We start from the raw sequence: 118,050 nt of genomic DNA, 5'->3' as shown, positions 1-118,050 counted from the left end.
GTTCACACTCACCTTGCACGTATACAAAAGTGCAACTTTTTTTCGGTACCATTTGTCATAAATTGCATAATTTTGTACACATCACTGTTTTGGGCCAAAGATCAGTCCTAATTTGACCAAGATGTGCCCAGTAGTTTTTGAGTTAGACAAAAAAGTAGCAAGGGGGGGGGGACTTTATTTCTTGGTTGAGTGTAGTCAAAATGTGTTCTCAGGCTAAGCCATAATGTGCCCTCATATTTTGCGCTCATTCATTCCAAATTCCACTAATCCCCCTTCCCTTGTCCAAACCCCTTGATCAGTCCCTTAGAACAGGGGACCCAGCCTTATTGAGTTTGTTTCTGCATTCATTAGGGATGTTGAACAATAGAGGACAATAGACCATTATCATGTTGCAGCCATTTGATTTTTTTCCCAATTCAGATCAATGTAACCAAAAGCGAGGCTGGAAGGAAAAATAGTCTGGTTCTTTTTTTGCACAAAAACATTATCATTCAGTACTGAAATTGGATAAAGGGAACATGACTAAAATGGTGAAAGCATGATAATCTACAGGGTCCTCAATTTCCGAAGGTCCCCAATTTGGCAATGTGTACAAAACATATGTCTTTCTAAAAAATTAAAGAGTACACACAAAAGAGGGAAAATAGGGGGTCCCGATTGCAGGCAAATCACACTTGTATGAGTTTGTCAAGATGTTATTTTACACTAAGGAACAAAGAAATTCCAAAGAGATGCTTTGTTGGGGACACATCAGTTACATTTTCTCAGGAACAATTCATGAAAATAAACATGGTGCTATAAATGATGTGAAAGAAGCAATATAATCTCATGTGGACAAGCCAAATTGCAATAAGTTAAAGTTGAACTTAGTACAGGAAACGTCCAATAACATCTTTAAAAAATTGTATAAATTTTCTGTCCACAAAATCCATTTATAATATTTTAGGTTTACGTAATATTTAACAAAGCTCTATTTTAATGTGAAGAGATATTTAGAATAGAAGGGATATTTTAACATTGGTTTATAAGGTAGAAGATTATCCACTGATTTTAAAAATGAATAAAATTGTTGCTTACTGACTAATTACTCTACTAATTTTGATTTAGATATATTTTTGTAATTAAAAATTTGAAATCAATATTCTTCACGAATACAGAATCATTTCAAATGTTGCAACATTTCAAATGATTTAGTTCAGTACTTTTTAGGGCATTCATCAAAACAGGCCCAGTTTTTATATGTTCAGTTATCTCAGTGCACTGAAAACCTTTAAAGTCAGTGTCAGAAAAACACTGAAAGTAAATGAATTTTATCTTTTTAAGAAAATAAAAACGGTGATTGGAAAATAAGACAAGCGTTTTATTTTATTTATCATGTTTTCATGCTGACTTTTACCACATCTTGATGTAAGAAACGTTCATGGCCATGCATGAACTTTGTCACCGCATTACCTTAGTTGGACTTCGTTCCTATCTAATCAGTCTGAACCTTTATCCAAACGCGACGCAAATCAGTCCCGCCTTTTTTTGTTTGGCCGGCCGTGAGCGCGATCAAAGGCCGCTTGTTTAGTTGCGCGACATTACTGTACTATTGTATCACAATGTACTCTCAGGACTAAAGTTGATCCCTCCGTTCTATATTTGGAGTACCAAAATAGACTTCTTTTTTTTAAGAACTAGTGCATTTAGGTCAGATCTGAGCAGAAACTTGATTACATGTGTAATCTTTTATGAATTCTAACATGATGTTTGTGACGGATTTCAACTTGGCCCAAATTTCCGCTCACTTTATCAGACCTTTGTTTCATGAAACAGAATGAACTTTGATTCGAGAACTATCGATGCTGCTGATATCGCCAATACATCAATGTGTAGCCGAGTCACGTGTCGTTAAAAAATACCATGATGTCATGATACTGGTACCCGCACACCTTTGCAATGAAATCGAATAGAATGTTGGCAAAGTATGCTGGGAACCAGGATAGATTTACTTCCTAGAGACAAGTCCTATTTATATTTTCAGCACGTCATTTTGAGCACGTGAGACCAAATAACCAATAGAATGACCGTACGCTTACTATAAAGGCAGCCAGACGCGTTGAGCATGTAATAATTATTAGTTAGCGTTGGAAGCATTTGCTACATCGTCGAAAAAGAGACTGTTTTTTCAACTTATCTTCAAAACGTAAGTATATAATTAATTCAAATTCGATTAAAACTGAAAAGATAATTTGGATAATGAAGTCAGTTTAATCTAGAAAAGAATTGTATGAATGGTATTCGTATTGTCAAATGGGGCGGAAAGTAAGTAAGAGTTTTATTGCAAAAATAGAGCTTTCCTGAGTCCAACTCATTACCAAACTTGACTGCAGTCATTTAGCATTCCTTTAGCATGCATTTTACATGTGAATGCTATGAGAACTGCCATTTGATAGCATTCACAAAAGCCATGTATATAATTCCTAAAGCATTTTTCATAGCATTCCTCGAGGATAGCATTCCGATAGCAGTTTTATAGCTAGCCCCATAAATGTGTCCTATTTACTGGACTGCCTCCGTAAACATAGGCCACACATCCACATGTACAAAAAACGTGTCGACTTTGCCAAATTTTGATTTTCACATTTAGGCTTACTTTGTAGATTTTTTTTGCTTTAGAAGCATTCTCACCCTCTATATAGGCTAATCAGAAAGTGCTGCCTTTTTCAGATGTTTAATTTTTGTGAAATTTCATGTTGAAATTTTGATACGCAAACGTGTGTAAATGTATCTGGAAATTTCACGAAAAATGGACATCTGAAAAAGGCAGCACTTTCTGATTAGCCTATATAGAGGGTGAGAATGCTTCTAAAGCAAAAAAAACGTAAAAAGTAAGCCTAAATGTGAAAATCAAAATTTGGCAAAGTCGACACGTTTTTTGTACATGTGGATGTGTGGCCTATGTTTACGGAGGCAGCGAGAGGCAGTCCAGTAAATAGGCCACATTTATGGGGCTATTTTATAGCATGTTAGAAGCCCAAATTATGTAAATTGAGCTGTAGCATTCGCATGCTAGCGAGAATGCTATTTAGGCATGCGTACATGAATGCTATAACAGCATTCACATGCTTTGAGAATAGCATTTGCATGCTATGATAATAGCATTCGCATACTATGATCAATGCTATATAGTAATAGCTTGTGCATGCTATGAATGCTATCATGACTGCTATTGTGACATGGACATACATTTTCAATGTCACAATTTATACCATTACTTGTGTTATAACTTATAACACAAGTAATGGTATAAATTATAACTTATAATTAGAGCATTTTGGAATTTAATAGACCCATGGACTGTGATCAAAATATATAAAATTAAAAAATTGTTCTTTAGTTTAAGACTTCATCGGCCTCATTCTTTGGTGTACAAACATTGGGACACTCTTTGTCCAACATTGACGTGCTTATAAAAACACTTATGGCCAGAACTGTGACGCAACAATTTTCTGCTTAATTTGAATTATCTTTGAAGCAACCAGTTGTCACTTTTATGCCAATTGGCATCACAGTTTGAAAACAATTATTCCAAATCCAGCTTATTCAAAAATTCAATCATGGAGGAAGGAATGTGTTTAACACTTCACATCTTAACACCATGAACACTAACATGCTCAAAGCCAAAATAAAATTGTCTTCAAGCCAAAAATTGAATACCCACCATGTAGGAATATAGACGCATATGGTAGTGCACAACTGTAGACTTACAAATACAAACAGTTTGTGAGTGTGCTGCATACACGTGTATGGAGGCCTCCATATTGGTTCAACTGTTGCTTTTAAGTTGTCAATTCCCGGCAATGACTTTAGTCCATTCAGCCAATCATCCAGTGTATTTTGTCCTGTACAAGTTGAGTGCATGCATGTGAACATGAAATTATGTCCAGTACAAGCATTCATTCCACAGGTTAATGTCCATGTTTTCTACCATTTATTGCAAGACTATATGTGCAGCCTACTGCACTCTGAATTGATTGCATGTTTGTTGCGTGTTAACTCAAAAAATTGTTTCCTTTCTTTCTATTTATGCAGTAAACCTAGATGCAGATCTTCGTCAAGACCCTGACAGGCAAGACCATCACTCTTGAGGTCGAGCCAAGTGACACCATCGAGAATGTCAAAGCCAAGATCCAAGACAAAGAGGGCATCCCACCAGACCAGCAGCGTCTGATCTTTGCCGGAAAGCAGCTGGAAGATGGCCGCACCCTGTCTGACTACAACATCCAGAAAGAGTCTACACTCCACTTGGTTCTCCGTCTGCGTGGTGGTATGCAGATCTTCGTCAAGACCTTGACGGGTAAGACCATTACCCTTGAGGTCGAGCCAAGTGACACCATCGAGAATGTCAAAGCCAAGATCCAAGACAAAGAGGGCATCCCACCAGACCAGCAGCGTTTGATCTTCGCCGGCAAGCAGCTGGAAGATGGCCGCACCCTGTCTGACTACAACATCCAGAAAGAGTCTACACTCCACTTGGTTCTCCGTCTGCGTGGTGGTATGCAGATCTTCGTCAAGACCTTGACGGGTAAGACCATTACCCTTGAGGTCGAGCCAAGTGACACCATCGAGAATGTCAAAGCCAAGATCCAAGACAAAGAGGGCATCCCACCAGACCAGCAGCGTTTGATCTTCGCCGGAAAGCAGCTGGAAGATGGCCGCACCCTGTCTGACTACAACATCCAGAAAGAGTCCACCCTCCACTTGGTTCTCCGTCTGCGTGGTGGTATGCTGATCTTCGTCAAGACCTTGAATGGTAAGATCATTACCCTTGAGGTCGAGCCAAGTGACACCATTGAGAATGTCAAAGTCAAGATCCAAGACAAAGAGGACTTCCCATCAGACATGCAGCGTCTGATCTTTGCCGGAAAGCAGCTGGAAGATGGCCGCACCCTGTCTGACTACAACATCCAGAAAGAGTCTACACTCCACTTGGTTCTCGCTCTGCGTGGTGGTATGCAGATCTTCGTCAAGACCTTGACGGGTAAGACAATTACCCTTGAGGTCGAGCCAAGTGACACCATCAAGAATTTCAAAGCCATGATCCAAGACAAAGAGGGCAGACCAGCAGCGTCTGATCTTTGCCGTAATGCAGCTGGAAGATGGCTGCACTCCGTCTGACTACAACATCAAGAGAGAGTTCACCCTCCACTTGGTTCTCCATCTGCGTGCCTTTGACCCCCAACGCCAAACCCGCACCCTGCCGTATTTGGGTCGGGTTGGAGTCCCGATGCCCTTACAGAATTCTCCCAAGTACCTCCCATCGGCAAAATTATAGGCGAATAAGCAATTCAATTGTATTCCGGTGTTACGTTGTCCACCTCGGTGAACATCCATTGTACTTAAAGTTCTCTACATCAGGAACTCACACTGGACAACTTCTTGCTATACACTGGAGCTAATCTATTTATTGCTACATTCTCATATTCTGGAGCTATACAAAATGTTGTGCACTCTCTGGTGCCTCAATCAAGATTAACCATTTCAATTTCCTTCCTTACTTTTTATATGTCCCTAAACCATTGTTAGATGTCAGCCCCACCCTCAGTGGAGGTGTGACCACATCTTCTCCTTGAAGAAGTTTACCAACTCTTCTTGAGGGTAAAACCACATCCTTAACTTGGATATTTATTGACCACAATATATGTTCTCTACCACCCACCTTATTCTTCCTAGAATCCCAACACTGGCCAAAGTGGCCTTGCTATGGGTTATCGACCTACAGGTTAATATGTACTTACATCACATGCCCCCTCCCCTAGAGAAGACTGTGTCAGTCTTGCAATCAAGCAAAATTACTCTGTTGAAAAATACAGAACTAAACATACATCAATTAAAAACTTGTTATCAATAGTAAAATTATGAGTGGTCAAAAGCCATTTTAAGAATACTGATTATAATTCAAAAGTGTCCATTCAGCAACATCCAATGCAACGTCAGTAGGGTAGTCCTATATCCTGCAGTACACTGAGCTGGATTGGGTGCAGCAAGTTATTGTTGCAAGGAATACATGAGAACACATCCAAATGCTTATTATTCAAGCACAAATAAAACAACGTCCAACAAGGATTTGTGAGATACACGTTCACGTATAAATTGATAATAAATAGAATTTCCACTTACATTGAAAATTCCAGGTAAACAGTTAAACTAAATTAAAGTTCCACTCATGCACTTATTAAATCTAAAGTTAAACATTAAATATACTGAGTTGTAGAACATATCATTTTCTATGGTGATTTCTAAAAACAAACTTATGAACTATGATACTCAAGGTTACTTATTCTCTACAAATTAATCTGAATTTATGCACGACTGAGACCATCTGCATTGGCATTAGCAATGCCTTTTCTGTACTGCATAGTGAATGTGTATTCCTGTAACAGCATCGACCATCGAAGTAACCTGTTGTTACTGGTTCTGAAACTGTCTAGCCATTTCAGGGCTCTGTGATCAGTGAGCACTGTAAACTGCTGGCCATACAGGTAGTACTTCAACTTGGCAATGGCCCAAACAATAGCCAAACACTCCTTCTCTGGCACAGAATAATTCTGTTCTCTTGCAAGCATTTTTCTACTGAGATATGCAATGGGATACTCAATATCCGTGTCATCGCACTGAGTGAGTATCCCGCACCCAAACCATAATTAGAAGCATCTGTTTGGAGTACAAATTGCTTGGAAAGGTCTGGTGCACGCAGGAGTGGTGGGCTAGTCAGTTTTTCCTCAAGGCACAAAATGCTCTTTCACACATCTCATTCCATACAACTGTGTTGGCAGCACTCTTCTTTGTGAGTTCCACCAATGGGGCTGCTATTGTGGCATAATGGGGTACACATTTTCTGTAATACCCAGACAGGCCCAGAAATGCCCTGACTTGTTTTTTTGTCAAGGGCCTCGGAAAGTCTGCCACTGCCTCCAGCTTATCTGTCATTGGTTGTATCACACCTTCACCAATAGTATGACCCAAGAATGAGACCTGAGAATGGGCTACTTTACACTTAATTGGCTTGGCTGTTAAACCTGCCCGTGCTGGTCTGCTCAATACATCTTTCACATGAACCATGTGCTCTGCCCACGTTTCACTGTAGATACATATGTCGTCAATGTATGCTTGAGCATAACCATGACAACCATCTAGGACTTCATCCATTAAGCTCTGAAATGTACTACTGCTGTTTTGCATGCCAAAGGGCAGTACATTGTAGCAGTATTGACCAAAGGGCGTAATGAACGCTGACTTTTCTTTGGTCTGTGGATCTAGAGGGACCTGATAGAATCCTATAGTCAGATCAAGGGTAGAAATGTACTTAGCTTTTGCTACCTCATCTAATATGTCATCAATCCTAGGCATGACATACGGATCAAATTCCGTAATTTTGTTCAGAGTTCTGAAATCAGTAACTACTCTGATTTGGTTATGAGACTTGCGCAGAGCAATAATTGGCGATGCATATGAACTTGTAATAGGTTCAATGATACCCATGTCTAGCATACTCTGTAGTTCATCTTGAACTTTCTGTCTTAAAGCATGAGGAGTACGGTAAGCCCTATGCCGTATGGGTTGTTTTCCCTCCGTCTTAATTTCATGCTTCACTAAGTGGGTTCTCCCAGGCACATCGGAAAACACCGCACTGAATTAATACAGCAAGATACTCATCTCTTGACTTTGGGCATTTGTCAATGAATCGGACACTGCTACATCTTCCCAAGTCTGAGTTTGATGATAATTCAACCCTATATCTATGTTTGCATCCATGTTTTCGACAGGAGTGACCATGTCATCATTGTTATCATTAACGGAAAATGAGTCTACATCTGCAATAACATAATGGCATTCTGCCATGCGTTGCTCATGATCCTTATCATACCACAGCTTCATCATGTTTACATGGATTATCCGTTTGGACTTTCTCTTGTTTGGCAAGGTTACTTCGTAATTAACAGAGTTTATCCTACGTGTAATAACGTAGGGGCCCTGCCATTTACTATCAAGTTTTGAGTTACCCAAAGGTAGGAAGAGCAGTACTTTGTCACCTGGATCAAATGTACGGGGAGCAGATTTTCGATCATAGTACTCCGGCTTCATTTTGCTTTGGGATTTGGCCATATTTTCAGCGGCCTCACTCATCAAAGTGTCCATCTTATGTCTGATATCTATCATGTACTGAACCACATCTGGGGCCACCTAATCGTCAGTAATCCACTGCTCACTGATCAATGTTAACGGGCCTCTTACTTTTCTCCCATACAATAACTCACAGGGGGAATAGCCAGTAGCTTGTGTAACCAGGTCGGGTTGCAGTACTTACTTTTCCCCGACTGGTTCCTTACTCCAGCATTATTTCATAACTTTTGTAATTGCGTGTTTGTGTCGATTCACATGTGAGCAGCCATTGCGATCATGAATGTGGCACTCTCCTTATGTCCGAGGGGTTCCACTAAAAAATGATATAGCTCCATGGGTAGAGCGAATGTTTTCTGTTGTCTCACAAATATGAAATATTTACAGTACAAATAGAGACAATATATATACAAATGATCAGGTACAGTATTTACAAAAAGAATTATAGGGATTATATGAACTTTGGGTATATCAACCGACTCTTTGTTAAGTATATAAAAACAGAACTTTGTTGGGTCTATAAAAACGAACTTTGTTGGGTCTATAAAAACGACAGTCAAATAGGGAAATAGGCTAATGAAGTAGCTCCAAGGATATTATCACTTGGGAGGATCTACGTTCATGCCTACTCCGTGTCCGATGGTAAAATCGAAGTAGAAACAGCAAAAAATAGATGAAACTAGTCTACTGCTATAGGGAGCCTCTCTCAAAATTGCAATAAAAGTGGAGAGTGTAAGATGTCGTAAAAGATGGTCTGCTCGCAACAAGATGTTGGATCGAAATCAAAGTTATTTTGGACCTAGCCCTACAAGAAAAATATACCGAAACGCCCGGAATGTCGGCTATTTCTCTTAAACAAAGCGCGGTGGAATGCAAAACTCGCATGCTCGCTACGCCCATCGCATAGTTAAGCAAAATTCTAGGCGGCGCGCGCTGTTAAAAAAAAGTTTAGTTGGCCGCGAGAGGGCGCTAGGCACAAAGCATGATCGCAATGGCTGCTCACATGTGAATCGACACAAGCTCTCTGGTGCCTCAATCAAGATTAACCATTTCAATTTCCTTCCTTACTTTTTATATGTCCCTAAACCATTGTTAGATGTCAGCCCCACCCTCAGTGGAGGTGTGACCACATCTTCTCCTTGAAGAAGTTTACCAACTCTTCTTGAGGGTAAAACCACATCCTTAACTTCAATATTTATTGACCACAACATATGTTCTCTACCACCCACCTTATTCTTCCTAGAATCCCAACACTGGCCAAAGTGGCCTTGTTATGGGTCATCGACCTACAGGTTAATATGTACTTACATCACAGCCGGCCAAAATTAGCCAATTTAAGGTGCAACTTTTTTTCCGGTACCATTTGTCATAAATTGCATAATTTTGTACACATTATCACTGTTTTGGGCCAAACAAAGAGTATAGCTGGATTGCTAAGTAGTTTCTGTACTGATCAGTCGTAATTTGACCAAGATGTGTCCAGTAGTTTTTGAGTTAGACAAAAAAAATATCAAGGGGGAACACAACAGTTACATTTTCTCGGGAACAATTCGTGAAAATAAACATGGTGCTATAAAATGCGCCCAAGCCAATTTGCAATATTTCAAATGATTCAGTTACTTTTTATGGCATTCATAATTGTAACGAAAATGCAAGTCATGATTAATTTCCAGTAAGCACACTTTATTCTTCACTCTGCTAAGATACAGGTTCCTTTCATAAACTTAATTGATAGGACTTACGGATGATAACCTTGTATTTTAATGAGAAGAATTGATGCCAATACAGTTGACTGTGTATTGATAAAAGGGCATATAAAGTAATGATAGAATTACTGTTAAATGAAAGTTTAATTCATCGAAGCTTTGACGTAGCCCAGGTGGACTCCCTTTCCTCCCTATGCAATGAAGACTTCGTCCAACCTGGGCTAGGTCAAGACGCCATGATTATTATGAATAAGAATAATATTTGGCGCAGTAGAATGACCAATCAGAGCATTGCAAGAGACATTTTGTTATGATGCGCTAGCTATAGCTCCTTGCGCCATGTACGCGCCCAAACGCTATAAAAGACGAGCCAATTAAGTTAGGGCTCGGTGTTCAGATCGTGACCGGTTCTGGCCCGGTGAGGAAATTCACCCAGAAGAATGAGCGGGTCGTACTCAACGTTCGATCATTTGCAATGCACATTGGCGCTCCGCCTCATCGTTATCCACATAATAGACATTAGATTATATGCATCGGGCACGGTGTGTGTGCCAATAAAACCGTTATTATTTTTTGAAGAACAGCACGATCTCCCCAGTCAGAATTCTTGTCTAGTCTCTTGTCATTTAGTACTTGAACTAGTAATTTCACGCCCGTTACAATATTTTAAAACAGGCCCATGCAGTTTTTATACTATCAGTACACTGAAAACCTTTGAAGTCACAGTGTCAGAAAAAGCCAAAGTAAATGACTTTTATTTTATTAAGAAAATGAAAATGGTGATTGGAAAATAAGACAAGCGTTTTATTTTATTTATCATTTTATGTTCATGCTGACTTTTACCACGTCATGATGTAAGAAACGTCCATGGCGATGCATAAACTTTGTCACCGCATTACCTTAGTTGGACTTTTCGTTCCTATCTTATCAGTCTGAACCTTTATCCAAACGTGACGCAAATCAATCCCGCCTTTTTTTTTATTGTTTGGCCGGCCGTGATCGCGATCGAAGGCCGCCTGTTGCGTGGCATTGCCAAAAAGGCCACTCTCAGGACTTAAGTTGATCCCTCCGTTCTATATTCGGAGTACCAAAATAGACTTCTTTTTTTTTAATAAAAAAATTCTAGCAATACCAAATTGAAAGTTATATTGCACTAGTCATTGAAAAAAAATCCGCCAAATTAGTAATGGAATTATGGAAAATAAAAAATCCAGCAATTTAAATTTTAATGTGAAAAAAATTGAAACCCAATATTCTTTTGTAAGGTTGCAGACAATTAGGTCTACATGTATATTGTATGAGACCTTTCCAATGAAAATGTGTTATTCCTCCTGAAATAAAATATATAAATTTAAAATTCGTAACTTGAAAAAAAGAAACGAAACTGAAGACTGGGAACTGTTCCTTCCTCCATGGTTTTTCCAGGCTTTGTTTAACATTTATATTTTTGATGAGGGGAAATGAAAGAACTAGTGCATTAAGTCAGATCTGAGCAGAAACTTGATTACAAGTGTAATCTTTTATTAATTCTAACAGGATGTTTGTGACAGATTTCAACTTGGCCCAAATTTCCCTCCCCCAGCCCGGCCCAACTCCCCGCCCACTTTATGGGACCTTGGAATGAACTTTGATTCGAGAACTATCGACACTGATATTGCGACTACATGTACACATACGTACTTGCGTGCAGCTGAGTCACGTGAAGTTAAAAATTACCATGATGTCATGATACTGGTACCCGCACACCTTTGCGATGAAATCGAATGGAACGTTGGGAAGTATGCTGGGAACCAGGGGGTAGATTTACTTCCGCCTGGAGACAGGTCCTATTTATATTTTCCAATCAGAGACTGTAATTTTGAGCACGTGAGACCAAATAACCAATAGAATGACTGTACGACTTACTATAAAGGCAGCCAGACGCGTTGAGCACGTAATAATTATTAGTTCGCCTTTGGAAGCGTTTGCTACATCGTCAAAAAAAAAGACTGTTTTTGCAATTTATCTTCAAAACGTAAGTATAATTACTTCGAATTCGGTTAAAGCTAAAAAGATAATTTGGATAGTGAAGTCAGTTTGGTCTAGAAAAGAATTGTATGAATGGTATTCGTATACGAAGGGTGTCGCACTTCTTTGTCATCGTAGTTTTCGTTTTTTTTCTAAAGCTTCGTGGTTCAGGTTGAAATTAGAGTACTGAGTAGGCCCATGGATGGCCTAGGCTATACCGTCATTTTATGACTTGGAAAGAAGATCCCTCATGTCCCTTGACACTTTCTAGTCTTCGTGTACTAATTAGTAAAGAAAGTAGGCCCCCTACATGCCCTATCATGCCTAGTGCCCCCAAAACATGTCCACAGGCACCATGTCGGCCCGCCGATGTCGGAAAAAAATATGACTTGCAGTTTTTGTTTCCTGTTGTCTTGTCCACTCCCTTCGATTCGAAGTTCCGTAGAATTTATGAGTCACCATTATTCATAATATTATGCCATCTTTTGCAATGCCCTTTGCTAAGCAGGCTTTTGACGAGAAATGTCCATAAAGTAGAAATGGGCCCCTCCATTAATTTTCGTGTATTATTGTTTTTTTTCCCATTGTTTTTTTGTAAGAAAAGTTTAATCAGAGAGATAATTTATTGTCCAAGACCTGACCAACATAAATCTTGAGAATAGAAGAGTTCTACGTGTTTAGTGTTTCTTTGTTGAAACGTTGCTGGCAGTACTTTCCTAACCCCATTGGAATTTGGATTGGAAAGTTCTATTTACAATTTTTATCAATAATACTGATGGATTCAAGCATTCTTTAGGTTTTTTTTTTTTTTTTTTTGGCTGCTCTATGAATCAGGCATGCAACTTTTCATCGGATTGGCTGATATCCTCGTTTTTTACTTCTCATAAATGCCAGTACAAATTGAATAATACTTTACAAAGTCTTGTGTGGTTTGGGGTTTCCTCGTTGTTTCTAAATTCCCAGTTGCATGCCTGATGAATATGAGAATGATTAAATTTTTTGAGAAGGGTTCATTCGAATGAACAATAACATCACTGAGAAGTTTGTGAAACCAGTGGAACAATGTGAATATTAAGCACTTTAACGGTAATATGCGCCATCTTGCTGAAGCAAATTACGAGGCAAATTTACATGTACATGTGTTGCTATGTACACATCATCAATCGTTAACTTTTACGCTTCCAAGTCGTCATGCGATCATTCCAAAATGCGCACATGTCTAGCAGCACATTTTCTTTTTGCCCCGTGAACAAGATAGCGCTCATTACAGTAAAAGTGCTTATTAGGCAAAATAAAAAAAAACAAAGCGTCCTGCCTTTTTGAAGAAAAGGAAGCAGGAGGCTTTTTTTTTTAAAAACATTTTTCCTCTCCAAAATGGCCGTCTGATCCGACTGGGCTATTTTTCAAGAAGGCCGCCAGTTTTGTTGTTTTTTAAATGGCCCACATTGTACTCAGGAAAAGAACAGCTTTATATGGGCTACATGCAAAAGATAAAAGCGGCCAAAATGATGTCACTGTTAAAAATTAAAATTTTAAAAAGAGGCAGCCTCCAAAAAGGATGCGGGCGGGGAAGCAAAATATGGGTTTTTTTGTTCGTTTTTTCGCCTTATACTTCAAATGTCGGCACAAAAATGGAATGACTGAAAATAAAGCCACTAACAAAAAGTAATATAAATGTAAGGCCTAGTAAAAAAATTCTCATCGGGACTTTTTTTTTTTTTTTTTTACTACAAGGTGTCCCTTTTTAAAAAAAAAATGCAAGATGGCAGATTTTTCAAGATGTATTCTTCCATTTTCTGTACTCTTTTGCTAATATTTTTGTGTTCAAAAGAAACATCACCGAAATTTCAACCCTCAAATTTCTGCTCTAAGTCACCATAACAAAATAGTCCACCAGTATGTCAACTGGGAAAATATGTCTTTGGCTGATAAAGGCAAAAATCTACTTGAAGAAAAATCTGTATTGCACATGTCCAGGTTTTTGAGTTCGTGGGTTTTGTTTTTCTTTTATTTTTCCCCCTTCATTTTAAAAAAAAATATCACTCATTATTTTGTTAAAATCAGTGTTGTCAAAAGAAAGAATGAAGCCATCAAGTAGGCTGATTCAATTGACTTTTAATAGCATTTTATATAAATGCTTGAATAATTAATCGAAAAATAGATGGCCTAACATTTCAACCAAAAAGGACTATTTCAGAGGCAAAATATATTAATTTCTGAATTTTTTTTAATTTGATATCTCTTTAAAAACACTTCAAGAAAGATGAGGGATGCTATATCAGCTGAAGTCCAACTTTTTGATTGCGTGTTTGTTGCATGTTAACTCAAAAAGTTGTTTGCTTCTTTTTCTATTTATGCAGTAAACCAAGATGCAGATCTTCGTCAAGACCCTGACAGGCAAGACCATCACTCTCGAGGTCGAGCCCAGTGACACCATCGAAAATGTCAAGGCCAAGATCCAAGACAAAGAGGGCATCCCACCAGACCAGCAGCGTTTGATCTTCGCCGGAAAGCAGCTGGAAGATGGCCGCACCCTGTCTGACTACAACATCCAGAAAGAGTCCACACTCCACTTGGTTCTCCGTCTGCGTGGTGGTATGCAAATCTTCGTCAAGACCCTGACAGGCAAGACCATCACTCTCGAGGTCGAGCCCAGTGACACCATCGAGAATGTCAAAGCCAAGATCCAAGACAAAGAGGGCATCCCACCAGACCAGCAGCGTCTGATCTTCGCCGGAAAGCAGCTGGAAGATGGCCGCACTCTGTCCGACTATAACATCCAGAAAGAGTCCACACTCCACTTGGTTCTCCGTCTGCGTGGTGGTATGCAGATCTTCGTCAAGACCTTGACGGGTAAGACCATTACCCTTGAGGTTGAGCCAAGTGACACCATCGAGAATGTCAAAGCCAAGATCCAAGACAAAGAGGGCATCCCACCAGACCAGCAGCGTCTGATCTTTGCCGGAAAGCAGCTGGAAGATGGCCGCACCCTGTCTGACTACAACATCCAGAAAGAGTCCACACTCCACCTGGTTCTCCGTCTGCGTGGTGGTATGCAGATCTTCGTCAAGACCCTGACAGGCAAAACCATCACTCTTGAGGTTGAGCCCAGTGACACCATCGAGAATGTCAAGGCCAAGATTCAAGACAAAGAGGGCATCCCACCAGACCAGCAGCGTCTGATCTTCGCCGGAAAGCAGCTGGAAGATGGCCGCACCCTGTCTGACTACAACATCCAGAAAGAGTCCACACTCCACTTGGTTCTCCGTCTGCGTGGTGGTATGCAGATCTTCGTCAAGACCTTGACGGGTAAGACCATTACCCTTGAGGTTGAGCCAAGTGACACCATCGAGAATGTCAAAGCCAAGATCCAAGACAAAGAGGGCATCCCACCAGACCAGCAGCGTCTGATCTTTGCCGGAAAGCAGCTGGAAGATGGCCGCACCCTGTCTGACTACAACATCCAGAAAGAGTCCACACTCCACCTGGTTCTCCGTCTGCGTGGTGGTATGCAGATCTTCGTCAAGACCCTGACAGGCAAAACCATCACTCTTGAGGTTGAGCCCAGTGACACCATCGAGAATGTCAAGGCCAAGATTCAAGACAAAGAGGGCATCCCACCAGACCAGCAGCGTCTGATCTTCGCTGGAAAGCAGCTGGAAGATGGCCGCACCCTGTCTGACTACAACATCCAGAAAGAGTCCACACTCCACTTGGTTCTCCGTCTGCGTGGTGGTATGCAAATCTTCGTCAAGACCCTGACAGGCAAGACCATCACTCTCGAGGTCGAGCCCAGTGACACCATCGAGAATGTCAAAGCCAAGATCCAAGACAAAGAGGGCATCCCACCAGACCAGCAGCGTCTGATCTTCGCCGGAAAGCAGCTGGAAGATGGCCGCACCCTGTCTGACTACAACATCCAGAAAGAGTCCACACTTCACTTGGTTCTCCGTCTGCGTGGTGGTATGCAGATCTTCGTCAAGACCTTGACGGGTAAGACCATTACCCTTGAGGTTGAGCCAAGTGACACCATCGAGAATGTCAAAGCCAAGATCCAAGACAAAGAGGGCATCCCACCAGACCAGCAGCGTCTGATCTTTGCCGGAAAGCAGCTGGAAGATGGCCGCACCCTGTCTGACTACAACATCCAGAAAGAGTCCACACTTCACTTGGTTCTCCGTCTGCGTGGTGGTATGCAAATCTTCGTCAAGACCTTGACGGGTAAGACCATTACCCTTGAGGTTGAGCCCAGTGACACCATTGAGAATGTCAAGGCCAAGATCCAAGACAAAGAGGGCATCCCACCAGACCAGCAGCGTTTGATCTTCGCCGGAAAGCAGCTGGAAGATGGCCGCACCCTGTCTGACTACAACATCCAGAAAGAGTCCACACTCCACTTGGTTCTCCGTCTGCGTGGTGGTATGCAGATCTTCGTCAAGACCCTGACTGGCAAAACCATCACCCTTGAGGTCGAGCCCAGTGACACCATCGAGAATGTCAAGGCCAAGATCCAAGACAAAGAGGGCATCCCACCAGACCAGCAGCGTCTGATCTTCGCCGGAAAGCAGCTAGAAGATGGCCGCACCCTGTCTGACTACAATATCCAGAAAGAGTCCACCCTCCACCTGGTTCTCCGTCTGCGTGGAGGGCAGTAAATCATGCCATGCGTTACACATCAGTAGCTTTATTATTGAATTATGCTTTGGAGACTTGATTTAAAATTTGATCTTTTGAGCCACACAACACATCTTAAAAAAAAAAATTTGTGCAGTCGTTAAAAAAAAACAAATAAACAAGATACAGAAGGGCAAATTCTTAAATTCGGACATGCATGTCCGACAGTTTAATGAGCTTCTGTTGGTAGAGTGAATGTGACACTTCACTTATATGTGACATCTAATGAAAAGAAAATGTTTAAAGGCCAGGCAAATGTAGTACATGTACCACCTTAACAATCTTACAAATCATGTTGTTGGACATACAAAAAGAAATGGAATTAACAGAATTGCGAAGTGGGTGTTTGAAAATGGGTACATCCTTTTAAACAAGTCAACAGTTTTAACCCTAACTCCCTAGGGGGTGTGCCTAATCATATTGAAATTGGAGGATTCAGGACTGTTCAGGATCTATAGATGAGTAAAAACTATGTAAAACAAATTTGGTATTCCAGTCGCTTTTAAGTGGATCTAGGTTGCTTCACAAAACGTATTGTGTCCACAAGCAAACTATTATTCATAATGTTTCGCATAGATCACAAAATAGTGCAAAACTGACGTTTGCTTTTGATGTGTTAACTTGACTACTGCGCTGGATGCTAAGGCAAAAGACAAATTACATGTACTTGACAAACCAACCTATAGCCAAGCAGTTTCATCTCAATTAATCAACTCTAATTGAAGCTTGTTGGGCAACTAATATACATGTACATGAAAAACATAACATTTGACGACACTTAAAAATGAGTAACAAATTGGGGAAGTGCATTAAAACGTAAAATTGAAAATTTTGGGATTTGTTGTTTTTATTTGGAAATCTTGTCCAAAGTGGCGAGAGAGTAAAGTCTTCATGCTCCTGAGTTCGCGTGCCTACAGATTATGGAACATACACTTTTGAAGTTTAGCGCTGCAGTTGACCGTATTGGAAAATGTGTACATGTACATTTTCATGCATTTGGTTCATGAGGCTTTACTTTTTTGGCCTAACAAATATTGGATCCCCCACCTACGAGGTGAAGGAGATTAGTCGTGAAATCGCAAGGAAATGAACTTCGTTTGTTGTACTTGTGTGGGCGGAAAGATTTCCATATACGAAGTTCACTAATTTTCCTCTGTATTGACTAACAAGCCCCCAGATAGCAATTTCATGTCATCAAAGTCAATTTGAGCAGTGAGAAACTACAAGCATTTTCTTAGAAAACACTTGGAATTTTTCAGTTCAATCTCATAGGGTTTGGTACACAGGGTGTTGAGTGAACTTTGTATATGGAAATCTTTCTGTGTGGGCTTGTAAAACAAATTATATTTTAAACCTTATCATCTATCTCAAAATGATAGTGAACCAACAAGAGCAAAAACATGCGTACATGTAATGGAATGAGGACAACTATAGCATTTTGAGGATAGCACCCATCCCCAACTTCAGTTGATTTCCAGCTTGGCAAAGTGGATGCTATTTTGCCAGCGGGGACATATACGCAACGTGGATGCTATTTTGCCAGCGGGGACATATACTTTTCGACATTTTGCATGATTTCTAAATTTGAACATGTTGAGACCATGGCACCTCTGAAGCACGCGTACTCCCCCCCCCCCCCCCCCCCCCCCCCTCTCTCTCTCTCTCTCTCTCTCGGCATGGGGAAGGATAGGCTTTTTAAAAGGGGGGGGGAGAGAGAGGACCATGTACTACATGTACATTTTGTGTTAGGTTTGGGTGAACACTGTATACATTGTACATATGTACCTAATACCTAAACCAAATAGTGCCCTCCTTTTGTGTCGACCAGATCTCCAAAATTTAATCGAAGAGAACCCTTGCAGAATAAATTGAATATGATTTAAGGAAATAAGGAAATTTCAATTCTAATTCGAGTCGTACTTAGTGGAGACAATAACTCGGAACACGACACAGTGCACTGAGTTGAAATTTCGTTCAATAATTGTTCAAGATATATGATACAAATGGTTTGAAAATTGACGTGAACCATTGAAGAATAAATTTAATATGATTTCAGGAAATACAGTGTACTAATCACGAAAAATTCAATTCGAATTAATGGAACAAAAATAAAGCACTCTTTGTGGAGAAGATAACTCCAGAGAAAAACACATTGCACTGATTTGAAATTACGTCCATAATTGACCGTGATACGACTCAATACATTAGAAATTTGACAAAAACCGTTGAAGGAAAAAAATTAATACAACAATAATGAAAACGACTCCCGTTCATTTTACCAACATCAATTTCTCCCTATAAAAGAGGGCGCGCTACACAAATACTGGTCACCACCGTAAAGACTTCGGTGAACGTGGATCATACATGTACGAAGTCGGCATTATTAGTGAACAAAAATATAACGCGCTTTGTTGAGACGATTGATTAAGAACGACACAGTGCACTGAATTGAAATTTCGTTCAATAATTGTTCGGGATTTAGGACACAAATGGTTTGAAAATCGACGGAAACCAATAAGGAATAAATTTAGTATGATTATAGGAAATAAAGTGTACTAATCGCGAACAATTAAATTTGAATTCGAGTCACTTTTAATGGATCAAAAATAAAGCACTCTTTGTGGAGACGATAACTACAGAAAAACACATTGCACCGATTTGAAATTGCGTCCCGTACTTGACTGTGATATGGCAGTTTATTTACTGGTCTGCAACCCCAGACTTGTTCATAATTTAGGGGACGGAGACTAGTATGGCTGGGTTCTGAGTTCACGATATGAAAAGTTAAAGTCGTGTGGACGTCTAGAGCTGTCTGCGAACTTCAAGTTAGCTGGTTAAGTGCAGACCACTATTAATTGTGTAGCACGCCCTCTTTTGAAAGAAAATACAAGATTAAAGTCAACATGAATGGAACCGCAAAACCTATGCACTCGTTTTCCAGACGACAACTCAAGCAATACCAGTTGTGTTGGATTGAAATTTCCTCTATATTTGGTCGTAATATATAACACAAATCTGTTGAATATCGAGACAAATCATTAAACAATACAAATAATAGGCTGCATGAAATATAACCCGAAAACAATGTAGTGTGTTAATAGCGCGAAAATGCAAAACGTCAACATTCATGTAACAAAAACAACACACTCGCTTTCCGGACGACAAACTCACGAAATACCTGTTTTATTGAATTGAAATTTCTTCTATTGATTGATCGTAATATATAATACAAATTCCTTAAATATCGAGAGAAATTAGAAAATAATACAAATAAAGTAGCCAAAACAATGTAGTAGGCCTATGTTAAAAGCGCGAAAATGCAATTCTATGATGTCAACTTTGATGGAACAAAAACAACCGTCTTTCCGAACGACAACTCAAGAAATGCCTGTTTTATTGAATTTGATATTATATAAAACACATCTCTTGAATATCGCGAGAAATTAGGAAACAATTCAAATAATATAACCCAAACAATGTAGCGTGTTAATAGCGCAAAAATGCAAATTATCAACTTTCATGGAACAAAAACACTCTCGTTTTCGACAACTCAAGAAATACGAGCCCCCCGAGGTACGGCCGTTTATTTGGTTATCTGTACCTCTATAGGGGCGATAACGGTCGCCCCCAGTGGTAGGAGCGTTTCTGTGGTCATCTGTACCTCTGGGGGCGATCAATAACGGTCGCCCCTAGAGGCTGTACCGCTAGGGGGAGATCAATAACGGTCGCCCCTGGCGGTTGTACCTCTAGGGGCGATAACGGTCGCCCCCAGAAGTAGGAGCATTTCTGTGGTCATCTGTACCTCTAGGGGCGATCAATAACGGTCGCCCCTAGAGGTTATCTGTACCGCTAGGGGCGATCAATAACGGTCTCCCCTAGCGGCTGTACCTCTAGGGGCGATAACGGTCGGCCACAGAGGTAGGAGCATTTCTGTGGTCATCTGTACCTCTAGGGGCGATCAATAACAGTCGCCCCTAGAGGTTATCTGTACCGCTAGGGGCGATCAATAACGGTCGCCCCTAGAGGCTGTACCTCTAGGGGAGACAAGGGCGGATCCAGGGGGGGCCAAAGGGGGCCATGCCCCCCCCCCCCCCCCAAAAAAAAAAACGAGACCAATTTTTTTTTTTATGTAACATCGCAATAAAGGCAGGCAATGAGTACACGTACCACCATCTTTTCCTCAAAAAAACATTGGTTAAAGTGGTCAGAAATTGCCTCAGATCGCACCACAGAGCATCTAGAATCCAAAAAAATTTCGGGGCCCTTAAGCGGGCCCCGAACCCTACGCCGTAATTTTTTTGACCCACTTTTTGGGGGGTCCAAAAAAATGTTTGGCCCCCCCAAAAATTGTGTTCTGGATCCGCCCTTGGATCAATAACGGTCGCCCCTAGAGGTACGAGTGTTTATTTGGTTATCTGTACCTCTATGGGCGATAACAGTCGCCCCCAGAGGTATGAGCGTTTATGTGGTCATCTGTACCTCTAGGGGCGATCAATAACGGTCGCCCCAGAGGTACGAGTGTTTATTTGGTTTTCTGTACCTCTAGGGTCGATAACGGTCGCCCCCAGAGGTAGGAGCGTTTCGGTGGTCATCTGTACGTGTACCTCTAGGGGCGATCAATAACGGCCCCGATTAGGAAGATGGGTTCCTCCCCCCCCCCTTTCCCTTTTGAGGCCAAGTGTCCAGAGAAAAAAAAGTCTTCATTTCGGCGGGGATGTGCGAGTGCAGTTGCCCCCCCCCCCCCCCACCCGACATCAAAAGCTGGATACGCCAATGGTGGTGGGTGGATAAAGGCACACTTGATGCATCCCCGCCCCCTCCCTAATTCACCCCCGGTAATTTGTAAAACGTAAAAACAACACAACTTCAACAAATACTCCAGAAAATGAACAGACAGTGTTTGATGTGATACGAAGGTTGCTTTAATACACCTCATTCTTTACAAAAGTTATTTTTTGATTTCTCAGATTTAACCAGGATAAACAATTAGAAAAAAATTAGTACTACATAATTGTACACACACATTATTGTTAGCTGACAAGCTAAACTCAGTTATTTGGATCCATCACTTGAATATGCATATAACCAAACACCTGACGAACCAAAGGTGCTCTATTGTTTTGTCATTGTTCAAAAAATTGGTTAATACATGAAAAACTTCTATTGTCTAGTTTACTTCAGATTGAGAAAAGTGAATCTACTTTTTGAAATAAATGGATGAATGGATTTGGTTTACTGGCAAATCCAGTTGTGTTACATTTAGCAAAATAATTACATGTCAGCAATGCATATTGCTTGCAGCTGATGTTTCTAAATGTGGAAGTATTTCCAAGGAGCGTTTTCTGATGGATTCCTTTAACACCTTGGACCTCAATATGCATTAACAAATAGAATCGCCGTGTGAGCATCATGGCGTCATGCGTTGGAATGTCCCTCCCACTGGTCTCCCCAGCTCTCCCTTTGTAACCGTTGAGGGGGTACTTATGCACGTAGTCTATATAAACGATGTTTTGCGAAAGGCATGTACATCATGTATGTAAATGCATATGTTGATCCTTTCTGGGTCAAACCATTATATGAAAAAGGCACATCAAAATCCAAATACAATACAAAGAATGCTATTCTTGTATAGGAATCGGTTATTCCTGATATTTCAACAACAAAGAGATCATGACACAAAAAAAGTGCAGCATTTGTGTTGAAACTTGAAAGAATTCTAGCTAGAAAACACCCAAATTCATGGCTCTGCTTAACGTTTGTGAAAAAACAGTGCTTAATGTAGCAGAAAATTCCGTGCTTAAGGTAAGCGTATTTCCCGGGTTAGCAAGGAACTGTTGGATTCCGTGCTTACAGGGTTAGCACAGAATTTTTCTGCTCAGTAGCGCACTAAGCACAAAATAGTGATCGTAAGCACGAAATTCTGTGGTTAGCAGAGCCATGAAATTGGGCCTGGTGAATCTTGAATCACACGATACCCTGGTTTACTTAACTTCACAGGTTAACGTTTTATTCATTGTTTTTTTCTATGTATCCCTGGCTATTCAATTGCTTTTTACTGTTTGTTTTTTTAAATTCTCCTTCTCATGTTATTCTTTAAAAAAAGTACAATACAAATAGACAGCTAAATAATCCTTTTACCACATGCTTAACTCACTCCAAATTCTAAAAAAACATGGATTTGTGTTCAGAGGAATGTCTTTTTAATAACAGTACTTTTAAATGAATACCCTCACTAAAAAGATTTTGGATTTCCTCAACATTTTGAAGCCTCTCTACATTTACATTCAGAATTGGCAGTGTCTACACTGGAGAATTGAAGTACAATTTCTTTTGTACTAAAATAACATATAATATTAAGTTTTCCAAATCAGTAGGCATTAACAATAATAAAAAAAAGAAATAGACTAGACATGCTTGATGCAAGAAAACTAACAAGATATGGGATACCCTGTTTTTTTATAACAAAGTTAAAAAGAAGCAATACAAAAGTCTAAATAATGAATGTTTTAAAGCTTATTTACAATTTTTGGGGGGGGAAAATACGGTACCGTCGTCCATTTCTGAAAAAAAAATTCAGCGTTTCTGGTTAAATATAAATATTTCTAAACTACTGTAAGACATTAATGCATACATTTATTCTACAATGGGATACAAACAAATCATGGACTACAAGTTTAAGCTAATGTAAAGGCATGGTGGAAAATTACAGGAAAATATTGACAGAGGGTGATTCTCGTGGACATGTTTCTGACTCTAGAAATCAAATCGAAATTGTAGACGTTAAGACAGTACTAAGGGAAACAATAGCTTAACACTATACAGCACCTATGTTAAATAGCACCATAACATCACACGTTGCTGCATGTTTTTTTGTCAAGACTTCATTCTGAATCTGTGACGATGTGCACTTCAATTTCAAACATGACAGGCTTTTCTAGCTCCTCGGGTAGCGCTTCGGCCATCTCCTCCGTCTTGGGCTTCAAGATGCCTTCCACCTCCAGCTTAAAGATGGCGTGCTCTTTGATTGCCTTGTGGAGGCGGATCAGGGCCACACCTTCCTTCTTGTCCTGGATGACGAAGTAGCCGTCCTCATTGCCGCTGACCAGCGTGTAGTGCATGCTGCCGATGTCCTTGGAGTAGCCTGTGACGAATTTGGCCACGCGGAACCGCCGGCGAGCCATCTTGATGGGGACGTTCAGATAGACCACCTTGCCCGGCGCAGCGTGGACTCCCTGGAAGTTCTCGGCGGTCTCTGTGCTATTGGTTGGACCTTCGGCTGTGCTGTTGTTACTGCGCAGATCTTCCTCCAACAGTGCAGTGGCAACGATGTCATCGTCACCGGGGATTTCGTTCAAGGCGGTGTCCACGTCGCGTCGCTTGCGGCCGTTGTTCCGCTGGCAGTGGTAGCACGGCTTCTGTACCCCACCCGTTTGTTGGCTGGGTGGTTGTTGCTGTTGTTGGCCATACTGTTGTTGGCCGTACTGTTGTTGGCCATATTGTTGTTGGCCGTACTGCTGCTGGTAACCAGTCTGGCCGTAACCAGTCTGTTGTCCACCCTGGCCGTAGCGGGTCTGTCCATACGGTGTCTGCTGTTGAGTCTGCCCATACTGACCGTAACTACCCTGTCCGTAGGTAGATACACAGGCTCTGAAGGAAAGGTACAAGGACAATTGTTATTATTAACATCATCTCATACACTAATTATTAGTTCAAGCTTGGTGTATTGAACGAGTCTGAACAAAGAGTTGATTCCAACTTCTACTAAAAAAAATCATAACAAAATACTAAGGAATAACAACTCATTGAAATAATCCAAAATATGACTTCATTGACTGATCTACCGGGAGGATTTAGGGGGTTCAAACTCCCCTCTTAGGCCTTCCAAAAAAAAGAACAATTGCCAGACTACAATACTAGGCGGTTGTTAATGTCCCCTCCCTCTTTGACAGCTTACCCTCCCCCTCCCTTCTCTTAAGCCAAACTGGATCAACCCCTAGACCCATGTTAAAGAAATTTTAGCACACTTTCCCAATTTGCTCAAGTTTATTTTTCATGTTAATCCCTTATGGGTTTTTTTTTTGACTTAAGAATCCACTGAAATGCTCAAGGGCATGTAGGCCTCCAACACAATACAGGGTGAGTAAAAAAATATGAAACCCAAATATCGGGACCATTGTTTTAGTGAAGTTCTGCATGTAGCACTTTCAAAATCTAGGACATAAAAGCCTAATTCATAAGCTTTCTTTTAGTACAAGAATAATTCCAAATCACTCATGTACTTTTCAAGTTCAGTGTTTTTTTTCAGCAAAACGAAAACAAATCACATAAGGATGTGTGTGAATTGTTTTCGTTTTGCTGAAAGAACGCACACCTTTTTTGTAATCCGTGGACAGAACTTTAAAACAGTGGTTGTGTTTAAAACTCTGTAACTTGAAAAGTACATGAGTGATTTGAATAATTCTGGTACTAAAAGAAAGCTTATGAATTGGGCTTTCATATCCTAGATTTTGATAGTGCTACATGCAGAATTTCACTAAAACAATGTTCCCAACATTTGGGTTTCAGTTTTTTTTACTCACCCTGTAGTGGAAATTGATGCAGTGTTCAAATCAGTATATATAATAAGCTAGATACGCGAGCTCATATTATATTTACATGTGAAGACTATCAGCAACTTTGAATTTTTTGGCTGTTCACAAGTATGAATACATTGCAGAACACACTGCAGTTTGCTGCACATGTGGATATTAAAACAAGTCGACACTGTAGAGGTCACAATTTACAAGAATGCAGCAGTGCCCCCCCCCCCCCAACCTGTTTTCAGACTCCTTATGTGAATAAATGAATCTGAACACAAGAGATATTCAGTTAAAGGGAAAATACAACATTTGCAAACATCAAAAAATAAAACTACCAAATCATTTTGAAATACCTTGCTGGACTGTTAGTGAATGACAGTGTAAAGCATCCTGTAAAATCATGGCACCTGGTATACTGTCATTTTCAAGAAAAGTGGTATTTTTGTATCAATTTCCAACGCTGGTCGGCCGATCAGCGTTGGAAACAACTGGCTTTTTTTCAACTACTGGCCCCAATTGACCATCGCACTTGTTTGCAATCGATTACACACCTACGAACGGGTACAAGCCAGCTAGACTGTTTCCCTGACCTTACAATTCCCCAATGTATGTAAACTGCTCTGTTTCTTCTTATATGGAGTCAGGGATCCAGACTACAGGAAAATGATTGTTTTTCTTAGTTTTTATAGCATTTTCGAACCCAAAACCTCAAAAGAGTCAGTGTAACTATATTTGCTATATATTTCCAACCCCCCAATTCCATCCATTTCTGAAAATTACAGCAAAAGCAAATGATGTATATTCCCTTTAATGCTTACCCCTGCGCCACAGTCACATAGCCTGGGGGACAGCCACACGTGAAGCTCCCGGGTATGTTCTGACATCCATAAGAGCAGGGCTGGTAGCCACCGCCGAACCCAGTGGAACACTCATTGACATCTGATGTAATGACAAACAGGATAAAAGAATTAGAAGTACCGTATTACAACTTGGCTTGAGGGCCATCACAGAGACCATAGATTAGCCGAGGTACAGTAGTAGGCAATAGAGAACACCTCCAAGTTTGGCTGCTATACAAATAATGAATGTTTATGAGTGCAATGGTAAGAATAATTAACCATAGATTAGCAGAGGTTCAGTAATAGGCAATAGAGAACACCTCCAAGTTTGGCTGCTATACAAATAATGAATGTTTATGAGTGCAATGGTAAGAATAATTTCATGAGGTGATAGATGGAATGTTCCATTCTACTCGGCGACATTCCATCTGTCACCGAAAGAAATTATTCTTTCCATTGCACAAAATGTGAAACATTCATTATTTGTTTTATACATTGTCTGAATTAATCCTCGTAATTATTCTGATTGGTAACTTGTAAACTGGTTCTATGAAAGTACAGCATCAGAGCTGTGTTATAGCGCAACCGATGTGTGACCGTGCGATGGCATTGGAAGTTCTAAATACCTTAGAATGGAACTTCTGTCTTTGCGGTGCAGCAGCGCCGTGCATTTGGACGCATAATTTAATGACACGTGATCAAAGGCCTACTAATCAGACGACTGGGATATCTTTAATAGTCGTCTGATTGGTAGGCCTTTGATCAGGTGTTATATGATAAGTGATAGTTGTCAGTGCTAGGCCTGTCTGTGTGGTAAGAAGCACCACCAAGTTGGTGCCCTTTTGTCTTCGCATCATGGCCCGGGTTCGAATCCCACCCACGCCAGCATGTGGATTGCATTTTCAGGCCCTACCTGATTTCATGGGCTTCCACCAATTAGTTTTCCATGATTTTCTTCCAACTTCTAAACCTCAACCTTTCTTAAAAGTAATCTCCTCCACAGGTATCTATTTTACAAATATTGACCCTTTGAGTGGTGTAGTAAAAGTACAAATTCTGTCGCAAATGTTTAGTGATGATGGCAAATTCATTTGCATTTGAGTATAGACAAATCCAGACATGGGATTACCATGAGGCCTCCTTCAATGGATAAACCATTGTGTAAGCTTTGTCAGGGGTGTGAGTGACCACTGATAAATATAGCTGAAAACAGCTGAAAAAAGGTGTAAAAAAAGCTGAACTTTGGAAATTTCCTATACTTTTGTACACAGCAAGTGAGGAAAAAAAGCTGAAATCCAAAACGAAAATAGCTGAAATCAGCTTTAAAGCCGATATTTCATACCCCTGCTTTGTACAAAGCAACTACCCTGTGACTATCTTAACAATAGCTAGTATAATGCTTTCGCCATTGAAGGGGGCCCTTCATGATAGAATTGACAGCGTGCCCAGATTTGAGACGAGATCCAATGACTCTTTGCTGAATACAAGACAACTATTTACTGCGCAACGGTTACTGTGTTGTACTATAAATACAGGTACGAAACGTACGTCGCACTTACGACAAGTTTTGTGAAATGATTCGCAGGACGCGTCGCAGCTATGACGCGTCGTACGGATATGATGCGTCGCAGAGCTGCGACGCATCGTAAGTTTCATGAAATCAGGTACAGATATAATAACAAACCTGAGCAGGCCATGTTCTGTTGGTCAAAGTTGTAGCCGCCAGCACATCCACAGCGGTAGGAGCCCTCAGTGTTATAGCAATTGGCCTGGCCGCACATACCGGGCTGGTTACACTCATTGTCATCTAGAGAACAGAGGAAACAAATTGTTGTTTACCTACACTCATATAGATGCAATTGATCATGGCAAAAAGTTTCTCCAGCAATACAAGACTTAACAATTGTTGACTGGTGTGATGTGGGATACTGGGATATGACGTTTTGAGCACCTGAGAGGCGCATAGCACCCGAGGCGAAACCGAGGGTGCTATGCCCCCCGAGGGTGTTCAAAACGTCATATCCCACATCACACCAGTCAAAAATTGTTTTGTTATACCTATGTCTTAATTTCTTTGGATTAAGTTGATGTAAAAATCACGAAAAAAACAGTAGGTAACACAACAATCATGACATGAGGTAAACTCAATGCATGTCCCGTGCTATGCTCAAAACAGCTGATCGTCTGCAAGTTGGCTGCGTTTTACATACACAATGTACGTGTGAAACGCGTACGTATGCGTACGTATCGTACGCACAAAGTCATAGCACACTCAGTGTGCCATGACTTTTTATAAACTGAACACGTGATCCTTCTAGGCCAATGAAAATACAGTATTCAAGACAGAGGTATAACAATATTTTTTGTCTAAATATATTACATCCTTATTGCCTTTTTAAGAATTAAGAATGGCTATTCACTGGAAGCATTTTCATGCATGTGGTTTACATACAGATAGTACTGCAAACTGTACTACTCATTTAGTGCATATGGGGAAATGCGATTAATGTGGTGCACAGCCTCAAATAATGTCATGCAGCGCGGTGCCCCTAAGGTCAATTTTCACAAATTTGGTATCATACGTGCGCCAGATTTGAAGTTAAATAGTCATGAAAGCTCACAGAGACAAATGCGCATTTGGCGAAATGTTGCAAAAAAAATGCAAGGAGGGCGGATTCCACCCTCTTCCTCCCCCCTCCCCCCGACCCTTTTAGGGTCAAGTGCTATTTGGTTACAAAAACATTAAGGACCACGTTACAGCAGACAACTATATGGTTCTAACCACTGATCATGGTAAGCCTTTTCTTACCAACGCAGCGATTCCAGTAGTAGTGCTGGGAGAAACCATCAGGGCAGTTGCAGCGGTATCCGCCGACGGTGTTACGACAGCCGTACTGGCATCGGTTAGGTTGGGTCTGGCACTCGTCAATATCTGTCAGCAAACAACAACCAGTAAGTTAAGACACAGACAGAATCTAAACTTGGTTCCCAAAACAATCACACCAACCCCTCCCAACCACTCCCCTGAAAAACCCTTTTTCGAAAAACCCTTCTTCAAGAACGCCTAGTATAAAAAAAATTATTTGCCTTTTTATCTGTTAAAAATATTTCTTGAGATTTTAGTACAATAAGATTATCCAAATGAGATCAGTAATTCAATTTTTCAAATATATTTAAAAATTTGATATTAAGAAACATTTCGTAACATTTTCTCTCAGTCAGTTCCTCAAAAAAAGTATTGAGTTCAACACTTTGGTAATATCCCCCAACAAATTTTCAGTGCAGAATGGCACACCCAGACCCGCGCAAAATTTCTCAGAGACAGTGATCATTGTTAGTCAAAATTAGAGCAATTCCATCCATAACAGAGCTTTCAAGAACTCACTGAGTAAACCTGAAAATGTATTATTCAAATCTTATACATCGGTCATCTAGTAATACTCAAGGAGATTACAGACTAGGAGTTTTGGATCATTTTTCTGAATCATTAATTAGATATGGTTAATTGGCTCTGTCACGGACATTACACTTCCTTTCATAACGCTGTAATTGCCCCCCTCCCCCCCCCAAAAAAAGACTTTCTTCCACTTCATTTCAAAGAACGGGAAACAAAATTTAAAACTAGCCTCTTACATAAGAGAATACAACTTACCCACGCATCTCTTGCCCGTGGGGTCCAGGGTGAAGAAACGCTGACAATCGCAGGTGTAGCCATCTGCCGTGGTGCGGCAGGTACCGTAGGGTCCGCAGACTTCAGGGGAGACGGCGCACACGTCGACGTCTGCAGTGAATACAAGCAAAGAGATGGTAACATCCTAATTCTTGTTTTACCTTAGCATCTAGCATTCATGTATATAACACTCGAAGTAGTGATAGGGGAAATTTGTTCGTCCAATTTAACAGAACGTCAATGTCAAAAAATAGTGTTATTCATCGAGGCACCTTGTACTGGAATAGTTTAGATGATTCTCTTAAACTGTTACCCTCACTATCTGTCTTTGTCAAAAATTTAAAAACTCACTTTCTCAAATCATATTCATAAATTGAAATGTCATTATTCTGTGCATTAATACTTAGGCCTCGTCTCACACACTTGTCCTGTCTGTCTCACGTAGTGTTTTGTTTGTCCCCTATTACAGGACTTTGGTTGTATGTTTGTCCATAGGTGAGGGCACAAAAGCGTTCTGCTTAACCTTATACCCAACTGTTGTCATTTAATTGCACACTTTATTATTAATCACTGTGTACATAACTATCAAATATTATACTACTGACTTTTTCTAATTCATACATGACTGTACATAATTGTAATGAATGACATCATTGAATAAATGTTGCTACTACTACATCTGTCACAAGTGAATAATTATGGCTCATCAAGCCCATGTTAGTCTCAGGTTTACTTGGCATAAAATAAAGGGAATCTTGAAATATTTCTGATACCCCTTATGAATGGGTTGGCAGTCCACTGACGGTTATTCCCCTGGTAAAGGGCAGTTCATAACGGCCGGTTTATAAAGGTCGCTTCACAAAGACCTATACCTGAAGCTATCTTATCCCAAACTGCCACAACACGAAGCAGTGACTTTAAATCAATAAAATGGCAGGAGCTGAGGCAAATAATCGAACACTTACGGACACAGGAGCCCTCCTTGGGTGCCATACCGTCAGGGCATCGGCACTCGTATCCACCCACGGTATTGAAGCAATCAAACTGGCAATCGTGAGTTCCCACCACACACTCATTGATATCTGATCATAATAAGAAAACACAAGTCAATAATAATAATATTCATTAATAATGTGTGGTGCTTATACAGCACTTTCCATCAAAGACAGGTCTCAAAGCGCGTCAACAGGCCATCAGCTTAATTTCCTGCGGACAAGATCAGGGCCCAATTACACGGCGCTGCTAAGCACAAAAATTTGCTTAGCACAAAAAAGTCAGGCTTATAAAAGCAGGTTATCAGCCAAAACTCCATGTGATTTTCATGCCAAGCAAACAACAGCTGAATACTAATCACGAGCAATAAAAATCACGAGGAGTTTTGGCTGGTAACCTGCTTTTATAAGCCAGACTTTTTTGTGTTAAGCAAAATGTTGTGCTTACCAGCGCCGCGAAATTGGCCCCTGGTCTCTACCCTCACAGGTATAGATTATAGGGGGTCAGGTTGGCGTAGCGGTACTTTCCTTGCCTTCCACCGCTGTGACCCAGGTTCGAATCCCGCCTGGGCCAATATGTCGATTGGGTTTTCAGTCCCTACCGGATTCCGTGGATTTTCCACAGAATATTCTGCTGGGTTTTTCCTCCAACATCTGAAACTGTAATTTCTTCTCATTAACTTCTCTCTACATGTTTCTTCAGGCTTATGAACTACAGTGCCTTGGGCACTTTTGAGGAATCTTTGGTTTCATTAGCAGAAACAAATAATAATTTATACTCCTGGGTGGGAGAGGCAATTATAGTAAAATGTCTTGCCCAAGGACACAAGCACCATGTTCTCTTCAACCAAGTCTCTTCAACCAGCGTTAAGAAGGGACTTGTGTTTTTGGCTCACCTACGCAGGTAACCCCATCAAAGCCTCGAGTGAATCCATCTTGGCAGCCGCAAGTGTAGCTTCCTACTGTGTTCTTGCAGCTGAAGGGGCAGGGATTGATGTCGCGGCTACACTCATCGTCATCTTAAAACACAAAAGCAAACAAATGGGGAAATGTAATTATCTTCATGTCAGGCTGCATCCCTGTAGGGCAACGGCTTACGTCATGCCATTGATGTGCCACAGTTGATTGCCATATATTAAAATGCTTGTTGTGGGCACTGTCTTATTGCTAAAACATTATGGATGTTGTGGAAAAAAATGGGTGAAATTGAGGGCTTTTAAACTCCAGTGATCAAGGAATATTAGCATCTATACTACATTGTATCACAGTTTACATATTAACTTGTGTATCAATTAAACAAAGAGCATTCAGAATGGTTTGAGGCGGTACATAGGGAGTGGCACGCAGGGTGGTTTTGGGTGGGTACAGGGAGTAGCAGGCAGGACATTTTGGGCGGTAGAGAGAGAAACAGGCAGGGTGGTTTGGAGTGGTACAGGGAGAAGCAAACAGGATGGTTTTGGGTGGTACAGGGAGTACCAGGCAGGGCGGTTTGGGGCAGTACAGGGAGTAACAGGCAGGGTGGTTTGGGGCAGTACAGGGAGTAACAGGCAGGGTGGTTTGGGGTGGTACAGGGAGTAACAGGCAGGGTGGTTTGGGGTGGTACAGGGAGTAACAGTCAGGATGGTTTTAGGCGGTACAGGGAGTAACAGGCAGGACGGTTTTGGGCAGTACAGGGAGTAGCAGGCAGCAATGTTTAGGGCAATACAGAGATGAATGGGCCACCAGCCTTTTCTCCACTTTGAGCAAAGTTTTTCTCATTAAATCGATTGGTCTGTGTCCAGGCCTAGTTACCGATGTTGCTAGACACCTTTACTCACCGACGCAGCGCGATCCATCAGGTGTCAGCACATAGCCGGTATGACACTGACAGATGAAGCCACCCTGGGCTGAGATACACTGGCCGTTGGCACACAGGCCAATGATGGTGGTGCAGGGGTCCATGATCGGGGTGCCTGAATCTCGGCACAGCTCGTTGAATGCAGCTATATGAAAAACAAAGGGGAAAGAATGAATAACAAGTCAGGGCGACAGCAGTGAGCAATGAAGCCTTTCTTCCTGTCAATCAAACAATGCCCGTTATTAAACCAATCAGATGCCGACGTTGGGTCAGGTGACCATGCTACCTTGGTTAAACTTGGTCGCAAGCACTGTGAGAAATGTACACAAAGGCAAAAATCCAAAATGGTCCATTCCTAAAAACAGTGGCGTAGCCAGGAATTTTTCAGTGGAGGGGCGCTGGAACATTTCATGGGGGGGGGGGGGGGGGCGTCATGTATATCAATGATAATTTTTTTTGAAACTCAAAATCTCAGTGGGGGACGCCCCCCCCCCTCCCCCGTGGCTACGCCACTGCCTAAAAATGACCCCCATTATTGAACTGAGTACCCCCAAATACAGGTCCTTGTCACTTGATTGGTGGAACTCACATCACGTGACATTCATTATTGCTCCCATTCACTCAAAAAGTCCCATGGTGAATGGGATTTTACTATTTAACAGTTAGGATCATCCTTGTTCCATGGCGCGGTATTTGTGTGCAAATACATGCTGATGTGCGCGTTGAGCATTGCGCGTATTGTCCCAAGACCCAGTAGGTACAGAGTTGGGTTCAAACATTTCCTGAAGGGGTGATTTGGAAGAGAGAAATGCATTTTTCACCAATTTTGTATTGAAATAGAAGTTCATTTTAACTGTAGATCAAATGACAAGGATCTATAATATCAGTTCTACAAAACAAATATTGAGTGGCTTTAAATTGTGAAATGGGAGGAATGTTATCGCTCGGTAAAATCTAGACTTTTCCATTTTACTTGGCTTCGCCTCGTGAAATAGAAAAGTCCCGATTTTACCTTACGATGATATTCCTCCCATTCGACTCTGAGCCACTCCATATTTGAATACCATTAGAAAGTTCTTGTTCTCAATTCTTCAAAAAAGTCTGACTTTTGTGCTTATTTTGTGGTGACTGGTCACATCTTTTCAAAGTTTGCAAATACTGCTAGATTCAATGACTCAAGGAATAAACTGAATACATACGAGTGGCAAAGTAGGGGCACTCCTCACACCGGGGGCCCCAGGCCAGCCCACCGCTGCAGCAGCACGAGTCCCGGGCGACCGGTACCGTGTTAGCTGGTGCAGTGCAGGTTCCCTCTGTGGTGGCATAGCATACGCCGGTACGCTGATCTGTTTGAAATAGGGCAATGGACCAATTAGATTTCTAAATCAAAATGGAGGATGTGATTATAGAGGAGTCACTAAAAAAAAAAAAAAAAGAAGTGTTGACCCAAGTTGCAGCCTGTTCTGTTAGAAACTGTGCACACGGCAAATGAGAGAAATTGGAAAAAAAAGTAAAGTAGAAAAAACAGGAGAACTGGAGTATACAAGAAGATATCAGAGTTTACAGTATATCAATTTTTTTGTTGCACTTTTTAAAAGAGAACAAATAACCAAATTTTGGATTTTTTCAATCTATGATTCAATAATCAATGGAATTATCATCAATTCCTATTTCTGAACAAGTTGAGCTGTTGTTTTATCAATTCTTTGACAACGCTTAAATTTTATCTTGCCCACAAACTTTTGGTAAAAGACAACAATTAAAAAAACACAGTGACAGACATAAATGCAATTTACAATTTACTGGAGAAAAAAAACAACCCCCACCAAATAAAACTCAAGTAAAGAAAAGCAAAGAAAAGTACCGTACATTTACTTCACAGATTAAACTGTATTAAATTTTATATATTAATTACCAGTGTTGTAGGTCTCGAGACCTTCTGGGCCCAATTTCATAGAGCTGCTTAAGCAGAAAATTTGCTTAAGCACGAAAAAAAATTGCTTAGTAAAATTAGGTTACCGGCCAAAACTCCATGTGATGTACATTGCTTGTGACTGGTATTTAGCTGTTGTTTACTTAGCATAACAATCGCATGGAATTTTGGCCGGTAACCTGATTTTATTAAGCAAGACGTTTTTGTGCTTAAGCAAATTTTGTGCTTAAGCAGCTCTATGAAATTGGCCCCAGGTCTCGGTCTCGACGATTACAGCAGTGTAATGTGCGGTGCAGAATTTCTGCCAGAGTTAGTAAAAACAATTTTTTGCATTTGGACGTATTTTTTTGTACAAACCTCTGCATTGCTTGCCATCAATGCTTGGGATGTATCCTGTGTTACAGTCACACCTGTAGGTTCCTTCCATGTTGATACACCGACCATTTCTGCACGGGTTGTCCAAGCATTCGTCGACATCTGTCAAACAAAGTAAGAAAACCACTCAGTCATTCTCCTTACATGGTTCAACCTTAGCGGTACAGACATCTGCACGAGGAAGCAAGAGGTTGTGGGTTCGAGTACCACCAGAGCAAGCCTGTGGATTATTTCTTGCAAGCTTTATGAACAGCACCAAGTGTACAGTGAGTATGAACTTACATCAATGAAAGGCAAAAATACAATTTTTCTCAGTGCACCAATATAATACAAAGTGCACTGATATATTATAGGTTTTCCTGGCCAATTTCCTAAAATGTTCATTCACTTCTGAAAATTGGTCATTCGTTTTCATCTGAATTTGAGAATCGCTCTGAACACATGTTTCAGTTTTCGCTACCAGAGCATTCGATTCCATTTCAGTTCAATCAATTAAGTGATGGAGCAGCACCTTTCATTTATCTTCATTGAGATTCATTTACAAGACTTCTTTTTCGCTTTTAGTGGGCGATTTCAAACATTGATCATTCTACGTATATTTCACTTTTAGTTTAACGTTATGTGATGTAATCTGCTATTTTTAATGAGATAAACGTACTTTTGATTGCACATTCACAAAATTGTATTCCAGAACTCTGTGCGAAAAGGTACGCTTGCGTAAATGAATGCACAGGTAACGGAATTGGCCGTCTGTTTCTCAAAACCGACTGCACGGACAATGAAAACGAAATTGAAATGGGCTTAAAGACATGTATTCATATTCAGACGAAAATGAATGACCAATTTTCAGAAGTGAATGAACATTTTAGGCAAGTGGCCGGGAAAACCTATACTTTGCAATCTCTGTAAAACCTGCCTAGACAGAGAAATACAGACATTTTCAATTCACAGAATCAAATTCTTGAATCAAATTCACAGAAATTGTAAGTTAGTTTTATTTGTGTGGTCCAGATCCAACACACCTTTGCACATGTTTCCATTGCCGCCCATGACTGTGTAGCCCTCCGGGCACGTGCACATAAACTTGCCAATCAGGTTCTTGCACATGTAGCGGCAGTTGTTGGCCGAGGTCTGACACTCGTCCAAATCTAGTCAAAGAAAAATAATGAAAAAATGGAAAATCTGAGAAAAATCACAAAGAGAGAATTGACAAACTACGAAATTGGAATGTTGACTAATCGGGGAATTGACAAAGAAGAAAAAGGGATGTCAACATTTCTGGATATTGACAAACCTTTAGATACTGTCAAATTAAAATGATAGATGGGGAAAAATAGGAATTTTTTTGCAAAAAGGGGAACTGAGAAATTTAGAAATTTCAAAGTTGAGCAAAGAAATTGACTGGAGCGGGGTTTGAACCTGTCACCTCCGGATTGCCATTCCGGTGCTCTACCAACTATGCTATCCAGGGTGAGAGTCAATACTTAATCTAGCAAGAGAATATAAAGGTTAACCCATTAGTGGCTGTACTACATTGTATAACATTGTGTTTATTCACTGAAGAATCAATGAAAACATAGAGTGCTCAGGCAGTTTGGGGCACTACAGGAAGTAATAGGTAGGGTAGTTTCGAGCGCTAGTGACTATAAAGGGTTAAGTGTTTTATTGAACACGTACAGCAACGCACACTGGAAACTTCAAATTCCTGATTGTGTACACGAAATAAAATTTAAACAGAGATTTTATAGAATCCGCATTCGTGAATCTTTTTAAAAACAATGAGAAATGTTCTCAAGTCTATTGATTACGACAGCAGATTATGTGACCTCTGATTAAACTCTTTCATCAATCTTTAACATTGAAGGTTTTTACCATCCTTCCTTCATGTTACAAGGAATGCCAAAATCACTTGGTTGGTGTTGCGTACTGCAAGCCAGCAGTTGTACGTGTGTTGCCAATACATAGTTTTGTGGCTTCACATGTGCATCCAAGACTCAACACGGTTTTTAGACATTCTTGCAAAAAAGTCATAACATAACCTCTTGAATATCTCCCCCTAACGTTTTGGATCTACCTACCTCTGCAGTGTCTACCATCATCGGTGATGACGAATCCGTGGGGGCAGATGCAGCGGAAGGACCCAGGGAGGTTCTGGCAGCGGAAGGCGCAGTAGTCACGGTCCCGACGGCACTCATCGATATCTGTGAGTAGAGGAAAGAAGTCTCATTAAACTGGGAAAACAAAAAGACAGTGCATTAACCCTTTGTGTGAGGCATGCCGATATATGAGCTCAAAATGGTGCCCCCTAGAGTCAGCTAGGTGATATATCGGCTTGAATGTCATAGCGCATTGTTTAATTCCATATAATTAAGGCAATTGATTCTGTACTCAAAGGTCTAAGATTAATGGGGACATTTGTTCCCCCTGATTTTCAAAATCATTGATTTTTCCCAACTCTAAGTTGAGAATCCCCGTTGAAAAAAATGGGCTACAGAAATGTACATACATACATAAATGTAGTGCATGTGATATGCAGTACAACCAAATGTTCACTGCTGACTAACTTTTTCAAACATTTCTTTAAATGTCTTGAGACCCCTACTATTGAGAAATAGAATTTGATCTGGGAAGAACACATGTAGATACATGTACAACATGCACCATGCAGAGACGTACTTCCAGAACTGTAAGGTTTTTTTACAAACCTTACAGACAGACCAATTGAACGTGCTGTAGCAGAAAATTCTCAATTTTTTCAAACCTCAAAACTCTACTGTCACGAAATGTTTGGCCTCAATATTTCACAAGTATTATCTTGGTGTGGATAGGTTCCTCTAGGGTGGGTTGAAATCCCTCAAATGTCAAACAAAAATGTGAAATTTAATACCAGAATTTCGTTCGCCAGGATCACAGGAGTCTCGCATTCGGCTGTCTCTCATCATTTGCTGTCGACTTAGGGCGCTTTCATTGTGACTTGACCAACTACAGTGTGGCTAATTTTGTTTCATCACGCGAGGCACGGAAACACTCTCGGAATGAAAGCTGCACTGTAGTTGATCAAGAGAATTAAAGCGCCCTCAGTCGATGACAAACGATGACAGACGGCCGAGTGTAAGACTCCTGTGATCCTGGTAGAACAAAATTCTGGTAAATTTCACTCTGTTTCACATTTGAGGGATTTCAATTTACCCTAGAGGAACCTATCCACATCAAGATAATACTTGTGAAATATTGATGCCGAACATTTCCTGACAGGAGAGTTTGGAGGTTTGAAAAAATTGAGAATTTTCTGCTCCTGCAAGTTCAATTGGTCTTTCTGTAAGGTTTGTAAAAAAAACCTTACAGTTCTGGAAGTAGCAGAGATGTATCATGGATAGTTGCTGCACCACTATGTGATGATGTCACTTCGTAATGCGGCAGAACTAGACACATTCTGTCGCCACTGTTAATGTACCGTAACATGAAATAGTTTTTTTCGCAAAACGACCCTCCATGATTCCCATTCCGTTCTTACCGTGGCATTTTCCGTTGCGTCCCTGCTGGAATCCTTCACCGCATATGCACTCGTAGGAACCGGCCGTGTTGACGCAGGTGGAATTGTAACCGCAGGCACTCAGTGTGTTGTCGCATTCGTCCACGTCTAAACACAAATAACGGGAAAAACATTGAAATATTCAAAGTGGTGGAACAAAACAACGACACAGATCTCATAAAATGATCATTTTACAACAACGCTCTTCAATCAAGTTTTAGGTTTGTTTAAATGAAATCAGCACATTGAAATATTATCACTAAGTTTTAATCATACAATTTAATTTATCTATAATTTTATTATCTATAATGAGGTTAAAAAACTGCTTGGGACCAGTCTACTGAGATAGGTCGGGTTGCTGGTTATAGTTGCCCGTATCTTTAATTAAAGAGCAGGGAGCCAGAGGGGCAGATTTGGGGACGACATTTGACTTTCATTTGACAAGTAATGTTTGTACACTAATTACAGTGAGAAGGCCCAAGATAGGCCTTGAATCATGCAATAGCTTCTGCATAGTCATGCAGGAGCAGGAGGGGACTCTCGTACGTCGACCAACTGAAGAGGGACGCAGCGCAACAAGATACCGCTGAGCTGAGGACGCTGATGCTGGACCGGGATGCATGGAAGGTGACCATCAGAGGTTCCCGAGAAGGCATCGGCTCAAGACGACCTCTCACATCATTATTATTATGGTCATTGATTAAAACTTCTCCATGTCGACGATTCTTACCAATGCAGGCGTGGCCGGTCGCATCCAAGACGAAACCCAGGTCACACTCGCAGCGGAAGGAGCCATCCATGTTGACGCAGTAGCCGTTGCTGCAGATGTCGGGGAACTGCTTGCACTCGTTGATATCCTCAAAGATGTCCGGGAAGATGACCGGGGCGTAGCCAGGGCCCTTCTTGCACAAGTCCGCGTAGGCCCCTGGCAAATGGGAAAAGATACAAGTTTATTTGTGTGAGTGTGTACGTAGGAGGAGCAAGGAAGAATGCAGTTTGTCTGCACCCTGTGTTCTGAACGGCTGAAGGTCGGGTGTTACAAGGGATGCAAGCTCAATAGTTTTTATGATTTAAGTAATAAATTTAGTAATTATGATATTTACCATGGGCTTATACATGTAGGACTAATCCTACAAGGAATTTTAACATATTTTTAATGACTTATGATTTTTAATGACTGCTCAACAAATATAGTGTCTATGGGGCATTTCACCGATTACCGATCTCTCCTAACGCGATTGAAAAATCCCTGAAATAAAGCATTCAAAAAAAGTCACGGCAAACCGGTATCTTAATGAATTCTAAGTGATAAAGATGTTCATAGTAAAATGGGGCTGTCACCCCTTCCCCCCCCCCCCCCACCCCCTTGTCTGGAGAAACCGTAGTGATACGTTCAAATTCCCCCGTGGTCTTACCAGACTGAGGTAGAGGGCAGATCTCGCAGGGATTACCCCAGCCGAAGCCCATACTGCAGCAGCAAGCCGTCAGGGTGTGATTGCCCATCAGCGGGTCGATGCACTGGCCTCGCTCAAAGCCGGTGAAGCAGGACAATTCACGCATGTCTACAATGGAGGAGGGCAAAAGAAGGGCAAATCAAAATTAAAAACACTGATACATATATTGTTGGTTCAGTACTAAAAGGTCCTTACAGCAGTCTAGTCATTTCTGGCGGACAATCTAAGGTCCGTTTTTGAGCTTGAAAAAGTAAATTTAATACTCAGAATTATACAACTTCTAGAGCACTTTATTTTGAAAAATATTTTTTCCCAACAATATGCTCAGATTTGGCAATTTTTCCCTCTTTAGATTGTTATTTAAAGCTGATTTGACTGAAAGTGGATGAAATGTTTACACAAACATGCGGCATTTGTCTGCATTTTGCAGCGGGATGAGCCGCAGATACCTATCTTCCATAAGAGGCTGCCATTTTGGATTATTGCTTTTATTGGTAACGGTTCTGATAACTCAGTGTATGCATATGCGTATACTTTCAGTCAACACACCGGAATAGTCGACAATGATTCCGGATAGCTGAACGTATGCGTTCACACATACTGAAATTTGTATCTTTATCGAGACATTTCTTTGTTCTCGTGTAGTAAAGTTTTCAAGTTTGAAAGTGAAGTTTCAAAGTGCTCGTATTTTAACCAGAATTAATTTCCTTGGCTGAAATTTGGACTTATTATCCCTTTTCTAAAACTCTTCCATTTGCGACGGATCAACCCACCTTGGAAATTCCTAGTTTTTGAGTAAAATCCATATATCTATTTCGTGAAAACCCTGTGGAGACATATTCATCTATAGAAATTGTTCCCTATTGTGTGCACGTCTCCAGAGGGAACGGTGTATCAGATCGCACATCCATATGGATGCGAAACCTCTCCTTTATTTCAAGGGTTGGATGGTACTACATACTCACCCAGACATGTCAAACCGTCGCTGGTGGGCATGTAGCCAGGCTGGCACTCACAGATGAAACTTCCCTGGGTGTTCCTGCAGATGCCGTCCAGGCAAGGGTTGGTCAAGGTGGCGCACTCATCAATATCTGCAGCACACACCACGACAAGGACAACAATATGCTGGTCAGTCGCAAAAATGATTTTGTCAAATGTACATACTGACTACAATCGTACTAAATTCAGCCAAGCCAGCCATTTATTACGATATCTAGCCAAAACTGGTAGGTACTGGGTTCGGTGTTTCTTAGGAGAGGGGTTAATTCCTACGTACTCTTTTCACATAGGAAAGCTCAACTTTTTTATTGATAACTTGAAAATAAAAATAAACAAAAAACAAAAAACGTGAGTTTCCAAAATGTTCATAAATCAAAATATTCATAGTTACTAGTCAATAATATGCACTTTATGAAATGAAGTGAGCTACATATTTTTAAAAAATACGCTTTTTTAATCCGTCATTTTCTTTTTTACTCAACCTGTACATCAATCTAGGCTGTAATTGGTCAAGGCATCATGGGAATGGAGCTAAGAGAATCGGTCCACAGGGTAACCCAAATGCATGCGTGCCTTGATTGATAAACGTGTGCGACATGCCTGCGAGCGGGGTTCCACCCGAGTACTGGCTTCTCAATTTTGCTCCCCAGATTTAAAGAGCTTACCCAGGCATTCTTGTCCGTTGGGTGCCAAGAGATAACCGTCGTTACAGACACACTGGAAGGAGCCAATCAGATTCTGGCATCGGCCGCCGGGGCACAGGAACGGCTGCTTCACGCACTCGTTAATGTCTAATAGAGGGAAAAAACATAGTGTAATGAGAAAAATCCAATAAAGTTGAGGATGGTTACAACCAGCATGCTCTCATCTTACGCCAGATGGTGAAAAGTTGGTAGGACATCTTCAAGCTGTTTACCACATATTTCCAAAGAATATAGATTTGCTCGGTTTAATTTTGTACTGTAACAAAGGAATTTTGCACTCTTGAGGTGACAAATGAAAATTGACTGTGTACTATTTAACAATTGTTGACCGCTGTGATGTGGGATATGGCGTTTTGAACACCCGAGGGGCGCATAGCAGCCGAGGCGAATGTCTTGGATTCTTTGGGTTTTGATGTAAAAATCACGAAAACAAACAGCAGTAAACACAACAATCATGACAATCAAACGCCAACTCACATGCATGTCGCCTGCTCGAAACAGCTGATTGTCTGCTAGTTTGCTACTCCCACTCATGTGTGAAAACATGGTGAAAATAGCGTGGGTACCAACGATATAAGTTTTTCACACCGTAAGTACCGTACGTACATACAGAGTCAGAGCACACTCCCTGTGGGATATCACGTACATGATATCCCACAGGGAGTGTGCCATGACTTTTTATACACTCAACACATAATCGTTGTAGGCCAATGAAAATACAGTATTCAAGACAGAGGTATAACCATTTTACTTGACCACAGTTCATGCAAATTGTCTTTTACAAAAATCTTCCCCCCCCCCAAAAAAAAAAATGAAAATAAAAAACTGCTGATCATAATGTATCTTTGAAATGGGAATATAAGCCTCCACTTAATAAATGAGAGAACAAAAGGGGGGGGGAGATATTGTAAAAAAGGACGGGGGTAATAACATTAGGTTTGCAAACCTTCGCAGGTCTCGCCGGTGAAAGACGGCTCAAATCCAGTGTAGCAATCGCAGTAGAAACCCCCAGGGATGTTGACACACCGGCCGTTGAAACACGCCCCAACACCGGTGATACACTCATTGATATCTAGGGGTGGAAACAAATATGTTTTACAACAAGAAAATGTCCTAATTTATGCAGTGGGCATTTATCACATGACGCTTCTCCTGCGCTCCCAAAAAATAAATAGTTTCAATTTTTTTTATTTTAAATATGACTAATTGATAGCCGTCTTGAATTAATTTTGTACAAAGGTACATCATGTTTTAAGTGCATTATTGGTGCATATGAATGTGCACAAATCCACATTGTCTTCGCCTAACTATCCCTTCCCTACTTTTGATGTGGTACTTGTGCACGGAGCCCATACAGATTACTTTGGAATTTGATAAGAAATTATGGTAATCATATCATTTCTAAAATTCTTGCACCGATGAGGAAATCCTCATGAATATTTCCAGGAATACGCATTTATCAAATCAAAGAATAAGAAAGGATCACTCAAATTTATGCTGAAGAGAATGCTCAAACTTATTGAGTTTGAGAAAAGAAAAAAAAATTAATTGAAAGATTTTCTCTCACCGACGCAGTCCTTATTCTGTCCCAGCTCGTAGCCACCGAAGCACTCGCACTCATAGGAGCCGAACGTGTTACGACAGGTGCCGTTGCCGCACACTCCAATGTTGCCAATACGCTGTTGACACTCGTCAATATCTAGAACAAACAACCGATACCAGAAATATCATTTTCAATTTACACGATTATGAGCTAAAAGAAAACTGTTGCCTAAAGCCATGTAGGATCATTTACAATTACCTTGAAAAATACCAATTTGATGAGAGATACCTACTGAAGATAGGAATGGTATCAAATACCCTGTGAACTTTTCTGCTTGAAATGGTGTTGTTTGGAACAAACTACCATTGGAGGTGGTTTCAAGATAGCGTGCCCAAATACAAGACCCCCCAAAAGTGTGCACATTCTTTTTTCTGTTTTCTCAAAATGTAGAGTTTTTCCACTGAGCTGGAATCATAGGCCCGATGAGCAGGGGTATTAATGCTGCAGTGCATTCTCTGCACCACGTTAATAAACACTTGCATATTATACCAAAAAAAGTGTGCTTTATTAGGTGATTGAAAAACAACATAAATTCTCTTCCACTCACCGTCGCATGACTTGCCGTCAAACGAAGCAGCGAAGCCGATGTTACAATCGCAGCGATAGGATCCCATGGTGTCCACGCAGCGGCCGTTCCGTCCGCAGATGTTTGGAGAGTCCTGGCACTCATTGATGTCTGTTGAAAATAACAATCAACAAGTGAACGAGATTATGATCAAAAGTAAGTCAGGTTAATGGAATTTGTTCTTGTTATTAATGATTAATAAATACCTTGGAGAGTAGATAGCTTCTGATTGGTCGAGACTCGATCACGTGGGGGTGTATTAATTTGTGATATAAAGACCAGCTTCAAGAACAAGGGAATAAATGGCCCCTGATCCAGCATCATTTAAGCCAAATGATTGGCCAAATTTACAACAGTCCTACGGTAGCTTATAACAATACAGCAGTACACATGTGCTCACCCACAGCGTGCGAAGAATAACGCACGCGTACGCAACATAGGTGCTATGTGTGGCTACGTGCTCATAAGGAAGTTGCCAAACGACATGCTTGTACTGTAGTACTGTGGATGTTTACAACGAAAGCATGGATCAATCTGCGATTTATTTTCTGCAAACGCTTTGCCCGCAGACATATTTACTTTTTCTAAACCGAGCATCTCTGTAATTCTGGACACAAGGAATATGTAAACGAAATTTCAGCTCCAATTTATAAATGGGAATAACAGTGTGAGGAGCGAGTCTTCACTGCCATAATGACCAGGTTGGGGGATAAGGTAGACAAAACGAAGTGGAATGAAATCCAACGAATATGTTCCACAGTTGTTGTATTAATTTGGAAAAACAAAATAACAGCGTTCGGTACTCACTGATGCATGCCACGTTGTTGGAGGCTAAAGTGTAGCCTGCCCTGCACTCACACACGTGGCTGCCGATGGTGTTCCTGCAGATGGCATTGCTTCGACAGAAGGACATGCCCTCATTGCATTCGTCAATATCTTAAAGGGAAAAAAAGTCAATTGAGTAATATGTATGGCAACAGATTGGAGGGGAAACAAAACAAGAGAAATTTAAACGCATAACAATGCTACGAGCACATTTTTCCCCAACAATTACAGATCTAATCAAGTACTTTCAGATGACCACAGATGAAAATAAGGATGGTTTTACTCTGCGCAAAAGCAAACGCGAATGCAAAATTGTAACTTCACGACAAGTAAGTTGCGCTTCAAATTTGCAAAAGTTGAACACATTCCAACTCCTGCAAATTCCACTGGAATACGTCTTTGACATCAAGTTTACTTCGCATTCACACATACTGAAATTTGTATCCTTGTGGAGACATTTCTTTGTTCTCGTGTACTTAAGTTTTTGAGTTTGAAAGTCCAGTTTCAAAATGCTCTTATTTTAACCAGAATTAATTTCCTTGGCTGAAATTCGGACTTAATATCCCTTTTCCAGAACTCTAGCATTTGCGACAGGTCAACATACCTTGAAAATTCCTAGTTTGTGAGTAAAATCCATATATCTATTTCGTGAAAACCTTGTGGAGATGTATTCATCTATAGAAATTGCCCTGTGGAGACGTATACAATCTTTTATTCCCTACTGTGTGCATGTCTCCAGAGGGCACGGTGTATCAGATCACACACGTGTGAAGCATAAACTGACCTAAACTCTGAAATCATTTAAAAGCCGTGTTGTACTTCAAGATTCCACAAGGAAATCTTTTCTAGATGACATACGCAATATCATGCCCGGAATCTGAAATGCTAAAAGGCTAAAAAAGTACTTCCTATTTTTTTTTTCCAATGAGAAATGTTCACATCAATTTTTGTGTGCATTATATTGCAATAGAAACCATGATATATTTTTGGACAAGAGTTGGCAACATATGTCCACATGCAGTTACTTTGTATTCAAACCAACACAATATTTGCTAAACCTTCAAGTGTAATCCTTTGAAAATATCGCACTTCTAAAAAACTTTATTAACCGAAGCCCAAAGTAAAAAAAATTAATTCCATTTTGATCTGTACTTACCAACACATTGGTACTTGATGGGATCGTACCGATAGCCAAGTCGACAATCGCATCTGAACGTCCCCTCCAGGTTAATACAAGCTCCGTTCAGACACAGGTCGGACACCTCACACTCATTGATATCTAAAAACATTAAAAGGAATGAAGAAAAAGAAAATATAGAATCACGATGACTGGGCCATAAACCTAAGCGCCTTATTACAAGGTAAAGCACTCGACGTGTATTCACGGTTGCCCCCCGAACATGCTGATGATTATGATACTCTTTAAGGCCCGCTTCTCAAACGTTTCCATCTTACTGCTGTAAGTTTCAAACAGAAATTTCGAGAAACGAAACCCGAAACCAACGAAAGTCCACCACAGTTTGTCGCTCGTTTAATGTAATCAGGGTGACAATTTTTATGAAATTGAACTGACTTTTTTGGGAGTTAACATTAACAACAAAGGTTGACTGAAGCACAAGTGACGCAAAATATCTGTGACTAGGGGCACAAGAAGCAGCGGGAAAAAGGAATCAACAAAAGTTTTTAAGTATTGGTATTACATAAGTACCTCTGAATCCGGGCATGTGATCACTGTACACTCACAGGGCCCCCTTCAATGGAGAAACCATTGTAACTGCTATTGTACAAAGCTGCCTTGTGACGGATTATCTAAACAATAGCTAGCACAGTGCTTTAGCCATTGAATTGGCCTTCCTGATGGAAGAGATAGCGTGCCCAGATAGGCCTACATCATCCGATGAAGACTTTACGCCCTAAAAGTTTCACTGTAATATCATCTCACCTTTTGGAAGTCCAGTGAATGGATCGATGAAGAATCCAGGTGCAATGCCACACATGATACGGAACTCCTCTGTTCAAAATAAACACAAGAATGTCACGTCTTTCCATCATATATGTGCATCATAAATACTGTGTTCAGTGGCGCACCCACTGTATTTTATTATTTTAGTCCCACGATTTGACCTTGGTGTTATGTATGTGGCCTATTTTTGAGTAGTATAATAGGGGTGTAAGTGGCGCCACATACATCATAATCGTCTCCCCCCCCCCCCAAAAAAAAACCCAATATTGTTCTGCGGCCAAAAATTCACAAACATTTGAAAAAAAAAAATTGTGAGCCCCCTCCCCAAAGCCAAATCCTGGGTGCGCCACTGACTGTGTTTTGGGTTGATTAAAAGACTTCTGCATGAAGGACAGACATCCAGGAACTTCTTACATTGCCTCAAATGAGTTCCCAGTTTTATATGTTCTCCAATCTCAACATTTCATGAGTCTGGAGAACTCAATAATAATATGAAATGACCAGTAGAAAGTGACGTTAAACTAAAAAAGAGCTTTCACTTGCTGGCATAACGCTCCCTCACCTATGTGATTGCGCCAACACACTGGCTTGAAATACAATCTTCATATTAGCTACACATCCAAGGGGATAAACAGTCTCTAAATTCTCTTAAAATATGCCCAAGAATGCTGAAAAAAGCCTCTGAATCTCACAATTTTCTGAAGGAGCGGGCCCAAAGATACAGTGAATCCGGTGAATCACAAGCTAATTACAAGTTGAACCACAAGTCAAAAGTACCAGGGGATGAATACCAGGGTTCCTACACCTTTAGGACAATAAACTTCCATGTCTTTTCTATGACTTTTCCATAACCAAATTATGAAAATCCATGTTTCATTAAAATGCAGATCAGAACTGTAAAACCTGTTCGGTGAAAAGTGCTTAACAGAAACAGAAAAACAACAAAACAAAGCAATAATGTCTTTTTGAAATCAAAATGCTTGAATCAGCGAAATTTGTCACACTGAGCCAGGTATAAAAATCAGATTTCCGATGCTAAATTATAAATATGCAATGTTTAAAATTCAAAGTGAATTGGTCCTCACAAAATTCCTCTGTCAAAATATATTTGTTTAGCTTCTGACTTGACTTGAGACTGGATGACTAGTGATTGGCAAGTGGTCACTTCACAAGGATCTACCCATCGGGTAGGACTTACCTGTGAACATATCTGGGCATTTGGAGCAAGGCGAGACCCCCCAGGCTGCTCCCTGCAGCCCGCTGCAGCAGCACATCTTCTGGGTCAGGTTCATGCCGTAGGAGGAACTGCACTGAGGCTGGGCAGTGTCATTGTAATCATGGTAGCAGGGCAACTGACGCATGTCTGCAAAAAAGCCATTCAGAAAGTAATCATAGAACTGTATTTAATCACTAGAGCGCTATTTCATCCAGGGTAGGTCCATGGTGTCAGAGGTACATTATGGACAATTCATAAATACCTCAGACAGTCAAGAGCCCGTCACGTGGCCGGTCTTAAACGGATGATAAAGACATGGCTAGCTGGTCTTAAACACTTTTCCAGTGTCACAATAAAATGTGGACTCCTAAAAATCCAGTGCCTCTTACCGTTTCATTGGTTGAACGTTCACAATCCTCACGTAGGCATGCGCAACACTACCAGTGAGTCAGAATTTTATAGTTCAAAATTCCAAATGCAACGCCCCAGGTGCGTTCTGCGCGACATCGCGCAGATCATGCCACGCGCGCGTCAATCGCCATAAAAGGGTTGTTTACATCTTACTCGCCAGCTGAACACTCCATTAATTTGCCAGAGGGATGTTTCAAAGCATGAAGTGAACTTGTTGAACAAAATTGGGATTTTTTGAACGAATTATTTGATATTTTTTAACCGAAAAGGTATTTATGAATGGGAATAAATATGTGCTCGGTCGGTATTTATCACTCTGTTTAAGACCGCTTAGAGTCTGGGTGCTGATAATTACCCGAACCGACTCGGGTAATTATCAGCACCCAGACTCTAAGTGGTCTTAAACAGAGTGATAAAAACCTCTCGAGCACACATTTATTCCCTTATTCAACAGTGTGCATAACAAAAGTTATAATCAAATCCCCCTCCCACAAATTGGATGTTGATCTTGATAAAACGTATTACATAGTTTGCACAGTGATTTAAGAAATAAATTATTCAACATCATCCAATTGTTAAGCTGTAGTAGAATTCGGCTAAAAACGCGTGTTGTCAGAGGCACTCACACAGACAAATAGATTATTTGTGTGTACTTACTCATTTTTTAGTTAAAAGTAACTGCTGAACAGTTGAACATTGTTAGAAATAAACAATATTTCAATAATATACTGATACTAATAATAATCATGTGCCGCTTATATAGCGCTTTATATTTTAGAGGTTTCAAAGCGCTTTACAATTATTATCCCTGTTCATCAGGAATGAGACAATTTTTCTGCAGCAGCTCGAGATCACAGGTCTCTACCCTCACAGGTACCCATTTATACTCCTGGGAGGAGACAGGCAATTGTAGTAAAGTGTCTTGCCCAAGAACACAAGCACCATGTTTCCCTGTCAGGGTTCGAACTCACGTACCATGGCACGTGAGACACCGTACCCATCGGACCACAGCGCTCCAAAAGAAGCTTCAAAATGAGATTTGGGGGGCCGAACGTGTGGTACTCACCCATGCAATTGCGTCCATTGAACATATCCATCAGCATGAATCCGGGCGGGCACATACAGGTATAGTTCCCAATGGTATTCATGCAGGTACCTGCGCCGCAGATGTAGGGGCTCAGTTCACACTCATTGATGTCTGAAAGGGAAGACATCAAATAACATAACAACAGACATAAAATAAAATCACAGTAAAAAATATTTTTAGTTATCCCACAAATGTGAGTTGGACACGGAATAACGTAGTTTGTCTGTGTCCCATTTGCCACGAGGCTGAACACCAAGTGGCATATGGAACACGGACACACTACATTTCCCGTGTTGCACGAGTGCGATCGGGATAACAAATTTATCTTCAAGCAAAACTTGACGCAAACTGCACACAAACTTTGCAAGATGTGCGTGCAGAAATGGCATACACATCTTAGAAAAGCGTGATACGTGGAATGCAATATGGGCTGTAATATACGGGATAATACCACGCTGTTGTTGCCATGGATGGACTAATCAGGATCAAGGATTCAACTTTGCTTGCAGATAAATAAGCACGTACTGAAACTAAACCTTCAAAGTCACTTCATTTATGACAGTGATTCACGCAGTTTGTCTCATTTAATTGACTTCGTAAAAACAAGATAAATTAAGAATTTGTTTTTACAAAATTGTGCAAGATCACGACACCATGAGCAAATGATACGCATACAATTTGAAATGAACTGAACTGAATCTAATTATGATCATAATTAACCCTAACCGAACTCAACCCATCAAAGTTCAACAGCAGGTTTTGTTTAAATCTGTTGGGATAGGTACAGTACCCCTAAACAGCTGGTCTTTTACATTGGGTTTGGCATACCGCCAGAAACTAAGTCCAGCAGTGTGTGTGTACGATTTCCCATGTGGGTGGTGGAATTTGCCTGAATGGGTACGATTCCTAGTAAATTATGCTGGGGAGTTAGGGTTAATACAGAAAATCTCTACACTGTACAATGAATGCCTAAAGCAGGCTTTCAAGCAGACCCAGGTGAAAAAGTAGAACAGAAGGATCAAAATTTTCAAAAATATAAGACAAAAGTAGGACTTTGAAGGACAAAATCAGGATAAAAGTAGAACTTGTTTTAAATTGGTACTGTTAAATGCAAATGTTTCAACAGGAGGCGACATTTCTCATCACCAAAGAAGTGGCAACTATGCACCGTATGAGCTTAGCCTGTTCATTTCCACTCACCCCTGCAGGATCTGGTGTCCTCGTCCAGAGTGTAGCCCAGGGGACAGACACACACGTAGCTTCCTAGGGTGTTGACGCACCGTCCTCCACCGCACAGGAACGAGAAGATCATACACTCGTCGATATCTGAAAACCAAACAGGAGAAAATGCTGGGAGACTTAAAATAGTAAGATTAACCCTCCGAGTGGTAAGTCAGTATTCTGAGTAATATGCGAAACCCTTTAGAACCCTGAAATTTAGTTTCAGATGAAGGGATATGAAGTAATTGTGTCACACAGAGAGACACTGCACAAGAAAACAGCACTGTGGAGAGCAATGAAGTGTGACCGTATCTGCCTGCTTGCCCTGAGCTAATACCACACAAAACAATTCGGGCGATTCACAGAGTAGTGCGCCACCAAGAGTTTGCCGCAGATCCATTTTTTTTAAGTTTACGGTTGACAAAACATGGCCCATTTAAATGAGTGTCAGTAGACAACTTGAGCTACTTTGTCATAGATTGGGGCATAGCATTCTGCCACCTTACAAAAAACACCATATTGATAAAATGAAAAGAAAGGGGGCAAACAGATTATAAATCATACGCTTAAGAAATAATTGACCGGAAAAACAACCAATTTCAAATGTCCCGCGATGCAAATTTGTCGACCATCTCCCACAATGCATGGGGAAAAATGAACTCTCTGTGGCAAACTCTTGGTGGCGCACTGCATTGTGAATCTCCCGAATTGTGCAGGGATTTGAGACCGGCCTCAAGGTCAGTTTTCGGTGGTCTCGAGACCAGTTTTTGGTGGTCTCGGTCTCGAGACCCAATGGTCTCTGTCTCAGTCTCAGTCTTGGATATGTGTGGTCTCGATATTTTTCCTGGTCTCGGTCAAGACCTCGAAAATATCAATACAAAACGAAAAAACTTTGATACCACATACTGGTCGTAATGATTATTATGCATCGCTTCATGCGTGCAGTCGTTGGTGTTCGCGACGATCCGGGATGGGATCGGAATCGACGGCTGCGTGACTAACATGTAGAAAAAGAGCGAGGACTCAGTCTCGGACCATCAGGTTTCTGTTTTGGTCTCGAACCTTATTGGTCTCGGTCTCGGACCTCCTGGACTCAGTCTCGGACTTCCAGGTCTCGAACACTGCAAATGACAACTCACTTTCCCCATCCTAGTCAGCCTATGGGCCTCCCATACCTTTGGCAACCTTTTCCCCTTGAAATATCAACTCCAATGACAAAATTTAATCATGCAACCTAATTTCACGAGTCAACCTCAAGCCAAATCCTAAGACAGGTCACAAGCTATTAAAAATGTGATGAAAAGTTGCAAGGAACTGTGTCATCCCCACGATTCATCTGAACAGCTTAAGACTTGAGATGGCTTGATTAAAACTCTCATGATTAAATGAATTAAAAAAAAAACAGTCTAAAGCTGCTTACCATCGGATAAATCAGGGGGAATTATAGGACCATCGGGACCTCCTGGGCTGACAGTAGCCCCTGGGCCATCTGGACCGTCAGGACCTCCAGGGCCATCGGGACCGTCCGGTCCGTCAGGCTTGGGAACGGGTTTGAAGCCGGGACCGGTGGGGCACAGCAGTTGTCCTTCAGCTGCAGATTTGAAAAAGGGAAAATAGCTAGATTTAGACTCTTTGTGAACTGAATGAATTGTGGTAATTAAACTTTGATATATTAGTTGAGTCGTCTCTAGCCTGTTTCAAAGTTTGAGACGATATATTGACTCAGCATAAGCAAAGAGTTAACGAAGGAAAGATGGCTGACTGACGAACAAATCAAAAAAATGAAATGGAAAGTCTCTTGAATAAACGTTAATGCATAACTATACACTACTGCTGATTGATAAAGACTACTAGTCATCTTTTTGTCAATTTTCAAAATGTATTCCAAATAACTTTAAAAAAACTTTGATTCTCTTTCAATACAGCACAGAGTCATCGGTGGTGTTAAGTGATAAATGTACAAATTGATAACTCTATGATGGTTACTTGGAATTACACCTGGCACAAACTAGTGGTCAGGGTTTGTGACTCATGATCAGAGTGTCAGGGGTTCGAAGCCAGCTGCTGGCCATATGTTGTGTCCTTGGGTAAGCACTTCACCCCCACTTGCCTCTCTCCACCCAGGAGTATAAATGGGTATCGGCATTAGCTGGGAGTAACATGCAATGGACTAGCATCCCGTCCAGGGAGAACAGACATATTCTCAGTTGTTTCAAGCTACTGAAACCGGAGATAAAATAAAATGCTGGCCAGATGGGCCACATTGGCTCTTGACAAACTTTACAAACTTTAGCCAGAAAAAGTGTTGCAACCTGACGCCACTTTTTTTCATCATATATCATCTCAATGAAGTTATTCATTGTAAAAATGATGATAATTAAGACATGACTCTGGGACTAAGAAACGTTTCCAATTTTGTTACGAAATACTTTCTTGAAAATTTTTCTTGACTCTCCATAGACTTTGTACACAATCGCGGAAGTGGTGTCAGGTTGCAACATTTGTTTTCCTTTAGCCAATACTGTGCATTTGTTTATGGTGTAAATTGCAGATGCACACGTGCAACACCATCGGTGAATCGAGGACAGAAACCGAATCGAGGACGACCTCGATTCGAATACGGGTACAAAACCAATGAGAGCTGTTGCGAAAATGTGTAAGTACAAACAAAGGAAAAGGGAAGAGGAAATAAAGAAAATCCTCAATCTACACCATAAACAAACGTGGGAGATTCACCGTGGGTTTACAGAACAAATGTGCCGAGACTGATCTGGAAGATTTGAACCTTCTTTTGACTTTAATATTAATATAACTTTACTGCTAACATAATGCATCCTTGCTATGTGCAACGTACTCACCATCTTGACAGGAAGATAACTTTAGCCATTTAAAAAAAAAAGCTCACAAAAATAGGAAACAAATCATTAATCAAATAACAAAATAGATGATCAATTACACTCACTGGATATTATTTAGAGGTAAACTTTTGATCAAAACACTAGAATATTTCGTACCTGTAATTTTCGACAGAAACTCCGGTCTTCATCAGCAGGATGACTAAGATGTTGTATCCTTGACCTTATGGACAAGTGATCCCAACACCGCGTCATAAACTCCCGCGAGTTTGTACCGCCCCCTGTCCCAGTTTAGAGAAGGTTTGTAGAAGGTTTGTAGGCTCTGATCCAGTGCGGGACGGGGACGGTACAAACTCCCAGGAGTCTATGATGTGGTGTTGGGATCATGTGTCCGTAAGGTCAAGGATACAACATCCAGGTCATCCTGCTGATGAAGACCGGAGTGTTGGTCGAAAATTACAGATACAAAATATTCTAAAGTTGTGATCAAATCTTTACCTCTAAATAATATCTAACTACCAACACAGATGAACTTTCACGCTTATACACTCACTGGAGTTTGTAGCTGGACACGGTTCGCAGGGATCGCCCCATCCAGTTCCCAGGGTGCAACAGCACTCGTAGTGGGTGATGTCACGGCCTAGGATGGTGGTGCAAGTCGACCCGGCCAGGTCACCGCGGTCAGGGCTGTTGGCATAGCACAGGCCGCGCCTCTCATCTGGTAAAGGAACAACACCAAATGTATCAACTCACCTGGACCCAATTCATGGCCCTGCTAAATACCACTAAATTCTTTGCAAATGATCAATCAATTCTTTTAATGCAATCCTAGGAAATGCACCTTTGTGTCCCATTAAACCTTATTTTCAATTGTTATTTTGCCATTTTCAAGGGTATTTTGGTGATTTTTTTGTTTTTATGCTGATGGAAATGTCCACATTCATGAGCAAAGTGTGATGTCATTTCAGGCAGAAACCTCAATGTTACAGCTATTTCAGCACCAAAAGTTGCCAAGATTTTAGATTTTGTGCAGTCGTACATTTTCTTTTCTTGGGTGATTCATTTTTGCTTCAGACAATCAGTACATGACAGTGGGCCAATGCGCAAAGTTTTTGTACAAAGATTTTCAATGAGCAAAATTTGGTTTCACAATGTGAACAGAAAAGGCACCTAAACTGAACTATGCCTCCCTGAAATGATATCACAGCAAAGCGCCCTCCATTGTCAGGAAAACATGGAAAAAAATTAATGTTTAAAGAAGTGCACTTTTCGCTAAGATTAACCCAAAAAATAATGCCAAATAATTTTCACACATTTAAGAGGAGTAGAAAGTTGGACAAATTTTGTTTCCCAGTCAAATTCATGTCATGAGCCCTTTAATACCACAAAAATCTGCACTGAAATTACAAGCGCACTTCCCGTGACTAAAAACAAAAATACCACACTGGATTCATTATTATGGACTCGGTGCTGGAACGGTAGAAAGCATTATGTGGCACACTCAAAGAGAGCTCCAGTGTGCAGGACATCATGCGTGCACACCATAATAAATACCTATGGAAATGAATTTTTGATGGCATTTTGTTTCGACTTTCAAGAGCTCCTTTGGAAGGACACATCGCACCAAGTGTGTTAACCAATATTCGGATGCGGTGTGTCACTCAAACAGAACTCTAACAAGTGGTAATGATGCACCATCTATTGCTAAAGCATGGAGTCTATGGGCCTTATTCACGAGTTGGCCATTTTTGTCGAGTTCCCTGAATGTATTTCATTAATTGTTAATGTTGAATGGGATGGCGCCAGACTATTTACGCAGGCACATAGCAGCCTTATTTACTGTCATTTTAAAAAAAATCTATCCTTAAACATGAGAAAATGTTTAATTACAAATGTTAAACTATTCATTGAAGCAAACTGGATATAATTAGAAATTAACTTGGTTTCATTTCTCGACACGTAAGTTCCAAAAATCAAGACTTAACCTCACTCTCAATCCAATATGGCCGACTCGTGAATATGGCCCATAGTGTTACATGATTGCAATGATAAAGGTTTTTTCCCCAAGACTCACCCAAGCAGACAGAGCCATCAGGGGTGAGGGTGTAGTCCCTTGGGCAATCACAGGTGTAGCTGCCGATGCTGTTGGTGCATTGGCCACTGACGCAGTACGTATCTGGCTGCTGACACTCATCCAAATCTATTAAAGGAACAAACCGAAGAAAAAAAATCAGTTGGAACAGAATGGAATATACAAATAATATTAGCTCTCCAAAGTATGGCTCTCCAAGGTATTGGAAGTTGACAGACTAGTTCCAGAGGCGAACTAGTCCGTCAACTTCCAATACCGAGGGGGGCTAATATCGATTAAATAACCGACATACAGATCCTTGTCATTTGATTGGTGGAACTCACATCACGTGACATTCATTATTGCTCCCATTCACGCCGCGGCTAAAAAAGTACTATCCGCCCATGGGGAATGGGAAATACTATTGAACAGCTAGGATCATTCTTGCTCCATGACGCGGTATTTGTGTGCAAATGTATGCTGGTGTGCGCGTTCAGCATTGTGCGTAGCGCCTATTGTTCCAAAGAGCCAACGCTACAGCATTGGGTTCAAATATTTTCTTGAAGGGGTGGTTTGGAAGAGAGAAATACATTTTCTTCCAGTTTTTATTGAAATAAAAGTTCAAATATATCAAATGACAAGGATCTATATGTCAGTTATATAAAACAAATATTGAGTGGCTTTAAATTGTGAAATGGGAGGAATATTATCGCTCGGTAAAATCTGGACTTTTCCAGTTCACTCGGCTTGGCCTCGTGAAACGGAAAAGTCCAGATTTTACCTTGCGTTAATATTCCTCCCATTCCACGCTGAGCCACTCAATATTTGTAAACTATCCAACCGAACTAAACCATGTTCTATTTGTTTTACTATACCTTACAAATATTCACAAACAATTCATGAAGTTATGCATAAGTTTTCCGGTATTAAACAAGTACGTTTAAAACTGGCTGGGGGCCTGGTAGAGGATAATGGCCCGAGCAAAATTATCCACGTCCAGGGGCCAATTTCATAGAGCTGCTTAAGCACAAAATTTGCTTAAGCACAAAAACGTCTTGCTTAATAAAATCAGGTTACTGGCCAAAACTTCATGCGATTGTTATGCTAAGTAAACAACAGCTAAATACCAGTCACAAGCAATGTACATCACATGGAGTTTTGGCCGGTAACCTAATTTTACTTAGCAATGTTTTTTCTTGCTTAAGCAAATTTTCTGCTCAAGCAGCTCTATGAAATTGGGCCCTGGCCCCTAGCAGGTTTTAAACGTACTTGCTTAAAACCGGCCAAGCACATATTTATTCCCTTAACACAATGCAGATTTTAAGACATGCAAAAAGGATACATGGTTCCATTTTGTGCAAGTTTGTTTTTAATACAACGTAAACATTTCGCATAACACGCACTGCGATACCATTATTCGGGGCCGTTAGTTGGTACACTGGTTGCAGAGTCCTTACCTGTGCAGTTGGCGCCTCCAGCATCCAGCTGGTATCCTTCCATGCATTCACAGCGGAATGTGCCCGGCACGTTGATGCAGTTGCCAAAGACACAAATGAAGGAGATGGTGCACTCGTCAATATCTGCAAAGAAAATTAACGGACTTTTAACCATGATCATTTTAAACTAGGACACGATAAAAGACGATGACTCTCAAAATCGTCTGTTCAAGTTGTTTCCATTTTAAACTGGAATTGTTTGAAAATGAAAAAGTACCTGCGAATTTGTACTATGGTCCATTTGCACTTACAAAAATATAAATGCAAGTTAGTCACAATAGTATCAAATAATATCATGACACTATTAATAAATCACAGCCTTTCGCGTCAAATGTTATCATGGTCTTAATAAACTGCTGCACAGAATTTCCATGAGGGTTGCCACTTGCATTGTATACCGAGTCATCCCATAAAATTAATTTTCAAAGGTTAACTGTTACTGTCAATTTTGTGAAATCAGCTTCAGCCTGATGTGCAGGGTACCAACACTTCGCATTTACATGGGAAAGTTTTTAATGTGCGATTCAAATAAAAAAAAGTCCAAAACTTTAGCTTTAAGAATAGGAACTTGATGTTTCTGAAACTAGAACAGAGATCTACATTGAGCCAGTGTCCCACTGATGAAGCCGGAGCTTTGGCCTGAATCAAGAGCCGAACACAAACCAAGATTTCGACAAAAGTGGATGAGGTTGGTTTGGTTCCCTTACTCACCCTCGCAATCATCCCTGTTATCTGTTGGTAGGAATCCCATGTCACAGTCACACTCGTAGGATCCCGGGGTGTTCAGACACTGACCGTTGGGGCACAGGTCTGGGTTTTTTGTGCACTCATCCACATCTGCAATGTAAGAAAGGGACATTCAAACCAAATACATTCAATCAATTATTTCAAACAGACTCTACTGACGGTGGTGAGAATCAAACCTGCTATCTTCAGTATACCAAACCAGAGCTTTACAAAGCAGTTTATATCAAAGGGTCTCATGCACTTTCCAACATCTTTGAAGTATAAATGCAATTTAAACCAAAACAATTCTTTCAAAACAGACTGAGGTAAGAATCGAACCTGCAACCTCCAGAATATCCAACCAAGGTTTAACAAAAATAAGCACTTGTGTCAAAAGTTCTCACGCACTCATCCACATCTGCAATCTTTGAGTGTGATTCACACCAAATACATTCAATCCATTATTTTAAACAGAAATTACTGACTGAAGGAGGATTTGAACCTGCAACGTCCAGAATACCCAACCAGGGCTTTACCAACTATAAGCATTTTCAATAATCAAAGGTTCTCATGCACTCGTCCACCATGTAGGAGGTGGTGTCGGGTTCAAGTCCCACCTGAGCAAGCCTGTGAATGCACATAATGTTTCTGTAATGGTAGTACATTTTTTTAATGTGATTCACATATGACCAATTTTGTAACATTTAAATATTTGATCTGAGGATCTTCATAGTATCTACTTACCACTGCATGCCAGTCCATCGCCTGCAAAGCCTTCATTACAGATGCACTCATAGGATCCCTCCGTGTTCATACAGACAGCATTCTCGCGGTCGCATTCATGGATCTGCGTGGCACACTCATCAATATCTGTAACCGAAACAACACCTCAATATTGACTCTTGTTAACTTCAAAATATCAGTACTAACACTTTTTAAATTGAACTGCCTTTTGTCAAAACAAGAAAAGCCAAGCCTGTCCCAGAGTGAACAAATGTTTTATTCAATTGATTCAGAATGGCTTTTCACTGGAAATTTTTCATGCATCTGGTGTACACAATTCGGGCAATTCACAATGCAATACGCCACCAAGAGTTTGCCACGAAGAGTTCATTTTTCCCAGTGCATTGTGGGAGATGGTTGACAAATTCGCAGCGCGGGACATTTGAAATTGTTCATTTTTCCAGTCAGTAGATTCGTAAGCGTATGATTTGAGGATCTGTTTGCCCTTTTCTTTTCTTGTTATCAATATGGTGTTTTTTGGTAAGGTGCCAGAACGTAAATGCCCCAATCTATAACGAATAAGCTCAAGTTTCCTACTGACACTCATTCAAATGGGCCATGTTTTGTCGACCGTAAACTTTAAAAATGGACTCTACATGGCAAACTCTTGGTGGCGCACTGCATTGTGAATTGCCCGAATTGACTGGATTTAGCCCATCACAGGGTAATCCTATACAACAGCACTGCCCGGCCCTCTTCACCAACCAACAACCAGGCTAAAGTCACAAGTGATAGTGTGTCAGTCAGTGAGATAGGTACAAAGAGGACACTAGGCCCTCTGGGACCAGCAAATACAAGTCTTCAAAGTGACAGCCAGTTCATATTTCACACAAATACAAATGCGAAGCCACTTTAATATCACAAGACATAGCTCGGTGAAATTCACAAGCAACGAAATCAGTTCAGCCACATTCCCAGCGGGACTACTTTGTCACAAATGTCACATATTTGAATTCATGTTTGCTTTCATGCCAAGTATGAATTGGCGTTCAAGCTTAAGTAATACCATCCGTGAAAATTTCTTAGAAAACAAAATCCAAAGGTAAGAGAGCAGGTTTTTTTTTTACCAATGCAAGCATCAAAGTTCGGGAAGAATCCGGCATTGCATTGGCAACGGAAGGAGCCGCGGGAGTTGACACACTGAGAGTGCATGGCGCAGTTGTGGACACCCATGGTGCACTCGTCAATATCTGCAAAGAAAAATGTGGATGGTAAAAAATGAAGATTTTACGTGAGAAGGGTAGATGCCAATCTGTCCAGTCTTCAATCATCAAAGTCGGAATCCAGGGCTACAGTCTTTTAACCAGAGATTAATTTTGCATGTTCCAAAGTTGAGGTAGAACCGAGGAAATGTGTAAGAAAGATTCTTGCCTTGAAAACTTTTCAATTAAGTAATCTAAAAGTTTGGTATGAAAATTGCTCACAGTATTTCCACATAAAAACTCCTGACTAAATTCAGCCCCTCCCCAACCTACTCCTTCAAGACTTTCCTTTGTGTAGAACAGCATCTATTGCCAGTTATCAACTTGGCAGTTTTCAAAAACCTTTTTCATTTAGCAATTCTTTTTTGTCTCGAACGTACACCGCTTCTAGATTTATGTAGAAGTATCAGACCAATTTGAATGGATGGGGTGTAGTCACAATATTGCTGACAGATAACAGTGCATAACAGGTTTGAAAAGTGGGCACTGTTCAATGCAAACAGGAATAGACACCATCTCATACCAGGGGGCGCTATTCGTCGAAGCCTCCTTTGCCAACAGTTACACCACTTTAAACAACACGAAGTAAGATTTTACTGACAAAAACGACAAATGAGTTGGGGGGGGGGGTTAACCACAAACATATAAACGCATAGACCGCCAGTCGTGCGCGTATAACAGTGATTTGAAAAAGTATGGGCAAAACGCTTGTTGACAGTGCACGTAACCGCGCGATGCGCGTTCAATGCAGATACGCGCTTAGTACAGCACATTCATTTACATACAGAACACAAATTTTTGAGTTTAAAAAGGCTTTTTTTACTCACAATCATATCAAGTACACAAGGGATTTTTTTTACAATCGAAAAATAACTTCATATTTTTTTTAATGGAACAGTTTGGGCGTGTGTAAAATCCTATACCGAGAGGTGAATTTGTCCATAGTTTGGATTTTAGTCGGGCGCCGCGAAATCACGGAAGGCGCATGCAGTTTCGAAGTGGGTTTAACCCTCCCACCATCCAACTCTAGCAAATTATTGTGTGCACTGCCATCTTACCCAGACAGCTGAGGAATGAGCCTTGGATAGCATAGCCTTCATCACAGCGGCAGTTGTATGATCCCTGGGTGTTGATGCAAGTACCCGCTCCGCATATGTCGTCCGCCATCGTGCACTCATCAATATCTGTGCACAAATGAATATAAACCACAATGAAAAGTTTTGTCAAAAAGTTTCTCAGATACTTATTTCCACTGAAGAGGCTAACAAGTTTCCAAATGATTTTTCCATGTTTACAAAATCTCTCTTAAGCTCAGCATCCCCCAACAGTCCGGGAGTCTCCTGAAGAGGGACTGAGCATACTGTGCGAAGCGTCGTCTTACACCTGTTATTTTCTGAACCAAACGTAGTCACAAAAGATATTTGAATACATGGTGCTACCACAGACCTTCCATCTTCTGACTTGCCAACATGCAAACCTTCATCAAGTCTAAGGCTGAGTCCAAATTATTGACTACAGCTGGAAATTACGCATGTGTCTATGGAAGCAGCTTTCCAAAGACTTGTGTGTAACTTCAAGCCGTAGCCAAGTAATTCGGACATGGCCTTACTTAGAATCTTCCAAGAGAGTTTCACACTGGTTGAAACATCAGTTAGAAATTGTGCTCCTAAATTCTTTTCAAGATCATTCCAGGATAGCAGTTCACATCAGCTTGTATTTTTTAAAAGTTCACAATTACATAGTTTAAGTAAAATTACTGAACTGCTTTGATAAATTTCTCTACTGTTGAAAAAAGAAAATGGCGTCGAAAGTGTGCCCTCAATCGACCACGAATATGACCTATTGAAAGGTATCGGAATATACGATGAGTTAATCTTCTTAGTTGTTTTGTCTTACCCAGACAACTGGAGTAGTCAGGGGAGATTCGGAAGCCTTCCAGGCAGGTACAGCTGTAAGAGCCTAGGCTGTTCTCACAGATGCCTCCACCACAGATGTCAACGCTCTCTGAACACTCATCGATATCTGAGAAGAAAATACGTACAAAAAACACTTTACTAGTTCAGAAAACAGTGAATTGACATTTACAAGCCACTAGTTGTCTGTTGAAAAACTAAAAAAATTAAATATTTCAGCCTTTAAGCAAGACCTTCTTCAAAGGCAAATGTTTGAAAAATTGTTAAATACCTGAAGAACAAATGCATAGAACACTACTTCTTTTGTTTAAAATCTAGTGCTCTGCGTTTTTCAAACAATTTAGTATTCCACTATTCTATTTTTTTCCGTTTTTTTAAACTCTATCTTACCCCTGCAGTGCCTCTGTCCGTGCATCAGACCGTAGCCTATGTCACAGACACACTGATAGCTGCCAGGCGTGTTGACGCAGGTCTGCTCGCAGCCACCGTTATCCATACTACACTCATCCATGTCTAGTCATTATCAATGAACAAGGAAAGAACAGAAGTATTTCAATGCACTTTTTACTGTCACTTGACATAAAACAAATCAGGTTCATTAGAAATTCACCGTAACGAAAAGCACTGGGTCCACAAAAGACTGCTCAATTAGTAGTGGTTCGTTATTAACGATTTTTAGCCGTCGATGGTCTTTAATAATAATAATAATAAAGGACATTTAATTTGCGCAAAACCTATATGGATATACTCTTCTGCGCATTACAAAAAATATAGTTGTTCATAGAATTTGGGAGCTGATGACAGATATGTTCCTAACCAAATGCTTGGTAAAGCAGTGTTTGTTATACTGGAGGCCTTTTACTCCATACCATTTTCATTCATACATCCACAAGATCTAGGTCAAAGTTTAAAAATTATATCAAAAACGAAATAGCCGATAAACAAAACTGCTATATATTTAAACATATTTTATAAATATTTCTCAGTAAATGTCTAATCTAAAGAGCGATTTCATCACTCAAAGCTATTCTTACCTAACACTCTGACTTAGAAAGTTAAAGGCATTATTGAACTTGGGAGTCAGGTTGGCGCAGCGGTTCTTTCCTCGCCTTCCACCGCTGTGGCCCGGGTTCGATTCCTGCCCTGGCCACATGTGGATTGGGTTTTCAGTCCCTGCCTGATTCCGTGGGTTTTTTCTACCACCTCTAAAACTGTAATTTCTTCTCAGTGTCTTCTCTCTACAGGTTTCTTCAGGTTTGTGAGCTACAGTGCCTAGGGTGCTTTTGAGGAATCTTTCATTTCATTACCAGAAACAATTAAGAATAAATAATAAGAACCGGATAAATTCAGTTCGCAATTGACAATGAGTTGATGTATCAGGTTGGCTTACACAAAGTTAGGGTAACTTTTTTGAAACTGCACCACGTTTTTTTGTTTTTTGGGATTATTTTTTTTATGGGGGGGGGGATATTCAATTGAACACCATCAGACCAAACTACCTACCTTCACAGGACTTGAAGTTCATGCTGGGTCTGAAGCCTTGATTACACATGCATCGGAAGCCACCCACCATGTTCATGCAGTGACCGTTGGAGCAAACATCGTTACCTCGAGAGCACTCGTCGATATCTTAACAGTGGACCCCAACAAATAAAACAAACAAAAGGTTATAGTGATGTAGGTATTTCCATAAAATTCTGCAAAAATTGTAGCTTACTTTTAAATAATTTCTGAGATTTAAATATAACAATCCTTTAAAATCATTCCTTTTGCCAAACAGCGAAAACAGCCAAACAGCATACGCAGCTTTTGGATGCAGTTTTCCAATGAAAACAAAAGAGAGCATTGCTAGCTTGTTTATAACTTTGATATAGTTAAATACCACGATAGGACATACAATTCGTATTTAACACTACATGGAACTATCCTTTGTTGCTTTTGAATTCATCACACAGTAATGACATTTTTTTAATCCAGTACTCAGAGTACTCAGAGTACTTGACTTATGGTTTTATATCAGACCCTGCATTCAGGATTTGATGAAGAACACATGGTATTATTTAGAGGTGTTCATCGTGTAAACCGGATACCTGGGTACCCGACCGCTTTAAGTCACGCACCAGTTCCAGATTATGGAATCGGAAATCCCTACCCAACTTTACAAATTACTTATGTCACTTCTCAGACAATGAAAAAGAAAGGTTTTGAATGTCATTTAAGGGAATTTTTAAAATGAAAACCAGGCTAAATTGAAAATCAAAACAGATTTTACGTTTATGTGCATTTTAACGTGCAACAGATGACGCTCGCGAAAATAGCAGTTTAAACCGCAAAGCTATAAAGCCCTTTAGACAACTTCCAGAATTTTAATTTTGGGGTGGGTTTTATTTTATGGATACCCAGGTACCAGTGTTTTACTTCAATAGGGTACCCGGTTCACGTACTACCCATAAATGCACACCACTATAAGCACCTGGTACTTGGGGCATTAAAGTACATGGTGCATATTTGGACTAATGGGTTGTTTTAATTTTTATTAACTTCACTCAAATTTCTGAAACTTCTAGTGGTCTGATTAAAATCTGGATTTTTATAAATTTGGTTTGAATTCCACTGTTCGGTTTGGAAGTTGGAAACCGGATATTTGAAAACAACCTTTAAAAAAAATGAAGCTTTCCATTTTTTGTGACAACTGGAACATCCCCCAATTAGCCCCATGGTCTCTGATTGTAACTGCATTCACTCGCTAGTGGGCTTCTTGGTTCATGAAGAACCTGCCCATTCGACTGATCAGAGATTTCCCACCCATTTTTTTTCAGCTTTGGTGTGTATTTGTAAAGGCCCAGTGGTAATTGAATCCTGCAAATTTTACCCAGTCATCATAGAGGGCATTGCCTACAGCACCTCTTTGAGCTTAATGGGAGCCTCCGCTGAGATTCCGGGTAACCGTTCTTTGGTTTAAAAACAATCTGGTTAAACGAATTTCGAAATTGCCGATTTCCACCACCACTAGAAACTCTCTGAAGAGTCTCTCTCTCCAAGTTTGCTGCATACCTTTGCAAATGCGTCCATCCTCTGAGAGCTCCTGGCCTGGAGGACACAGGCACTGGAATGAGCCCACCATGTTGATGCACTGACCACCACGACAGATGCCGGCCACGACAGAACACTCATCAATATCTGAAGGGAAAAAAACAAGTGAATATTAGGCTGAACAAACAAAATGGTAAGAAACTGTGACCTCCTGAATATCATAATGCGTACTCTACCAACTGAGATAGGGAGCCATATGTTTGCAGTCTCTAAATTAGTCAATGCCTACAGTCAAATGTTTTAGCACTGTATTTTGCGATGTGGCAAGGGGTCTGTCTAGGAAAAATGACGGGCTGTATTTGACTATGGGATGTGTCTCTTGCGTGATATGCTTTGTTACCTTTTTACCTTACTGGCTTTTATAATGGATAAATTATTGTGCAATGAAATTTTCAATATTTTTTGTCAATAGTTCTTTGATTTTCTGGTGGTATTAGGAAAGAAGGACCTTGGGACACAACTTTGAACATAACTAGCAACAATTTTGTGACTTGTGCATCAATTATACTTTGTTTGTTTTGTATCCTACATGTATTTTTCTGTTTCTAATGTTTATAATGCATATCAGTATGAAGTAATGACAACAAATAATCATGGTTCTCTATATTTCATGAATGATGTTTTTTTTTTGGCATCACGGTGTTCCCTTTTAAGTTCTCATTTCTGTGCGCCTCTATTTTGTCACTTCCAACCCAAGTTTAAAAAAGAAGTTTTCGTTATGCTGCTGAACCTATTTAGATCCTTTTGTCAAAAACAATTAATTGAAAAATACAGGATGTGAAACTAACACAAAAGATATCAATCAATCTGGTGTAAATACAAATTAATAAAAAAAAAATTAAGGATAACGCTTAAAATTTACAAAAAAGGTATGAAAATAATTTAGTGTGTGAGCATTCAGCTGAGAAGGTTTAAAGTAAACTGACGCTGCACTCACCTATACACATCTGCATCATCATGGATGTCTCAAAACCAGAGTTGCAGTTGCACATGAAGCCACCAGGACGGTTCTCGCAGGTTCCGTTGCCACAGGCACCAAATGCAATACGGCACTCATCGATGTCTGGGGAAAAAGGTAGACACCAAAAGGGGCGGTGAATAGTTTGATCAATGTTACGTGGCTTTTTGTCAGTCATCATGTTGTACTATAAATACACCTACAGTGCGTCCAACAACGTGTTTTGTAAAAATGAATTGCAAGACGATGAAAATCAAGGTGCTGAAAATTAATTCATGGAGAGGCAGTTCAAGTTGGACTCTGAAGTGACTACTCACCCACACAGTGGTAGTTGTACTGGTCCAGGGCGTATCCCATGTCGCACTCACAGCCAAAGCTGCCAATCATGTTACGGCAGATACCATTGCGGCAGACGTCAGGGAAGGTATTACACTCGTTGATATCTGGCATGGGAAAATGGCAAAATACGACAAACTGTAAGCTATGGGCTCCGATCATAAACAGCAGGTGGCATTTTGCGAACAGTTTTGAGAGCCCAGTGGAACACACCACATGGGCGTACTGGCAAGGGCGGATCCAGGGGGGGGGGCCAAAGGGGGCCATGGCCCCCCCCCCCCCAAAACGAAACCAATTTTTTTTTTTATGTGACATCGCAATAAAGGCAGGCAATGAGTACACCACCACCTTTTCCTCAAAAAAACATTGGTTAAAGTGGTCAGAAATTGCCTCAGATCGCACCACAGAGCATCTAGAATCCAAAAAATTTTCGGGGCCCTTAAGCGGGCCCCAATCCCCACGCCGTGATTTTTTTGACCAACTTTTTTGGGGGACCAAATTTTTTTTGGCCCCCCCAAAATTGTGTTCTGGATCCGCCCTTGCGTACTGGTTCGTGCACGTGTGATGCAGAATAATTAGCACGACATATTTTATTCTCAATGTGCAAAAAAACCATAACGTCAAGCCATGAGCATCGGACGTCATTAGCAATGTGTTTGAATGTCCCTCCCAGTGGTCTCCCCCAACTCTCCCTTTGTAACTGTTGAGGGGGCACTTGTACACGGAGTCCATATCATGGCACATCTCAACCTAGACTTAGCCAAGTCTGGGTTGCGCTTGGTCTGTATCTAATAGCTCATCCGTACCTATGTATACACTGTACACGCCATACCATAATGCTCTGCTATACATGCACACACAATGTCAATAATACGCATGTTGTAAAATGTACATACAGTGTGCGGGCATTATTATACGGCATCGAAGTGGATCGCTTGCTGAAGTTTACATTGTTGTGCTTTTGAAAAGATGTAAAACTAAGTGATTTATTTGATTTTTTTTTTTTAATTTTTTTTTTTAAGATACTGACTTAAGGCAATTCCATCTTGGGTCAAGTCTAATCTCAACCCTGTACAAGTTACTAGACACTAGAGTGTGCCACTCCTAAACCCAAAGATAATGTATCAAGCCCCCATTTCTAACAGTTTTTAGACTTACTTTTCAGTAATAAAAGAGTTGTTTGGAAACAGGTAACATTTTCTGTTGAAGTGTGTCAATGAATTGAGCAAATTGTTTTCTGCTTGTTTGCATTGTAATTTTGGAAGTAAATAACTAAGAATGTTATCTTCTATCATAAGCACCCGTTTTTGCCGAATGTTTCTTTCTGGTAATATCATATACTACCATTCTACTGATTAGTTTTGCCCAATTATGTGACAATTTGTTAAGAGCACTGTGCTGCACAAATGGAATGTAACCTGTTTCAAACATTGCTACAAAGCTTGCTATATGCTTTCATCTTTACCGATAGTCACGGTGGATCCATCCACTAGTTCTGGGGATGGCCTGGTGTCAGCATAGCCGGGACCTCTTGGGCACAGTAAATTGTACTCAGCTAAAACAAAAACAAATATTACAAAAGATCAAGAATTACTTACAATTTGAATCCAAATTTAGACAGATGTACTATTAAAGTTTCCTTTCTACTTAGAACCTTTACGTGTGCATAAAGTGTGACAGTCTAGTACATTTTCAAGAGTAAAGAGTAGAAAATTGTAAGTACTCATAATACTAAGAAAACCATGAGCAGCTAGAAACCGTTTAAGATGCATTTGAAGCACTTTTTTATTATGAATTTTACTTTAATTATAATACGTAGTAGTTTTCATGTAGTGCTTTAGAAAGTATGTAAGTGTTAAGGATATTAAGAAAAGATTAATTATTATTTAAACAAAAATCTTCCCATCTGAAAAAACACATCTCCAAAGTGTTGTGCTAGTACATCAAATGCAAACCTCCAAAGTTAAAAAAGAGGTCAATAAGAGGTAAAAAGAGTAAAATACAAACATTTTTCAAATTTTTCTTTGTCATAGTGGCAAGGCGTTCAGCAGAACTTTGACCTGTTAGTTTCTAATTTCAAAATCATGAAATATTAATTGTAATAATGAAGTGAAAGACCCCTAGAAATGGACAGTTCCTGACCTGTGCCTGGTAGCGGGCAGCCGTAGCACTGGCCTTGGCTACCCCAAGATTTGCCCATGGAGCAGCAGCAGACGGCGTTGCGGTACAGTCCCTGGATGGGATCGTGGCACTGGCCCTCCGAGTAGTCCAGGAAACACTGGTAACTCCTCAGGTCTGGAGTTAAAAATATGACAAAAGCAAAATCATATCATCACTTGAGCTACTGATTTTTGCCTTGAGCAGCATCAGACTCTCCAAGACGGTAAGGGGGGAGGGCAAGAGGGCAGAATTTTTGTTGTTGAAGTATCTTAATTCCAAATTTTGAGCGTGAGTTGAACAATTACGGGTGTATATAAAGCATCCTCAGTCATCACACAAAGGACTTAAAGGGAACATGCCAAGAATTTTACTTTGGAACATATTTTGTGCAAATTTCAATTCCTCTTAAATGTATACAAACTATTTGACATCCTTTTTAAATTAATTTTTAGAAAAGTGCATGTCTTTAAACATTTTAAATGTTCAATGCTTTTCCCGACAACGGAGGGCGCCCTTGCTGTGATGTCATTTTAGGAACACACTCTTCAGTTTAGGGATTTCTCTTGAAATTGTGAACCCAAACATTTGCTCATTGAAAAAAAGTTGTGAGAAAAGTTTGCTCTCTAACACACTGTCTGCTGTCATGCATTGAAAGAACAAGGAATCACCAAAAAAACCAGAAAATTTACGACAGCAAAACATCAAAAATTCTGGCAACTTTTGGTGTTGTAATAGCTGTAACACTGAGGTTTCTGCTCCAGGGAGGGGGAGGGCAAAGGAAAAACGAGGAGGGCCTTGATTTATTTAACAGATATTATTTCAACTGTGATTTGTAAAGTTGGTTCTTAGCTATTCAATTCTATTCGTTGTTCTGATTCTTTCTGATGCAAGTATTTCTGGTTTTGTCCAATAAGAGCAAGTATTTTGAAATTTGCTAAGGAGATTTATTTTGATTTGGATAATTTTATTTGTACCCACCTAACTGCTTCCAGGGGTGTCCTATAAAAGGCCTTTTTCACGGACATGCTATCTTATTTGTTTATACACTACTTCTCTTGGCAATTTCAAAAAGATCATTTTTTTCTGTTCTGTGATTGAATGATTTGATTCTTACCGACGCAATTTCTTCCGATGGGGTCCAATGAGAGGCCTTGTTCACAGAAACACCAGCTCTTATTGGTTGATTTATTGCTTCTTTTGGCAATTTCAAAAAGTGCATTTTTTTCCTTATCCTCTGATTGGATGATTTGATTCTTACCAATGCAATTTCTTCTGATGGGGCCCAGTGAAAGGCCTTGTTCACAGAAACACCAGCTCTTATTGGTTGATTTATTGCTTCTTTTGGCAATTTCAAAAAGTACATTTTTTTCCTATTCTCTGATTGGATGATTTCATTCTTACCGATGCAATTTCTTCCGGTGGTGTCCAATGAGAGGCCTTGTTCACAGAAACGCCAGCTCTTATTGGTTGTTTATTGCTTCTTTTGGCAATTTCAAAAAGTGCAATTTTTTCTGTTCTCTGATTGGCTAATTTGATTCTTACCGATGCAATTTCTTCCGGTGGTGTCCAATGAGAGGCCTTGTTCACAGAAACGCCAGCTCTTATTGGTTGTTTATTGCTCTTTTGGCAATTTCAAAAAGTGCATCTTTTTCCTATTCTGTGATTGGATGATTTGATTCTTACCGATGCAATTTCTTCAGATGGTGTCCAATGAGAGGCCTTGTTCACAGAAACATCAGCTCTCATTGGTTGATTTATTGCTTCTTTTGGCAATTTCAAAAAGTGCAATTTTTTCTGTTCTCTGATTGGCTTATTTGATTCTTACCGATGCAAATCCTTCTGGTGGTGTCCAATAAGAGGCCTTGTTCACAGACACCCAAGCTCTTATTGGTTGATTTATTGCTTCTTTTGGCAATTTCAAAAAGTGCATTTTTTTCCCTATTCTCTGATTGGATGATTTGATTCTTACCAATGCAATTTCTTCCGGTGGTGTCCAATGAGAGGCCTTGTTCACAGACACACCTGAAGGAGCCTACGGTGTTCTGGCATTCACTGTTCTGGCACACCATCTGGTTCAGCTCACATTCATTTATGTCTGACAAAAAAAATTAAATGTTAACAATACATTTTCTGTTTTGTACCAAGATCTGTGTATCTAAATGTACGATGTAAACAGGCTTTCAAGCAGACCCAGGTGGAAAAGCAGGACAAAAGCAGGACTTTGGAGGACAAAATCAGGATAAAAATAGGATTTCAGCGGGCTTTCAGGAGTAGTTTTTGTTGATACTCCCCCATGCCCACAGCATCATAAGCCTCGTTTGACATGTCCGTATTCACAACACTTGTGCTCCATCCTTAACTAAGCCTTTGGAAGTACAGTTGCAGTACTCCTGCACCCAAGCCCTTCATTGTTTGATTTACATATGACAATGTGTAAAACTGTTTTGAAACTATTCCATGAGATTTCATTTTCGGAGTTGTGGGACCAAAAAGTAGGAAAAAGTAGGAAACAGCAAGAATTTCAAGAAAAAAAGTAGGAAAAGCAGTAGCAAGGTAAAAAAAAATAGGAAAAAGTAGGAAAAGTAGGAACTCTGAAAGCCTGTGTTAACAAATGATCATCCTTATAATACATTTTGAAGAAACTATCTAGCAGGCCTATAAAACATCTTAAACAGTTGCTGATCAGGTTAAATGTCAATGAACTGAATAAATTTTTTAAAAATGTTTCACCTTCGCATTTGCCGTTCTTCAAGGTGTATCCCCTCTGGCAATCACCCAGGGACATTGGGCAGGCATCGCAGGGGCTTCCCCAGGCCTGGCCAAAGGTGGCGCAGCACTCAGACTTCCTCATCAGGCCCATGATGTCCGACTCGCAGCGGCCTGACCGGATCTCAGTCCAGCAGGTGCCCAGGCGGTTGTCTGTCATTAGGAGAGATATATGCAATTACACTAAGACTCGCGTTCAAAATCTTGAAATATTTAAATTCATTGGAATATTTAGCTTCGGATAGCAACTCAACAAGTTGTCGTGTCTCTCTGTTAGTTAATTAGTAACAAACGTTCTGTGCAGCCGCAGCTCAATGAAAGGTGATAATCCGTGGGAATAATAGCAGCATGCCCGCTCTGCCGTACACATTCAACGCAAAGTGCAACACAAACTCGTTGGGAGGCCGCAGCTTCCAAGATCATATCCAGCTTGTTTTACCCTGCGCATTCCTCAAGTCCATCACAAGTCCATTACAAGTCCAGTCACAAATAAATCACAAATCCGTTCACAAGTAACAGTGTATTAACAAGAACAAAGGAATGCCTTTTGCAAAACCTCGATTGCATAGCTTGTGAGTTCAAATGGGACTGGAGGATTTGTGATGGACTTGCAGGGACTTGTGATGGACTAGACTACATCCCTGCCTGTGACAGCATGACTGGAGGTGTTTCAGCCCGAGAAAACGTCCTGATGCAAAACTGGAGATGATGATCAGTCACAAGTTTTCTTTTGCATCCTCTGCATATCAGTCCAAACTTGATTTGCATAAAATCCAACAACTAGAATTAATCTTACAGCAGCAAAATGTTAAGACTGATGGAAGATTGGACAGATCCAAAGGCCAACATGTAGATTTTCTTACCGATGCAGGATCTGCCGGACTCATCCAGGGAGGTGCCAGATATGACGCACTCACAGCGGTAGCTGCCCGGAGTGTTCTGACATCGGCCGTTGAGGCACTGGCTGTCACGCAAGCACTCGTTGATGTCTAGAGGTTGGAGGAGGATAACAACATAAAATTTCAGACATTGGGACACTTACTTCAGTTTTTTTTTTTTTGAAGATGTAGTACATTACTTCACATGCAGTTTGATCCAATTTCAATTTAATTCAACATTTCAGTCCATGCAAACATAAGCCAAAGAATGATGTACTTGATGATTTGAGTGAAATTTCTGAAATTCAAGGTAATGCCCAGGTGGACATTTCAGTTGAAAGTGGTTCAACTTGTTTCCACTGGTACCAGTTCAACTTAAAACAGGTGGCTGATTTAGAACTGGTACCAACTGGTACAAACTGGTAAAACTGGTTTTGAACCAGTTAAGCCAGTTCAAAACCAGTCAGTTAATAGCCATAATAAGCCTAGGCTTGCCAATGACAGACAGCTACTGTCTACCGATACAACCCATTGCTTTTAACATGCAACTCTAATCAGAAGCAGGCGACTCCAGAATAACGTCACACATCAGTTAAACCAATACAAAATCATTCATACCCGAAAATTCCCCATTATTGTTTACTTTATCGTCCAACTACATTCTTCTATGATTCTCACAATCTTAGTTAAATAAAATTAAAAAAAGACAAGGCCAGCCTAGTAGAGCTGGTCCCAGGGTGCACAGAATTCTATTCAATGGATTAAGAATGGCTATTCACTGGAAGTCTTTTCATGCATCTGGTCTACACAATGAGATGAGTTAGCCCATTCACTGTGATTACAGGTAATCCTATACAATGGCACTGCCCAGCTCACAAGTGACAGTGAGTCATGTTCAGCAGCGACTGGTCAGTCAGCCAGTCAGTCAGTCAGTCTCTCAGTCGGGGAGTTAGTCCGGTGTTTTTTAGGATTTATGAAATACGGACTCATTGGTGGTATTGCACATGCTCATGCATAGATAATTAGGAGAGGGACTGGTCACGTGAGTGGGTTTAACCAATAAACGGGAAAAAGAGTCCGATTTTCATACGAGTCCGATTTTCATATGACACCGGTACAAAAAGGACTACAGTCTGTCCCTCTAGGACAGCAGAAGGATGGCAATAATATGTCATAAATCACATCAGAGCAGAGATCAAATGGCATAATGTTTCCCACGCTCACAATTACAAAACCTAAGGTGTTTTTGCATTATGAGTAAGTACCTCTGCACTGGATGCTGGCGATGTCAAACTCGTAGCCCTCGGGGCACTCGCAGGTGTAACTTCCTGGGGAGTTACGGCAGGCGCCGCCGCTGCACAGCAGTCGGTTGATGGAACACTCATTGATATCTACCAGGCAGATGACAATCATATAATGTCAATTTGGTGTTGGTTTCTACAGACCCTGTGCTTGGATAATGGGCCACTATATATAAACCTCAATACCAAATCTTTAAAAAAATCCAAATGCCACAAATGAAGTGTATATCACTTTGAAGCTTATTAGCTGTATTTTACTGAAATGTAGCTTATTTTCTAACAATGTTCAACAGTTCAGATGTTACATTTGACTGAAACATTAGAAGCACACCACAAAATCAATTTGTCTGCATTGAGTAAGGTTTTAGAATCTTTTATCAAGATAATTAATTTCAAGAGAATCATGATTATTTCAAGAGACAAATATTTAATATAGGGTAGAACAAAGAGCAAACTTTCTCTCAAATTTCAAGTATTTACAAAAATCTTATATGCAAGCTCTGTTTTCAACAGATCGTTTGCACTGCAACATTGTGTAAACAAATATTGTATGGGTTATAATGATAAACTTACACCCAAAATAGGAAAAAAAACTGTTCTTCAAATCAAAATCAATCAAATAGAAATACAATCAGTATCATCTCGGAGTATTTTCTTTCTCTTGAGCACTCACCATTGCAATCTTTCGCCGTTACATCAGGCTCGAAACCAGCGTTGCAGCGGCAGTGGTAGTTACCAACCAGGTCCTCACACATACCATTGGCACACAGGTCACTGAACAGCATGCATTCGTTGATATCTGGTAAATTATCAAATTACAAAAGTCGGTATTCGAATCCAACTCAATATTCAAATTTGTTGTTTTTTTCCCCAAAAAAGCGATGTTTTTAGAATAATTCTTGAAGGAGAAGGAAATGAGATAGATTAGGGAAATTGGAATTTCAGAGTGAATTTTAAACAGTAACGACGGATCACTGTAGTGCATGTATTTGTATCTGTATGGCTACGTTGCAGAAACCTATTCAGGCATTAGCACAACGGAGTACTGAGGTACTCAAGGCACTGGGAGTTATGTCTATTGTTAGATGAATGAAGTACATGAGAGATATGAGACCCATTATGTGGCACCAGGGTTTACAAGGTGCTGCGGCCACTGCCAGAAACACTGGGGCGAACCCCTTCTCTTAGCGACAAGTGTTACTGGGTTCTTTAACGTGCATAACACAACACACGGGACCTACGGCTTTACGTCCCATCCGAAGGAGGAAGCAATAGTGGTAAAGTGCCTTGTTCAAGAGCACAAGCACCATGTTCCCACGGTCAGGATTCGAACCCGTGTACCACAGCACACGAGTCGAACACCGTAACCATTGGACCACAGCACCCCACATTAGAATAAAACTGGAAACCAAATTGATTCGTTGGCAGTTAACAATGCTGCAACACTGCAAACCTGGGAAACTGGAAATAGGATCACTTTTTTAGAGATACAAGTACTTTCTTCACTTCAAGACTCTATTTTGAGAAAATACGATATATCCATTTGGAATAAGTAAAAAGTTTGCATCGTTTTGAAATCTTATTGAACATGCACAGTACAGGGTGAGTAAAAAAAACGAAACCAAATGCCGGGACCATTGTTTTAGTGAAGTTCTGCATGTAGCCCTTTCAGAATCTAGGATATGAAAGCCCAATTCATAAGCTTTCTTTTAGTACAAGAATCATTCAAATCACTCATGTACTTTTCAAGTCACAGAGTTTTATACACAACCACTGTTTTAAGGTTCTGTCCACGTATCACAAAAAGTTCAGTGTTCTTTCAGCAAAACGAAAACAAATCACATAAGGATGTGTGTGAATTGTTTCATTTTGCTGAAAGAATGCACACATTTTTTGTGATCCGTGGACAGAACTTTAAAACTGTGGTTGTGTTAAAACTCCGTAACTTGAAAAGTACATGAGGATTTAAATGATCCTTGTAATAAAAGAAAGCTTATGAATTGGGCTTTCATATCCTACATTTTGAAAGTGCTACATGCAGAACTTCAATAAAACAATGGTCCCGACATTTGGATTTTGGGTTTTTTTGACTCACACTATATAACAGCTGTTTCTAAACTACATTTGTCACTTTATTGCAGTGCTGTTGGAACTTACTGACGCCCAGACTATCTCGTCCCGGCCCCTGGGAGCACATCTTCTCCCACTGCATGGTTCCCTGGGATGGGCAGGGCTGACAGGTTGGCCCCCAGCCTGCCGAGTTCTCCATGGTGACGACGTTGCAGCAACACTGGGAGATGGTGACCTGGATGGTGGATCGGACGGTGCACTGGCCCTCCCGGCTGTGCAGGGAGCAGTAGGCGTGACGGCTCTCTGCAAAAGGTAACATAATAATAATAATGGAGTTACAGTTGTGTCCATCACAAATAAGTCGTAAGTGCATCCCAAACCAGGCATGGGAATACCCTACTCCCCTTCCCGTGCAAAGCTGCACCATGATCACAGACATGTTGACACATTTGATCATAACTGCCACTGTCACGAGCCACAATTTTAAGCCAATCACGTATCAAACCACAAGTAACAGGGGAGGAATACCAACAGAAGCAAGCCTTTATAACAATAATTTTAACGGATTCTTGTATAGCACTTTTTAACTATAGCCGGCCTCAGGTCGACATGCGATCTGTTGTTGGCATCAAGCATGAAAGTGATGCTAAGGTCACAAAACTGAGAAATCGTGTAATTCTCGTAGAACAAGCAGCATCTCGATGCAAAATAATCACAACCATACTCATGTCATCCACGACGCAATGACGATTCTACGGCATAGATAGTAGTGTGACTTCTTTAAGAATAGCGAAAGCGTGTTGATTACAACATCCCTGACTTGACTACATCCCTGATATGAAGTATAATTTTAGGGCGAACAAAAGCTACTCTTTTTGGAGTCTTGTTATCACCTTCGCATCCACCGCTGCCCATAGTGTAACCCATCGGGCAATGGCAGCGGTAGCTTCCTTGGGTGTTGACGCAATCTCCCATCCTGCCGCAAGGTTCCAGCTGACCCTCTTCACACTCGTTGATGTCTGGGAGGGGACAAAAACAAGATCTTTAGCTTAAAGGGAAGATACAACATTTGCAAACATCTCAAAACGAAATGATCAAATTATCACAAAATACCCTACTGGATTGTTGGGGAATGACAGTCTAAAAGCATCCTGTAAAATTGTGGCTCCTGGTGTGCCAACATTTTCAAGAAAAATTGTATTTTTCCAACACTGGTCGGCCGACCAGCGTTGGAGAAAACTGGCTTTTTAAAAAAACTGCTTGCAAACTCTTTGCTGGAAAAACTGCAAAAACTATTTGGAATTGATTACACACCTGTGAAGGGGAACAAGCCTGCTAGACTAATTCTCTGAACTTACAATTCCCCCAAAGTCTATAAATTCTCCGTTTCATCTTAAGTGGGGTCAGGGAACCAGACTACAAGAAAACGAAATATTTTCTTGGTTTTTCCAGCATCTACAAGCCCAAAACGTGAAACAAGTCATTTTAACAATATTTGCTACAACATACTAATCCTCCAAATCCATTTCTTTCTGAAAATTGAAGCAAAAGCAAATGTTGTACATTCCCTTTAAAGACAATGGCAATATATATTCTCATTTATTTATTTATTTTCATCAATAATCATTTATAAGCAAATTCCATAGCCAACAATATTAGCCTTATTTATCTTGGCGTATTTGTTATGCAAATGTTCATTTTGGAGATTCCTGTAACAGCCCTTTTGTCAATTAAATAAAACCACTGCCATTGTTTTGTTGGAAAACAAGAGGGAGAAATTTGTGAAAAATCAGCCCGAGGATTTGTTCAGGACATGCATACTGATTCACAGGAATTACCAAAATTGTCTGAAAAACAAGACAAGGGGCCAATTTCATAGAGCTGCTTAAGCACAAAATTTGCTTAAGCACAAAAAAGTCTTGCTTAATAAAATCAGGTTACCGGCCAAAACTCCAAGCGATTGTTATGCTAAGTAAACAACAGCTAAGTACCATTCACAAGCAATGTATATCACATGGAGTTTTGGCCGGTAACCTAATTTTATGAAGCAATGTTTTTTTCATGCTTAAGCAAATTTTCTGCTTAAGCAGCTCTATGAAATTGGGCCAAGATAAGCCTAGTGAAGCTGATCTTATAGCACAAAAAAATTATATTGAATTGATTCAGAATGGCTATTCACTGAAACTCTTCTCTATTCACTGAAACTCTTCTCCACAATGGGCTGGATTTAGCCCAGTGGTTGGCCTTACAGGGTATTCTATACAGGGTGGATTAAAAAAATCTGAAACCGAGATATTATTGCTAATTGGAACAGAAGTAGGGCACAAGTGAATCAAAGGGAGATATCCTCTGTTAGTGTTGAATCTCCTCTTTAAAATGACACCCTGATCAGATCATGTCATTACATTCACGGTTAACTGAGCAGTGACCAATTTAACGAAAGGGTCTATTTAGAGAATTGCGCCACTTTTCAATTTTCACTTTTAAGGCAGGTGGAAAAAAAAAAAAGGATTTCACCATGAAAAGTGGCGCAAGTCTCTCAATAGACCCTTTCATAAGATAGGTCACTGCTCAGTCAACCATGAATGTAAGGACATGATCAGGGTGTCATTTTAAAGAGGAGATTCAACCCTAACAGAGGATATCTCCCTTTGATTCACATGTGCCCTACTTCTGTGCCAATTAGCGATTATATCTCGGTTTTGGTTTTTTTATCCACCCTGTACAACAGCACTGCCCATCACACAAGTGACAGTCGGTGAGTCAGTAAGTGAGTTTGTGAGGTACAAAGAGAACCATAGAGGAATACGGGCACGTAATCACTGCACACACACAAGGCCCAACGCCAGCCACTTCAATGGTGAAAGCATTGTGCAAGCTATGACTGATCTGATCAATAGCTAGCACAATGCTTTTCGCCATTGAAGGGGGCCTCCGTGATAGAAGTGGTAGCGTGCCCGGATTGGTCTGGCTCTCTGGAGACCAGCAAAAAGTCACATAACAAAACTGAACATTATAATCATACACGACCATTAACTTCAATTTGAGCAAATACCGTCCCCAACTGGATCAATTTCAATCTTCGGTCTCAGAAAGCAGGGTTTGGTACTTACCGATACACTGCCCAGGCTGTGAGGATTCCCTGAAGCCGTCTCTACACACACATCGATAGCTGCCACCGAGGTTCTCACACTCCCCATTGATGCATATGCCACGGCTACTGCACTCATTGATGTCTGCTCAACCAAATCAAACAGAAACCATTGCTGAAGAGACGTCATATGTCTTGTACACTTCTGGTTCTATTAATTCATTGAATTGAATTCTCTGATTTTCATTTCATTGGACTATTGGACAGTTACAATATAACCTGAAATTAGCCATTTCTTTGTTTCTCACCACACTTTTTTTTTTTTTTTTGGGGGGGGGTCATCTGATAGCCCATCCCCCCCTCCCTCCGAAAGTTGGAGGGGGGATATATCCTCCGCATCCCCCCCCCCCCCCCCGATTTATGCCCTTACAAGTAAGTCTCCACTGTCTGCTTAATTTAGACATTAATCTACATACCAACGCAGTATTTAGAGTCCACAGAGAGCTTGTAGCCAGGGAAGCACAGGCATTCATAGGAGCCCACTCTGTTCTGGCACGTTCCGTGAAGACAGACATTTGGGTCCAGACCGCACTCGTTGATATCTGAAGAACCCCCAAAAAATGAATTAGAAGTTATAAAATTTCCTACATTAAAAAATCTTGTTTCCTGTCTTTCTACAATCTGTCACAATTCCAAAGAAATGTGAACAGATACATATAAGTCCAGTCACCATGACTTCTTTTCGTTTTTTTTTTGGTTCTGGTTTGTATCCCCTACCTTTAAGAGCGGATCCAGGGGGGGGGGGCAATGGGGGCCATGGCCCCCCCCAAAAAAAAAACCCGAACCCAATATTTTTTTTTAAGTACGTCGCAATAAAGGCAGGCACTGTGTACACCGCCATCTTTTCCTCAAAAAAAAAATTGTCAAAGTGGTCAGAAATTGCCTCAGATTGCACTTCAAAGCATCTAGAATAAAAAAAAAAAATGTTGGACCCACTTTTTGGGGGACCAACATTTTTATTGCACCCCCCCCCCCCCCCAAAAAAAAATGTGTCTTTGCAAACCTTAAATAGCTCTTGGCTTTAACTTTAAACGATACTCAACGAAAGCAAACTCCAGATGGCAAATTTACTGCACAAAGTTGTGTTTCAATTGTTTATAAAGGGCCCATGCAATGTATATTCTTTCAATGTTATCTCCGAAAAAGTACCTTTGTGTGCCATTGGACCTTTTTCCAATTTTCCATTTGCCATTTTTTTCAAGGGCATTTGGGTGCCTATTTTGTTTTTTTTTTTTTTTATACAAATTTTTATATTCATGAGTACAATTGTGATGTCACTTCCGGCAGAAACCTCAATGTCACATCTTTTCAACACCCAAATCTAGCCAGAATTATTGATCTTTTGCTGTTATGGATTTTCTTTTCAATGGTGTCTTAAATTTGTGCTGTGTCAGTACATGACAATAACATAATGAGCAAGCTTTTCTCAAATGTTTGGGTTGAAAATTTGTACAAAAAACCCTTCAAATTGAACCGTGTCTTCCTGAAATGACATCACAGCAACAGTTCTTTGGAGTATGACATTTACTGTCTCCACAACTCTCCCCCTCCCCACCATCCCCCACCCCAAAAAAAATTCAACTCCTAAAAAATTGATGAGCATGTAATGGTCTCATTTGACCACAAAGTCCCCGGAGGTGCAAACCACAAAACCTACATTTAAGAGTAAATTATCGCTGCATGGGCTGCCAAATTGGTTCAGTGGCCAATTCAGTGATGCTTATTAGTGGCCACAAGTTGATTCCACTGGTAAACCACAGAACCACAATCACACACATGTTAAATAATGAAAGGTTTGCAGAAACAACATGTGCAAATAATTTCTCAACTAAGAGAATGGTTCTGAAAAGAACCAGAGGTATAAAGTCGACGTTCCGGTCAGTGTGCTCTGACCACATCTTCAGGAGAATGGTCAGAGCATACTGACCGGAAAGTCGAGTTTATACCTCTGGTTCTTTTCAGAACCATTCTCTTAGTTGAGAAATTATTCGCACATGGTGTTTCCGCAAACCTTTCATTATTTAGTATCTCCACCATGCAAAGCCTCAAATCTTACTCACACACATGTTAGTCTTCTTAAGCTAGGGGTTTTGTGGGTGCAACTTGTTTTTCCTTCAACATTACAGTGAACATGACAAGTCTATCATCAAGGGAATTAAAATGTATGTTACCAAGTCATAAACGGCAACCATTTTCTAATCGTTTTTCAAGAGAACCTTTAATGGCCATGAACAGCAAATCTGCAAAAGTGCTCAAGTGAGTTCCATTTAAAAAGCAAACATTTATATTACTGCCTCAAAAACTCGGGGAAAAGGGCACATCCACCCTCCCACAACAACATTATTACATGATGAGCTTTGCAGTTGGTGCCTTAGAAATAGGTCAGGGTAACATATATCATCATTTCTAGGTTCTCGGACGAGAGAAGGTAAATCTTTTGTATCTTCGGATGTTTCTTAAACTTAATAAGTACAGCTATCAAAATTACAAAAACAGCTGTTCAGAGAAGTTGTCGCAAATATTTAAGTCTGCTCTTTCCAATCAAATTGACCAGAATACGAACAACTTTCCTTACCATGGGCGACTTTAAGAATCCCCCCCCCACCTTTACCATAGGCAACTTTTGTCAACCAGGAAACCACTCACAGAACAACCTCAATACAGATATCTTCACTGCTTTTCACATAGATGGCATTGTTAGTATGTTTTGCCACCCATACCTCAATTATACAAGCATATCATTGTAATAGTGTAATTTATTCATAGTGTTACCATTACAAAATTTTGAGAAAAACTACTTCACTGAGAAGTCTTCATTCTATGAGCAATTTAAGGTATGGAGTGCCATGCACACCATTCATTCCCTTTTCACATATGACCTTGACTTTTACATCTAACAAATGAATAAGGTTCACACTTTACACAGAACAGTTGTGAACATTTAAAACGTTGTTAAATTTGTCCCAAGTATTTAAGATCTCAACAACATGTAAGTCGGTTCTATTTCACGGAAGCTGGCAAGAATATTTCAGCTTTTACCCATTAAAAGGCATCATGTAAGTTTTGGGGTTTGATTTTTTTTTAAGACTAACAAATTTAACCAATGATGAGTATCAAGTAAGGTTTATCATTTAATTTTTGTAAACATGTTATTTTTTTTTTTTGATTTTTCTTTTTAAGGTTTCCGATTTCCATCTCCCTCAACGCACAGGGTCAAACAGTTACCCTGACCCGGTAAGGGAACGCATGAACAGCAAACAGGAAGCGTGCTATCCTTCCGGAAGTTTTTTTTTTTTATCAAAACAGCTGGTCTCTGTTATTGTTCAACAGCTTCCTGAGGAGGGAGGGGGGACGTCTGAAACTGGATGTTTGGAGTTTTCTAAATTGATTGTCATCCTGTTGCTACACATGTTAGCGATAACATAACCACTGGACCGATTTGAAGCGAGGCTGCCCATAATTTGCAACCAGAGGCAACACACATCATGAGTTGTGCTAGTTTCGGTTGCCAGACGGATGGGTGTGCATTCCTAAACTTTTTTGATATTTCCAAATGAAAACAACCCATTAATGTCCTTGTCGTTTCATTTACAGTAGGGTGACCCAGTTTCAACATTTGGCATTGTCAAAATGATGACCTACAATTGGTTAATAGAATCAACCAAAACTATTTTTGGGGGGAACACTTTTGTGCAAATGTCTGTAGACGGTACATGACAATACTTCTTTTTTTTATCAGTGCTTTAAAGAGGTGCTTTTTTTTTCTCCTAACAACTTCTGACCTTTGAGTATTTTTATTTGAATGAAAAAAAAAATAATTTTATCTATTTTGGATGTCTACAACCATCTGAAAATAACTGAAAGATTTTATTTTGGGTTGATATTGCACAAACACACATCTGCCCTGCCTCTACAAGGGTGCCCCTTGAGAACTCAATTATTGTCGGGCGACGGCCACAAATAATATTAAATTTATTCCACGACCAAACTTGGGTGGATTTTTGTTGGTCAATGTTACATTCAAAAGTGAATAACTTTTATAATTCTAAATTTTGATTCTTAAAAAAAAATAGCAAATTATAAAGCAATTATTTTTTTTCGTCTTTTCTCTGGAACAGTGTGGCATTAGGTTAGTTTCCTTTCAACCAGACCTTTGAAATAGGAAAAGTTAACAATCTTAAACATTTAAATGTCGGCGAGTTCAGGACGATGTGCCCCTTTAATAAAAATTCTTTAAATTTAAATGTCCTGTAGTTCATGCACAAAAGAGGCATATGTCAAGTATGACTTTCCATTTCACAATGTACCTTTAAACCAACAAAGTTGGGACAAGACATTTGATAATGGAAGATAAAAAAGATTGTTTAATTGCTCACCAAGGAAACTAATAATGATGATAAAACAACCCATTTGGTCTTGACAACTTTACGATAAAGGGAAATCCTGACATTTCGGGACATAAATATTACATAAGAAGTATGATAGAGAGAAGACAGTTTGTCTTGGATATTTCCTACTTCAGGAAGAAGTTAACTGTTTTTAGAACAGGGCACAGGACAATTAGGGCCACATAAACGAAATGTACAAGTATGTAAGTTAGGTGGGATTCTGGGCTGTGTGTTAAAGGTAGGGTAGGTCATTTATCATTAGTATTTTTTTTTTAATGAATCAACAAAAAAGTGCTCAAAATCTAAAAACGGGTGCTTAGCAACTAACCTGATGAAGCTTAAGCTCAGTGAATGTTGCATATATTCATAAAAACAATATTCTAGGATCTCAATTTCAATTCGAAAGTTGCCGCCTGAATCATGTTTTGAACTGCGCCCGGAATCAGCGTCTGGGACACGTTCTCCTTCAGCCGATCGCAGCTACGCAATGTCCAGCTCTATATGTGTATATATTTATTTGCCCCAAATTTTATGCCAAAAGCAAGATCTTTTGAAAAAAATTCAAGAAACACCTACCAACGCACGATATCCTATCGTCAGCAAGCTCAAATCCAGGGTTACAGTCGCAGTAGTAGGATCCCTGGACGTTTTGGCATTCACCATTGACACATCGTCCGGATTCAGAACACTCGTTAATATCTAATGACAATAAAAAAATCGACTAATAACCTGGTTGAATGTTCACAACGCGGCATCGCGCATTACGCGTGACAGGCGTGCCAATCTCCATATAAGGAGTTGCTTACGAAATGGACACTGCCATAATATAGCTACAGTGGTGTTTCGAAAAACATCAAGTAAAATTGTTGAAAAAAATCATTGGGAATTTCCGGAACGAAAAGTTTTGATATTTTTTTAACCGAAGAGGTATTTATGAAAGGGAATGTATATGTGCTTGGCCGGTACTAAACACTCTGTTTAAGACCAGTTGGAGTCTGGATGCTGATAATTACCTGAGTCGAATATCAGCATCCAGACTCCAACCGGTCTTAAACAGTTAAAATAACAGCCATGTTTTCAGACTGCCAAATTTCCAGTGGGGAGGGACCCTTTTTTATGGGGGGGGGCATGTGTTCTCCCCCCCCCCCCCAGCTAAACTGCTGGTCTATAGTATATGTTTGTAAAACTTTGCCAAAACGGCACCCCTTGAAATACCGATAGATGGGATGTAACTAAGGTGTTTTTTGTATCATAGACAGCAGGAATGGGTGGGGGAAAAGGTATGGGTCATCCCCCTCGAACATTTATGGATCCATATAACAAGGTTGAGATTTGTCAGGATATTTTTTCTGGATTTCAGAAATAAAAAATTGAGATTTTACCATTAAGGTGCCATTAACCGTAAACAGGCATGCAACTGTTCATTCGCAAAAAAAAAGAGGAAACTCCAAAATTCAGAAGACTTTGTACAGTGTTTTTCTATTTTGAATGACAGAAATGAGAATTTAAAAAAGCGGAGATCAGCTGATTCAAGGAAAACTTGCATGCCTGTGTAAAGGTTTATGCAGAACAAAAGAACAAAAGCATTGTCCACTCACCAATGCAGATATTCTGCGTCTGTCGGCGGAACCCTTCTTTGCAATCGCAGCGGTAGCGGGTGTCCCCGAGCGACACGCAGTTGCTGTTGGTGCAGATGTTGGGATTCAGACTGCAGAAGTTGGTGATGTTGGACGGGGTGAAGCACAGGGTCCTGTGGGTAGCTGCAAACGAGCAAGGCACACAATATGCGAGTTAAATTTGAATGAAATCTGGAACGCTGACTTAATCCAATGCTTTGCGCGTTTTAAGTTTGCATTCTACCGACCAAAGAGACTGTTACTATATCATGTGATTCGGGGCAAGCCTTTATGCTAGCAACCGTCAGCTCCGGCATGGTCTGGTGTCTTTGTGCCATTCTCACCCATTGTGAACAATGTATTGGTGCTGAGCGTCTCCTACGTAACTATGCAAGAGCTTGCCCCGAATCATGTTATTAGCAACAGTGTCTTTGGTCTGGAGAATTAGTTAAAGTGTGCCAAGCATTCTGAGCAAGTCAGTGTACCAGATGCTTTTCAAATGTAAATCCCAAAAGGGTATAGGTTTTTACTCACAAATGGCTTATTGTTTCCATTAAATGTTTCAAAGGACATTTCACTGGGAATTACTGATGAGCTTATTACTTGATGGGCAAGGTTAACAAAAACCCTTGTCCAGACTAACCAAAATTAATCTTCAAAAATTAGAACTTTATTTTCACCCTTAAATCGTTCTTTTTGTCTTTTTTGGCTCTTATTTTGGGCTCAGATGTGATACTTACTTGTTCCTCTTCTCGGGCAAGCCTGACATGATTCCCTGTTGGAGCCGTAACCCTGGGCCACACTCAGTGAACAGCAGCAGTCTTTGAGCGACATGATGCGAGTCAGCTCAGACGAACACTTCCCGCTGGACTGGTCGTAATTTATAAAGCAGAGACCCCGAGCGGGCACTAGTATGGGGAAAAGGAAATTGAAAGAAAAACATTAATTGAATTCCAATATGACAAAAAGTCTTAAGGTCCCATGGGTTTCGGTGTTGTTGTCGAGTCCATCACAAGTCCAATTATATCGTCAATGACACCACGAAGTATTAAACACTCATGTACATACCAGTAAAAACTAGCAATCAGAGAAAACGGCATATAAAGTTCACGCCTTCTAGAACAACACTTTGCGTCAAAACTGCAGAGTATTTTCAGTTGGGTTTCTCTTGTGGACAGTTGATGTATTGAATTTATTAAATTTGCTGTTTTTCACCCGTTTGTATATTAAATCAGAGAAAAATGGTGAGTGCTAGTTCGTGAAACCAAAAAAGCTGCGAAACTATAAATTTTTGTTTTCACGAAGTAGTACACTTCAATGAATTACAACACTAGGTGAGTGTTACTTCGTGGAAACGGAGGTCAGCACGCGCGCGCTCAAACAAGGAGAGTGTTACTTTGTGAAAACGTTTTTGCTCGCATTTGAGCACAGTGCGCGCCATGTATTACAATGGTAAATGGAACTTGAGTGCTACTTCGTGAAAACAAAAATTGTCACTTTCGCGCAAAGTTGTCATGGATTATTAGCGCAATTATTAAAGTAAAGCTCTCGAAGCTTTGAAACTTTGTGCAATGGCAAGCCTTGATGAATAATGTTAAAATATGTAAAAAAAAACCTGAAAACCAAAAAAAAAAAAATATGGTTTAAGGCCAAAAAAAAAATAGTCGGTCTCTGGTCAGACCAAAGTTCCGGAATTGATGCAGCGACGCGTTTTTTGGGGGGGTTTTTTGGTGGCTTTTTTTTTTTTTTTTCAAGCTTGAATTGTACAGACAAGGTGGGTACTATTTTGCTAGTTTGTGTCATCATTATACATTGGTGTCCTCCATAATTTGCCTTGGTGCCCTTTATCATTTGCCTTGGTGCAATTTCCCCATTCCTTGGTGCTCCTTGGTACAAAAATTTGAGGAGGTGCGGCAATAGAGGGCACTGTTGTAGCTTCCGTGTTAATTTGAAGAAAAAAGTTTAAAGCGCATGATTAAAATCGACGCGCGCGCTGACCAGAGACCGAGTAATTTTTTGGGGGGCCTAACACGTGGAGTGTTACTTCGTGGTGTCGGTGACGATATGACAGGCCCATACGCTGGGGGAGTTTGGGGGGGGGGAGGGTTCGAATGAAACTGACATTTACTGACTACTAGCCATGCTGGTCCAAAGAAACGTAAAGAGCATTCGAAGAGCATTACCTCAAAAATGATGGTGCTGGCCCAATTGTGTCTACTCGGTTTCTGTCCAATTACTACTGTTTGTTACTCTTTAATTGAAAGGAGTGGAGTGGACCAGCATGACAGAAATGGGGCACGACAATTCCAATCATGAGATTTAGGGGGGAATTTTGTTTAAATCTACAAAAAATGATTAGCAGAGCCCCCAGATCCATACAGGGTCTATCTACGGTCCACTTATGTATTTGCTTCAAAAAGCACTCCTGAAAACTGCACATTGCAATTCTTTTCTATAAATCTTTCAACCCAATTAAAAAACACAGTGACAAACAAGCCTCATTGAGGTATTTAAAAAATCGATGAACCTGGAAAAAATCCTTTAAAAAATCTCACCCCTGCAATTCTCTATATTTTAAGCAGGAAGAACAGATTTTCATTCTATTATGGAAGGAATCTCCAAATTCAAATTCTTTCCTATGAGAACAATCAAAAGGACGATTCAATTCGACCAAGCTGGAATTTGACATAGAAACTCAAGATTTGTTCTTACCGCCTTCTCCAGAAGAACAGGTCATGCCATCTTGGCTTACAGTGTAGCCGGCTGGGCAGATACACTGGAATCCTTGGTAGGTGTTTTGACACACTCCACCAGAGCATAGGTTGGGGATGGTAACGCACTCATCAATGTCTACAAAGAGATAAGGTTCAATTTGGTTAGTTGCGATAATAATAATAAAATAAAATACAATAATATACACAGTGGTTTCTCCATTGATGGGGGCATGTGCGATGTGTACAGCAATTATCATGCGCTTGGAATTGTATAGAAGCACTCTTCAAAACACAAGTCAAAGGAAAGAGGACCAAATATATAAATTCACAATCATGGGCGTCGTCAGGAAAAGCAACCCAAAAAAAATAAATAAATAAACAAAAAGAAAAGAAGAAAAGAAAAGTGTGAAGTCATATTTGATATCAATTCAATACACATGTAACAAAATGGGCGTCTGCAGGGGTGTCAATGGGGGTGCAGTGGGTGAATGTCCCCTGCCCACCCTCAAAAAATGATTAATTGAGAATATGCTAGAGAAATTACAAGGATGTTGGGGAAAGAAATGTGCTTTGCCCCCCCCCCCCCAAAAAGAAAAAATCCTGGCAACACCAATCATCCATTGCACCCCCAAATTGATGGGAGCAAAAACGTTCTCACCAACACAGCATTCACACTCAATTTTCATCAACAGACAAAACAAAAATCTTCACAATCATAAGCGTTGCCAGGATTTTTTCTAGAGGGGGGAAAAACATATTTTTCCAAAAAAAATCTTGTATTTCTCGACGTATTCTTGATTTATCAGTTTTTGAGGGGGGCAGGGACATTTTGCACCCCCCCCCACCCATTAAATTTACACCACTATGACCTCGCGCCTCTTTTCCCTTTTTTTTTTTTTTTATGCTTTTCCGGGGGGGGGGGGGGGGGGGGGGGGCGCTTCAAATGAAGATGTTTTTCTCACCGCCTCCTCCACTTCCCGGGTTACATATCATTCCGTTTCGGGTCATGATGTAGCCCCCTGGGCAGATACACTGGTAGCCTGCTTGCGTGTCGCGGCACTGTCCACCGGAACAGATGTTGGGGATTGTAATACACTCGTTGATGTCTTTAACAACAACAAAAAGAAAAGATGCATATATATTTATTGGTCCAGATTATTGCAAGCTTTTCACACAATCATAAATGATATTGCAAATCTAACAGAAATTAGTTGACAATGCTAGTTTCTGGGCAGAGGTCCTAAAAATCAATTTGCACATTGAATTCAGACAAGAATACAAGCGCATGAAATGCAAGCAGTGATTATCATTCTTGTGTGGTAGGGTAACAGTGATGTTTATTTCCATCATGAAAATCCAACTCGCTATTGGCAAACCTATGGTAACAAGTTGTAAGCCCGCCGCACACGAGAGCTACGTGCTGATCAAAAAGTCATTCAAGGGTAGTTTGCTCAGCACGCAAGTTCACCGTGTGAGGTGAATTTTGGCGGAGTTTTCTTCCTCGCGAAGCCATGAGGCAAATATCTATCCTGTTTGATTTCTTCAGCATCGCGAGGTAAAAAACTCACTGTGTGCGGTCAACCTGAGCAACGTGCTGAGCTAAAAAGATTAACTAACCAATGAAAGCACAGTATTCTTGTTTGTCAGTGGTGTGATTTAAATGATGGGGACAAAGGCCAGCAGGCTTTAGAAGATTTCCACAAAAATATCTTCAAATCATGTGTTCAGAGTACATGATTTCATTGGCTAGGTAATTTTTTAACTCAGCACGTAGCTCATGTTGAACTCGCGAGGCAAAAGAAATGAAACAAGTAAGATATATTCCTATCAATATCAACAAACTTTCTGTAACATCCTGAGGATGTATATCTTGTAAAATCTGCCTGCAAAGTCTTAAATTCTTGGTGAGCACAATCCTCCACAATGCGGTGGGAAGTACATGTACATTGGGAAAAAACTGAGGACAAACATCTTGATATTATTATCCTGCTTCATTTCTCAATCCCATTTTCCTAATATCCAGAGCATCCAAATACCACGAGAACAAAGGTGATGCCACCCAATTGAGCACGCAATGCCATTCAGAAACTTGGCTAAAATTACTGGCGGAATTGAAGATACATTCTTACCAACTGGTCCAGTTTGTCTATAGCAGCTCATCCCATCTTGGCTGAGAGTGTAGCCGGGGCGGCAGATACACAGAAAGCCTTCTTGGGTGTCACGGCACTCTCCACCAGAACAGATGTTGGGGATGGTGACGCACTCATTAATTGCTTTTACGGACAAAAAAATGGAAACATTGTTAAGGGGTTTTTTTTCTGTCAAGATAACCACAAGAATTTCATAAAAGCACAAAAGATGGCCTATCCAGAAAGTCTTACTGTGTATTTTAATGAACTTTTTGATGTACTGGTATTTTTAAATGAGTTTTTAAAATGTATTTTAATGACAGTTTTGTTACAATTAATTTACAAAGAGATTTTTCCGATGATGTAATGCGCTATATAAGAATATATTATTATTATTACTTTTTGTATAGGGTCCATAAAATGGACAATTTGGATTTTTTTCTTACGGACTGGTCCAGTTCCTCTGTTACACCTCATTCCGTCTTGGCTCAGAGTGTAGCCAGCCGGACAGATACACTGGTAACCTTCACGAGTGTCCCGGCACTGCCCATTAGCGCAGATGTTTGGGACGGTCAGGCACTCGTTAATGTCTGTGCGAGGGCGACAAATGGACGCATCGTTAGCATAAGTTTTTATGTCCGTCACGATTCTTATGAGATTTAACAATAGTTTAACAAAAGATAGTTATTTCTGAAAAATTTATTTTAGAGAGTTTAAATTTGTTTGTGAGTACAGGCCCAGAAGAAAATGTACAACAAAAACAATAGCATTGAGATACAATGACGTCATTCCTTGTTTACATGTGAGCTTCCTTATGGGAGCCAGGTGGGGACGGGAGTTGTCAAGCCCCCTGGATGGGATGCCAGTCCATTGCAGGTTACTCCACAGCTAATTCTTGTACCAATTTATACTCCTGGGTGGAGAGAGGCAAGTGGGGGCGAAGTGGCTAGCCCAGGGACCCAACATATAGCCAGCAGGTGGATTCGAACCCCTGACCCTCTGATTACGAGTCACAAACATTAACCACTAGACCACACTCCCCTAAAAGAAAGTGCACATGTAAACAAAACGTGCCGTCATTCAGTCTCAAGTTTCTTTCGAAAACTACAAATAAGCACTGGGTATCATTGAAAGACCAATTCTTGAAATCCAAACTCTTAAAGAAAAATTCCTAGATGAAGAACGCCAACTCCAAGACGATCCAAACTTAACAGTGATCGGGTGCAGCCGATGTTGCTTAAAACAAGTATGACTGTAACCAGGACAATACAGACAGTAGGTTCTGATCGTATGACGTCAAAGTACCACGTGACCATCTGGTGTCCCAGTGATCAGCCACCATTGCAGTCGGCAAGCATTTGGTTAGCAACCACGTCGTGCATTATAAAGTAGACAGTAGGGCTTACTTTCATGTAAAATAACTGCAAATTCTTTATCAAATGGCATAATGGTCACTGTGCTGTGTACAGTTGTCATAATCATGCCGATCGACCCAGCACTGGGTATTGGCTCTATGTTTTTCTCACACTTGTTGCCATCCATCACAGCTCTGCAGGCTTGCCTACTACCTACTGCACGTGGTGCTATACAATATCTTTTCCTACGTTAATGGCAACGCTGACTTTCCAGTACCCGAATGTAGGCCAGCAGCCGATTTCACGAAAAAGTGCATAGCTTGCGCCATGCATAAGACTTACGCAACAAATTTGTTGTGCAGCTGCGCAATAAACTTACGATCTATTTCACGAAACTTGGCATATCTGCCCTACGTTGTAAATAATTTAAACATCTTGGACGAGGATAAAAACACTGATAACAGCTGTTTGTGTGTGAATTTTGTTTGTTCGCGTTGGGTCACCTCAGCATGCCATTTTGAAAATAATTTTGTCCAACTTTCTTCGGAATCATTCGGCAACTCCAAAAATCTATGTAACGAGTAAAATAGAAATTCAATTACTTTGAACATAAAGCTGTGAGCCTATTGTATCAATCTTGATAAGTTGCGCAATAATGGGCTCCATGACAGTCCCGATTTGCTGGTAAAATATGCCATTTTCAGTGCTACACCGCAACTTACGCCACCTAAAATGATTGCGCAAGTTACGCCATAATTTATTGCGCAAGTCGCGAAAAGGTTTTGTAAAATCGGCTGCAGGTCAAGTGGGTCAGTGAGAGAGCCCTACATACGAATCTAAGATAAGAGGAAATTCTTCACAATATTGAGGAGTCTTTCTCACCGCCTCCTCCAGATATGTAACAGCTTGTCCCGTCTTGGCTCAGTGTGAAGCCTGGTCTGCAGACACACTGGAACCCTCCCTGGGTGTTGCGACAATCTCCACCGTAACAGATGTTGCTGATAGTAACACACTCATCAATGTCTATAAAGACAGAAATTGTGATATTTTTTTTTTGTATTAACTCTTTCAGTGCCAAACTCGTACATGTACGAGGTATATTTGTTAGTACAAAAGCACCAACCTCTTGTACGAGGTAATGTTCATAAATGTTCGTACTTAAAATTGCCAAACCTCGTACATGTACGAGGTAGAGTAACTATGTTATCAAAAGGGGGTGCTCTCGCTCTTTCTAATGGTACCATTTTCATGCATGTACGACCTGTATTTATTTTTTCATTCGAGTTCTTGCGAGGGGCGCAGCACTAAATCTCGTATTTTCTGCAAAAAGTGCGGAATTCCCCTGTGTTCAGGCCAGTGTTTCAGGGTGTATCACTATGTTTGTGACTACTTTTGACTTTCCAATATATCAAGGATATACCAGAGAGCATCAACAACAAATTTAGTGAGTAAAAGTTATTTACTTTTTTTTCTACAGAATTTCGAACAATTAACAAAAACGCTTAAAGTTGGGCACTTTAGGGTTAAACTTTTTCAAATTTCGCGGGCACTGAAAGAGTTAATGAAGAGTAATCAAGACTTTCATGCGATGATAAAACACTGCCAAAACAGACCCCAATTTCAGCCAGCAAGTCTCTGTCATATCTATCTCCATCACCACTATAATTCTTGATTTCTTTTATAATTGATTTTCAATCACTTGTACTTTTTACTATTCTCACAAGATTGATTTGTACCTTCGCATCCTTGCGTGAGTAGGTTGAGGGCAAAGCCTTGCGGACATTCGCAGATGTAGGACCCGATGGTGTTGGTGCAAGTGCCACCCTGGCATAGTCCCGGTATAACGTGGCACTCATTGGAATCTGCAGTGGTATCAGGGATAGTAGGAGAAGTCAGATAAAAGGGAATAGCGATGTTTTTGTCTGGACTGGTTGGTTAAGGATCCGTGCATGAAATCACCAGGTTTTTCGTAGTCAGGCGAGTGAATGGCACTCCGACATGTTTCTAGTAGAAGGGGGAATGCCAACTGGCAAAAAGTGGTTTTCAACAAGTGGGTTTCTTAACCCACCTCCGATTTGGGTGATTGACAATACAGTGCGCTACCAAGAGTTTGCCATGGAGAGTTCTTTTTCCCAATGCACTGTGGGAGATAGTCGACAAATTCACAGTGCGGGACATTTGAAATTGTTTTTCCGTTCAGTACAGTTTTGTAAACGTACGATTCGAGTATATATTTGCCCTTTTTGTTTCTTTTCATCAATATGGTGGGTTTTTTGTAAGGCGACAGAACGCTATGCCCTAATCTATAACAAATTAGCTCAAGTTGTCTTCTGACACACATTCAAATGGGCCATGCTTTGTCGACCATACAGTTGAAAATTGGACTCTCCATGGCAAACTCTTGGTGGTGCACTGCATTGTAAATCGCCTGAATTGGTGAGACAGCCCTGATCTTGGACAAAGGTTGAATGTTTTTATTTACCTGTGCACTGGCCAGTCCGCGCATCAATGACAAATCCCCTCTCACAAGGGCTCTCAAAAGTGAGGCAAGCCTCGCAGGGATTCGAACCCCAGCCTTGGCCAATGGTGGAGCAGCACAGGGCCTTGGTGCACTGCAGCCCGGAGATTTCCCCCGTGCAGACGCCCAGGTTGAACTGAGCATAACACGGTCCGGTACGGAAGTCTGCAGAGCATTAGAGGCATGAAAATCTCAAATTACAAAAGAAGATCACACTTAAAAAGGAGTGTATACCATTTGCATTTGTCGTACTTTCAGGAAATGGACAGATTCAAGGGTTAGTAATATAAAGCAGACATCGTTTAATAAATCTATCCGATGTTTTGCATCCATTGGTGCAGGAAAAACATGGGTAAAAAATGCTGTCGAAGTGCAGCTCGCTGAAACTGTCATGCATAGAACCGGAAAGACAATTACACAGTCCCGTCGCCAGCCCTGAGTGTCAGGGGGGCCATAGTACCAACTAGGGTTGCCCTAAACCATAAAAATATTTTGCCGTTGGGGGGCCAATTGCTCGCCAAGGGGGGCCATTGGTTCGTTTAACGGGTACCTGGGTACCTATGTTTAGTTTTTACAATTGGGTGCCCGGTTCCCATACTAACCGTAAAGGCACAACCCTGCAAAGATTTCACACGGTGCAATTGTGCTGTTGCAAAACGACAATAAACTGGGTTTTGGTTTAAAAACCCTGTTTTTGGTTTTGGTTGAGTTCAGTTCCGACACGTTCCAAATTTGTTACATTCACCTTAAAGTGTGAAACTGTCAAAAGTTCAGGTGAAGTGGGTTTATTGGTGTGCAGCCATTTGTTGAAAAGTAAATAATAACACAGCGAACAAGCTTCAGCGAAACAGAGAGTCAGGGGTCAAGACTGTAACTAGGCAGTGATTAATGTGCCATACCCCTAGACTGAACCTTGAAAAGGACACATCTGATATCTGTCTTACTCCCACCTGTTCAACTTTCAACCTGAATTTCAAATAGGGCACGCAGGCCAAAAAAAGGCAACATGCCCAATGCGGTTCGCCAGCTATGAAAGCCAGTGGGACATGCCATTGTTTTTATTGGTTCGGCAAATGTTCAACCGGGTGCCCTTGTAAAGCCTGAATGTGATTTATTTATATTACATGAAGGAATGTCTGCAGGCCTCACCGAGGGCAAAAATATGACATACATTATAGAAGTCGCTGACTTTGCCAACTTCCACAAGTGTGGGATATGTAGGGCCTACAATAATTTATAAGTACATGTAGAGAAAGGAACTGAAAGTTTTGTGAATCCTAAAGTTTCAGTGCGTCTGTTCCTTGCTCTATGGTAGAACAGACATATTCAATCATATGCAGAACGCACTGCGTGTGAACCTTGACCTTTACAGCCATAAATGTAGGGCAAGTCCAAGAATTTGCACAGCCAGCAAGTCCCATTAACTTTTAATCAAAAGTTTTTTCTTTTTTTAAATATTCATGGATTTCAGTGGGTTTTTCCTAATGTTGGGCATCTGCAAGGAGAATAGCCATAAGAATGTAGTCTTTGCAATGATTATGTAATTTAAAAACAAAAAACATGGCGTTCCCCACGGGACAAAAAATGGCACTTTTTCTTGCACTTGCCCTGTATGTGTTTATGACTGGGAAAGTAAGAAACTTTGTTTTATACAATTACTATGAATTTATATTCGAAGATCTTGGAATTTCTTGAACTTGAAGTTTCCTAGTTGTGGAACCATTGTACCTTTAGATTGGTTTCAGAGTTTCATTATTTTAAATCATCTTGTTCACTTTGTTCTGGTACATTTTGTGTGTAAGTCTTGTTTGATTTCTTTGTTACATCTGAGAATACCCAAGTTTTTCTAGTGAGCTAAATTCAATAACAGCTCAGAGATTTTCGGATCGTAACACAAGGGAGGAGAACTAATTGATTCACATTCTGAACACATACTGCTGGGGCATGGGCGTCAATCCTGGGGGGACAGGGGGACATGTCCCCCCCCCCCACTTTTTTACAGGGCCCTATTATGTACTACAATGTATCTTTTGCTAAGAAAATATTGGTTAAAGTGGTCAGAAATTGCCTCAGATCGCACCACAGAGCATTTAGAATCCATAAACTGACTTTTTCACTTACTGCCTCAATTTACCAAATGTAGTTAGTCCACATTTTGTTTGCAATCGGTTACATATCCATGAATGGGTGCAATACACCTAGTCTGGTTACTTGACCTGACAATTCCCAGACGTCTATAAATTAATGCTCCGTGAAGCAACTTCAGCATTAACAAATAAACCGAAATGTAGGGAACGCCATGCATTCTTACCAGTTTCACACCTGGTTCCCATGAATCCGATGGGACAAGAACACCTGTTGCCACTGATACACCTGCCACCATTCAGGCACTCAGGGTTACAAATTGCTGTGGGGGACAAGAAAAAAAAAAGACATCAAGATCAACATCGCATTTTAATCATGGTATTTCCCCCACATGTTCATCAAATAATAACTCAACAGACAGCTCAAGGACTGCCCAAGTCTACTTTCCATAGACAGACAACTCCGCAGTTATTGGCTGGAAAATAAAGCTAGGAAATTTCAAGCTGACAAAGAAACTGATACTTTTTTTTTTTTTTTGGGTTTTTTTTTATTTTACGTTTCTGCAAATACTGAGGAAAAGCCTTTGTTTTTGTTCTTATTATTTCTTTCTTTTTTTTCCTATACAATACAATTGAAATTGAAGTCAGCAGATTTGTTCATCACAAAGAAACTTTTCACATCTGTAAACAATTTGACCCAAGAAGCAGTGGAGTAGCCAGGAATTTTTCAGTGGGGGGGGGGGGGGGGGGGGGGCGGCGCTGGGGGGGGGCTGGAAAATTTCATGGGGGCGTCATGTAGATCAGTGATAATTTTTTTAGAAACTCAAAATCTCACTGGGGGGGGGGGGGTGACTGGGGGGGGCGACAAGGTTTCATGGGGGGGCTGTTCAACTTCCTCAAAGATATTTCCTCCTAATAGTAATACCGACAGACAGTTCCACGCACTCAATTCCACTATCAAGCAAAATAAGGCTAGGACTACATAAGTATAAAACAGCATACATGTACATCTTTTGTGTAATCCATCCTTTCTTTGGCTGCTTCGGGATTATCTTTTCTTTCAAGAGCGGCATAATATTGCAAGGTCTGCCAAAACCACAAGAATATATTCATGCCCCTTCTGACACAGTGCACCAAACTCAAGGTTACTTGTCTCATGCCTGCTGATTTCATTCATTCTCACCATGACAAATGTGGTTTGTGTTTTGGCCTATCAAAGTATCATGTGGAAACTGTAATGACAATACCTGATTTGTTTGAAGTTTCCAATTAATTTTTTTTTAAACCCAAAGTCAAAACTACGTACATGGCCTACTACTGAGAAAGAAAAGCCACTTCATCTTTTCTGAGAGCCACTGAGTTTTTCTCACGCAACCCAATACATTCCAAACTAAATCCTCAATGCCTTAACCATATTTGATTTGATACGAAAACAAATATTTGGCCTTTTTTTTTTTTGGCAAAGTGCCAATAGTGGCCAAAACACAAAATTAAAAACAGACATAGCCTTGTCATAAGCACATCTGATTTTTGTCCAATATGATCCCTTTCACACAGATTGAAGCGTGGACCTGCTACCTTACGAACTCCCCGGCCTTGCCCCTACCAAATAGAAGGTCAAACAAATTTCCTGGGGTTTACATCTTTCAAGTTCACATCTTTCACAGATGTCTAGTGAGGATGAAATGTCATTTCTTCACTGAAAAGAACCCAAACCATGCCAGTTATATATGCTGTTTTTAAAGAAGTCCATTTCGAGTTTCATTTGTAAGTCCCTGCCTTAGAATTCTGCTCAAAGTGTTTTCAAAATCATTCAGAACCCTTGATATTTGGTCATCATAAAAACAAACTTTTTTACACTGATTTGTTACCACCCTAGTACTAACTTCCAAACATTCAAATAACTTCACTGGTCAAGACAACAGTCAACACAGCCATAAAAAACATTAACATGCAGAATTACATAACAAGTTGATCTGAGTTGAGAGAGTCTCTTTTGACACCTGTGGGCAAATTGTAATCAAAGACGTAGCAATGTTTGGAAACTTTCTTTTAAACTTGCTATTCAAAGGTTTTCAACATATTGAGAAGTAGGTTGTCCCAATTAAAGGCCCAAGGTTAGCCAATATGAAAAGAACGATATCGAATGATAATCGTGAGAACGGACATCTTCCCATAGACAATTCTAGTATTCTCAAGGGATAATACCTTGTCTCATTTAGGATTACAATGAAGGCATAAAGTGATGACTGTGTTTTTAAGATAAGTGTAGATAATGGAATACTTCCAAGCTGACTGGCAGAAGTTCAAAACGCTGGGAATTTGAAGAATTTACTTTCATTGTACATTTTATTTCAGCTAACAGTCAGGAGTTTATTTTAGAGCTGAAACAGAGTTTATTTCATGACTTTTGGTTGTTTTTTTTTTAGAAGTTTTGATCTTCAGGTTTTGCCAATCCAACTACACCATACCCAGTAGAAAGCACTTATGATGCCAAGAGGATCTTGCAATGAAGCCATTTATCATCAATTGGAGTGATTGGGTCATGTAATGAACTGTGAATACATGAGTACAATGACTAAGGGTCCTTATGATCTCTCCCAAAGTAGTACACGTATAAACAGAGTAGTAGGAAGCAAAACACCCAAACAAAACCTGACTGAACTGACACAGAGCCAACTCCAACCGCGACCCCTATAAATTACGGTGATCCCCACCGCCGAAAATCGGAACTGAAGTCCTGACTGGGAACAAATTTTCACATGGAAATCACATCTGTAAAATTGACTTTGGAGGGTTTCGGATATCTCACCCCATGACCCCACTGGATTACCCCCTGTATATTTCACCTCCCGTATATGATGGGTTGTATCCAAACAATGCTCACACTATTCACACTGGTGGTGCATGCATGCTCACTTTCTACAGGTGGCTGAGAAATTATTCGCATTTTTTTTTTTTTACAATTTGATTTTTTTTCTTGAAGTAAGAGGATGTTTACTTCATCTGAGAAGTGCCTGACTAAAGAGGAAAAGTATGCTGAGAGCTTTTTTCTTTCAGTTACTGAAAAAAAATCATAAAAATAACACTTTGGGTTGCTGAGAAAATGCCAATTACATGTATGTAAAAGTAAGCCTACTTAGCTTACTGTAAGCCTACTGTGCAATTATCCTTCATTTGTGCAATTTCTTTATTATTTCGTCATATTTACGCTGAAAGGGTTTCAAATAGGACTAAAAAGGATAAAATACCTGTTCAGGGGGAAAAAAGTATTTCCATCAAATTCATTTGTACTCTTGTCATATTATGTGCCATGTTGTTTTGTAAAGATTAGGACGTGCAAAAATAGGTACAGTGAAAATCCTTTACTGTTGTAATTTTTTTCTGTACAGGATAGAAATGACTACTTTTATATAATATAATTTTCTCAGCAACCCAAAGTGTTATTTCCATGATTTGTCCAGTATTTGGATGAAAAAGCTCTCACCTTTAATCTGATACACAAAACATAAAATCCAACAATCCTTTTTTTAAGGCAAATGTTTAAGGGGTTTTTTTTGGGGGGGGGGTCACCCTGTATAATCTTCTTCCTAAAGAGATTTCATAGGAAATTGTTAACCAAATCCAAACCAATCAAACCTATAGGAAGATTTCAATTATAATTAAAACTGGATTTCTCAAAAGTTGTTCACACAGTAAAACAACAGCTCAGTAGTCCAAAAATGGTCTGTTTTTACCACATACACAGGCCCGTCACCAGCCCTGAGCTGGGGGGGGGGCCATAGTACCAACTAGGTGGGCCCACTACCATAAAAAAAATACAGCAATACACATATATGGCTTTTGCCAATGGGGGCCAATTGATCACCAAGGGGGGCCCGGCCCCACCGGCCCCACCAGCCCCCCCCCCCCTTGGTGACAGACCTGCACCTACATGTAATTCATCCTTTCCTGACCATTTGTGACAGGATGCTGGTGATTGGTGCAAAGTTTTACATACTAACCTTTGTAGAACGTAGGATAAATTCAAATAACAAATAAATCTAATCCACATTTCAAATGCTCTTGTATGATAGGAAACAGTTGAAAAGTCAGAAAAATAGTTTTACACAAGTGCACAGTGCCTACGTGAAATTTCTGTGCAAGATATATATGCTTTGTGCAAAATTATGAATTTTTAGTAAACCAATCCATCATGCGATTAAGAAAAAAAAATACATTTAACTACAAAATAAATAGAAAAGTGCAATTTTTCTAAAAGGGTTAAAACACTCCCAAGTAAGCAAACATCTGTTACATTCAGTTCTCACAGTGCCACCCACAAATTAGTAAAATCAAATCATTGTTGGAAAATTGATTAATAAGAAAAAGAAATGTTATAAATGTATGCTTGTGATTACTTCCACTGCACTCGCATAACTACATTCTCTAAACAGGCAAGTTGACAAAGAAATTTCAAGCTCAATCTTTTAGATTCCACCCCCCCCCCGCCACTTCTTAGAAGATTGTAAGACCGATGTTAGATTTTGCCCTTCACCCAACATTGATTTACATCACCCTGACGCAAAAAAAAATCATCTTATGAAAAGATTGTAAGAACTAAATCTTTGACGTCTTTTTAATATTTGTTTTCACTGCGACACAGAAAAAAATGTTTTGTATATGGTACAAAGAGCTTATATTTTTGACTTCATGAATTCCCCTACCAAAATACTAAAAAAACGTCTCGAATGGTGAACACTCAACTTTGAGAAAAGACAACTTACGATCGAAAGGGCCAGGACCAGGCAAGGGCCCCGGCCCCGGGTATTGGCCATCCAGCCGCACGTCACAGTTGGGACCAGTGAAACCTTGTGGGCACTCCACACACCCGGTATCGCCACAAAATGGCGGCTGCCCCGGCAGCTGCGGGAGCCCGTAATCACCACCTACGCCACCATAGTCAACAATTTCATCCCCTACACCCAACGCTTGATAGGAATGGGGGTTAGAGAAACAGGGTGCAAGAGAAGAGAAAAATACATGGAGGCAAACGCATGCAGCAATACTTGGACAAACTCCATGCACTTTAAGAAAAACTTGTCACTTTCAGGTATGAAACTTACAAGGTTAATGTGAACTCACACCAAAATATTCACAGAATCAAGGTCAAGTAAAGAAAGTTAAGAAACAAATCAGTTTCTCATCCATGCCCGCTTCCTGTTTTCTCACCCACTTTTTTCTTATTCTTCTTTTTTTCTTCATACATTTGCAATATATTTTGCAAAGAAAATGGTCAACACCTGTCTTTTTATTTGTTTCCAACAAAACTGTAGCTATTTTGAGAGAGTGACAGCTCTTTTGGATACAATTTGGTATCAGCAAAAGCGTCAAGAAAATGGAAGAAGCCATCTGCCATCTTGAAAAATCTGTTATCTTGAGGGGAGGGGGAGGGGAAAGGGGGGTGCCTCGGACCAGAGTTGTAGTCTGGTACTATTTGAGCACTTTCTGAGTACTTTGTTTACTACTGAATATCGAGCTGTTTGTTGTGAACAACCCAAGAGAAACATTGAGAGTATAGACAGCAAACGAAGGAAGTGTTAGAGGAAAAAATTCAACTTGGGACTTTGGATACATAAAAATACTTTTCAATTAGACTTTTGGGATAAAAGTACTCTAAAAGTACTTGAAAAGCACTCAGCGAGTACTTTCCGAATGCTTTGTCTTAAAAGCTTTTCACACAAGATTCTGAATGTCCAAATCTTTAATTTCTTTTGGTAGGCTAAGTATTTACTGTGCAATGTCTGTATTATGCAGCTTTATCTATACCAAACCATCTTAATATCTGGTAGTTTTTAAGCGGGTACCAGGTACTCAGAAGGTACAACTCTACCGTCTCCTTCTTTTAAACAGGGGTGTAAGTGACCACCGATAAAATAGCTGAAAACAGCTGAAAAGGTGTAAAAAAGCTGAACCTTGGAAATCTCCTATACTTTTGTACACAGCAAGTGAGGGAAAAAAGCTGGAATCCAAAACGAAAAAAAAGCTGAAATCAGCTTTAAAGCTGACATTTCACACCCCTGTTTAAGACATAAAGCCTGGGCAAGAAACTGTTTCTTTTTTAACTCGGCTTAATTGTCAAAAAGTCACAGGTGGTGCAACTGAAAAAGAAAGGAAAAATATAATCTACTGTACGTATAACAAGTGAGACAGGTTGATGAACTTTGACAAGGAGTGAGGTTACAGAAAATATCTGCTGAAAAATGGAGGTGAGTGTTAAGTAAACTTGATCTAAAGAAAAATTTAATTCACTGTATGGATTAAAGTTTTCTTAAGATCTTTTTTGGGGGGGTTTCCCCTTTTTTAGTTTACAAAATTCTACAGTTATACACAAAACTAGTATTCACTGGCTATTAAAACTAGCGACTTACCAAAACTGCGAAGGAAGTTCCAAACACTATTTTCAAAAACCTTATATCTAAATTTCATAGGATATCATCAGAATATAAATTAACATGCTTTTTTTTTCATTACATTTTCACATTAACATTAACAGTTTTAGTAAAAAAAAAACGATTTATGTTAGTACAAGAAGAGTGACATATCATAACTTACGGTCAGCACCAACCCCATCACAGTTTATCCCTCCGTATGGACAGCCTTGCCCTAGACACGTATTTGGGGTGCGGCAATAGCCTGACGAGCATACCCGACTGCAGATGGCTGCACAGATTTTTGGAAAGAAAATATAGATTTGTTTGTTTTTAAATCCATCAATGCCTCATAAAAATGTTGTCAAAACTCAGATTTAAAAACACCACCGGTTACATATATCTTGCTCAGGCAAGCTGCAAATTTGAGGAATGTTTCATAGTTCAGAAAACCAATTTTCTAAGATCTGGTGGAATTCGAATAGAAGATGGTCAGCAAAAAAAAATGTATGCTCAGGTTATGCATAAGTCCTAATTTGGAAGGGCTACTACTTTTGTCTTCCGGTCATCCTTTCTGTCCTGACATCCTCTTTCCAAGAATGCGCCTAGAATTGACCAATAAATATTGATGAGGAGAGGGTTAGTGGAAAATATTGAAATCACTTCGCACAAAAACAAACAGAGGTCGAATTGCCAGATCATTGTCTTTCTTCAGAGCAGACCAACTTCTTTAAGTCGATGAAATCATTGAGGCAGAAAAATGTCCAAGAAAAAAATGCTGGTTTACAAATTACATAACAGTCCAGCTGAAATTTAAAACTTACGCTTTGTGCACTGCTGTAAACCGGGATGTAGTTGCCAACCTGGACAGCAATATGCGTATAACCTACGTCCACAGACGTTGGGACTGCAAGAAAATGGAGGAGAAAATGATAAATCACTTAAAAAAACCACACACACACAGAATAAGCAAGCCTAGTACAGCCAGTCCAAGAGCTCCCAAAATTGTATTCCATTGATTCAATGGCTATGAAGTCTTTTCATCCATTATCTAGTCTCCAAAATGGGCTGGATTTAGCCTACTCATTGGTGTTATGGTGTAATCCTTTATGATTGCACTGCCCGGCTCAAAAGTGAGTCAGCCAGTCAGAAAGCAAGTCAGTGAGATATAGGTACAAAGAGCACACCAGACTGACTCTCTGGGATCAGCAAAAAGACATCATGATCAACACAGATTTTATGTAGTTTTTGGAATGCATCCCATGATTAGGCCAACATCAGAGTGGTTAAACTTAAAGGGTCTTTGTTGGAACATGTTTTGTGCAACTTTCTACTCCTCTTAAATGTATAAAAGCTATTTCACATCCCTTTTTGGTTAATTTGATTAAACAGTGCTCTCCTTTATACATTTTGTTTAAATTCCCCGCTTTTCTGGACAATAGGGGTGTCATTTTAGGAAGACACTGTTCAGTTTAGGGGGTTTCTGTTCAAAGTGTGAGCCCCAAAATGCTCATTGAAAACGTCTGTAGTGTTAGAAAGGTTTGCTCATTGGCTTGCAGCCATGAACTAACACAACAAATCACGTCGAAGAGACAATTTACGACAGCAAAATAACCAAAATTCTGGCAACTTTTGGTGCTGAAATGAATGTAACATTGAGTTTTCTGCATGAAATGACGTCACACTTTTTGCTCATGAATATGAAAAATTTCATCAGCATAAAAATCAAAAAGGCACCAAAATACCCTTAAACATGACCCCCCCCCCCCAACAAAAAATTGAAATTAAGGTTAAATGGGACACCAAGGGTCATTTTCAAGGATTACATTAAAACATTACATTGCGTGGGCCATTTCTTTTTTTTAAAGGGTGTTTTTGGTGGTGGGGGGGGGGTTGCATCAAAAGTGTTTTTGCAAGATAATATCAGGGCCTGTATGTGACCTCAATATAACAATATAGCGCGACTTAATTCCATCACCAAAAAACCTCAAATCAACTTTATTATTATGTGAATACAACCCCTTAATTATCACTGTCTTAATCTTATCTGAAAAATACACAGGCGGATTTATATTGGAATTTTTCAAGCAGGCGAAAATGGTCGGCATGCGTTGCTGAGGACCTCCCCAGGGATGCCACCGTAAGATAGACTCGTGCAATAATGTCTTTCTTATTATTACACGCCTTTCCACGCTTCAAGGCAAATACCTCAGTTATCTTGACAGCTGCAATCAGACTATCTCCGAACAGGTTGTTTTGTTATTCGTGATGGGATGTGAGAAAAATAAGTCTTTATAAACCCCCAAATTCAAAACCACATAAACAATTCGATCATGATTCGATACAGTTTTGAAAAAAAAAGTCTTCCAGAATTCCAGTCGCGTATTTTTTTGGCCGCGTGTAAACTTATATTCTTATCTTGATGACCCCAAAATTTTGCGAATTCTACCATTAATTATTTCGATAGTAAAACCCGATCCTTCAGAAAATCTGCTGCCTATTATTAAAAGTGAACTTTCCTTTTTTCTGAAGCCGCCAGATACTTTCTCTTTTTTATTGACATCTCGCTGACAAAATCTTTCCCCACTGGAACCAAACTATTACTAGTTGTCATGAACTTTTATAGACATAATAGGCCTACAAAGCGAATGATTGAGGCACGCAGAAGCTTTCCATATTTGTAACTTTATCGCCGCTCTACAAATATTTCATTATGGTCAATAGTAAAACCATCAATAGCATAATGCAATATACCACAGGGGAACTGAAGCCACCTGTCACATTCCAAAGTGGAATAATTTAACTGTTGCATGCTGTGACTGACAAACTGTCAAATTGATAAGTTATCACAGTTCTTGCCCACGGGCATTTTCTGAATGGCGGGCTGACGATAAGGCTTTTGCCTCTGAATTGACGATAAATTGCAGATGAAAGTAGAACAAGGGGAAACAAAAAAGACTTTAACAAAATACATAAATCTAAGATCAAGTCCAATGAAAGTGCACTCGGAAAATCCTACATGGATATAGGGGACATTATGACATCCGTGTCGGAATGTCAAATAACGTTTAAGCTACATTTAGTCCCGGAACTGTAACATAATAAACACGCATGCTTTGGGCGAATGCCAACCTATAAAGTAATTCATGAATTTGAAACGGAAAATGTCTAGACATCAAAAGGCTTTCAATGCCACCAGCACTGTCCTGCTGTATATACCTATCAATCAGAATGATATACATTGTATCGAAATAAATCCCATCAAAATCTGCAAAGCAATCTGGTGGTTAAACCTGTCATGATACAGATTACAATTTGCTTTGAAAGAACGTGTTGGAATTCGGGCAATAGTCATCAATCGTTAAAAAAAAAATGTGAAATTTAACTGCACTTAAACAAACAGCAACCATTGTGCTCATAGTCAACGTAGCAAAAGGGAATTTGCAGCGATTTACAGATGTGTCCTTCGACTGAACTGCATGGGTTGCCAGACGAAGTCCGCGGTATGCTGAAAATGTGGAGAATGTCCCAATAAATATCCAAAAACCCTATTGTCTGAATGGGTGAATGATTGAAGGTCCTTCGTGAACGTACCTTTACTAAGGGAATAAATGTGTGCTCCGGAGGTTTTTATCACTCGTTTAATACCGCTTAGAGTCTGGGTGCTGATAATTACCCGAGCCGGAGGCGAGGGTAATTATCAGCACCCAGACTCTAAGCGGTATTAAACGAGTGATAAATACCGACCGAGCACATATTTATTCCCATTCATAAATGCCTTATCCGTAAAAATTTTTCAAATAATTCGTTCAAAAAATCCCGATTTTGTTCAACAAGTTCACTTCATCCTTTTTGAAACATCCCTCTAGCAAAATAATGGAGTGTTCAGCTGGCGAGTAAGATGTAAACAACCCTTTTATGGAGATTGACGCGCGCGTAACATGTTCTGCGCGATGTCACGCAGAACGCACCTGGGGCGTTGCGTTTTGAGTTTAGAACTATAAAATTCTGACTCGCTTGTAGTGTTGCGCATGCCTACGTGAGGATTGTGAACGTTCAACCAATGAAACGGTAAGAGGAACTGGATTTTTAGGAGTCCACATTTTATTGTGACACTGGAAAAGTGTTTAAGACCAGCTATCCATGTCTTTATCATCCGTTTAATACCGGCCACGTGACGGGCTCTCGACCAATAGGAATAGCTAAACTGTCTGAGGTATTTATGAATATTATTTTAGTGTTGAGATATATTACTTGTTGTGGTATTATTACATTTTGAAAAGTCTCCAATATGGTGCAGTTGTTATTATCAATCGCCAAGCCTATTTGAGCTGGTCCCAGGGGATCAGCCTATAGTGTCCTCATTGTACCAACCTCACTGACAGACTGACTTACCGACTATAACAGACGAGCAGTGCTATCGTTCAGGATTACCCCCATAATGCTAAGGAATGAGCTAGATCCGGCCCATTGTGTAGACCAGGTCCATGAACAGACTTCCAGTGAATAGTCATTCTGAATCAATTCAATCACTTGAATAGAGTTGTGTGCCCTTTGCAGGGGCCTGCGTTACACCAGGCTTGCTGAGTACTGTTGCTTACAAAAGCGACGGAAATATATACCTCAGGAAAAATGGTACTTGCTTCAATTACAGGGCGATTTATAAATAATTCACTTCGGAGTTCGGACGAAAATGGGATCAACTACGCGCAAAACTTCAGCGCGGGAGACTGTCAATTTCAGTTGGTTAAAACCATAGAGCTATATTAAGGGTAAAACTAAACCACTGAGCGAATTATTGTTCTTAATTTGACATCTCCCCCACGATACTAACATAAGCCTCCACAGTGTTTGGTGTCCAACAGAAAAGCTTACGGTGTGCGGTTTGTTTGGTTTGTGACCCAACTAACCTCCAAAACATTAATACAATGATACAAGAGAATACTGCAGTCAAGTAAGTCTAATTCAGGTCAGGGACGGGCCTTATTATGTAAAGGCACAATATTTATCTAATCATGGAACATTTTCAAAAGTACCAGAAGCACCCCACCCTTGTTATTCAAGTCTATAGAAAATGTCAGTGCACAAAATCGGCAACACGAGTCTTTTGTACAAAAATATTTGGCTAGCGATGATTGACCTAACAAAATAGACACGGCAAGCCTAGTACTTGTCCCAGACTAATTTGTTAAAGTGGTCTAGGTATAGCCTAGCCAGTACTCAAACTGTGAAAACTCTTTCAACCCAAATTTGTTTCTATGATTCCCTTTATTTTAGTGTTTTTCTTCATTTTGCCACAGATACACCTAACCCCCCCCCCCCCCATGCCTTTTAACTTGTTTTCCAGAGAGAGGAAAACCTTGTGTGGACGTGGGCAAGTCCACTCAACGTCGCTGCTACCTGGTTTATGTGGACATCTTTTGTTCGGAAGTCCACACAGTGAAAGTGATGCTTGTACACTAGCACACCCATATTTGTGAGTTTGACATGCACCCGATTGCAAGCAAGTTTAACCAAACTCATCCCCAGATTCGGCGCCATAGATAAAAACCTGTAATGGGGACAGTGATAGCTGGTATGCGTGAATGACAAGCTGTGTCTGGTTCGGCCTTGACAAGTTGACTGTCATTTTATATCCGGCTCTAACTAACAGTCTGAAGGGTGAGCTATAAACATGGTAGACGTGACAAGGTAAATTTATGCAGAAAAGCATGTCAGCTTGTAGAAGTCTCATCTTCTTAACCCAAACTCAGACAAGTTAATTCTTAGACATGATCCTCTTTGTGAGCTATTTTTCCTTAATCAATTTTTATAGTGAAATGCAGAAAATCCCGTGTTTCTTTGGTTTAACAAAATACTCTTTTTCTGCACGTCCTAAAGCCATATCGCGCCTGCTTGGAAAAAGAAGACATGCAGCAGTCCTCAATGGTAGTACTTCAAAGCACAGGCCAGTGTTAACGACTTACGTGAATTTTATTGCACTTCTTATTGTGCGAGAGTTGTTGTTATTGCACTTCTTTACGTGACTTCATCACCAACTACCTGTCAAAAACCCCAGTTTAGCGCAAGTTTTACGAGTGTTAATTCATGCCTGCATAAACCTGTAGAACGCCACCTTTTGTGTTCACATAAACATTTACACATGCGGTTCATATCACTTCAAACCCTTTCATGATTGGGACTTTCAACACATCGGCCAATCCGCTCAAGTACTGAAAGACATTCATTCTTTCAAGTAGAAGTAATCTTGACCAAATACACAAAAGTAAAACTTAACATTATCTTCATGTACCGTCCCAGGGAGGGGGGAGCAATATACCTGTTGTTCTGAATTCGCCCTTTTGACCTATTTTGTATGACATGGAAAAACACAAACATGAACTGGCCTTCCATATAAATACTTCCACGCGGGGTTCGCAGTGTGTTCTAGTTCAATAGCAGATTTTCCAATTCACTTGGCCGTTGTTCGCCCCGTCATGTCCCGCAGAAGTTTACAGGGGGAAAAATGCAATTTAGTCAAGAGAGAGTGTGAATTACAGTTTGTTCATCTGGTTAGACTTGCGGGGGTCGCAGCTGCCGACCAACAAAAGCGGTAGGTGCGTAATTTCCCACCCCAGCCGCGGTAATGGCCGCCCATCAGAAAAACAGTTGGTGTTAGTAAACACAGGGAACTTGGGGTAATTTCACGGTTTGTGTCCAGCGACAAAAGACCAGGATACATTATACTTTCGGTGAATACACGAACAGGCCTTCAGCTTGAACCAGAGGAATGCGATCTTTCCGCGCCAGATCGCATACATAAATTCCGTACCAGCAAATCGTACATTTCACGGTATGGCACCACGTCCGGAGTTTCAGGAATTAATAACACTCGATTTTATATGCAGACAGCAAGATTTATGGGTGTCCAGTAACGACAGCATGAGCTTAAATTTCCGTCTCAGGGGTTTGCAAGGCCCGTGTTTATTGACGTGGATTTGTTGTAAATTTGCTATCCTTAAGCACAACAAATATACACTGACTCCGTGGATAACGCCTTGGGAATTGAGTGCACTCTCGAAACAAAGGGCTAGATCTAATGCTGTACTGTTATAAGCTTGTTGGACTTCTGTTTGACGATATGTAACTGAATAAGGTCTAGCTCCCTGTAATCTCTAAGCTATTTAACAACGAATATTTACATGCTCACATGCATGTAACAAGGACCTCCATATAATTTACACTAATAAAAAGAGAGACATAAAACCGGCGTTGACATCTGAACATTGGTAGTGGACCGAGGAGTAGTTTAATCCTGAAGGTTAACCATCCTTTGCCATAGCTCTGGCCTAAATATTGAAGAGGCACCAAGCTACCAATACCATTGCGGTTACGCAGCACATAACCGAGGCCTATTATACGGCTTTTGTCACGCAAAAACGTTGTTCTCACTTGTCCAAAAGGCTTCTTGCGGTTGGAATATCTTGTAATAATTTGCATTATATAAGGACATACATGTAATTATGTTTGCAACCAATTTACCTCCGGTTTTGCGATGTGTTACGAGTCCATTTTTCTGACTTTTATCAATATTTTGCATATTCCCCTTCTAGAAAGATACACGCAGTGTGTTACGTGATTCACAGTGTTGGCGCCATTTTGCAGGATCGGGTTGAAAATTCTGCAATGTCCAGCTTCGGACATTTCAATGGTTCTATACGGGCTGACAATCAGCACGTGTCATTCACGGTCACTTTGGACAAGACTTTCGTCTCTGTTGCAAGTTAGTTACAACCTCAATTTGGATCAAAATTTTAGTCGCAACATGTTGTAGATTGTAATGATTTATATGTCCTTTCGAAGAGGCCATTATACTGCCATTGACTGGATAAACCAAGTCAGGACACAAAATAAATCCAAAAGAAAATAGGACGTTACACACGTTGTAGATCCTATACATGGTACCCGGATGTCCATGCATCCCCGTAAAATCTCGCAGATTTTTTAGGTCAACTTACACGCTCTATTGGAGCGAAAGAAGGGAACAGTAGGGGTCTTTGGTAGTTAATTAAGTAATACCGGTCCGTGTGAGTGGTTGCTCTTTGCTAAATGTGACACTCTCATGTTCAACGGCCTTGAAGAAGGACGACCTGACCAATAGTTTGAGCAAAATGTTACCCACAACACATCGTACTTCTCATGCATTTTGCAGTATAGCACCCCAGGCACCACCGAGTGATATATTCCCAGGCAGTATTATTGGCGTGATAAGGCTCAGAGGTTGTGCCCATGGCCCGGTTATATTAATTGTAATGTCGCGTGACGCTACCATCGCCGGCGGAAATGGCTTTCTCAGGCGTTTTCAGATAGGAAACGAACAATTCGTCTTCTGTGTACACATGTACATGTAGCATGGTAAATGATTTGCAAGAATTATAGTGAGACCTTGGCTTAGTGAAGGTTGTTTGAAAGTCGTTCCTTTATTTTCCACTTTGCCAAGTTGGGTGTCTCGTTCCATCATGGTTATCCATCCAAGCCGGCGTCACATGTAATACCAATAGAAAACAGAGCAACCAAATTTGTTTTCAGATGTATTTCGCATTAAGTACATTGTATCGTGGGCTTTCATTGTATCTTAATTTAACCCTCACTGCATCATACGCTGAGAGTATCTCATGTAGGCGACGCTTTGTGCACAGTGAAGAAATCAAGTTAAAGGTTCTCTCATGTCTCTTAACAAACAGAATAGGCCTAATATCGTGTTGAAAACCCAAAGCTCTGTGGTTGATTCTTAAGTGAAAATTTGACACAAGCCAGGCTGGAGATGTTCACATATACACACGTTCAGCTTAAAAACAGATCAATATCAATAAATAAATACAAGCACGGTATGTATTTGGAGCTTGCAAAAAGGGTTGTGACAACACAACCGCGGAAGCACTATAAAATTGGCACATTATCAGCACCCTTTGGGTTCATTTAGGTAATTTTTATCTAACTAATACAATAAGATCATGGAAAGGTAATAACTTTAGTCAACCCCTTGCCAGTGTCTTCTTTCAACCTTAGTCCCCGTTTTGTGGCAGCGTCCTCTTTCAAACGCCGGGGCACGAGGTTGAAGCGAGTCTAGCGCCACCAAGCGTTGAGAAGGTACCCATTCTCGTGAGAGATTTTTTTTAAGGTGTTTTATCTGATCTTACCCACTGATGACTCTGTACTGGCCGCCTTGGGCCACTTGCGGGATCGGCTCCTCCGGCCCTTGGCCGAGTGGTGCCCCAGGAGGTGGGAGTTGCTCTTGAGCCAGGGCCCCCGTCGTCAGTACCACCAGGCATAGACACGCCAGCCTCACCAGAACTCTTCGTACCGCCTCCATTCCGGGCGTTACACAAGACTTTGCTGGTTCTCAGCCTGGAAGATTTTTTTGAAATGAAATACATTTTGCATTAGAGAGATTGGAAGTTATACCTAGACCACAGACTAGGCCCGTGCAACTTTAAGGTTGTAGGTTACTTAGTTGCATTGAACAGAATGTGAAAGGGGATATTCGCAAGCTTTAACATGATGTGTGTCTTGACGCCTACAAGAATTCCGGGTATTTTAGAGCGAACCATTTGTAAAAAAAGGATGGTGCTTACATACATCAAAGTAAGGTGAGGCACTTGGTCTTTTCTCAAATGTTATAAGAATTTAAATGCACAGTTCGGTAATTATTCCTCCCCACACTTACTTCTGTCATTTGAGTATTAGTGTACAACCTAGGTAGCCCAATGGGCAACAGTCGTCAGTCCGAAATCAATTATTGTATAACCATGGTATAACGGAATACCCGAGGATAGAGCCACATATCCTTGTACCAAGGTTTAAATAATAAACGGACACATTAAAAACAATTAGGCCTACTGTGGCTTTTCCCTCCAACGCCCCTAGTTTTCCAGATGAGTAGGCCTATACATTCCAGGCAGCTCGGTAATCCATTTCAATGCATGTTCTGGCGCAGATTTCAAAATCGCGCCTTCGGTCTTTTTTGTTCACTTGCAAACAAGACCAGGCAGTAATAAGGCTGAATGAGAGCGCACAAATCTGTATTCTGTCGATTCAGTGTGGATATTGTATTTTTGGTATCCTATATGATTGTACTGCCCGGCTCACTAGAGACAGTCAATGAGTCAGTCATTATTCAGATGGTACAAAGAGGACATTAGGCTGGCCCTCTGGGACTAGCAAAAATGCAACAACTAACCTCGAGCAACCAAAAGGGTACGCCCATAGAGCTAGGTACGCCTAAACTAAAGTTTGGCTGTTCTATCAAAATAATTCAAGGCTATTTCTTCTTAAAAGCCCGACCATTATTTTCAGCATTAGTCAATAATTATCTGTCCCATCAAACGTCTGAGACGCACATGTTTAGACAAGTCTGATTTGCTGGCATTTTACAGCCCATCCAGAAGAATACCAAAGCGCAAATTGAAATGTCAGCCAACAACTTGTTTACAATTATACGCGAAACATTTGTCAGTACCAGAAACTATCCCGGGGCGAGGACGTAACAACAAGAACTAATCAGCAAAAACACGTCTAGACAATTTTGCACCGATGTGAGCTTTACCATGGAGCTCCTTTGCTTTACAAAGTATGCAGTAGTGAATGAAAACGAATGAACACGACCATATGGCACAATCATGACAGATCCGAAATGTTATTTTTTTTTTGAGAACTTAAAGTTGATTAAATACATGTTAAATAAATGTTGTTATGCTTGATGATTTTCACCCAAATTGTATTGACCCAGGTGCATTTTTTTTTAAAACGAGGCTAACCATTAAATCGTCTGGCAAAGTGGCAGCTTGGTAAAACAAAAAGTTATGGGTGCTCTCATTTGTGTAGGGATAAAATCCATTTTGGGAGTATACGATGCAATGTCGTGGGGAAAAGGGTTAAAGAGGTTGTGGAATGCTCGAAGACATTTCCGTCATTTTTCGGGTATATGTAGCCTAAGGTGTGATAAAATAAAAACGACTATTGTTTCTGTCATGAAATGAGTACAAAAGGTACTTTTGAGAGCTGTTTTTCAGGTCCAGTTTCGACCCGAACGTGCAACTGTGTAAAAGTCGTCGTTGCGGGCAGCAAACAAAACACAGTAAATCGTGACGTAATAAACAGGACTCCCGATGCACAGTAGCATACACGAGTCCTGTTTACTACGTCACGATTTACTGTGTTTTGTTTGCTGCCCGCAACGACGACCTTTACACAGTTGCACGTTCGGGTCGAAACTAAATTGACTCAATACATGTATTACAATTTTATGTCAACCAAATTCAACTGCGTGCCCTTCAATTTACTCTTTGAAATAGGGATTTTTCGGCCATATATACTCCAGGTTTCGTTTTAAATGAAACTTCTAGCTCTGACATGAGCATAAATTTCATCTCTTGGTCCTTTGATATAGTTTTTTAACGACCGCTTATGACCACAATTTTGGAGGGAAGTAGACCTATCGCCCAGCCGTCAACACAATAGGCATACTTCTTCAAATACGAAGAGAACGAAGAGAGACGAAATATGGTAAACCAAGCTTAATTGAGTTAATGTTAAATCATGACCACTCTGGAGAGTTTTATTTTCCATTGATTAGTGGAAGATGCACAGTGAGGGTATTCGTGATAGAAGGTCTGTAGCACTTCATTTGCAAGTCTGTAGTCTGCGACGATTATGTACATGCCGTGTGGAAGTTCACGAACTGACTGCACTGAATGCAGTTTGGATATACAAAGGAAATCCTGTTCAGACAGTTGAAGTACCAGATGCTCACCTGATTGTTAATCTGTAAACAAAACAACCGTGTATTATGTTGGATTATACGACAACACAAAAACAATTACAAGTAACGGTCATGCAGTTATTTAATAGGCCAATTACTACCGACACCTGTTCATTAAAGATAAGTCAGCGAACTTCCTCCACAGCTTTAATGAGTTCCGGTGTCTTCATTAAACTTAAAGGGCAACACCATTACCAAAAAAAGGAACCTCAAGGCAACATCAATCAATTGCAAATACATGTAGCGAATTCTTCTGCGACTTGAATTGCGTCTACAGACTGACATTTCACTTCAGTCTATAGAGACGTAGAGACAATGATAATGAAACAATTCGGTATATATAAATGTGTTTTGCGTGAAACAATGGGCAAAACATTACAAAATGTCCGATATGTGACCTCTTTTCTGTCGACAGCTGCCGTGTGTGTTCAGCATGGGCCGTTCGAACTGACCTGGGAAATAAATTGGGAAATTGGCCACCCCCCGCAGCGTTCCGTGTCTGCACATTCAGCAAAATAACATGCACACTTCCTGGTATACATGTATAGCATAGACATGATGAGGATAATGTGTGACTATGGGTAAACTGGCACACTAACATTTTGCACCTGGGTAGAAACAAATGTCAAACAATAATACAGGACAAGCCTGGTTAGGCTGGTCCCAGAGCCCACAATTCTAGCTGCTGTGTAGGGTGCACTGAACTAATTCAAGTGAGAATTTCTACGCAAGTCATTAGCATAAAAAGTGCCCCGACAATTTCCTTTGAAAACGGAGACTGTTTGGCTTTAAAAACGGTGGAATTGTGTAAATATACCCAAGGACCAACTCCCTGGTTTTGGGGCTTCCATCTGAGGGCAGGCTTGATAAAATCACGGATGAAAAATGGGTCCTATTTGCCTGTGAAAGTGGAAGGATACCACTTGTAAAATGGCTACATGCAGGCTTGGGAACTATCACTTCTCGGGAGGTGATTTTATTTGGGTGTGAAATTTAAAAATGTAATTGGCTAATGTACCTAAAATTGAAAAGAAATGAAAAGATGAAAGACAAGACAATAATTTAATTTTTGTTTGAGAAACCCCAGTGATTTTGGCTTGCATGTTATTTGGCCCTGAACTTTGTTGATTTTACACTGTTTTCAATGGGGCTTGAATAAGTACAGTGGACCCTGTAGGATGTTGTGGTGTAATGTGGTAACGGTGGCAGGACTGCACTCCCTGCACATGACTGTGGTGTAGGGTGCTAGTACTACGTCACACACATTAAAACAGAATAGGCAATTGCCAATAAAGCTTCTCCCACACAAGTGAGTCAGTCAGTGAAACTGGTAACCAGTTTAAAGCCATAAGTGACAGTCAACCAGTGAGTTAATAGGTACAAAGATGACTATAGCCTTACTCTCTGGGACCTCTGAGCAAAATACTTTCCATTTCCATTCCACGGCTTATTTTTAGATGCGTGAAAATTCAAAATTGTGATCCTCGTCACAGTACACACAGTGCACAACCATATACAATACTTCATGCGACCACAATATTTTACCGTGGAGCTATTAAACAGCTCCATGGGTTTACACAGAAATGATAATGTCGACCAAATGAACCAACTTTCAAGATAAAAGCCATCATACACCAAACCCTAAATCAACTGGCTAACTTTATATATAAATTATAATATTTTGTATCGAACATCGCAAGTAAATTTCGGCGGTCAACTAGCCTATGCAATGTAAACAATGATTGTACTTTCTCCTGAGCCGTATATAATGTTATGATGTTAGCTACGGCCTAAAACATATTGGGCTTCATTCTAAAGAGCCAACAGGTGTTTAGCAAGAGATAAGCCTAAGGCTAAATTAGTTTTAGTTCAGAGGAACTCAACAGAAATCACTTCTCTTTTGTGAGATGTATTATATTACACCCACTGCCCACCCGGACCCATAATTATGTGAGGTACCATGGATGTACCGTACCGATGGAGGCACACAATCGCGATGTACTTTTCTCTGCTCGGATCAAGCAACCAAAATAATCATCCAGGAAGTGATGTTTACAAGTGCTGTGATTGCAAAAACATCCACGGAAATTTAGTGGTAGGGAAAGCTAGAGGGGGGTAGGGAGTAATAAAAAATAAAGCGTGACAAAATCGTTTGTGTTGAACTTGGAGAGATGAAGGCGGGTACAGCTACAGGCCCTGGGCGGGTACCCCAGCGCACTCCAAAGTTATCGTAACTGGAGATGGCAGAATAATCTCCGGGAAACACATGCATGGGCCAGATGGCTACACGCTTGACCGCGTTGACTCCACGCGGTCGATCCGGCGCACGCTGAAAGAAATATTCCGGACCAACTTTTGGTGAAGTTTGAGGTCACTGAGAGATAGGTAAAGCACCCGTCGAAAAGATCAAGAAGCTGATCGATTTCTCCATGGAATAAGTGAGGATAGCCTTTCAAAAATTTAAAATTTGTTCCGGGATGTTATTAAGGAGAGATGCGAACTAGAAAGAGTATTACGATGGACGACTGAAGACGCTATGGCATGGTCATTCAACATGCCCATAGCCGTCCAAAACACTGTTAATTTGCTAATTTGAAACCCAAATACCCTGATCCTAATCACAGTCAGTACTGGCCACAGCAAGAACAAATATTTACTTTTTGGGGGAGTGGGATAATTTTTCCAAAACATCGCCAGTCACTCCAGCTCTATTTGATCATTTGATCAGTGCAGTCCGCCAGCTATTATTATTATCAGTTCCAACCAATGCGGAATTACGTAACACTTTAGTCTTTACAAGATTGTTGACAGAAAAACCACTTTGGTGGCTTGATCCACCCCAGGTGTACCACTTGTTGAAACAGCAACCATGCGTAAATAAAACCATAGGGGGGGGGGGGCACAGGAGAAAACTCCTTCTTGATTAATTACGATAAATCACCACTGTATAAGAATGGATTGACTTGTATTACATGAGACATAGAGCAATGATGAGACCATGGAGGATAGCTCCATGATGAGACCAACAAAGTTTTAGCGTTTTGTTATACTTTCAGATTAAGACACTGTCTATAGAGCTAGAGCTAACGACCAAGCTTAGTTAGTCAACAGTAAAGAAATCAACCCCTGTGATGGAAAGTCCAAACCTTCTCGATATCATGTGACCACACCGTACCTATAGGACCTGTGTACCCATCTACGACCAGACAACACTTGTTTGTAATCTTCTCTTGGAGACAACCAAATCCTGAAGTTCTCAGGCAACTCAGAGATGGTTACCCCTTGATTACTACTGGCATGACTAGTACTGGTAGAACTTAGAAGTACTCTATCAGTATCAAGTATCAATCATGTCTATCTATGTCTCTATCTGTCTGTGGTCACTAAATTATTTTCAATGAGTCTCTTCTCGGAACCTGTATAGATGGAGTTATCTGTTGCACGACAAAAATCCTGAAAGTAGAAAATCAACGAAGACAGTAGAGACCGAACATTCCAAACTCGACTATGAAATGGCAAGATCCGCACGGTAATCCAGGGTCCTTCGTCATGTACGTATGCATGCGATATACATGTACATCATAGATCATGTTCTTGTACCTTGTACAGTGATCATGTTTGTACATCAGATGATCGTGTGGCGATCGTGTTAACATATTAATTGCATGTAGCATTTATGGAATGTGGGTTATCGTCTGAAATTAAGATACATGTAACTAAAGCATGTAAAGATAACTCGTTCATGTCGTTAGACACATCAGGCCAATATTTGCAGCATCAACGTGATCAACCAGATCATTGAGGCAAATATATGGAGTTCATCATTTTCTCTAATTCGGGGAAAATGTAAATATCTAGCCGCACCGTACACTGAGGTATAGCATGTATAGCAATCAATTTGCTGAATTTGTTTACCACACATCTAAGTAGGCTTTAATAATCAACTTACCACAGTCAGCGTGTACCTCCTTTCCAAAGAAAGTTCGGCTGCACAGGTTGCACGGACAAGCGTTGCCGCCGCAGAAAGTTTACGACAAGAGCTATATAGACGCCGCAACCTCTACCGAGTACCGGCATAAAACTTTCACACTTAACGCTTGTCAAAAAGTCAATCCTGGAGCTGGCAATGAAGTCAAAAAGAGCTAACCGCTGAGTTACACGAGGGAACCACAGCTGCAAAAGGATTGGCTATCTCACAGCGCTCAGAGCTCGCCTGACCGACTTTTAGCAAAGTCTTGTCACTGCGAGCAGCGGGTAGCTAGCTTGGCTGACTGTACACACACACATCGACACCAACCCCTTGCAACACCGAACTGGACTAACTTGTTTGCAGTTAGGTTAGCTGCTTTTTAAAACCTGTACCCCGGGAGCTACACTGCGGAAGGCCGCAACTCACGCGTGCTGATTATACCGCTCGCCCACCGCCGCCTGAGGATCTATACATGTACATGTACATGTACACATCACGTTCGTATCGCACCGGGCCCGTCCTGGACCAATCACGACCATGGGGCGCCACACCTCGTGTCGTGTTTCAATGGCCCTGAAGTAATAATAAGAAAAGCCAAAAAAAGTGGGGGTCCCTCGCTGGCACCACCAGATTGTTGAGATTTCGAGATAATAAAAGGGGCAGCACACAGACATTCCATCCAATTCTCCCGGACGGGGGGGGGGGGGGGGGAATCATTGACATGATAAGGCTGGCTTTATCACATCAATGTTAGCCACGACCATGACGACAGAGATACGAAACAAAAGGGTGTATAAATTATGCATTTCAGGGTTTTTTTCAAATTACATCAAAAATATCATTTTGTAAGTGTGATGACATGCATTCCAAATTCACCTATGGTGAAACCGTATATTTCCAACATGACCACCCTTGCCAAAAATCAGATCCACGCGAAGAAAAAAACATTACA

The 118,050-nt window shown here is 40.4% G+C and overlaps 2 protein-coding genes across 9 annotated transcripts; one reads left to right on the top strand and one right to left on the bottom strand.

Annotated features, from left to right (window-relative positions):
• The first annotated feature begins 2,113 nt into the window (after nucleotides 1–2,113).
• On the top strand, nucleotides 2,114–17,379 carry LOC119745745 (polyubiquitin-C). 3 transcript variants are annotated; one of them, XM_038222315.1, is made up of 4 exons: nucleotides 2,114–2,185; nucleotides 4,075–4,765; nucleotides 6,740–6,741; nucleotides 14,246–17,379. In XM_038222315.1, the coding sequence occupies exons 2-4, from the start codon at nucleotides 4,084–4,086 to the stop codon at nucleotides 16,529–16,531; spliced, it is 2,970 nt and encodes a 989-aa protein (XP_038078243.1). In that variant the 5' UTR covers nucleotides 2,114–2,185; nucleotides 4,075–4,083; the 3' UTR covers nucleotides 16,532–17,379. The 3 variants fall into 3 exon arrangements, with proteins under 3 accessions (XP_038078243.1, XP_038078242.1, XP_038078244.1); XM_038222314.1 differs by lacking the exon at nucleotides 6,740–6,741 and having other exon boundaries at nucleotides 4,075–4,767; XM_038222316.1 differs by lacking the exons at nucleotides 2,114–2,185; nucleotides 6,740–6,741 and having other exon boundaries at nucleotides 4,075–4,311.
• A 4,070-nt stretch (nucleotides 17,380–21,449) lies between these two features.
• LOC119744245 (fibrillin-2-like) lies at nucleotides 21,450–117,575 on the bottom strand. Of its 6 annotated transcripts, XM_038220091.1 has the most exons (68): nucleotides 117,078–117,575; nucleotides 116,070–116,071; nucleotides 110,508–110,715; nucleotides 102,153–102,235; nucleotides 101,513–101,620; nucleotides 99,685–99,888; nucleotides 95,146–95,241; nucleotides 92,799–92,999; nucleotides 92,053–92,178; nucleotides 91,199–91,339; nucleotides 89,408–89,551; nucleotides 88,962–89,105; nucleotides 87,795–87,938; nucleotides 86,831–86,968; nucleotides 84,859–85,026; nucleotides 84,101–84,262; nucleotides 83,079–83,201; nucleotides 78,531–78,656; nucleotides 78,077–78,199; nucleotides 75,857–75,982; nucleotides 75,051–75,266; nucleotides 73,567–73,692; nucleotides 72,858–72,983; nucleotides 71,578–71,703; nucleotides 70,679–70,867; nucleotides 69,918–70,043; nucleotides 67,931–68,083; nucleotides 67,254–67,343; nucleotides 65,770–65,895; nucleotides 65,432–65,557; nucleotides 64,456–64,581; nucleotides 62,905–63,030; nucleotides 61,792–61,914; nucleotides 61,385–61,510; nucleotides 60,547–60,672; nucleotides 59,354–59,476; nucleotides 58,248–58,373; nucleotides 57,489–57,614; nucleotides 56,739–56,861; nucleotides 55,285–55,410; nucleotides 53,764–53,928; nucleotides 51,776–51,946; nucleotides 50,335–50,460; nucleotides 49,114–49,245; nucleotides 47,619–47,783; nucleotides 46,400–46,468; nucleotides 45,614–45,736; nucleotides 44,440–44,568; nucleotides 43,615–43,743; nucleotides 43,032–43,163; nucleotides 42,411–42,536; nucleotides 41,426–41,551; nucleotides 40,727–40,852; nucleotides 39,723–39,869; nucleotides 39,038–39,232; nucleotides 38,290–38,415; nucleotides 36,854–36,976; nucleotides 35,798–35,923; nucleotides 34,758–34,877; nucleotides 33,667–33,813; nucleotides 32,448–32,612; nucleotides 31,527–31,649; nucleotides 30,604–30,720; nucleotides 29,621–29,749; nucleotides 28,778–28,900; nucleotides 27,653–27,775; nucleotides 25,948–26,068; nucleotides 21,450–24,197 (listed from the first exon to the last, which is right to left on the bottom strand). In XM_038220091.1, the coding sequence occupies exons 3-68, from the start codon at nucleotides 110,678–110,680 to the stop codon at nucleotides 23,432–23,434; spliced, it is 9,555 nt and encodes a 3,184-aa protein (XP_038076019.1). In that variant the 5' UTR covers nucleotides 110,681–110,715; nucleotides 116,070–116,071; nucleotides 117,078–117,575; the 3' UTR covers nucleotides 21,450–23,431. The 6 variants fall into 6 exon arrangements, with proteins under 6 accessions (XP_038076019.1, XP_038076018.1, XP_038076020.1 ...); XM_038220090.1 differs by lacking the exon at nucleotides 116,070–116,071; XM_038220092.1 differs by lacking the exon at nucleotides 116,070–116,071 and having other exon boundaries at nucleotides 64,456–64,586; nucleotides 65,437–65,557.
• Nucleotides 117,576–118,050: the final 475 nt, after the last annotated feature.

This window comes from Patiria miniata, unplaced genomic scaffold, assembly GCF_015706575.1.
Source record: "Patiria miniata isolate m_02_andy unplaced genomic scaffold, ASM1570657v1 HiC_scaffold_7, whole genome shotgun sequence".
In the NCBI taxonomy this organism is placed as follows: domain Eukaryota; kingdom Metazoa; phylum Echinodermata; class Asteroidea; order Valvatida; family Asterinidae; genus Patiria; species Patiria miniata.
This window is presented reverse-complemented; position numbering and strand designations above follow the sequence as displayed.

Coding starts and splice junctions, on each gene's coding strand:
- LOC119744245 (XM_038220091.1), bottom strand. CDS start 110,680: ATGGAGGCGGTACGAAGAGTTCTGGTGAGGCTGGCGTGTCTATGCCTG. Junction 84,263..84,858: donor TTGCCCGAGAAGAGGAACAA/GTAAGTATCACA, acceptor GCTCGTTTGCAG/CTACCCACAGGACCCTGTGC. Junction 43,744..44,439: donor CAACAACGTGGCATGCATCA/GTGAGTACCGAA, acceptor TATTTTCAACAG/ACATCAATGAGTGCCAGGAC.
- LOC119745745 (XM_038222315.1), top strand. CDS start 4,084: ATGCAGATCTTCGTCAAGACCCTGACAGGCAAGACCATCACTCTTGAG.